This window comes from Rhyacophila brunnea, unplaced genomic scaffold, assembly GCF_057557595.1.
Source record: "Rhyacophila brunnea isolate RB1 unplaced genomic scaffold, BYU_Rbru_1.0 scaffold_18, whole genome shotgun sequence".
Lineage (NCBI taxonomy): Eukaryota > Metazoa > Arthropoda > Insecta > Trichoptera > Rhyacophilidae > Rhyacophila > Rhyacophila brunnea.
This window is the reverse complement of record NW_028232837.1, coordinates 11,343,595-11,465,490: the sequence shown is the minus strand read 5'-3', so window position 1 is coordinate 11,465,490 and position 121,896 is coordinate 11,343,595. Positions and strand designations below refer to the sequence as shown.

The window sequence follows — 121,896 nt, the reverse complement described above, 5'->3', positions numbered from 1 at the left end:
TTTTCCTGTGGTTACTTATTAAATTTACAAATTATTATTTGCAATTTCAGAAAAGACTTTTCATCTGCACATCTACTCTGAATAATTTTATTCGTTTTTTTATATAAAAATATAATATGAAACACAAATTAAGTATGAATCTTGTAACAAATTAATCTAAATGCAAAATAACTTTCATTGATCAATTAATTTACTCGTTCATCTTCACGAGCTACAGAAAGGCATTAAACATACTAACAAATTGAATTAATTGATTCATTAATTGACTACCTATTTAATTTTTAAAAAATAAATAAATAAATTCTTATAATTTCGTAAAAGAATTTACTTACACGCTAGTACAATATTATTAATCAAATTGTATCGTAATAATGAAACAGAGAGCTCAACGCATGGACAATTATAAACCTAAATAAATGCCTTGTTAACATTCTATCAAAATAATAATGCTATATACTTACTATACTAGAACGGCGGAAAATCCACGCCTCGCCTACCTACTGTCAGTAGACACATTTCCAGCCATCTCAACAGTACAAGACGAGAAGTTGAACGAAGAGGTACAAACGACACGCTTCGAGTGATCATAAGCGCAACGAATTCGTCATAACAATTAACCAGACAATAGACAAAAACATTATAATAATAACAATATTGTCGTTGGTCAACATTATTTCGCGCCGGTGACTTCGCGACAACATTCGCGTAAATAATTTTAAAATAAGAATGTTTTTGTTTCTTTGAAAACAAATGACATCCTGGTGAAAATTGAGTTTGTTTTTTTTTATATTATTTTATGGTTGTTTAAGTGAGTTTTTTTTATTACGAGGAGGTGAAAAATTAATTACATATCGCAAAAATGGGGAGAAACAGACTATTGACAGTTTTGCTGTTTTTATTTGGTGAGTTATTTTAATTTAAATAATAATGAATTATTAATAATATTATATTTTTTTTATTATTAAATACTAAATTTATCTACACACACGACATTTAAGAATATAATTATGATAATTATTACTAGCAATGAAAATATAATATTTTATAATATTGCCATCTATTATCATATTATTAATAGCATTACCTTTATTTAATTACAAACCTGGATACATACCTTTCATTGACGGAATTTGAAGCACCTCACATAGCATAGTTGTTATAATTAATTCGCATGAAATTATAAACGGATCGATATCTTATAAGATAAGAATAAAGAATATCTAACAAATTAGTAATTCAAGGCGTTCACAACATGACATTTAGAATGAAAGATATAGTGTGAAAGAATATTATGTCGTCTCTGTTCTGGCAGAACACACTAACTGGAGAATACTAGTTTTGAGTAATTTGACTTTGAAGTTGTTAAAATGTTTGAAATGGTCTCTCATGTGAGTTTATTAAGTAAAAGACTGTTTATTTATTAAGAAGGTTTCCAGACGGTAAAGTTTGAAATAAGGAACATTTTGGTATAACTAACTCAATATGTCATTTTTTCGAATTAGTGTCTTCTGTGTTTTAGAGTTTTTTTAACATTTATTTTTAATATAATAATAATCACTTTCTTATTATAGATTTAAATTTTCTAGCAATTATTCCAAATCAATCGTCGGTTTATAGTTGGCCTGATTTTTTTCATAATTGTTTACATACATGATAGCAATAATGATGGAAATAAAATATACCTACGTCTCGTATAAGTATGTCTAAATCAAAAAATATGATTCCACATTAATTTTACAAATACGTATAAATCAAATTGCTGATTGAAGCTATATTAAAAGTAAAAGTCACCCACATCGCTTGCATTTATTTAATCTGATACCAAATTGAACATAATATTAGTTTAAAATAACATAGTGTGTTTAAAATATGAATTGAATAATGAAAATAAAATTTGTCCAGAAAAATAAAATAAAACTAGTCATACATGATGTTGTGTAGTAATAAAACTTATATCGTCTCGACTAGGTAAGTATGTCAAAAAAAGACATATTATCATCAAAATTAATTCATTATGTACGCATCATTAATGCAGTAGTCTATATTCCTCTTCTGTAGAAAATAGTTTTGTCTATTCTACTTTTTCCTGGTTTTACTCTGTTATTATCTGTATGATTCATATTGCAGTGACTTTCGGTAAGGACAGGCAGGTCATACGTTGCAAAGGGGTGGCACACTATAAAGGATGACGAGAGCAGTAGTGGTTCTTTTATAGAGCAGACAATGCGGTCACTTTGTTAGAAATAATCGATACATAAAAATTCTGACAACATAACTTATTTTATTGTAATACACATTCCCATTGTAATATAGCAATTTATCGCACAGGCAAAATTTTCATAAGGAAGCCTCAAACCTGCCACGACCTCCACGTACCTAACACCAGTACTGTTTCAAAAAAGTTGATTTCGTGAAACTGTTCTTATTCTTAGTAGACGTGTGTGTCAATTAATTTCTTTTATTTTGTTAACTGTCAATTCATGGTGGAACTGCATCGTATTGTTGTTTTAATTTAATAAAACGCAATTTTTTGTAGTACTTTCAACAAGTTGAAAATGTCCCTCTGAGGCGGACGAAACCGGTCCTAATCTATTTATTAAAAGTGAAATAAGTACTACAAAAAAATGCGTTTTATTAAATTAAATAAACAAGTGTGTGTCAATTTAAAGATTTTTCGGATAGCCGAAAATAAATATTAATACGTAATTCGGTACACATAAGAAATTTGCAGATAATTTGTAACAAAATAAGAATGTGGAGGACATTCTCATTCAGCTTAGTGGCGGTATTTTTCATATTCTCAATAATAATTTAATGTCATCCTACTTTGTTACTGTCAAAACGAATTCAATGCATATTACTCGCATATGGCACCAATCCAGAAATTTTACAACCTGTTCTATCCAGACATTCATCTCCAAACAATTAGTAAGCTTTTTATAACGCAAAAATCATCATAACTTTTCTTGGAGCCATTTTTAACGAAATTATATCTCCTAATCATATACGAGTTGTACCATTTATATGAATCTCTTTCTGTGTACACGTATAGCAATGACATATTAAATGGACAACTCACTTCATACCGGCGCGCACGAGAAATTGTGCATGAAAGTCATTCACAGATGTATAGGTAGATGTCACGTGATCATATGACGTATCCATTTCCATTATGCGATACAAGCTTCGAGAATTTATAGTAATATAACCTTTATTGTAATGGCGTATTAGTGTCATGACTCATTGCGTTAGAAACAGATTCTCGGTTACTTACGACTTCTCGGAGATTAAACGCAACTGAACCCAGCGCATCACAGGCGACTGTCCAATGGTTTCTGTCATTCAATTGCATTGAATAAACATTCATCAATATCTTAAAATGGCATTTTATAAATAATAAATAATACTAACACGTGAAAAGTGATATCCCATCTTTCTTGGAGTGTTTAGTAGATTTTTTTTACAATTTTTAACTAGGCACATTGGCATTTTGTAACACAATAATAACGGTGGAGTCGAAACGTGACAGTCAGAAATCTTGTATGGGCAGACCCAGCGGTGTCGCCAGACCGCTTGCAAGCAGAATATTCATTTGAGCGTAGGATACCGATATTAAAATATGAATTTCGCCATCCGGCAGACCCGACACAAAGTGAGTGTCATTTTATTTTCTAGATGCTTCGTCCATACTTTCATGCAATACAATTGAAAGTAAATTATATTTATCACTACGAAGAAGAATATGGTTATGTCGTCTTGCAACTTCCTTATTGGTAACAAAATCATCACAAAAATTTTCAACACTTTTTTTTTTCTTTCGACCATGTCCGATCCTAATAGGATCATATGGGCCTCCAAGGAGAGAAAGTTTGTATTAACAGATTTTATTTTTACGAGAAATGAATGTCAGCCACATGCTCAACCTATTAGGTCCATACTCTGACTCATACACAAATTGAAAAACAATATGTGTACTTGCCAGACCCATGATTCGAACCTGGGACCCTCGACATTATAGAACGGCGCTTAAGGGGGGACATGCTCGTCGAAGGTCAAAATTGAGTTTTTATTGTATATTCAAACCATGATCCTGGACACTCCTTAAACGTTGTAGATGATCTATTTATATAATTTTGAAGCCTTATTATCCTTTATAGTTATTTTAAACATTTGATGACTGCATGAAGTATTTTTGTTACATAAAATAGTATTCTTTTAAACCTCTCGCTCTAATGTTTTAGAATATAGTCATATTTCGGTACATAACTGTGCAGTGGTGTTAAGATTTTTTACATTTATTAATTTTTAAACGCATTTATAAAACCATTAGCATAATTTATTACGAGATAATTTTTGTAAAATATTCACGATAAAAAATTATATTGATAATCTCTGTGATCCCAAATTTGACAATAATTAGGCATTTTATTATTCAAAAAATCGGCAAGATTAACACATTTCAAGATGATTCTAAAGATATTTATTATAAGCTATGTCTTTGACCATTCAAGTGTGATAAACATCTTATGAATAATGATTGCTTTATAATAATTATTGACCTAAGAATAAGGTAGTGTTTTTTTGAAATACGCCATTTCTTTTGTCATTCCCTAGTGGTTAAGCTACAACATACGGCCGTAGCCATAAATTGACAAACTATAATTGAAGTAGAGAGTAAAATGATATTGACGCGCGTATTTGAACATGTACCGTTTAAAAAAAAAAAAAAAAAAATTCGGTTAGGTACATGTTCAAACACGCGCGTTAACATAATTTTACTCCTTACTTTAATTATAGTTTGTCGTTTTATGGCTACGGCCGTATGTTGTAGCTTAACTACTAGGGAATGACAAAAGAAATGGCGTATTTCAAAAAAACACTACCTTATTCTTAAGTCAATAATTCTTATAAAGCAATCATTATTCATAAGATGTTTATCACATTTGAATGGTCAAAAACATAGTTTATAATAAATATCTTTAGAATCATCTTCAAATGTGTTAATCTTGCCGATTTTTTGAATAATAAAATGCCTAATTCTTGTCAAATTTGGGATCACAGAGATTATCAAAATAATTTTTTATCGTGAATATTTTACAAAAATTATCTCGTAATAAATTATACTAATGGTTTTATAAATGCGTTTAAAAATTAATAAATGTAAAAAATCTTAACACCACTGCACAGTTTTGTACCGAAATATGACTATATTCTAAAACATTAGAGCGAGAGGTTTAAAAGAATACTATTTTATGTAACAAAAATACTTCATGCAGTCATCAAATGTTTAAAATAACTATAAAGGATAATAAGGCTTCAAAATTATATAAATAGATTATCTACAACGTTTAAGGAGTGTCCAGGATCATGGTTTGAAAATACAATAAAAACTCAATTTTGACCTTCGACGAGCATGTCCCCCCTTAAGCCACGCGGGCATCGTGGGTGTAATTCGTGGCATCGTGGCAAATAATTTTCAACTATAGTCGCGACGAAATTTTGGACTCGCTGGCAATCGGAGAGCGAAACGTCGAAGCGTGAATACGTCAATTTGTGTCGTGATGACGACGGGGGTATTAATTCTTAAATCGTGTAAAGATGACTAAAAATGTTACCCATTTACTTGAAAGAGAAAAGTTGAAAATGAATATATTATTATTGTTACTAATAGAAAATTAACAGAACATTAAATGGACGCATGTTGGATTTATATGACAAATTATATTTCGTTCGGCATGCGTCATTTGCACCCGCGACCTGCAATCCGCGCATCGCCTAGCCACGATCTTTTTAGACCATGTCTCAACTGAGGTATAGCCTTAATATAAAAAAATCAGACATACTTATTATATTGCAAATGCTAAATTAATTGTAATGGTTAATAGTATAGTAAATAAGTCGTAAATAACTGATTATAATTAATAATTACCTTACAAATTCGAGATGATTTGTTAAATTCCTCATATCTTGAATTAGGTTGAAATATTAATAAGTATTCATTTATGCAACCTGAAATACGATTAAATTTATGTTAGAGACCAAATTTAATCTAAATTAAATAATTTTGCCTTCAAAATTTATCTATATGGATGTCCGTCACTGCGTGTGTAATATTTAAGCTATCTCTTTCTGACATAAATATGCATGATTTTGCGTCTTTGTTGCTCGGTCGCATAATTAATATAAAACCCACGTTAGCTCTCATTTGCACTGCATTTAATCGCTCTGTCACGTATATTCATTTTACTCAAACACTTACACGCGTAAAACACACCGGCTTTATCTAAATAGATATCTACCAGCATATATAGGTATTCAAATCTATGAATATTGTTTCCCTATATCGCTTTACTAATAATAAACAGTATTATTAAGCGCATCGGCAAAAATGTTGACAGGTGGCAGTATTGTATATTTTGTATCAGATGACGATATCCCATTGAAGCGAACGAAACCGGTTTAGATTACTATTAAACTAAGTAAAATAAGTAGTATATATTGTGTTTCATTTTAATTAGCAAAGCTTCCATTACAAGACTAAATTTTATTATCCACTTTTTATAGCAGACAAGATTTCGAATTTTATCTATTTCAGTACTTATCTTAATTGAGAGTTTTGACTTGTTAATTTCATTCCTTTATATTATTTTTACCCGTTTACTGAAATTGAATTTCTTTTAGAGACAATTAAAGTTAGTAGCTCAAGTTTTTACATGTAGTCTTACTGCATAACGACAAATCTCATGATAGAATTTAGTTCTTGTTTATGCGACATATTATTTAGTCCATAGATAATTGAGACTTTTACTATTTCACTTCCGGAATATGACTGTGCTGGCAGTATTAAATTGGCATTCATTACATCCGGAACTAGAAAAGTTTCAAAATTCGAGATCTTCATTTGGCTATGTTATCTACCCTGTGCTCCCGAATATGTGATGATATATCCTATATTGTTTATTGGAATAAAAAAAATGTCATCGAAAAATGTTGTCAATAAAAATTACATAAATCTATTATTGTTTACAACTAATTGTGAGAAAAATAGACAGATTACCAGGCGGCAGTGTCACCTGTCAACATTCTTGAATATTACCCGAACTCATTCATTTATCAAGCGGCGATGCTTAGCGAATGGTTCTTCAATATCACAATATTATTTCTATGTTTTTATTCATAATGCATTGTATTGGGTAACACACTAATTTCTCATCTAAACGCCACTTTGTTGATTTTTTAACAATTTCACTTTCGATTTATCCACTTCCGAAATTTCTTCAATCTGAATCGAGTATATTCTTATATGTTTTGACACTTTCATAGATACCTATTCTTTCTTTCGACCATGTCCGATCCTTATAGGATCATATGGGCCTCCACAGAGTAGAGGTTTATATTAACAGATTTTGTTTTTTTTTTTACGAGAAATGAATGTCAGCTACTTGCTCAACCTATTAGGTCCATACCCTGACAGACACAAATTGAAAAACAATTTGTGTACTTGCCAAACCCAGGATTCGAACCTGAGACCCACGGCATTATAGTCCAACGTTTAAGCCGCGCGGCCACCGTAGGTGTTATACCTATATCATCTTTAAAATAATGTTTCCATCTGACACCATACACCTTTCTATCAATGTGTCAAAAATTAATTGTAATGTCGTTCAATATTTTCTGTAAATCTTCGATTTGCTAGTAATACACTGTAAGCATCTATGAAAGTATCCTATTAGGCACTTGTTTCTGTTTCACGACCCGATTATAAACTAAACGATTCCTTTATTTACGTGTCAGTTTATTTGTCGATTTTTTTCTCATCTTACTCCTTTTAATACGTCTCTTCTCTGTCTCGCTCTCTCCCAGACAGTAATATATGCTTTCACTCATGCGCTACATACAGATAGGTATATATGTATATACTAAAATGTATTTGCTATAACACAGCAAAAAATTGATCCAACACTCTTGTATGGATAATGTAGTTCATTCAGATTAAGGCATGATACTATTTGAATCAAATGATAAGACAAGTTTATGTCGGCTTCCTCATGGTTAACTTGAAAATAATTTTCATGCAAATTGGGTAAGTAAATAAAATTTATGAATGCTTACTGCCTGTCCTTCAAAATCTCAATGAATATACACGCTATTTACATTTTCGCCATTTTCATTATTTTTTCACATTACAATAAAATTTACAATACGATAATAATGTTATGTAAGTTATATAATTCGTTTCAGTATTTATATCGCTTTTAAACTATCAGTAAAGAAAACTCGTTCAATTGGTTCAGTTTTACTGGAGAAAATAAATGCTCACGTTTCAATTTCCAACTGTTACGATATATTATAAAATCGTATGTAATTTAAAGAATTTTGATCTCATAGTGGGCATTGGTAAAACGAATCATTACGTTTTGATTATCGGTCGATTTAATGAACCAATTATTATTTTGTAGTGGCATAGTTTAATAATGAAAAATAAAAAAAGAAATTTAATAAGTACTATATAGTTTTTAATAATTATTATTAATAGATTTTTGTAAATTAAATATGTTTTTACTTATTATTCTGTAGTTTAATTAGTAAAACAAATTGGCAGGTGAAATAAGCATAATTTTATTCCTGCTATGTCGTTGGTGAATCAATGCCACGTGAAATAATTGGATCATCCTGGAAAATAAACCTCTGTCCCGGATCCCACTTGAACCTAAACCAGGACGCAAAACAAGCCTGCCGTAATTTAAAAAAATACTCACGATACCCAGCATTGGCAAGGAAAATAGACCGAATGAGTGCACACAGCCCCAAAGATGCTATATTTTAAATACATATAATATATTTTCAATAATATACAATTATATATAATTAGTACAGACGTGAGGCCCTGACTAATTTTTAGGCACCCCTAACTTTTTTTATAAAATATTACGTTACATACTTTGTCGTAAACAGGCTATTTTTATACAAAAATTGAAATATTAAAATACCAAAACGAACATACGCATATGAAAATTATAATAATGTGTCTAGGAAATAACATTCATGAATACGTATTAAAAATAATTATGATTATTGGTTAGATTCGAGATTCTCTTTGGTGTTATATTATTATTTTGTTATGCTTTAGGCAATAATGCACACACACTTTTACAACGGATTTGAACTGTTTCAATGCCCCTTTCTAATTTTTCTGGCGAATCGATTGCGTCATTTGCATCAGTAAAGGAATAGAGTTCTTCGCTATAGCATAGTTCACCGTAAGTTTTCTTACCGTATAGATGACCGTACAGCATTGAGATTAAAAAAATAACGCATGGAGCATTGCAGATGGTAATGTTACAATTGTATTTTTGATATTGATAACTACGACTTGATACTTCTTACAAGCATCTACTTGCTCACCTACTTTTAACTCATTTAGAATTTCATATAAAAACTGTATTTATAACTTACTTACCTACCTATTTTCTTCTGTCTTTCCCTTGTATTCCGGTGGCATTTATTACGTATTTTTAAATGTTTTATATCGACATGAATTTAATCTCAATACTATACGGCCATCTATTTTCGATTCTACATGTCCAACTGCAACTGCATAATATTATTATGTGCATAGTATTTCCGGACAATAATTATTATCATTCAAGCCTCAGACTAACCTTCACTTCTTCACCACCTTGAGTATTTCATGACAAACTGTTTAATGATGTCCATTGGTTCAATGAACAGAATACATTATTTAGGTATGTAAAGTTATATATTATTTGGTCAGTAAATAGTTCTTATAATATGTTTATTTTAATAGACGAAAGAAATCAAAATTATATTGAAAAACTATTGAAAACAAATTTTATGACTGTTCTATTTTCAAATTAATTTCCTGACTTACGATTAACCAATAGGTAGTAATGAAATTAAATCACGGACGCATGTGATTAGTGAATTTATTTAATTAGTAGGGCTATAAATTTAGACAGTTACATTTTCAAAAACACATTTCGTTAACTGCATTAAATTTTGAAATAATATTGCCATAGATAATTATCTCATAACTGGACCCTTTTAATTTGTGTGTTACGTAAAAATGATTGATGGCAGTTTTCTCTAAACCTAAAATGTATCGATCACAAATGTAAAGACTATTTTTTTCTACGTATATTAAATTCATATAATATATAATATTAGAGAGTTGTTTTACCACAATGTTCGTTGGCACCTACCAACAATTAGTATTTTATTGTTTATCAGTCAGCAAAAGAAAAGCGTCGATCAACACACGTATCGCGAGTTACCGTAAATACGATGCAGCTTGCGGTAATTTACCATATTCACCGCAAGTTAGTACAAATTTCCAGAAATTGCCGCGTTTTTGCAGCATCTTACGGTGTATGCGTGTGGATTCTAACTCTAAGGCTACAGTGATATTATATTAGCATATTACGATGGGTCGGAGGTATTAATTAGCGAAAATATGGCTTGATTTTTAACGTAAATGCAGTAGAATCACTCTACAGTATCGCGGGTGTATCGTTAGCTACAACACCTATCTTAATGTCGCAAATAATTCTTTCTCGTACCCATAGTACCATTGTAGAATTATTTACCTATATTGTACATCTTGCACGTCTTGCTAATCATTTTCAATTTACTTATCTATTTATTCGTTAAAATTTTAAAAAAAAATAGAGACATATTATAATTATGTAATTTTATAAGGCATTGGTCAGGGAACACAGAATTAATGGGAAATGAAATACCTAACGGATGTAGAGTACCTAACAGGCATTTGATCTCGACTGTGGAAGAATAAGGGATAAACTTAAACACATGTCAAGAATAAGTCATTCTAAGCTTATCCTTCGCTCTGACAACAACTGCTCTCAGCTTATGCACTGACTCTCATTCAATACCTGTTGGTTTATTTGAATGTTTCAACATACACTATTGCACGTCTATAATGTGTACTTCATTTTAGCACGTTCAAAACCCTGTTTCAAAATCTAGCGTATTGGGGTATTTTCTAGCTAATTTATATTAATTATTAATCTGTTCTGTGGCGCTGGTAGTATTTAGAAATCAGACAAGTCACATTGAATGACTAATTATCTTATTACTTATTAAATGTTGACTTTTATGAAGTCTCAAATTAGAGTTAATTCCAATAAAGTCGCCAATATTTTGAGACAGGTAAGTAGCCTGCCTACTTACCTGTCTCACTTTTAAAATCATCTTAAAAATCATTACTCAACGTCTAAAATTTCCTTTTAGAATACAGCTAATTAAAACTGAAAATAATAATAAAAAAAATATGATATAACCATTAATGATTACTTGCCAATTAAAATCACTGATCGTAAAATTTTTCTTTTCTTTTTTATAGAACGAATTTTGATGCACGTCTGGCGAACATATTTATGAATTATTCATATGTTCACTCAGTTAATAATGATTTTTATATAATTTTATTGTTCCTGCTGCATTTATTACGATTGTGCAACTTTACTAGAATAATTATTTATTGTTAACGGCCAAAAACAATTTTTGTTATTTCAAGATATTGATTTTTTGTTATTTCATAATATCAATCCTTGAGTAAGATTGTTATATTACGAATAACTAAATAAATAAGTACTCAAAGTAGTAGGTCAAAGTATTTGCTGCATTGATATCATCACATTAAAAATGTTTATTAACTAATAAGATACATTAAATTATAAATATTTTACATCGATTAGTATTAAAAAAAAAACCTTTGTTTATACTAGTTTATAGAGATGTAGCCTAAACATAGCCCCCACAAAGGGGCGGGGGCTGACAGGGCTCTAGCCTGAGGGCCCGGGCTCAGGAAGGGCCCGGCGTGGCGAATCGACCAGATAAATGATTTAAACACACATCCCAAATTCTCTCGAGTAGTAAAAAAAAGTCGCTATTTATCTTCAATATTATTATTATTTAAAATTTTGTGGTTGTACCGTACAATTTTTAATTGTGTATCGAGACTCGATAACTCCATAATTCAAATAGATGAATTCAAATATACAAAAAACACTAAATATGGGTACACATTAATTTTACCGCGTACACCATTTGGAAACCGCTGCTGTAGAGCGTCACACCGCCTTTATCTTTAGCGATAGGTAGGGGGCCCATCAAATATCCTAGCCTGGGAGCCCGCTTCAGGATGTGGAGGCCATGAGCCTAAATGTATAAAATTTACGCAAGAAATGGTCTTCTGCGCTTATATTATATACAAAAGGCGGCGATAGGTGGCTGTCGAGGATATTTTATCATATTCATGTATTGAGGTGGTTAATTAGTACAATAAGTTAACCGTCCGAACTGTCAAAAAGTGCTAGCACCTCTCTTGGCTGTGTCAACTTTAGAAGCGAGATATACAGCATACACCGCTAACTAATTGTAACAATTATAATAATTCAATACATAAATATGATAAACTATCGTCGATAGCCGCCTTGTGTATAGAATAGATGCAATGGGTTACTGATTACGTTAACTGACGTCTATTAGAGTATACGTTTTATAACTTTACTACACTGATACGCCTATTTTCCTGATTACCTCGCATAAAATTCGATCAAATGATATTCAGTTGAGGATTCGTAACAGTTGGATTTTTACAAGGTGGGGTTGTTAACCCCATGCTCAACCCCCTTTTTGGAGGGCCATTTCTTCCTTCTCCGATAATCCTGACCACACCTTCCACCAGGGTTGACTACCTGATCATAGGTGTAGTTGCTCAGGCTTCCAGGGTTCACCACGTGGAGGTGGAGATATGAATTGAGTAGGAGAGGCTATGCGACACTATCAGGATACAGTGGTACGCATGCAATATCCCGTAAGAAGAGGCCAGGGCTCGACTTGAGCTGTAGCACCATCGAAGAAGAAGAAGAAGATATTCAGTTGTATTAATATGTAGTAATAAATAAATAGATAATATATGTAAAAATATATGTTTAGAATATATTACATCATTTTCATCATAGAGGCGAGTGCATAGTTATGAAGCATATACTCTGTTTATTTGATGAGAACTTTACACTTCTACTATGATACACCACTATGATTTCAGATTCACCCAATAGATTTTTACATACATGATTCTGTCGCACCCCCAGAAGTACACTGTAATATGTCAAATTAACCATTTTCTTGGAGAGCCGAAACAAACTTTTTGAACTATATTTATGGTACTTTATTTAATGTGTAATGGCTTTACAATGTTCATTTTTTTTTTTGTAGAATAGGAAAAAAATACATCTTTCTATTGGCATTAATTTAATGATCAAAAAGACAGTATTTTTTGTAAAAATAATATGATAAAATGCATTGTCACTAGGGAATCCAATCCCGAGCCAAAATTCTGATCCCGGGATTACAATTTTAGGCATTTTTTTCGATTGTTAATATAAAATTTTTATATTCACAAATAACATTGATAAAATCGGTCAAAAATAAATCTAGTATAATTTATACTATTTTAGTAATATTGTATACGTTCAATCTTGGAAATACATAAGTTTAATGGAGTAAATAATATTCTAATATAAATAATAATGTGAATTTAATATGAGATTGCTGTTTCTGATAATAAAGACTAATCGAATGGATTAGCGAGATTTAAAATAGTAAAGCAAATAATCATAGCGTAATTATGGCCTTTCCGCTTCATAAATCTAATTAGTCAGCCAAATATGAAACTGCCGTAAAACGTATGAGATCATGGTGGAATTACTTTGTTAAAAGTGCGAAGCATTGTTTTTTCAACCTTTCTCATTTTTAATAATTTATGTGAAAAAATAAAATAAATCGGCAACTTACCTACACATGGGTATAAATCAAACTTCACTCAAACTCAATTTATTTCTAATGTAGTTATTTTTTATTATAAGTATTTTTTCTGTTATATTTTTGCTTTTATTTTATGTTCCATAAAAATTGATAAAAAAATCAATTCCGAAATCCCGGGATTATGTTTATCAATCCCGGGATTCATAGGTATCGAAAATAGCTCGGGATCCCGGGATTGGAATCCCTAATTGTCACAATATGTACTACTCACATATAAAAATTGTATCTCGTTAATTAATAAAAATACACAAAATTACAGCAACTCTTAGTAAATGACGTGGAATATTGTAATCCATGACTCAATCTAAAAGAAAATTTCCGATTTATTAACAATTAAGTTGGGCAACATTAATTCAATATACAAGTTCATTTAACTCAATCCGCTTAGTATAAATTTGAGGTCAAAGTGCTGACTGCATGGAAATCATACATATAAATAATATACAGTAACAAAATGATCGTAACTTACGGATACTTCACATACGACTTATAGCCCGGGGCTGTAAGTCAGTCGCAACCGACAAGATCAATGTCGAACTCGCGGATTTCATATCGTAATGTGAAATGCTTTTTATAGATTCCTCTGTTTGATATTGACTTTCTTTTTAAGATCTTTTATGAGAAAACACTAGTCATGTTCTGTGACAAGTTTTTAAATATGTTTTAGAAATATTTATTTATGGCAGATGTGTGAACAAGACGGGAGGGATTTCGGGTCTGGAACACTCCAGAAACATCGATGTTAATGGCCACACCAAACCACATCCGGTCATAATCGGGCGTATCACGGAACCCTATGTTTGGATACAGCATCAGTTACCCATGACTGAGGTCACCATATACTCGAATGTTCTTTGACTGAATTTACATGACGTTAAGTTAAAAGTACCCATGTGAGAGTGGACCACGTAGAGGCAAAATTAAAAATTGTATGATGTAACAAAGCAATAGTTCCACCAGTATAAAGTTGTCCGCTGAATGAGGGCACCACTTGCTTACATTTGACATATCATTTCATACTTTTTCTAATTCTAAATTCGAACACCTGACAATTTATGATATGATATCTATAATACAAAACTGCCGAACAATCTTAGTGCAGAAATCGTCAAATTGGCAAAATGCAACAAAATTAGCCTTTGTGGTGACCAAGTTGGATGGTCTGATGGACCCAACATCTGGTTGAATCGACTTGAGCAGCTTTTCCCTTTCCGTACACGTTTTAGGACATTCCCAGAGGATGTGGCTCCACCGTAGATTTGGAATGGTGCTGGGATATGCACCGTGAAAGTATATTATTTAATTTCTCTTGCTGTGAAATTGGATTAGTCACAACCTTTATTTATTTATTTCTATAGCACAGTTTTAATTGATCGATCAAACAACTCTAATTGTCGTTACAATAAACAACACAAAAAAATATTGCTATTATAAGTTGGCACAATTTTTAACGGTTATCAACAATATGCCTAAGACTCATTTTGATTTTTCTTATTATAAACTAGAGAAATTGGAGAAACTTAGTATAGACTTATTATAGTTTTCAAATAAGACGAAACAAAAAAAAAGTTGACCTGCTGAAGCCTAATTACTGTGGATAACCCTTCATTCTGCTCTGAGAAAATCAGAATATGTTTTTTAAGGGATAGTGAAAATAACGTTCCGTGATATTTTAACCAGATTATTTATGGCAAATAGTCTAAATGGAAAAATTACGTAAATTCCATTACCTACTTTAATTATTCATATATAATTTTACATTCGTTTTTTATATTATACAAAAGGTAATAATTGTTCTAGTGTGGTCGACATCGTTCGAGTTATCGACACGTTTGTCTATGCAGATTTAAAATAATGGCGACATTTTCGGTAGAAAAATAAATATTATAAAATATAGGAACAATTATATTTTTAGAGTTGCAATACTTTACCATAATTAGGCGCGTATATTTAAAAAAAAAATACTCGTGTGGTGGTCGCGATAAATTTTGACAAATTTATTTAAACGATTTTAAGGAAGCGAGTAATTCAAATATTGTGTTTTAACATAGTATTATAAATTTAATACAATATGTAATTTGACTTGTTTTTGTCGGTTTGTAACAATTTAACAATAAGATTTAACTGCTAATTTAGGGTAAAAAGATTACAGGGTTCAACTCGTAGATTTAGACATAAATTGTAAGATGACATCATTTTGCAATCAAGATTATTTTAAAATTAAATGATCATTTAGTTTAAATTGAATTTGCTTCTCGCATATGAATTAGTCATATATAAAATATACTTCTTTGCTGCTTGGGCATAACCTGTTAACTGTAAAATGTTACATTTACAGGAGAGCAATTTTAAACTTTGTAATGCCCACATAAATCTCGGTTCAATTTTTTGTCTAATATTGAGAAAACATTTTAAAATAAATAAAGAAAGAAGAATATGACAATAATTATATTTTCAATTATTCCACTAATTAGGAAAATAATCTTACTTATCAGTGATCAAAATATGATAAGGTGTTTCACCAACTAACCGCTGTGTTTGTAAGGTAAAGTTTTTAGAATTTTCAAATGAGGTTATTACCAAATGTAAGATAATGCTATAATGAACCAATTTTTACTCTTAACATAAAATCACCAAAAAAGCAGTTATCAGGTTATGCCCAAACAAACTTATAGACAGCCAAAAACTTACTTTTAATGTATAGATCTTTATTGAACTTGACTCTAGTAGTTTCTTATAGACTTCCATTTAAATTTTATTTAATCAGTAAATGGTTTCACTCAAACAAAACAATAATTCATTATTTCAACTAAGTATATAATATAAAGAAATCATATCATATACCTACATTCCAGTTCAATTGATTAACTGATGTTTTCACTTTTCTAGTATACATCTCGTTTCAATCTACGATTCCTCGCAAACTCTATAGCTAAACAGTAAGAAAATAATATATAAGGTAAATACCTTACTAAGTAAATGGCTTTCGATACTGTACCAGATTTACGTCCAGTTATGCTAGTTATCCATGATACCATTTTGAGAAAGCTAGTCACTAGGGCAAAGCTGGTACGAATGAGTATGTAGTTATAGAAACAAGTTGAGAACATATTATATACTGTGGAATATTGGCATCATGATATTTATATCCATTTATATACTTATCTTGCGTTTTCACTATTTAAAATTAATTTACACGAAGACTGGAGCCTAGACCATGAGATTAAGATCAGTATTAAGATCACAAGAAGCACTATAAATACGAGATTTAGCTATGCATACTCAATATAGGGCAATCAGATGCTACAGAGTCGAAACCTGAACGTTATAAGAATAGACAATAAGAAGACTGGAGGCTTTCGAGATGTGTCTGTATTCTACACGATCACATCACCAATGAAAAGGTAATGGCCTATGCACTATAAGCTTACGGAATCATCACCCACGCGAAGCTATTCATATTACTTAATTCCAAAAGTGATAAATATGACAGGTATCATGCAGACACTTAATTACCTATCCCAAGAAGTTAACTGTCAGACGTGATATTTTTAATACGGCCATCCATAACCGCGTTAACCGCGACCTGTCAAATGTTGTTGAGTAACACAGTTAATCTAATGTGATACATTTGAAATTAAGTCAGACGTACTTATAAATTTTGCTAACAATTATTGTAGATAACCGCTTTATTCATGGAATTGCTCCGAGTGATATCCGTGTTATTTTGAATCAATAAAAATAGCGGAAACGGGTTACCGTATTGACTATTTAGAATAGCTCTTGCTGGCGTAAATTGTTATAACCCACAATTTCTGAAATGTTTAACAAAATGTACAGAATCTATCAAATTTTGATTTAAGTATAAATTTGAACACAGTTTAAAAACTGATTTATCTCAAAAATCCAATGGAATAATATATCTCAATAGAAATAATATAACCAGTAACAGTATGATATTAATGAAATGACTCGGAAATATGCTCATATGAGCAGCGTCGAAATGTTTACGCCAAAAACTACAGCGACGTGCTGGTGGATACGTAGGTTTTGGCAATACACTTTAATATATGGGCGGTATTGAAATGTGCTTGCCATAAGCCACATCGATCCAGCCGCAACAATTTCACTGCCTGGTTGTAGGATAATTAGGGTTTGGCAATACGAGTTCAGGTGAGCACTCTTATCTATGTTACGTATGCGAACTAATTCTAACAAGTATTTTCTCCGAGGTGCATTATTAAATATTTTGTTTATGCACTATTGAAGAAAAAATAATACTTATCACAATGAAAATGGACTACATTATAATATATGTATATAATGTAGTGACATGTGCGGAATGCCTAAGATGATCTAGTAAAATATTTATTAGAAAATATGAAAAATGCGTTTAAAAATTTCATATGGCCTTCACTTTTTTAAGTGCACAATTAGTATGCTAGATTTGGCCACTAGTTTGTATAATAGGCCAATTTATAATTAAAATTGTGAACTTTTGAATAAATGAGTTCGGAATTTAAATAAATATTTGAATAAAAATGTGAATCACAAAGCAACCTAAAACAAGGCCGTAATAGAATCACTAATTTCATTATCATTACTTATTTTAATGAATGCACCTCTCTAGCGATTATCATTTTTTGACAATTATATTATGTTAGCACCTGTTGTTTTGTTACTATGTTAACATCTAAACACTGCTGTATTTCGTCGGTATATTAGGTTGAAACATCAATGAAATTTTAAAAGGTTTTGTGAGACTTTTTCGTGTATCAATAATGTCTAATGCAGTGGTTCCCAAAGTTGACTGGGCTCCGACCCATCTAACAAAAATTTCCAATCTTGGGACCCACTTCTTAGCTGTCTTAGAGAAAAGAGGGCATAAATATTGGCAATGCTCAGATTCCCTAGTGGTGAGTCGTGGAACTATTTAATGCTGTCTTATTTGTTCTAATTGAAATAAAAAAAATATTTTTTATATGTGTTACCAATATGAATGAAAAACTGTTGAAATAAGAAACACAACTTAAATAAAAAAAAATATTACTTAAATACCTACACCTGCAAGGTTTTTTTACAAAGTTATTTCAATGGAAAAGGATGTATTTGTTTCTTATTTTTCTTCATTACAGTTTTAGCATCAACTTCAACTTTAGTTACTTTTAATTGCAGTGAGTTTGATATATCCAATTTATTTCTGTATTTAGTTTTAATGTTAACCATAGCCGAAAATCTGACCTCACATAGATATGAGGTAGTAAAGAGGAGGAGAGGAGCTTCATCGAACAGACAAGGATAATTATCAGCAACTGAGAGCCAGAATTTCGTTAACTGTTTACGATTGAAACTATTTTTCAGTGACGTATCTTCTGATAAATCAATGAGTTCTTCACTTGCTTTTGTTGAAATACTAGTTGGTAAGACGTCTTGAAATGGGTTACAAATCCAACGCAACGAATCAAACTTTTTCATCTCTTCCCCAAAATAGTCGTCAAAGTTATTTGTTATCAGTGATAAATGACTGGAAATTTCAGACAGTACGTTAATATTAGGCTGCACTTGGTTTTCAATAATAAAAGTATTATTTTTTCATGTATACAGTGGCGAGGGCCCACTCAATATTTGCTCGCGACCCACTGGGAAACCATGGTCTAATGAATATAGCAAAATATGTTTATTTTGACAGTTTATACTGCCTTAATGACCAGCTGACCTCTATTGTCAACCCATTAATTTATTCAATCCGTAATTTTATACACATATATGTGGTAAGGATATGGTAAGGAACTTACCCACTAAGTAGGTATTTATGTTTAACCAATATCTGCATCTGAAAGGTATACTACATTAAATTAAAATGACCACCTGAGCTCGGTAGGCCAAATTATAAAAAATCTAACAAACTATTTTTTTATAAAAAATAGGCACCTACATAAGATTTAATTAGATATAATATTATAATTTTTTGGAAAATTATCAAGCGCTCCTGTTCGTAAAATATTCCATTTCGAGCGCTGCATTCAATTTACCTATTATGGATAATTTATTTTTTTACCATATTCGATTCTAAGATGTTGAAATTATTCAAATTAACTTATTTTATATAATATAATATAATGATCATGACAAATGACAAATTTAAAGCGTTCACAACATAACATAAATAAGTGTTAATAATACAGGCTAATACTATGAGTAAAACAAAATTTTAAAGTTGTAAAACAAAGAGACTCTCACGTAAGTGGAAAATATAAATATTCAAAGCGATTTGATTGTACACATTTATTGCCCTCCCAATTAGTTTTGCACCTCAGGACAACAAACAACGGATTCTCTGGATTTCTAAGATAATTATCAGAGTCACACAAGTCAATACTACAAAGAACGGTGGATATGTGCCTCACAGAGTGAACGTTTTATTTTTTAAAAAAATGCTTATACGGTAAATGGATATTAGCCACTTGCCCAACCAATTAAGTCCGTACTATGAGTCCAAACATACATTTAAAAACAACATGCTAATTTTATTACTATAGGCCGACATAGGCATTATTATAGGCCGACGCGTTACCCGCTCGGCTATCGTGGGCGTTATGAATTATGCCTTAATAATATTTATTTAATATTGTTTAGTGACATTTCTCATGAACTAATTTTATTTTAGATTCTACTCGTCACTCTATTTCCATTGTTTATAAGTAATGACATTTTAATTGGCTTGCTAAATGTATTAACAGTGAGTATCTATTAATTGTAACTAAGACAGTATTTGAAACATCCAACATTACTTAGACTTATTTCTTAACTTAGTAATAAGGTTTTTTACGTTATGCTATTGTAATAATTTGTTAAGTATATAAACGAGAACATAACTGTAGGTAGGTATTGTGTCATTGTACATTATTTGTCATTAGTAAGTGCGCATATTGGATTACTCAAAATTGAATATTTAAAGAGTTAATCAATTAGAATTAAAATTAAGATTCTGTCAATTATGTACCTTCAGTGGATAGTATTAATTTTATATTTGGATTTTTTCTTTAAAGTTCTTTTTTGTTCACAAACAGAATATAGCATTATTATGAAATATATTATCAATCTCGAGATTTAGAATTCCTGCTGAGTTATTCTAACATATCAATTAACTCCAAAATCGACTAAAAATTATAAATGTCGTATTCAGGAAGTTAATTATCCAAGGAAGTTAAATATCAGCGCATCTATTCCTATTCAATACACAAGGCTGCTATTGGCCGTTGTCAGTGGCTATCAATGGTAGTTTATCATATCGTCTCTGTTCTGGCAGAACACACTAACTGGAGAATACTAATTTTGAGTAATTTGACATTGAAGTTGTTAAAATGTTTGAAATAGTCTATCATGTGAGTTTATTAAGTAATCGTAAAAAGTATGACTTTAAAATAAAGACTGTTTATTTATTAACAAGGTTTCCAGACGGTAAAGTTTGAAATAGATTTTGGTATGTCTTTTATACTCAATATGTCATTTTTGAATTAGTGTCTTCTGCCAGAATAGTGACGATATATTATGTGCATTGAGATATTATAATTTATTGTTACAATGGTATGGTTCACCGCCATCTTTTTGAGTCGGCAATGTATGGTTACAATTATTTGGATGTGTTCACTTTTAGAGCGAGATAGACAGATTTGACGGATAACTTATTGTAACAATTATAATACCTCAATATACATACACATGATAAACTACCCTCGATAGCCGCAGATACAGGCCAATAGCAGCTTTGTGTATAGAATAGATGCGCAGGTGTGATATTTTATAACACGGTCGTCCATAGTCGCGTTAATCGCGAGCCATCAAATTTCGTTGAGTGAAGCAGTTAAAACGTCTTACTTGATTCTAATTGTATTCTATTAGAGTCGAGTTAAATGTATTAACTGTGCTAACAGTGATAGCGAGTGATATTCGTGTTATTTTGGAGCAATAAAAATAACGGATACGTATGACGATGTTAACTATTTAGAATAGGTATCCCTTCTGTTTTGTAAACCTTACTTCGGGTTTTTAACGTAGGTATCCTACATGCAAGCAAACTTTCTTTAGGAAATTGTCACTTTAATGCGAAAATATTATATATTGTAATAAACACATAATATTATATTAAATACGTAATTATAATAATTTGCATTCGTTTTGCCAAGAGAGCGAGTCGCGAAAGTCAGTTCATTCAATTTAAATTACACACACAGCGTACAATAAATAATAATAATGTTACCTACGGCGATAATGGCGGGTCTCAGTCGGTAACAAGACAGAAGTAGAAAACGAAATTACCGACCGACCACTTTCGTTATTACAACTCAAGCGCTCCAAGAACTGAGTGATGCTGGGATGTGCTGCACCGAACTGATGAAAGTATAATATTACTTTTTCTTGGTGAGAAATTGAATGAACCACAACAGTTTTTTATTTATTTCTGTCGCACACTTTTTAATTGATGGCTCAAATAATTTTAATTATTGTAACAATGAATTAAGAGAAAATAAGTTAATGCTGTCAGAATTTAGCAGCATTTTGAACGGTTGTCAACAATATGTCTACGACGCATTCTATATTTTTTTGGACATATTGTTTCTTGTCACGAATCAAATCAAATAAATTGGAGAAACTTGTAGTGAACAACCTTCAGAGAAAGATCATCAACGGAGTAGTGAACAAATGAATGAGCTTAGATACTAGGGACTGCCTTCAATCTAGTCTATTAGAAACACGGGAGAAATCTTGGTTGCGGAAACGATGGTTTCACCACGTCCATTATACATGATAATTAGCCTCTCATCACGCTAGGAGTGAAGAGGGGACGTTTTACCTGGCTCGGCTACGTGCTGCGGATGCCAGAAGAGAATTTCAACCTGGCTTGCCTGTTCTTCAAGCCAACCGGATTCCGGCGTCCTGGAAGGCCGCCAAATACTATCTATAGAGTGTATACAGCGGAACTACGGGATGCTTGTTTGAAATGGAACGATGCAATAAGACTGGCGAGCAACAGGGATTCTTGGAGGCGCCTCATGGTATCCATATGCTCCGACTGAAGGGCGGATATGGCCGAAGAAGAAGAATAATTAGCCATTAGAGAACGACATAAAAAGGCAATATCTACCCATATACGGATAATCAAAATAGAGTGCCGTTTTTTACCAGTTGCTGTTTCGCCAGAATATTTATAGCAAATGGTCTAAACTAGAAATCACGAAATTTATTACAAACCCTGTTCAAACATTTTTAGTTTTTGAGTAAGTATACATTTTTCTACAATCAGTGCAAACTTTCTAAAAGCACGGGACGTGCTCATTTCATTAAAAGCTCAAGAATTAGATGCGTATTCATTTTTTACAATGCGATTAGTATTATAAGTACAGTGGGGCGTTCCTTTGGCGCAAATGACGCAACCAATTCGTCAGAATTTTTTAAGAGGGGCTCCTAAGAGATAAAACTAGTCGTAAAATCATTCAATTATATTTAAAATTAAAAAAGATGCGCATTTCTCAAAAACTGAGTTTAAAATATCTTATTTATGTTAAAATCTTTGCATTTGGTCCTTAGTTACTAAAACCGTTTGTATTTTTTTTTGGTTTAATATAAAAAGCTCTAATCTACTCAAAATTAGGTTTTCTTGAATATCTTTCAGAAAAATAGTCTTTAATAAATAACCATAGATAACCTTTACCTCTTTAATAATAATAGTCGAATTCGAATCAATAAAGTAATTTAAATTTTCCCGCTACTTCCGGTGTGTACCCTCGACAGAAACTGGTTCATTTAATGGCAAACACGTATGCATAAAAGGAAAAGTTAATATCATTAATATGATTCATTGTGGAAGAAATTCTACACCTCACAAATTTGAATAGAGTACACGATGTAAAATGTAGGTACAACACGTCTGAAAGTAATAATATGCATACAATGGCTTTGTTGAATAATGTCAGCTGTTCAGTGCTTTAATTTAGTATTTTCCAACCACTCTTTGTTTCTTAGTGACTGGAATGTTTCATATCGTTTGGAGTCTCTCTCCCTCGACTATTAGGAACAAATTAGAAATGGAGTGCCAACATGCCTAGTATCCTATAAATGAATTATGTGAATCTAAGTTGGTATAATATTACAATAATTTAAGAATTTATCGTATTAATGCAAATTGTTTTACAGGGCTTTCACAAACGATATATTATGTCGATAGGACAGTGCACAGATGTTTACTGAATATATTTAACTCTACAATATATTATAATGTAATGGAGTACATATTAGAGTAAAAAAATGTTATATTATTATTTCTACTTTATGTGTGGCCGCGATGAGCGATAACTTGACCACTTATATAGTCATGAGTCTCGGATTCAACATCAAAATGACATACATTACAATATTATCGTAAGAGAATCATATTAATCCCCATAGGGTTGTATTAACAGATTTTTTTCTACTAAAAATAGTTGTTAGCTACTTGCTCAACCAATTCGGTCCATACTCGGCGTTTAAACACACATTGAAAAACAAAATGTGTATTTGCCAGATACGGAATCCCCTACATTATAAGCTGACGCGTTACTTCTCAGCCATTTTGAGCGTCAGGGCTAGAGAAAATAGACAGTACATCATAAATGACATACATTTTTGTCCTACAAAATTCAGTTCAGACATAGCTCCCAAAAAATATAACAAAAAGTTGAGGCGTGCGGTGACTTTCGCTTGTAGGAGAGCTGTTGAAAACATACATTATACAGGTAAGTACACTACTACTACTTCACCATGTTCGATCCTTAGACAATCATATGGCCCCCCAAAGAGTGGAAGGTGTATTAACAGATTTGGTTTTTACGAGGAATGGATATTAGCCACGTCATACTCAACCAATTAGGTCCATATTACTCAGACTCCAAACACAAATTGAAAAATAATATGTATAATTGCCAGACCCAGGACTCGAACCTGGTACCCACGACATTTTAAGTCGACGCTTAAAGCGCTTGACCATCGTAGGCATTATATATAGGTACCCACCTTATTTTACGAATATCGAACTATTAGAGGTATTATAGTTAAATTAAATTTACCAAAGCATTGGTGAATAAATACATAAATTTATTCAATAGTACTTAATCGATTATTTCTGGGCATGCTCAGTATCTACAGCATCTATGGACCACACGCCACAGATGTATAATATTAGTATAATATTGTGATAAACAAGTATTTAATTTCATTGAACAAAGAAATGCAACAATACTTAGTAATATTAGAAAACTATTCTACAGAATTACGGTACATAAATTGCTTTCCTAATTTATTTAAAAATTGAAATATCGATTAGACATTAGAAATTAACTAACCTTGATAAATAACCATAGATATTTCTACTCTTACTTAACTCGTTTGTGTATCTTCGTATGATACAGGTTTAGCTGTCTGCTCGATTTCTAGGCATAAATAATCATTATTGTTTATTAATTTTCGTTCACAGTAAACTGTTTTATCATCGCAAAGATCGTTTATCTATCGACCATTTAGCACTCTCACTTTTGAAAAAAGAATAGAATTGATCGCAGGCCGAGATTAAAATGATATTAGTTATTAACTGCATATAAATTTACATGTTATTGTAAAACACGCATGTCGGCTGAATATAGAAAAAATATAGCGATATTCTTTTTTAAAATATTATATTAAGTACCTATGTACTGACTACGGAAAAAATATTCAATCGATATGACATGACATTTAAAAAAAAACTTTATATCAACATTAATCAAATTAAATATAACGCAATATGCTGCCGATTTCGTCCACTTTAATGGAACATTTGCAATGTTTGGCAAGTAAACGAAACGTGCATTCAATGTTGGTAATATTTGAGGACACTCGGCGCGCACTCGCATCAATTATTGCATTTTATAGTAATCAATCGAATCTGGCTTCGAAGCCTTGTCCCATGGTAACTGGCATTATTTTCTCTTTTTTTAAACTTTTATCATATAATTTATAATCTGAAACAATCTCAGAAACACATTAAAAAATAACATAGATTTTTTTCCTAAATAGGCAAAAACCCACATCCAACACGATTTCGACGTTGAGCTTTACCGATTAAGTTGTTCTTATTATTTTTACCACTACAACATACTACGCCTAACATACTAGGCCCAATGACAGCACCTACTTAATGGAATAGTAGAGGTAAAACAATCAAACAGCCAGGTTTTGATAAAATCACATAAACATATTTTGACCTAGCACGGATCCAACCCAGAGCCCCCGGATGAATACTAATCACGTAAAATTGTATTATTATAAAAAAATTGTAATTATTATTATTTTTTACATACTTAATATAATGAACATGTCAAATTATAAAATTAAAGCATTTACGATAACACATAAGTGTTAACAATACCTATCTAAAAATACAGGATAATATGAGAATAATAAAATAAAAAAAACTACATGAAAACACACCGAGTGAACTAAATGGACCCTTTTTTAAAAACTTGTTAAACAACGTCAGTCTCACGTAAGCGGAATATATCAATAAACAAAGTGATTAGATTAAACGCAGTTATAGCTCTCTCAATTGGCATTACCAATGGTAGGTTAATTATGCACCTTGATAGGACAAACAACGGATGCTCCCGATTTCTAAAATAATTACTCCACACATTTACAACTGCATAGGTAGTGTATACGTTTTAAAACTTTGCACGCACTCTTTACTATACTGATACGCCTCTTTAACTGATTACTTCGCATAAAATTAGATCAAATGATATTTACTTGTATTAGTAATAAATAAATGAATAGATAGATAATAATTATGATATATGTAAAAAAAATATTTTTAAAATATTTTACATCATTTTCATCCTAGAGCCGGAATGCAAAGTTATGAAGCATAAATACTATAAATAGCCTCTGAACTGTCCCATTCGAACATTGATAACATCATTGCATTTGAAACAAGTTTTCTCTCTAAAGATTACATTTAATAGCTACCTACCTTGGTTTGACTCTACGGTTTCAAATGATTTTTTAATAAATTATTGTTTTAATTTAATTAAACAGAGTGGATGTTGTAATATTGTTAAATAAACGCCTAGTATATCGTGATATATTGTAATAATAGTATTATGCATACCAAATTACGTTTGACTGATAAATCAGTGGGAAAAAAATACACATATTATTTATAATATAAATTCCACACTTCAACATTTGCAATCAAAACAAATTAAAACAATAATTTATTCGCCGCTCAGATATTCAACAGAGCCGGTGCGAGATTTAATCGGGCCAGTGTTAATTTTGAATAAATTAAAAAAAAATGTTTATTTACACGGTGTTACGCACCGAAGATATTTAATACTATAAATCTTGTTTAATTTCCATGACTGGTGCTGTCCAATATCTTTTGTTGGTAAAAAATAGAAATTGAAAGATATTTTCGAAGATAAGAGTGAATTAATTTTTTGAAGTAAATAAGTAATTACTTACATAAATTGAGCTTTTTGTATTCAAAACTAAAACGAAATACTAAGACACTAGGTGACGTGGTTAACACTTTTAATCAGTGACGTCTTTAGGCAAAGTAACGCCCTTAGACAGACTTCGAATGCTGTAGAAATTTAAATGTATATATTAGAGGACGTGGGGAAGATGACGCAATCGATCCGTCATAAAATTTAAAAGTTGCCTCGAAACACTTCACGCCAGTCATAAACTTAATAAACTGTACGAAATTCTTTAAAAGATGAGCGTTTTTCACAAATTTAGTATACTAAGGACTTACGGCATTTTTTTGACCATGTCCGATCGTATTAAGATCATATAGGGCTCCACAGAGAGGAGGTTTGTATTAAGGTGAAGTCTTTACTGAGCCTTTTTTTAAAGAGGCACCTAGCGGAAAAATACGAAGCTTGCAATTTGAGATTTTTTTTTGATAATTTACAATTTCAACTGTATTAATTAATAAATATGTATCTGAAAACATTAAAAAGAAAAATATTTTTTATTTTAAGTCGAAGATAAGCTTACAATTGTAAAAAATGTGAATTTGTTGAATCGGACCGCACCCTATTATTACATATATTTTATGGTCATATTTATTATTAAAATTTAGTTTATAAGTTTTTTAAGCATCACTTAAGAGATTTTTGACTAATTCATAGTTTTAATATTTTTTAAATCTATTTTAAAAAACATCGATTTTTATAAAAAATATAAATGTGTATAACTTGAAATCCTTTTTATTCAATTCAATCGAACCCTGCCTAACCCAAGCCAAAGTAGATAATAGTCAAAAAATATTCGTTATGTGCACTATTTATGTCGGATCTTAACAGCCTACCTCCACCCTTCGCCACTGGGTACGTGTATATAAAAAAATAACCACATATATTATTATGTGCCATCATTGTCATCTTTAATAATAATTAGTCAAAGGTTGTGACTCTAGGATAAAGACGCCTACATTTATTAGGTATACTTACATACTGTAGTTTAAATGCTAGAATATATCAATATTTGGCCACGTATTTTATTCGACTTAAACGTGGTATAAATGAGAACTCTGCCATTCTTAGTAGTATTGACTTGTGTGTCCCTGATAACTATGGTATAACCCTGGTATCAGTTGTTTGTTCTTCCAAGGAGTAGAACTAACCTGCCATTACCAGTGGTGCCGATTGGGAGGGCAATAATTCTTTTCAACCAAATCGCTTCGGATGTTGACATATTCCACCTACGAGAGGATGAGTACAGGCGGACGTTGTTTTGTAAATTCTTAAAATGTATTCCTTGTATCTAATTTATATATGTTTGTATAAAATTTACACTTTTCTGCTGTTTAATAACTTAATACTGATCTATTTCTTTTTTATGTAATACTGTTTTAATAATATTTCTTTGTTTCTAAATGTCATGTTGTGAACGTCTTAAATTAATAATATGTAATGTTCACTAAAAATAAATAAAATTTGAATTGATAATTATTGTACTTGGTTTTTTTATGATTTTTATTTTATTTTTATCGTGAGGGACCTCACAATCATTCAGTGCGTTGAGACTGTATTCATAATGTTACCTATATATCTATATAATAATAATATGTAAAATGCTTTTATATAACAGTGTAGCCACTCTAGCGAAAGTGAGTGAAATAAACTAATTTATTGGAGAAAAATTAAACGATGCCCGCGATCGTAAGTAATTTATTGCCGTGTTCTCAAAAAACATGATTGCTTTGCGGTTTGGGTTGATAAATTCAATTTGTTTGTTTTGCCAAAATTTCTACTGTTTTTTTTTTCATTATTTCAGGGAGTGTCATAATTACATAAATATTTATAATAAATTAGTAAAACACTCATATGTTTATGACTTTCATTTTAATATATTTTTGTAACATAAATTCGGTGTGTTATATTCATATAACGATTGCATGGACCTTGTGCATATTAAATTTTTCCGTATGACAGTTTACCGTGTGCTGTCTTACCGTAAATAGATAACCGTATAACAGTGAGATAAAAAAAATGAAATGCTGTTCGTAGAGCTTAGCAGACAGGAATGTTCACATTTTATTAGATTCAATAATGTGATAATGATAGATACGACTTGATACTTACGAATATCTACTTGATAAGTTACTTTTGAATCGATTAGAATTTTATATAAATATATACTATATGATTGTATTTTAATTCAATTACTTAGGTACCAATTTTCTTCTGTATTTCCCTTGTATTCCCTTGGTTTTTATTTAAGTATTTTTTAAAGTTTATATTCTAAGTTTATGTTCTATTTATACATTAATTTTATCTCAATACTATACGGCCATCTATTTGCTACAAAACGGCTCACGATGAAGTGTGATATGACCCACAGCATGCGTACAACAGTCTTCGGACATGACATCTGCCATATCAATAAATTAACGTCAATAGATGGGAGTATATTTGATTTGAAAACTGTACTGGAGTGCCTTCTTAACTAACATCTTAAAAGTGACTTATATAAAATATTATACCTAAAACACAATGTTCAACCATAAATATAGGAAAAGAGAGGTCCAGTATTTTAGAGTATCACACCGTGTTAAGGAAAGGTGCATGCTGGGCATAAAGTAAGCGTTTGAATTCGGGAACAAACAATGTTAAGTGATATAATAGAATTCGCTAAAAACCCCAAACAAAAACAATGATTTGACTTACACCATCTCCACCCGTCGCCCGTCATATATAATATACAGCCGCGATTTGTACACGGCCGCCTTCTATGACGCTATGCACGTGTCTGAATGAAAAGATTTTAGTACCTCACTTCCTTGTCCCGAAACGAAACTTCGCGGGACTGATGTAGCAATCATGCACCTTGGTGCTTAAATAATGAGATGAAAACTGATATAACACATCGCTCGAAGAAGAAACAATCAAATAATTATGGAAATATGTATTTTTTATTTGTTAAAATACTTGCGATCGCAGAAGACTTTGTCTGTCTGAAACACAAAAATACAATGTAGACAAATACGCACGTTTACAAGAAATGGACTGACCTGTACTATTAATAATTCGGTTTGTTAAAAGTGCAGTTTTTTTTTTTTGAAAATGAAAACCAAGATGAATATCCACTAAAAGCATTCTATAGCGAAACAATTTAACCAGGAATATGCGCAGACCTGATTTTTTTCCTGTGCAGGAAAAGGCGTGGCAAATGCGATTATTGTTACGGTTGCTACTATATATTTCCACAGAATAGATTTATAGAATTCAGGAGGACTGCACGAACTATATAATTTTATATCTTAATAATATGTATTGTGATCAAGACAACGGTGCATCGGTAAAGGGCATGAACCACATAACCGATTAATAAATATAATTCAAATAGACTATACCTACCCCAATACACTACATTTTGAAGCATGGTTTTGAATGTGTGAGTGTCCTACAAAAATGAAACACACATTATTGACGTGCAATAGTGTGTGTTGCAACCTTCGAATACACCGATATTGAATGAGGGTCAGTGCATAAATCGAGAGCAGTTGTCAAAACGAAGGACAAGCTTAAAATGACGTATTCTTGACAGTTTATCCCATATTCTTCCACACTCGAGATCGGTTGCCTATTACTCCACACCCGTTAGATATTTCAGTTCCCATTAATTCTGTGTTCCCTGATTTCTCTAGGTCAGCTCCCCTCCGACGATGTCATGTTTCGTGTCAAAACCATCGAACTCATGGTAATGTTGTATGTTTATAATGATGTGTATAACATGTACAAGTTTCATCAATTTAATATTTGTGTTATAACCGAACAAACGGTCAGGCAAGTACTCTTATTAATTGTATTGTATTATAAAATAGTTTTTCGTCCTGTACATATTTTATGCTTTCCGGAATATGGGTCAAAAGTGTTGTATCTATAACTCATTTTTATTGATTCACTCATTGTCAGTAATAAATTCAATATTATAATCATTTAATCATTATTGATTATATTGCCAGCATAATATTATTATAAAATCAACTTAATATTATGTAAATGAATTAATTTTGACACCTTGTAAGTGCATACAAAACTACTTAGTATTTTTTTTTTTTACATCCGCTGTTCTAGATATTGACATATTTTTAGATGACTTTTTTATTATAATTCAATCTAAGCTGCATTTCAATTAGAACATTCACTTAAGCAAGTTCATTTTTATGTATTTATCATACTAATAAACCGGACGTATTACATGCTCGATTCATATAATTTACTGCGAGCTTATATTTAACGCCACGTATGCTATTTCTACACAAACTTGTTGTGGTCGTATTTCATGACAGTTTGCTACAATATGTATTGTATAATACAACCAGCCCTGTCTTATTCTGGCATAGTAGTCGCAATAAGCTTGTCTACATTCGGACATGTTTTCTTTCGCCAGATTAACGCATTGCAGTGCATGCGAAGCCTACGCATTATCTGCTTCAAACCGGTTTCAAAATGGCCGTTTTTTATGATTAAAGTGCTAACGCACGTAGATCCATCACCCATAGACATATTTTCAATATCACGTCATTTGATATTGTTTTGGTTGAGGTAATTATTCCATTCATACTTATGAATCGTTTTACAAAGCTCATCGATGTATCAGTGTGATAAGAGACTGCTTGGTGCGTTCTCTTATCTCCTCATTACTCCGAAAGATATACCATCGCACACCCAGTATCCATCGCAAACATCTGTTCTCGAGACTCAGTATACGGTTGGTCTGAACGTAAAGTGCCATGATTCGATACCGTAAAGCAGCACCGACAGAATGCAAGTGACAAATAGATGGTAACCCAAGGACTATAATTTTATCAAAAATCGAAGAATACATAAAAGTATACCTTACATTTAAATGTTAATGTGAAATTATTGAAATAGCTACGCAGGCAATTTTTTTGAATTAGTAGTATATGAAAATGTAAGTTTTCATTATAATTTAAGAGTAACTGATGAACCCTAGAAATCACACGACCAACGGGTTGTTTTTAAGTTATTCGTAATACTGAAAATAAACCTAAAAAGAATTCTGTAAGTTTTTTTGTCTGGAAAATATTTTCCAAATACCTAATATAAAGAATCTGATTTAAGAAAAAAACATTACAATTTTTAATCCGTGACTAAATTTAATTGGGAAACGCTATTCTACAGGATTTACGACAAAATAATTCAGTTTAAATAATGATACAAGAAGATTAAGCTGCCTAATAAAATAATAGTTGGATGGATAAAACAAAAATAAATATTTAAAAAAAATCGCTTTTGTTTTCTGTCCATAACACTTAACCAACTGATCTACCATTATCATGATGGTAACAAGTCACATTATATTATATTATCTCATTCGAATCTAAAAAAAATGGTAAAATCGTTGATAGTGAGTGTTCAGACTATAGGTAATGATGTAATTACAGGAGCAATAAATGTTTACGGGCACTAAATCACAATGCCGTTTATCTCTTCGCTCGCTGAATGAAAGTATCCATTCAAAAAATTCGCACGACTTTGATAATCTTTCTCTTACTACCTTTTGATCTCTTGATTCGATTGAAAGTCATTGCCGTTTGACACTGTCAAATATCCGTCTAAAATCTTCAATAGAATGGGCACTGATGTTTATTATTATAGTAGCCATAAAAAATACTAAAAAAGTCGTGAAACGCAAGAAATATATAGCGCTAAATGTGCTCAAATATTACCACTATTAAATGCGCGTCTAGTTTACATGATAAAATTTAATACATATTTATGATACATGAGTAAATATTGAAAATAACATAATATCTTTTAACACGTGTTTAAATGTATTCCATATTTTTTGACAGTCGTGAATTTTACCTTCTTACAGCCAAACCCAGAAGGTAACCCACTTCCTCTATTTTTATGTTTCCTGATCGCCATTTCATGCACCTCCCGCTATGTGAGACCTGGGAATGGGACGATTTGACACCGCGAACTGGCCTCCGCCGATTGGCCTCCGGTAATTGGCCGCCGGTACAATCGGACGCCGGCCCAATTGGACGCCGACTCAATTCGACGCCGACCCAATTGGCCTCCGGGAGGATTGGACGCCGCATAGTTGAATTAAATGCGCAAAGGAATAGACGTACGTTACGATTTGTTGGAGTAAGTAAGCAAGTCAGTTTAATATGCTTCTATCTTCTCAGTAGTTGTACCTTATACATTTCGCGCTTGACACATTTTTAATATAGATTGAGAATAATTATTATGCCTTATGATGTTTATTAAAAGAAAATAAGTCTTCCCTCGCTAAAACTTAAAGATGTGCATAATCAATTAATTTATTGTCTATACACGGGTACTTATTTATATTTACAACAAATATTAAAAATAATGTTAGATGTTAGAATGAAAATTACATTATATTTCAGCGTTTTATCGACTTAATATTATAATAAAGCTTAAACATGTATATTATTATGCATAAATGCGTATTTTAAGATAGTATGAAATTAAAAACAAAATATTAAGTAAGTTATCTGCTAAGTATAAATGTTTCAGTAGTTTGATTGATAAACTACTTAGGTACTGGGTGCTGGACGAAATCCCGAATGGCCGAAATCCCGAAAAATAAAAAATACAAACATCAATAATTGCGCAATTTTTGCAAGAGAGACAAAAACCCATTTTTTGTGGAAATATAAAAAAAATGTAAAATACACACATCAATAATTGCGCAATCGTGCGCGCAATTTTTGTAAGAGAGACAAATCTCATTTTTGCGGAAAATGTGTTTTCCGATTGCGCAATTTTTTTCAGGAGAGACCATTTTATAGAACGAATGGATTTTGTGTCTCTTGCAAAAATTGCGCAATTTGCGATTGCGCAATCATTGATGTTTGTATTTTACATTTTTTTTCATATTTCCACAAAAAATGGGTTTTTGTGTCTCTTGCAAAAATTGCGCAATTATTGATGTTTGTATTATTTTTATTTTTCGGGATTTCGGCCTTCGGGATTTCGTCCCAGTACCTTCCCAGTACCTTATCAATCAAACTACTGAAACATTGATAACTTACTTAATATTTTGTTTTTAATTTCATACTATCTTAAAATACGCATTTATGCATAATAATATACATGTTTAAGCTTTATTATAATATTAAGTCGATAAAACGCTGAAATATAATGTAGTTTTCATTCTAACATCTAACATTATTTTTAATATTTGTTGTAAATATAAATAAGTACCCGTGTATAGACAATAAATTAATTGATTATGCACATCTTTAAGTTTTAGCGAGGGAAGACTTATTTTCTTTTAATAAACATCATAAGGCATAATAATTATTCTCAATCTATATTAAAAATGTGTCAAGTGCGAAATGTATAAGTAACAACTACTGAGAAGATAGAAGCATATTAAACTGACTTGCTTACTTACTCCAACAAATCGTAACGTACGTCTATTCCTTTGCGCATTTAATTCAACTGTGCGGCGTCCAATCCTCCCGGAGGCCAATTGGGTCGGTGTCGAATTGGGTCGGCATCCAATTGGGCTGGCGTCCGATTGTACCGGCGGCCAATTACCGGAGGCCAATCGGCGGAGGCCAGTTCGCGGTGCCAAATCGTCCTAGATCCGTAAATACAGATTAATAAGATAGAAATGCGAAAACCAGTCGCCATATTGTACCAAGGCTTTAAAGCCCGTTTCGGTTTATAAATCTCGCCAAGTGTCCTCAAATATTACTTTATATATTTAAACATTAGATTCAGTTTACGTAATTGAATTGAACATATGATACTTTTAATGAGCCGTATCTTGTTGCCTCTTTATCCTGCCACGTCCTGGGTTCTGCGCACTCCCAATACCCCCGCTTTGCGCGTCCATGGCACTGAATAATTATCCCAGTAACAATTTTATAATTATGGGTTAACTACAGATTTTTAACTCAAATTATCATAACTTTCAGACCCAATTCCTTTCGTGGTCGATTCATAATACAACAGAAAACTGAAATTCCTAAAATAAAGAAACTTCATAGCGGTTGAAACATCTTATTATATTTGGACATTCTACTATCGGGTAAAAATATGTAAGTAAATTTAATCTAAAATCAGTATGTAGTATTTCCTGATACATTTACCGACTAATACTAATTGCAATTAGTATTATGTGCAATTTAATCAATTCTAATGCATTGTATCAATTTTAGAAGGCCAGTAACAAAATACCCAGATCTGAAAAAAAGTGAAAGACTACGATGATTCTTAAAATTCAACAAAGAATTGAATTCATTAAATTAATTAATGATACATTTTGAGTTTTTATAATATATTATATTGGTCATTAAATCGCTTTATGTTTTGCTTGGTTTATAATGCACTTCATAGCAATATTATTGTGGTTAATACATATTGATAGCAAATTAAATTTATAAATATAATGTTATTCTAATATTTGTAACTTTGAAACGGGACACTCGCAGGTAACAACTAAATAAAGAATTCTAGTATTTTTAACATAATAAAATAATTATTGCAGTTTGAAGAGAAAAATAAGGTCCACTAGTGGACGAGGGACCAAAGTCTCGAAACTAAAATACACCACCCTTAGCATCAAAGTGCGCGTGCCTACCAGCCTAATTGTAATAATAATTTATTATCCAAATCCTTTATTAATATAAAATAGAGCATAAATAAATAAAACTGTGTTTCTTCTCTAAAAATATCTCTGAAGTGCCCGCAAAATGTTGACAATTATTACATACACTTTCACATATGTTTTGATACGCACTTCCATCAATATAATATTTTATGTCTTAGGTATATCACGTATAAAAAGGAAAATATACCTTATATTATAGTATGTTTTTTTTTATTTATAAAATAGAAACACTTCCGGTTTTAGTATTTATTCAGGGATCACAGAGATTAATCAACAATAACAGAGAATACTTTAAACGGTACACGAAAACAGATTAATAAGATAAGATGACTTGCTCGACCAAATAACCGGATGAACTTGTCAAAGGATTAGTTCAGTTCAGGTAGGTATCACATTTGACAACTAGAAACCACACATATCACTAGAAACGAATCTTGATAGTGTAAGGTGCTTAGTTTTAAAATAAAGTACCTGTATAATCAAAAAGGTCGGAGCTAATCGGACTAAGCTGACTGGCTGTAAGACTTTGAGAGATCAAAATTACGGAGTTAACATAGTTTTAAATCATAATCCGTCTACATAGCGCTTGCGGCGTCTAGTCAATGGGCAGCGCCATCTATGGGTCACGCCGTTACAATATTCAATTGCGCTAAATTCGTGGCTTAATTTAAAGTAAAAATAAACCTTCCAATATATTTAACCATTTATTATCAATATTCAATTATACTATCTGATATATTCATGAAATCAGTGACAAACTAACGGTGCCTGTTGAATAAACGTGGGCATTAGGTAACTGAAAAAAAGTCTTTGGATAGCCATATTTACGGGACTTAAATTTGAATTCGGTTTCATCTTCAGTATTTAAGTGTTACAATTTACTGAACAAAAAAGTGATACCGAGATAAAGTTTACTGTGAAATATAGATATACATGAAGAAGTAAAAACAGGTTTTTTTGTTTATTCCAATTAGTTAATATTTATAACCACATATGGACATATATACATATTATGAAGTGGGTATTAATTTTTGTAATGAACGTTTTTATTTGATATTCATTGTTTTTTAATTTTATGTTTCCTGGCAACACGTCTTCGAGAGCTGCCTATTATTATGTGTGAATTATTATTATAATCTATACAAACAGAGCTTCCTGTTTTAAAATTTTAAATATTTGGCATCAATATAATGGAAAAATATCAATAAAAACTTCAATATAAACACTACAAAATTATTTTAGATTGCCAAAAGAAATATGATTTTCGAAATAGCTTTACACAAAATAAATATCTTTTATTAATAGTTATGGGTATTTTTTTTGATTGAATTGTTATTGGTGTTTATTTGACGCTGACACTCCTTTATGGGTTTCCGGTCTGTCTGGCGAGCTGGTGACCAGGTTTAAATACTTAGGTGCTACGGTTATCGACGATCATAGTATTTGTGGTGAACTTGGAATCCACAGAACAGATTTCTGAGTTCCCTGTTGGAATCAAAGCGGGCATGTCAAGTTTTGCATTCAGCCAACTTAGAGTCAAAGGTGGAGGTCAATGCTTTATTGTAAGAGAAATCCACGAAATACGAGTAACGCAACGTGGCACATTAGACATAACGCAGAACGACCACCAAATAAACCAGTGTATTTGAATGCGCACAAGACTACGAGATGTGATAGAGGTAGCTAAGTAGATCAAATGGCAAAGGGCTAAACGTGACGCTTGGAGAGTGGACAACTGCTAACGCCGCCCAGTAAACGACCAAAGGAAAGCCCTAAAACCCGCTGGATAAATGAATTCATAAAGTCCGTTGGGTGTTGTAACAGTGAAAAACTAGATACCGAGAAGAGTGGAACGAGCTAACGGTGGCCTTGATCCAGCAGTGGATTAAACCAAGCTGAAGAAATGCCCTATATTCAACGTGTGCGTACAATCTGTATGCGGTGTAAGTTTTCTAGCACTTCACGTGGCTTGCAGATCCCGCCAGAGAGTGTGACACTAGAGACCGACAAGTTTAACGTAAGGCTCCCCGGCAATGCGGCAGCTATGCAGCGGAGCCTCATGTTAAACTTGTCATTATCTACGCACCGTATTCCGTCACCATGGCCCACCTACTCTCACCCTGAAACAGTACCTTACAAACGATTTACGCACTGCAGGTCTCACGGGTCTAGGACGATTTGGCACCGCGAACTGGCCTCCGCCGATTGGCCTCCGGTAATTGGCCGCCGGTACAATCGGACGCCGGCCCAATTGGACGCCGACCCAATTCGACACCGACCCAACTGGCCTCCGGGAGGATTGGACGCCGCACAGTTGAATTAAATGCGCAAAGTAATAGACGTACGTTACGATTTGTTGGAGTAAGTAAGCAGGTCAGTTTAATATGCTTCTATCTTCTCAGTAGTTGTACCTTATACATTTCGCGGTTGACACATTTTTAATATAGATTGAGAATAATTATTATGCCTTATGATGTTTATTAAAAGAAAATAAGTCTTCCCTCGCTAAAACTTAAAGATGTGCATAATCAATTAATTTATTGTCTATACACGGGTACTTATTTATATTTACAACAAATATTAAAAATAATGTTAGATGTTAGAATGAAAATTAACTTATATTTCAGCGTTTTATCGACTTAATATTATAATAAAGCTTAAACATGTATATTATTATGCATAAATGCGTATTTTAAGATAGTATGAAATTAAAAACAAAATATTAAGTAAGTTATCTGCTAAGTATAAATGTTTCAGTAGTTTGATTGATAAGCTACTTAGGTACTGGGAAGGTACTGGGACGAAATCCCGAAGGCCGAAATCCCGAAAAATAAAAATAATACAAACATCAATAATTGCGCAAATTTTGCAAGAGACACAAAAACCCATTTTTTGTGGAAATATAAAAAAAAATGTAAAATACAAACATCAATAATTGCGCAATCGCAAATTGCGCAATTTTTACAAGAGACACAAAATCCATTCGTTCTATAAAATGGTCTCTCCTGAAAAAAATTGCGCAATCGGAAAACCCATTTTCCGCAAAAATGAGATTTGTCTCTCTTACAAAAATTGCGCGCACAATTGCGCAATTATTGATGTGTGTATTTTACATTTTTTTTATATTTCCACAAAAAATGGGTTTTTGTCTCTCTTGCAAAAATTGCGCAATTATTGATGTTTGTATTTTTTTATTTTTCGGGATTTCGGCCATTTGGGATTTCGGCCTTCGGGATTTCGTCCAGCACCCAGTACCTAAGTAGTTTATCAATCAAACTACTGAAACATTTATACTTAGCAGATAACTTACTTAATATTTTGTTTTTAATTTCATACTATCTTTAAATACGCATTTATGCATAATAATATACATGTTTAAGCTTTATTATAATATTAAGTCGATAAAACGCTGAAATATAAGTTAATTTTCATTCTAACATCTAACATTATTTTTAATATTTGTTGTAAATATAAATAAGTACCCGTGTATAGACAATAAATTAATTGATTATGCACATCTTTAAGTTTTAGTGAGGGAAGACTTATTTTCTTTTAATAAACATCATAAGGCATAATAATTATTCTCAATCTATATTAAAAATGTGTCAACCGCGAAATGTATAAGGTACAACTACTGAGAAGATAGAAGCATATTAAACTGACCTGCTTACTTACTCCAACAAATCGTAACGTACGTCTATTACTTTGCGCATTTAATTCAACTGTGCGGCGTCCAATCCTCCCGGAGGCCAGTTGGGTCGGTGTCGAATTGGGTCGGCGTCCAATTGGGCCGGCGTCCGATTGTACCGGCGGCCAATTACCGGAGGCCAATCGGCGGAGGCCAGTTCGCGGTGTCAAATCGTCCCATTCCCAAAACAACTCTAGGGTAGGAAGGCTAAAAAAACATTACTCGTGCGAATATTTTTAGTTTTTGAAAATGAACGCTTAATAAAAGCTCATGGCGTTCATTCTGAAGGTAAATCTTAAAAAAAAAACATAATTATAAATAATATAATATGTTCTTCGTTTTTAGCACCTAAGCATAAAAAGGTTTGTTTCCGCCTACTCAAGATTGTTGCCGGTTGCAGTAAATATAATTATGATTGTATATCGCATTGTAAATACAAGTTTCACTTGATTAGTCACGATTTTGTTTGTTTATAATGAAACCATTTTGTCAAATCAAACTGCAATACTGAGTAAAAAATACTGCTTTGTGAGAATAAAATCTTAAATGCATCTTAGTGAACAGTCAACTCACTTCTGAGAGAGAGTCGAGAGAAAATAATTGTATTATTTCGTTCAAAATGAAGAAATTGTGTGAATTTAACTCAATAATTGATTTTAAAATTTAATGAGAAACCTCAATTTGATTTGTAAATATGTTTAAAATAAAACAATACCGTATTAGTTCCAGGGACCCGATAAACTTTCCCTGGTACTAGCGATATACATCTATCTTACTTTAAAAAAACAATACTAATTACATTCTTCAATATTAAAATATCTGTGTAGGTATAGGTATACAACATGTCAAAATGAAAATAATTCTGACAGCTACGTCAAACAAGAGAACATCAAATTAAAATCGAATTCAAAATTGGAATTGGCAGGAAAGGTAATTATTTGATAACACAAACTTTGTATTTTATAACGTTTTTATTAGGTCGTATTCTTATTTGTCCGGTGGTTGTTTATCCAGTACAAATCTTGCAATCGATTTTCAACTAACTTTCCGACTAGCTAGATATTTGAAACTTTTAGAATATATCGGAACACGATGCCAATGCATTTTTTTAATACTTTAGCCATCTTTAAGTAAAATTGAATTCATTTTCAGTTAATTCTGTTTTGTATGAAAAGTTATTTCGGAAGAAATCCGTAATCCAATCCACTATTATTGGTTGCTAGGGGTCTGGGGTCCTAGCAACTAAATTATTAATATATACGTGCGTTACTATGGAAATCAATATGACATGTCAAACTGACATTTAAGTATTCTAGCTAGTCAAGTCAAGTTTATATGATTCAACAGAAAATTTAAAAACGTTGTACTTATATAAAAAGTTCTTTTTATCTTGTAATTATTTCATAATATTATGTACATATCATTAGGAAACGGAAATCAAACAAACATATTATTTTAACTTATATGTATATTATATATACTTACCAAGATCAAAAGCTACAGCTAGTATTATATTATAATCAAATTGTATACCATTTGATGGCGATTTTACGATATTTTCAATTTTAAATCAGTGGTATATACAAATTAATATTCTGTACGTTGGCGCATTGTAAGATGATGATTTATAACTCTTGTTTGTTAATTATAATTGCCTTTGGCGTATTGTTAGCGGTATTTTATTCTTTTCTAGTAGATCTATATTCTATATCGTGCGGTGACTTTTGGTTGTATTGATATTATAAAAAAATAACCTAATACATATTTGCCACAAAATATTATCGTAAGGTTTCGTATGTGTGTGGTATCGTAGAATGATAATAATATACAATACTTTTTCGGTTTCTCACTACAGCATACATAGACTACATGCCACTGATATATACCATAATATTAAATAAAAATAAATATTTATTTTAGACGTCTAATAATTTTTCTAAAACAGTTTATAGGTTTCGTGTGTACTCCACCGTTGACATAATATATGTATTATCAAAGCTTGACATACTTTATAATTTTACGATCTGGCTTGTCCTGTAAATTGTACATATAAATAATTATAACCGTGAGCATATTTTATTCAAATTAAACGTCAGCGCATTTCTTTTTCTAAATATAGCTTCCTTGGCAGTTAGCAAGGGTGGAGGTAGACTGTTAAGATCCGACATAAATGGTGCACACTAAACTTTGTCAGTTAAACATATTTGTTTTCATTGAACGAAGACTACAATGTGTAGACAGGGTTTATTAGTTTTTAAAATTAACTTAAACACTGCTGAATCCAAGTCATAGTAGATAATAGTCAAAAAATATTCGTTTATCTATACAATAAGCATCAAAAATTATGCCACTAAACCATACATACTTTTAGATATTTTATAGGTAGGGTAGAAGAATATTTTTTATCGATTATGGTTTTGCTTAGGCAGAGCTTAATGAATTTAAATAACTAACCAACACCATTTGTAATCTGTATTCTTAATTTAACAAAAACAAATAAGTATGACTGAAAAAGTGTGTATTATTTTTGTCGGAGCGCTCATAGCATACCTAAACTATTATGTTTGGTTTATACAGGGTTTAATTGAATTTTAAAAAGTAACAAGCACAATCTGCAAACTGTATTCATTGTTTAATGAAAACAAATAAATATGACTGATAAGTGCACTATTTATGTAGAATCTTGACAGTAGTTTACCTCCACCCTTCGGCACTGGTATAATAATAGCTTTCAGCAACCGATTGGCATACTTATCTCAAAATCGACTTTTTTCACTTTATCTCACTATTGCTTTTGGGTAGCGATATGTGCATTTTTTCAAACAGAGGTAATTTTGCTTATTACTAAGTATTCGTTTTGTTCTGGTTTTGCAATAAAAATTTTATCACTGCTCAAAAACCTTGCAAAATAATTAAAATTCTTTAGATTATCTGCATTAAAATAAACAATTGAGTGACGGCCTTGGACTTTTTTAATAAAATTTATAACTACACTTATTAATAATTAAGACATACATACACTAGATATTTTTTAATCATAAAAATCTTTTATTTAATCTTATTTAGCATTTTACAGTATATTTGATATTAATCTCACAAATACTAACGAAACCAATTAAAAATAAATAAAGACTAAATATTATATTATTATATACGATACGTATGTCATCATCATCAGATGCGCGATAACAATGGTTGATACTGGCTTCTTCATTTTCTCCACCTGTCTTTTTTTAATGTGTCTGCTTTACAGTTAGATGCATGCTCACACAGGATCCAGCTAGAAAAAGTATTAACATGCATAACATAATATCAACATTTATCAAAACGATGTAACACTTTGTAAGCATGGGTGGCATTTTAACTTTAACGGTTAATATATTCTTGAGGTGTGTTTTAGGGGAAAAAAGAAGTAATCAAAGAACCGTGTCGTGAATTCAAATTTATGTCGCTACATTTCAAAATCAGCCAAGTCCACATTTAGGTATTTTTGACTTTTTATGAATTGCTGAAGAACTACTGCTTTCTAATATTTCTGCATTATCAAAATGTGGAATTTATTAATTTTAAATATTCTATACTCGAAATAATATAAACTTTCACCCTTGTGACTGTGTACCTATTTGAGAAAACAAAAAGCTGTTTTTCTCCTATTCATCTATTATGGCTGATTATGAAATCTAGCGACACTTAACCTACGTGATTGTCTGGTTTATGTTTACATATATCAAAGATTCAGGTACGTAGATACCATTCTATATTTATTAACAGACAAGGATAGCACTGCGGATAACTATGGCAAATCTTTAGCCGATTTATTCGCTTTGCATTCATTGATGGGCATTATTCTCTTTGCTGTTGTATTATCGTTTAATAGACGTAACCTAGCTAGCAGTCTTCCAATTTTAACTCAATTAGTGCTAACACCGCGACTGGCGCGTTTGGAGTAATTGGCCATTAGATATAATTAACGTATTATTTAAATGTGGTAATTAAAAGGCTAGCAGTGATTGTGTTAATTGATCAAACTGCGTTTGAATCCATGTATATACTAGAGGTTGTGACCGAAAAATCTCGTCTGCAGAATTCTCGAGATATAATTATTAGAAAAGGTTAATCTGGAATCTGGAGATATTAATTTTCAGAATTTTTGAGAATTCTCATCCCTCGAGAAATGGAAACTTTCCTTTATGGTATATACCTACAGGAACTTTTTTTCATTTTTTTTTATTCATTATTTCTTGATCACAACCTTCAATTATATAATATATAATGTAATATGTAAACTAAACGCTAAACAGGAACCAAAATGATAAAACTAAAATAACGTTTTATTGATTTTATTATCAAATCAGCAAAAAGTGAATTTCATTTCAAGACAATGGAAATAAACAAATTGCTGCAATTAATTTTATTGTATCTATCGACTCAACTCAAGAACTCTTAACAAAACGATTTACAGTTACAAATTGGTACATAATTTATTTTACAGTCAACATTAATTTATTTAATTAAACCATATCAATAAATAATATGTTATAAAAACCATCAATACATTGAACCAATTGCTGTTTAGCATCTACAATAAGCATGATTAATTGGGACTCATATAATATGTTGTGATTAGCCAATAAGCAAGTATAAATAGGCTTCATGCTCCTGCAATAATTAAACTATACTTTACCATAACTCATGATGTAGTGGAGTAGGCAGAAGAAGACAATCTCTTTCTTGGCAACGCAATGTCGTTGGTGATCTGATACCACTGTTTTAGGATAGGGAGGCGCACTTCAACTTGATTACAGTCCTTAGATAGAAGACGTCACCGAAAGAAAATAGTCAGCAAATTTAATATATAAAAGACTAAAGATTTTTTAACCATGTTCGATCTTGAGGTGATCATATTATTATGTATCTCCACAGACTGGAGGATGTATTATGGTGAAACAACTTGCGCAGTTTATATAATATTATTTCGGACTGCTTTTACTTGAACCCTATTGCAACGTTTTCTCTCGCTCGGCATCGCTCTAGCTACGTCATATTTTCTGTCAAAACTATCAAACTTCACGCTCATGTGGTAGATATGTTTACAACATATTTTTGTTCTTAAAATAATAATGGAGGTGAGCCACTTGCTCAACCTATTAAGTCCCTATGGTGCTTTCAAATACATATTAAAAAAAACAACACGTAAATCCGGACCCACAACATTATGAATCGTCTTGTCTAATTTTATTGGAAGTCAGCGGCAAACAAATTTTGATAATAGCCGATATATTAGATTATTTGTTGGTTTAGGTTAGGTTAAGTTAGCTTAGATTAGGTAATGTTAGGTTAGGTTATCATTCTTGAATTCATGAATTTTGCCGAAATTGCCGCTGTTCCCGCCTAGCTTACAGTAAACAGACTTGTTTTACTTTTTTTTAATCACCAATGTGATAATATCTTAAAAATAAACCGGTACTAGGGCTGTATATGTGAAATAATTTCTTCTTTCTTCGGCCATATCCGCCCCTTAGATGGAGCATATGAACACCACGAGGCACCTTCAAGAATCCATGTCGCTCGCCAGTCTTCTTGCTTCGTTCCAGGTCAAACCAGCATCCTGTAGCTCCGCCGTATACACTCTATAGATAGTATTTAGCGGGCTTCCAGGACAGGGAAATCCGGTTGGCTTGAAGAACAGGCAAGTCAGGTTGAAGTTCACTTATGGCATCTGCAGCACGTGGCCGAGCCAGGTCCAACGTCGCTTCTTCACTCTCAGCATGATGAGAGGCTGCTTGGTGCGTTCTCTTATCTCCTCGTTGCTCCTAAAGTCATACCACCGCACACCCAGTATCCGTCTGTTTTCGAAACTCAGTATACGGTAGTTCTGAGCCTTAGTACGGTGCCATGAAGCAGCACCGTTAGAATGCAAGCGTCGAATAGGCGGCATTTGGTTTTGACCAAGTACAATCATGAGTCCCATACACTCCGCATCGAGTTAAATGTTGCTCCAGCCATTCCTATTCGGATAGCGAGCTCTCTCTGCAAAATGCCATCTCCCGTGATGTGTACCCCCAAGTAAGAAAGAAATTACTAATAAGAAAAATAGGTAGGTAGTATGATTAAAGGATGTATGTTATATTTTTCAACCGGTGTGTCTTTCTACAAATAAATAACAGTATATAAATTTAAATTAAATATATATTGAAGGTGAACCACGGCATTTTTCTTTTAAATTGTTGTAGAAATATTCAGTTTTATTATTGTAAATATTCCTAAAAACTGGCATATTCTTTTAACTGAATAAATAAGAAAGTGACACCTATATCGGTGCACGTTTTTTCTACCATGATCTTGGTTATTGGCAACACGCAATCAATAATATTGGTTTGTGGTCACAGCAAAAAATGAATGGCTGATTGCTTTCTACCATCTGCTTGTGTTTTGTTGACATTGAGAGATCTTGAATTTTATTGTATACGAAAGATTCAATTATTTTGGAACAGAAAGTTTTACACCGACATCACTACACTTGGATCTGTATTATGTATGTAGTGTGAGAATGTAATTTCCGGAACTAACCTGTCCAGGTCAAAATCAAGGCGACATATAGCTGACCCTTTGGTTATGTTTATAGCCGTGAATTCATTTTTCAACTGCCCAGAAGTATATCGGCTCACACATCTGAACTCGCCCGTCTTCCGCATAGCCATAAATCAAACGTTCTAGGAACGAAGCTCCGATGTTGCATATGAAGACCACGCACATAGGCTTTTAGCGATAGTCGCACGTAACCTCTCGAAACGTGAATATGTATGGGATGTACGGAAAAAAGTGTGTAAAGTCGTTTTTCTTGGTATTTAAAATGTTGTTAGACTGCATTTTTTTACAATTGTAAGCTTATCTTTAAATTAAAAAAAAAAATTAAATCTTTTTATTGTTTTCAGATACATATTTATTAATTAATACAGTTGAAATTGTAAATTATCAAAAAAAAATCTCAAATTGCAAGCTTCGTATTTTCCGCTAGGTTTTCTGTTGGCATGCCTCTCCCCCTTAATTAAAAATTATTAGCAAATTCAAGTAAGTTACAACAAAAAATCTTGGAGCGATCCATGACGTCGGTTAGTAATTAAAGTAATACCTACTTTGATTTAATAATACAAAAGCCGATCGCTAATAGTAGTTAAATTTTGAAAGCGCTTCAGTGAGTATTAAAAGCTATTAGTTAAAATTTGACTCCTTTGGCATAGTGGTTATATGTGCATGGGCGCGATACCCGAGAGATGCAGGTTCGATTCCTGCGGGGTGTCTTACTTTTTTTTCAAAAAGATTTTTGAAGTTATACTTCTTTTGGCGCGTTTGGGTAATCAAATCAAAGTGTATTTTTGGCGTGTGACATGTAACACATAATTTATTTTTTCACACGAAAAAAAAACGCACTGGATTGGATTCCAACCACCGATTGGTCGGTTATCGCTATAACGCTACATTATATATACGCTACATTATGATACTGCAATCGTGACGATTATACAGTATAGTATTATAGTTTAGAATTATTGTTCCGTTGCCTAGGCAGCGAATTTATTATTGTTGGCCATTTGCAATTCCTTACGTAAACAAACGATTAAACATCAGATTGACATTTGGTACTATAAAAATAAAAACAACGAGAAACCGTTATCTAATTTAATAATATAAGTTAAAGTGTACAAAAATAAACCAACGGCGTTCCAATAAGCGGTCCTTTTTCTTGAGTGTGTAATTTAACAAGATAAATTAGAGCTAGTCAAAGAATCAAGTTTATCACAAGTTTTGTTTTTGTTTTGTTAAGCCAACGCACCGTTTTTTTCAATTGGTTATACTATATATTTTCAGAAGAATTTTCCAAATTATGTATGTTGAATATGATTATATTATGAATCATAAGACACTTAATTATATGCACTGTGTAAAATATAATATAATTCACTTACGATAAGCAATCGACTTAATCTATTTTAAGCAAAGTTTGTATGAAGCGTGACTACAAATTTCCACAGTTAATTTGTATCGTATAATGCGCAATGCATGAGCGGATATACTTTTTCATTTAATATGCTCCCATTAAAAAAACTACAAGGTCGGGTTTGTAACCTTTCACTCTTTTTTCCGCTGAATCTATTTTAATCCAAGGGTATCTTTCAAAAAATTGTCTATATTTTTTATTTATTTTAAAATTTTGTGCATACTAAGTTTTATATCGTTTTGTAGTTATTTGAAATCTTTATTTCTACCCTTAATCTTACAATAATATTATCTACTTATATATAATATCGTGGCGATGGGTGGAGGTAGGCTGTGGAGATCCGATATAAATAGTACACACTAAGCTTACGTATTCATTTACGTTGAACTAAGAATACAAATTGCAGATGGAATTTATTAGTTTTTAAAATTCAATTCAATTAAACCCTGCCTAAACCAAACCGTAATAGATAAAAATATATAATAAAATTTAATGGCATAGCTTTACATATTTTATGGAGAGAAGAATATTTTTTATATATTATTATGGTTTGGTTTAGGCAGGGTTTAATTGAATTTAAAAACTAGTGAACACCATTTGCAATTTGTATTATTAGTTAAATGAAAACAGATAAGTATGTCTGACAAAGTTTAATGTGCACTATTTATATCGGATCTCCGCAGTGTACCTCCACTCTTCATTACCGACAATAACGAAAGCGTTATCACCAGATGTTCGATACCAAATTAATATCAATATAATACCTAATCTAATAAAATTAGAACAATACTGTCTGTAATCCTCTACAAACAATCGTTTTTTTTATCTCAGTGTTATCAGGCCTTATCTTTTCGGTAAGACAGCTCATGATAAACTGTGCTACTCCAAAATGTAATAAGTACGTACAATTTAAGTCATGTAATCGCACTGCAGCATATACTGGTTGCGGAGCACTGGTTTATACATATATTATATAGTACACGTTAGAGCAGAAATGGTGATTTACTTTTTAATATTAGAGATATTCTAATAAGGTATTTAAAAAAACATTAGTAATACAGATAACCTGATTCAAAACATTCAATATGTCGAATACGTGATCGAATCACTGAACTAATCACTATATTTGACCGAAATTTATTGTTATTTTACATAATATGATTTCTACACATCTGATCTAAATAAATCGTATAATATGCCTTAAATACACATTGGTATTATTCATAAACTAGGTCAAATAAAACTAAACAGATTTAAAAGTATAACGAGATATAAACAACAAAAAAAGAGAGCATAAATTGCAATATACGTGCAATTTACCTGCTAATTGCATCGTGATTTTAGTATTCAGTTGATTTAACAACATCCGCATTGTCGAATTAAAATAATATTATTAAAATATCCTTTTCACAATACGTTGGTTGTATCTCGTATGATTTAAAATAGCTGATAAGTACTCTACTCATCTCAGGTGCGCACATTTAAAAATGGTATGAGAGCACCATTTCGAAAAAAATATCCAACATATTAATCGCGTTTAGCAATGTATGCTAGCATACTTCACAGGAATCCTGATCACATTAACCTTCCCTTTACTATGCTTATAAATTCCGTCCGTTCCAGTGATGTCACCTTAGGTCACCGTACGATATTATCAATAGTATAGTAGGTAAAAGGGAAATGCTTATTTTGGCAACATTAATAAGGTTTCATATTCGCCTACATTTTCACAGATTGCACATATTCGTTTCCACCGCGAACCTTACACATTCCCGGGTAAATTTCTCATGCATAAACACTTTTGAGTTCGACGATATCTGACCTATTACGATAACCACTAGTGGGATGGTCACCAACAAGTCGCTTCGATTTGTCGCACGTTAACGAGATTATCATAATATTGCGCGGGGTCTAACGGTGCCAATAATTATTAGGACTGTTAGTGACAGCATTCAGCGGCGATTTTCTTTGACGCAGCTGACGCAATCGATTACTCAGAATAATTTAAAAAGAAGCCTCGAAACAGTTTAAAACAAGTTATACAATTATTAAATTATACCAAAATTCTAAATGATATTTTAATGTGATTGGTCAGTGTGTTTGGCCTTTGCACCACCAAACGCGCACTAACAGCATTAATATTTGTATGTTAAAAAGTAAAGCTAAATAAGACTCAATTGAGACTTCAGAGCTTAATAAAAAAAAAAAAAAAAAAAAACAGCATTAATATTTGTATTAATAGTTGTTTTTCCCTCCACCACCTGCCACGTCTCCACACTTGTTATGCAGGCATATACCGTCAGCCAGGATCAATCCACTGCTGGATGAAGACATCTCCTAGCTCCCTCCACTCATCTATGTACCTAGTAGTTCTTTACTATCAAGTACATTCACCCAACTTTGCGAGCACCTTCCATGCCACGTTGCGCTACTTATAATTTTTTGATTTCCCTTACATTTCCATGTGTCACATGCATACGTGAGCGTTGGTAGTACACATTAGTTGAACACTTTACGTTTAAGTCACACTGAGAGATCACTTTTGAAGATACTATTCAGGCGCCCAAATGTACTCCATGCCAGTTTGTTTCATTCCTAAAGGGGTCACCATCCGAGGACTCCCCTCCACCTTCCTCTTGTGTGCGCTCCTCTGTTTCAACTGATTGAAATCTGAAATTAATCCACAGGTAGTTAACAGTGAAAAGATATCGCTAATTGAATAATTATGAAATATTTAATATTATTGCAATTTCTAAGCCAAACGGGCGTTAGTAATTAATTATTCGCAACTTTATATGAGAGCAATTTAAAATCAAAATTGTATTGGTTTCAGCATATATTTTTCACTAACTAACATACTAATAAATAGTTTTTCGCTAAGAATTGACAGTGTTGACACCATTAAAGAAACCAATAAAGCTCCTGCCGTATTTGTGATTTCATCTTTTAATATTGTTTTTATTTTGAGATGGTTGAACGACTATCTTTTGGCGGATTTTTTGGTACTCCTGGCAGTCCAGAAAGATTCTGAGCATGCTCTTCCAATGATAACATCTAAGTTTTACAGCATCAATGTATTCAAACTAATCATGTGCCTATTAAAATACATCATTCGAGCAAGAATACTGTTACATTCTTCCTAGTCTCTAACCAATATTATATTTGATTTTTTTAATAGATCCTAGCCATTTCATTTATTTTAGTTTTTATTAATGTAACAAGATTAATTATGGAATTTACAAAAAATATATCACAAGAAATCGAAACACATACCTACCTAAATCGACATGTTATGTACATCTTGCATAAGTATATTATTATAAAATCAATTTAGGCATATCAATATTTAAAATGGGACAAGTTAGCTGTCATGTTGATTGCAAATTTAATTACGGTGGATCACGACAGGATTTTAAAAGTTACGAAAAATTGTGTGACGTATTTATAATCAAAATTAAAAAAAAAAAAAACAAAAAAAAGATGTTATAACAAGTGTCAGATTGCTTCCTGTTGATGATTGATAAATCACAAATACATCCAGGTTTGCTAAAATCACATAATTAAATTATCGTGACCTCACCGTGAATCCAACCCAGATTCTTCGGTGTGAGAAACCAGTGCCTTACGCATTACGTTACGAGGTATTTAATATGATGTCTAAAACATATAAGTATCTTTATCAGAATAATGATAGAGCAAGATCCATTAATTATGTCGCAATCATCCTCATTTCTGCCTCCATAACACAGAGTGAGTACCGGTCTATCAGGCGCCAATCAAATATATTGATGCACCCAGCATCAGCACTGATATCGTCAAATCAAAGACTCCTTTAATTCCACTTCTTTCTTCAGGTATATTTTGGCTTTGACTAGTCGCAGTAACGTGTTCATTGAATATTATGCGTTGAACACGTATTACCACGATTAGAGATTCCAATCCCGGGCTATTTTCGATACCTATGAATCCCGGGATTGATAAACATAATTCCGGGATTTCGGGATTGATTTTTATCAATTTTTATGGAACATAAAATAAAAGCGAAAATATAACAGAAAAAAAATAACTACATTAGAAATAAACTCAGTTTGACTTATACCCATGTGTATGTTGCCGATTCATTTTATTTTTTCACAAAAATTATTAAAAACGAGATAGATTGGAAAAAACAATGCTTCGCACTTTTAACAAAGTAATTCCACCATGATTTCATACGTTTTACGGCAATTTCATATTTGGCTGACTAATTAGATTTATGAAGCGGAAAGGCCATAAGTAGGTACACCATGATTATTTGCTTTACTATTTTAAATCTCGCTAATCCATTCGTTAAGTCTTTACTATCACAAACAGCAATCTCGTAATAAATTCACATTATTATTTATTTATATATATATATATATATACCTATATTTAATATTATTTACTCCATTAAACTTATGTATTTCCAAGATTGAACGTAGATATACAATATTAACTATAAATATCTTAAATATTATTAATTATACTAGATTTATTTTTGACCGATTTTATCAATGTTATGTGTAAATATATTTTTTTATATTAACAATGGAAAAAAAATGCCAATCCCGGGACCAGTCCCGGGATCCCGGGATTGTTAAATTGTAATCCCGAAATCCCGGGATCAGAATTTTGGCTCGGGATTGGATTCCCTAACCACGATCAACTCTATATTCCAGCGTTTATAAATGATATTATTTAGTCACAGAACTCTTTTATATTCTATACGAAAGGATAAACCGTTGTTCATGTTCAAATATTGTTTAATTGAATGTAAATTAAAACATTAAAATAATTTATTGATGTTTAACTTTGAGATTTTTACAAAATCGATGATTAAAATGCACTGTTTAAAATAAAGAACTTTATGCAGGTGTGCGTACACCGCGTGTAACCACATTATGACTACTATATTTACCTCCACTGAGGACTAATGCATAATACGGGTCGTAAGAAATCCGTTTTCTAGTATTAGGGTGGTATACAATCGACATTATAATGCAGATTCCGGATTACAATAGTTATAAAGGCAATTTAGTAGGCACACAAGCTATGCAGAAAATCGTCGCTATAGGATTGTTTTCCCGAATATCCGTTTTTGTCGAAATCGACCTTTTAATGCAGAATGTTTTTTTGTATCTAATTGGACTAGAACCATCCCTTTCTCTAAATTACTTTGTAATGGTAATGAATACATCATTTATATGCTGTAAAAATAACAATTTAAATATAGGATTATGAAATTTGTTTTTCGTCTCTTGAACATTTGGTCTATTCGGGAAACCAATCCTACAGCGACGAAATGTAACCTGAACCAAATATTGTCTTATCCGCCAGCAGGGAAATTCTAACAAGTTAACAAGGTAACACGTTTTCATTATTTTTCTTTCTTTATAAGGTAGTTATCTACAATAGTTGGTGGATACACAGTTATAAGCGGACTAAGATACTCGAGCGCGTCGACTCAGATCTTACTTGATTCCAAATGTATCTGATTAGAATATCCGATTGAATTGAAAAAATATGCTGGAGTATTAACTGCTCAACGACACTTTCTTGACAGATCGTGATTACTACAAGTTGAAGCGGCGGCCGTACAGTGACGCTAGTGTCGCAATGTTATTACTAATTTTCAAAATGTAATAATTGTCGTATACACTCTATCTCTAAAATAGTTAATACTGAAAAACATCACGCTTGACAGTTCCCATCCCGGGATAATTAACTGTTTGAATACGATACATACTGTTTATCAATTTTTGAAGTTATACTTCTTTTGGCGCGTTTGGAAAATCAGATCAGAGTGTATTTTTGGCGTGTGACATGTAACACATAATTTATTTTTTAAACGAAAAAAACGCACTCGATTGGATTCGAACCACCGATTGTTCGGTTATCGGCCCAACGCACTACCTTTACGCCAGAGTATAATACTGCAATCGTGACGATTATACAGTAAAATATTATAGTTTAGAATTGTTCCGTTGCCTAGGCAGCGAATTTATTGTTGTCGGCCATTTGCAATTCCTTACGTAAACAAACTATTAAACGTCAGAGTGACAGTTGGTACTTTAAAAATAAAAACAACGAGAAACTATTATATAATTTAGTAATATAAGTTAAAGTGTATAGAAATAAATCAACGGCGTTCCAATAAGCGGTCCATTTTCTTGAGTGTGTAATTTAACAAGATAATTAAGAGCTAGTCAAAGAATTTAGTTTATTACAAGTTTTGTTTTTGTTTTGTTATGTTACGCCAAAGAAGTATAACTTCTAACGCGCGTACATAAGTACGCACAACGATGTTTTTTATTATTGATTTTGGAGTTAAGTGATATTTATCTTTACCTTACAGATATCTACAATATTTTGTAAAGTTATTTATTTGAGTTTATTTTTTAACTATTTTTTTAATCAACAAATAATTTATACCAGATTTAATAATGTAACACTATTTTATTGAACAATCACCAAAAATTCGTCGCGATTAGATAAGATAACTATAGCATAGTGGTCAGAGACACAGGTTCGAATCCTGCTGTGTGTCGTATTTTGTGTCGTTGTATTGGTTATATATTTTTCTCAAAAGTGTTTTCAAGTTATGTATGTTTATTTTTGAATATTTTTGCCGAAAATTTAATATTTTACCTCGCGGCCCCGTGTGGGAAACGTTGGTCTATTCTGTGGTATCTATGACGAATATTGCGACTGTTAAAGTAGTGGTATTGCATGCCACACACATATCTAAGCTAACACAGAATATAGTGCAGCGTAGCACGACCAAGCATTCGCAAGTGACTTGTGAACAACATTGAAGACAATAATTAGAGGTGCATAGCATTCCCTTTCATCATAGAACAGTTACACAAGAAACGCCTAGTACCTACATTCACTAACTACTTTATTTATTATATGTATATTATTAATCTTATCTTTACCATATCCATTGATTTAGTAACAACGACTATTTATTGAGTTGTATAAAATAACCAGGATGTTAGAATTTTATTAGTTTTCTGAAAATTTTCAATAAACTAGAACGGTGGTGGGTAACAATTATTTGTATTACTCTCATAAAGTAAGTTTAGCATATAGATTATAGATCAGAATGCTGGGCACTAGGGCTCGAAATGAACCTGACCGCACCGGAACGCAGCTCCGGTTCGTGAAAACCCTAAGAATATCAATAATAAATACCTATAACGTTTCTATTTGCGAATTATTGAAAAGTAATTATAATTCCCTACTTGTAGGTACTTATCGCTTAAAAATACTTATGGCGTCTCGTAAACCCTGTTATTCAACGCCGTTCCCTTAGTTGGAGCATATGGACACCACGAGGCGCCTCCAAGAATCCCTGTCGCTTGACGGTCTTTTTGCATCATTCCAGGTCAAACCAGTATCCCGTAGCTCCGCCGTGTATAATCGATAGATAATATTTAGCGGCTTTCGAGGACGCTGGAATCCGGTTGGCTTGAAAAACAGGCAAGCCAGGTTGAAATTCTCTTTTGGAAACCGCAGCACGTAGCCGAACCAGGTCCAACGTCGCCGCTTCACTCTCAACGTCATGAGAGGCTGCTTGGTGCGTTCTCTTATCTCCTCGTTACTTTTAAAGTCATCGCACACCAAGTATCCGTCGCAAACATCTGTTCTCGAAGGTCAGTATACAGTTTCTCTGAGCCTTCGTAAGGTGCCATGATTCGCTACCATAAAGCAGCATCGTCAGAATGCAAGCGTTGAATAGGCAGTATTTGGTTTTGATCGAGTACAATCGTAATTCTCAGACATTCCGCATCGAGTTGAATGTTGCTCTAGCCATTTACATTTGGATAGCGAGCTCTCTCTGCAAAATACCATTTCCCGTGATGTGTACCCCCAAGTATTTGAAGCTGTCGACGCTCTCGATATTTTGTCCGTCGCTAATCAGAGAGTAATTTGGACAATCTGGATCAAGACAGGTGCTATTATACATTCTTCTTCTTCGATAGCGCTAGAGCTCAAGTCGACCCCTGGCCCCCTTCACCGCCGTCCTCTAGCCGAAATGGTCCTCCGCACGTCTTTTCCAGTTCCTGATTTTTAGCATTTGCATGTTGGCATCTTTTGTAATGTTATCACTCCATCGTGTGCGTGGCTTTCCCACTGGCCTTTTCCCTCCTGGGTTTCCTTCGAGGATCTTCTTCGGTATCCGTGACTCAGGCATGCGCTGGACATGGCCTACCCAGTTTAGCCTCTGGAGTTTTATGAAGGTGGAGAGGTTTGAATCTTGGTATAAGCGGTATAGTTCCGTATTGTACCTACCACTCCCCACCATCATTCATGGGTCCGTATATCCGCCTCAGGATCTCTCTCTCAAAGCAGTCCACCATTGCAGCTGCTTTCATATTAAGCTTCCATGACTCGCACCCGTATGCAACGACTGTGCGTATAACGGTTTTATAGAGCCGGGTCTTAGTTTTTCTGTGGACATTTCTTGATTTGAATATGGGCAGCAATGAGAAGTACGATTTATTTTGCAGCGGTTATTCGGACTTTTATTTCTTCGAGTTCCTTGTTCTCTTTGATGTTACTACTGTGCGATTTCTATATTAAGTCTTCTACATCACCGCTCGTTCTCTTTTGTAATATTGGAACCCAGGTATGTGAACCGGTTGAAAACGTCAAATTGGTGGTTTCCAAAACTGGAGCTTTGGTCTAGCCTACTCTGATTTTGTCGGCTTTGTACCATGACTTTAGTTTGGTTTCATTTACTCATGAGCCAATCTCTAGTGCGGCCCTTTGGAGGTAGTCAAATTCTTTCTTCGCTATTACACATAGAACCGAAAAATCAGTCAAGAAAAATAATTTAAAATCATTGTAAATTTTACCAAAACAGTATTTCAAAAACAACTTATGTTAATCCATTGTGAGGCCTTGGGTCGATTATGGTCAATCAATTAGTAAATAGTCAATTATAGTAAGTTATCGAATATTTCATAAATTATGTAAATAACTTATTGGCCACTAAGTATGTAATCGCACCTCTAAATGATTATTATCCGGAGTAAAAATTGATAAAGCATAATAAAATATTTAATGCCAAGTTTTTGTGTAATACAAATAAAATATTCATTGGGTCAGTGCCTACCTAAGTGGCTTGATTCCAATATGCAAATATTGCTTTACGATCTGGTTTGGTTATCTCTGTCGAAAGAAAATGGTGAAATTGTTTTAAAGCATACCGACTAGATACCAAATATTTAAATTAAACTAGAAATAAATTCATGTTTTATTTGTAGAAAATGCAAATAATGAAGCGCGCACCTGAAGAAATTTCACATCTTGCCGCCAATGACCTTTGGTTAGTTGTAAATTTAATTTAATGTAAACCAATTTCGTTATAATCTTGAAATTTATGTAGGTATTGTAGGCGAAGCGCTGCGATGTCCAAGAACGCTATAAGTTGTCTCACTGATATTTAAAACTATTTAGTTGTGATTATATTGAGATGCACGTCGCGTACTATCACGTCACGTCACAGTAAACTGCCGCAATGGGAAGAAAGTGTGTAATTTCATTTTTATTGGTGTTAAAAATGTTATCAGACTAATGCTCCCATCCCGTAGCACATTTTGAACCATTGTCAGATAACAAAAACTGCTGAAACCACCAGAACAACTATTAGGTCACCTCACGTTGTACTGCACCGCATCGACACCTGCATGACTCAATGAACTCAATAAACATTTCGACTCATGTCAAAATCGCGTGTTTTTTTTTTGTTTTTAGCGGTTAGCACTATGTATTTTCTATCAGAATGTTGTCTATTATCTATGGTCTTCTGGTTGGATTCTGTTCAAAATATTATCCATGGATATAATATCGCAAGTAATTTTAACGTACGCACACGTAGAAACTGTTAAAATTAATTGAAATTAGCATGAATAATGAATAATAATTCAAAATACTAATGCATTAGAGTTGGCACTCTCCATCATTGAATTTACAGAGGTGGTGATCGTTCAAAATATTCTGCAAAATGACGAATCCATAGACTAGATTTGTCGCCGTGACAACGTGACAGTGCGCGACGTGCATCACAACTGGACTAAAAAAATCGTTAATACACTGATATTTTCAATTTTTCTATACGGTATTGAAATCTAGACTTTGAAAGAATCTGAAAGGAAGAGAATTGATGCATTCATCATGCATTCTCTGCATTCCACGGACATACAAATCATAGTGTAATATTACTGGAAGAGTCTGGCATCAAATAACGTCTCTCGGTCAACTGGTAGAGACAATTTCTCCAGTTCTTCAGTTATATAGTAAGAAAAGATTCAAGTGACCTGGAGACAATAGTGATCTCTGAAAATTCATTGACCAAAACTTAGATCAACGCAAAAAAGTGTAGTCTAATTCACGAAATATTAAAACATTCAAAATTGCCCATACTGCATACATTATCATTTTTAGAAAAAGAAATATTATAATTCTTAACTATAAATAATATGCTCTCAAAAAAGTGCATTTGGCAACATATTTACCTGTTAACCGAAAGGTTGACTCAAGTAGACCATGGCCTACCGTGGGTGGATTTATTTTCGATTCTCGACTGAACTATGACAGTTTTTTTGTTACACATTTAACTTACCGACAAAGACAACGTACTTACAACAATTTTCACAAAAAATAATATTACACAAACGGCGTAATAGGTAATCTTAAAACATACAGATTTATTGTGTAGGTACGCTACCAATATGACATTTAATTTCTAACAAAATCATTCTCTCCGCATTTGACCTACGCCATCATATAATATAACCTTACACTTTCATTAAACGAATGCCATAAAGGATAAAACTAATGTGTATTATTATTTTATATCTTCGATTATATTCTCACCGGGTCTCGAACCTGACACGCCTTTGCCACTCACTTTTGAATGCAACACGGACCTTAGTAATGCAGCTACTTTTATTGATCTAACAGTGGCAGACGTGCACACAGGAAAATAATATGGGAATTGAACTTCCATTTCAAAAAAATATCTATAATAATTTAATATTACCTTTTTACGAGTTCCAACGAAATCTTGAGCTGATGCCATTGAGGTAGGTACATAATAATATACTAATTCAATTCAATTCATTTATTTTACATATTGTGGACATTACAAATTATAAGTTTAAGACGTTCACAACATGACATTTAGAAACAACGAAATATTATTAAAACAATATTAGGTAGGTACATAATAAAAGAGATAGATCAGTATTAAGTTATTCTACAGTATAAATGTGTAAATACAAAAAATTATATAGGTACAAGGAAGTACACCGGATGAGTTAAGCAGACCCTATTGAATTTATAAAATAACGTCCACCTATATTCTACTCCTAATAGCTACTCGCCACTTCAATCGCGGGTTTCCGAGTGCAGTCTCCATACCCAGTAATTTGAGTTTAAACTGGCCAATCCGTTGAGAAGGCCAAATCATCCGGTCACGATCCTAAGTCATAAAACGTTCTGACGAAGAAGAAATATTATATTCCATTCACCTAAATATGTTGTGATTTCTCGTTCCTGGAGGGGCGGTCCGGACCCTAAAACCCCCCGTTGTTACCAATACAACGACATGCACGATTAGAAAATCGATCTGCGCTCAAAAGTCCTAATACGGAATGCCTACCTATAGGACTCCTATCTAGAGTCCAAATTCGTTTATAAAAATATCATGTAGTCAAGTATAATACGGAATGAATTTATTATGGTAGGATGTAGGATATTCCATGTTCAATTTTTGACATTTACTGCGCATCTACGTCACGTGGAGATCCAATTCTAGCCCAAGTACTCGGGAAGTCGTACCTATGTGAAAATAACCGCGCCGCATATTTCCAGAAATGGATTGTTATTATAATTTGTCCACACACTTATATTTGTTATGATTTATGAATAATGTTCATGTATATATTATATATATTAGTACAAAAACTATAAGAAATCAGATCTGCGCATATTTATGGTTAATTATGTCGTAAGTGCCGAAACAAAGCAGCATACATAAGTATAGTGTATAGACAATTACTTTTTTTGTAAACGTAATGCCCTACCACTCAACCATAATGTAAATGAAAATGCACTATAAAAAGGTAGGTAGGTAATTATTTAATCTATTCCTAAAATGTGGCGTCTACTTGTAAGAAACATAAAGAAGTTTTTTGTAGCTAGAATAATAAATACAATGCCATATTGTAAAATCGTGGCCATGCCAATTATGGTTATTGTAAGCGCAAAACAAATTTTACATTGAAAGAAAATCGCTCCTCGTGAATGACATTTTGTCACAACTCAATTCAATTATTGTTCTGATCTATTGTTATCGGTTGCCATAGCGATAGAAAAATAACAAAAAGCACATGTCAAATTTTCCCAAAGAACTTGTTATAATTCCGAATAAATATTCAAAATTATGTAATGTAGCTACGTCATTATTATTCACTGTAATGTTATTAACTGTCAATTATGTATGTGTATACAATTACTTTGGACATTATAAATTATAGGCTATGTTGATCCTATACAATTTACCGATCTGCTTTTATAGTTTCCGCTAGATTGCACGTGTTATTCAGCGGCATTTTTTTTGGCGCAAATAATGCAATCGATTCGTCAATTTAAAAGGGGGCCTCAAAACGGTTCAATCCAGTCATTCAATGTAAATAATAAAATATTATCTAAACATAAAATCCCAGTAACTAAGATCAAAAGTCTAACACAACTACAAATATAAATACGTACTTGTACACAAAAAATACGTAACATATTTTAATTTATCACTACGATAATAATTGGATAATTGAAACATACATTGATATTTTTACTAGGTACGCTGATGGTTGGAATTTATAGTTTTTGGTTTTTTTATTTTTTATCGTGGAGGGCCTTATAGAAATCGATTAATTAAAATGACAAATAATAATATGTCCATTTTTATTTTTTTCTATTTTTATTTCAATAAGGCCTAATAAAAATAATTACAAGATAAAAAGAACTTTTATATACCACGTTTTTAAATTTTCTGTTGAATCATATAAACTTGACAATTCTATGAATTAATAAATACTTTTTTTGTATTTGATAGAAATACTGAATAAATATAGAATACCGAAATGTCATTTTGACCTTTCATATTGATTTCCACAGTAACCCACGTATATTATATTAATAATTTAGTTGCTAGGACCCCCTTAGCAACCAATAATAGTGTTTTACTTTTTACGATTTCTTTCCGAAATAACTTTCCATACAAAACAGAATTAACTGAAAAAGAATTCAATTATGCGTAAAGATGGCTATCTTAAGAGTATTAAAAGAATGCATTGTCATAGTGTTCTGATATATTCTAAAAGTTTCAAATGTCTAGCTAGTCAGGAAGTTAGTTAAACATCGATTATTACAAGATTTGTATTGGACAAACAAGAAAAGGTTTGTACTGGACAAACAAGAATTCAAGCTAATAAGAACGTGGTAATATAGCTACATAACGTTTCAATTTGAAAATACAATACAACGTAAAAAAGAAATTTACGTTAAACAAACCACGCTTGAAACCATACGTCATATTGAACTAGTTTACCATAGATATTGAATTGTGATCATATTATCATAGATTAGTACTTCTTATTTATTAAATTGAAGTTTGAATGTGCATAAGTGTTTTAAAGATTATCGTAGATAGTAATGCAAATTTAAATAAACCTAATCAGTGCTTTGTTTTGCGGAAGAAATTATTAATCTTACGTAAATACAAGCAATTTTATCTGTAATATTTTTTTTTGTTTATGGCAATATTATTATAATTTTAAGCTGTAATTCAAATCATAAATCGCCTCATTTATTGAAAGATACGTGATCTCTTGTAAATTGTAAACTGCAAGGTGCCTTTCCTTATTATAAAATTCACTTCCGTCATATTTATGATGTATACAACATTGTGATAATATAATATGTAAGTAGATACAGAATGTGAATGTATTTTGACTGCATAAAGATAACTCGTAACATTTTCCATGGTAGATTTATTGTTTTTTAACATACCTAGGTAATAAATCGTAAAAATAATAAATATATTAAACTAAACGGGCATTATATCAATATTACATATTATATTATATGACATTTTAACTATGCAATATACAATAATAATATTTTACTTACAAGAACGTCAGTTACAAATTCTGGTTAATATATACCAGAGATGCAGTTATGATTAAGTTAGCTACAAATGAGTTCGGATTGTATGTTCATTATGTGAAGAAAACTTCACACCTGTACTACGACATGCTTCTTTAAATTCAGATTCGCCCAATCAGTTAATTATATGCTTGATTCTATGTGCTGCCATTGCCAAAATGAGCCTTTTAACAAAGGTAACACACACTGGGCATGATTTTTAAGATGAATCATCATCAGCCTGAATCTATCCACTGGTGGATGAAGGCCTCTTAAAGCTGCTTCCACTTCTTTCGGTCATGTGCATTGCGTTGCCACGTACTTCCGCAGAACTTTATCATTTCATCGATCCAGTGGCCTCTAGGTCTACCTTGCGTACGTTTTGTACTTCTTGGATACCACTGGATGACTAAATTTGTCCAACGATTGTCTCTTCTTCGAGCTATGTTTCCACCCCATCTCCATTTAAGGCTTTTAATAAACCCTATTACATCGCAAACCCTTGTCTGCTTCCTTATCCACTCATTCCTCTTTGAGATGAATTAAGATGAATAATCACGTAAAACACCAAAAAATGTTTATACTTAAACATTTTAGTAGGTTATGTAAACAAATCGGGGAACACAAAATTAATGGGAACTGAAATATATAACGGGTGTGGAGTAAGAGGCAACCGATATAATAGATATACTTTCATAATTAGTTATATATTATTTTCAATAATAAATAACATACCTATTTAAACCATGTGTAAATTCAGTATTTAATAAGACGAAGGGATCTTTTCATTTTCTCTTCTACACTTGTCGATCCTTCTCTGCCACATAGATCCGCCGAACTGAACGATTTCGTTGATCTGGCGGTTTCAGGTGGACCTGTGGTGATATAGTGCCTGTCACTAAATTTTATTGTCATGTTGATAACTACCACTTTTGAGTCAGCAAAGCAGTTTACCATTACCTTTATCTTCCAGAGATGTATCTCTTAACCGTCTGAAAACTATGAAGAACTGTGAAATGAAAATCAATCAATAACCTGGATAACAGTGATACAGCTTGATTTGGCAATAAGCCATTCAGCAAAGGTGTCAGGCAAGGCGACACTTTCTCAGCCAAACTATACACCAGTATTCTGAAAGATCCAGTCAGGCAACTTGATTGAGACAACATACGAATCCAAAATTGACAGCGAATACTTCACTCGTATAATGCGGTTTTCAAACGACATCGTTGTATGTAATATACTCAAAATATTTCTAGCTAGAGTCTATATTAAAAATATTAGGTATGCAGAAATTTTCAAATGAACGCCACAAAGAATAGTAGTTTCTATATTATTCTATAAAATAATTAACACATATTTTTAATACGACTGTATAGTGTTTTAAATCCAAATTTGCAGTGTGTAGAAATAGATTACAAAAATATTGTGATATATCTTGTTCTTTTTGATTTAATATTTAAACATAATCCAAAATGACTTGCATTTATTAGCTCGATTTAAATTCAATATTTCATTATCAGATGTCTGATCTCAATTTAACTTTCTTATGACTTTTATGAATGCGTTCAAATCGAACCTTTCTAGTTACATATTATTATAAAATAATACACATTTATTTTCTGGCAATACAAAAAGCTTATCAGTGATAATTATTATTATTATTATTTGTGTCATATTTTCGGAACGTAATTTGAATTTCGAAATGTTATAGTGTTCGAACATGCAACGTACTATTTAGGTAGGTATTTTTTATACCTATGTGTGTTCAAATATAGAATGTAAATGCAATTAGGTAGAATTTATACCTACGAAGGTTTTGATGTAATCAAAGCATAAACAATGACTGCTATGTATATTGACCAATGTATAGGTACAATTTTACTGCACGACAAATACTTCAAGATAATTGACAATTGACAATATATACCTATGTAACATTTTTAAATTATGAATGTAAACAATACATCATTAGCAACGTGTATTTTTTTATTTCATATGCTTATTTTTACCACTTGACAAATTAATTATCAGCGAATAGTCATTTTTTAGTCATTTTAGTGTTTAATCCAGAGGGATGGAGCGAACTCTTTTTCTAGCTCCGCTCCAGAACCTAATACTTGCTCCAGCTCCGCTGTAGGGTCTGCTTTGCTCAGGGTAAAAAGTTTTAATAGTTATTATAATATTACCTATGTAACTATACAAATGTTAAAAAATAAAAAATAAAAAATAAGTAGTTTAAAATTATTATTCGTCATTTTCATTATATTTCTATAAAACAAACCGACAACAAATCGTCTTTCATTATATGCCTCTTCTGTTAAAAAAGTAAAGTTATTTATCACTCGGCGGTGTTACCGTATATCAAATAATTGCAGTGTGGCAAAGTGTCAAATATAATATTTTTATTGGATTTTAGGACGAAAATTTTACAATAAAAAAACATCAGTAACAGTGGAGCACTATAAATTTTCGGTGCTCCGGCTCCGCTCCTGCTCCGGGTAAAACCCCATTGCTCCACTGCTCCGCGCTCCTGCTCCGAGCTCCGCTCCAACGCTCTGGTTTAATTTCCCCACTCTTTTATGGGCTTTCACAACTTTCAAGGTTATAAATACCAGATATTAAACGGGAGTAGTTACTAGTCATTCGTGCTTGCTTTATATCAATTAAACATTGTAAAAACAGCATGTGATTTTTGTCAAAGACGGACAATTTTCAAATTATTTCACCATAATAAATAGCGGTTCCAGACCATTGCTTATTATTGTAAAGTTGTATTATGAAAATGGATGCATCATTTCGCATTTTGTACGTTCTGTTGAATCACTACGACGTATGGCCTAATAAGACGATTTGTAGAATAATAAGAGAAGTTTGGAAAGCAAGTTAGACACCATTTAGTTTGTGATCATTAGAACTCAGATAAATGCGGTCTCTTAATTTCTATTACAAAGCAGGGCTCGAAATGGACCGTAAAGCACCGGAGCGCCGTTCCGGTTCGTAAAATCCCCAAAATTATCGCTCCGTCTCGTGGACATATTACTTTGACAGTAAGCTAGATTTTCCATTTAATCTAAAAATCTAAAAGTTTGTCCACACTGGTAACCTCATTAAATTTCACGATAATTATCAAAATTTGTTTGAAAAATTATTTTTATCGAAATTTAATGAGGTTGCCAGCAACTTGTTGCCAATGTGATACAGCATAACACACTTATTTTTATAAAATACACAAGCAATTGGATAACTTTATTAACATTTTCATAAAATATTGAGCGCTCCGGTTCGTAAAATATTCCATTTCGAGCGCTGTTACAAAGTAACTACAAGTCGGCGATTTGGTATCTACGAGGGGAAATTACGATGAGCGAAAAGGTTATTTCTCATCGAGAATTGATACTAATTTAACATATATCAAAGCGGGAATCACGCACACTCTAGTGCACGCTAACCGAGATCTGGGAAGTTGCACCTGAGACACTCTCAGCACAACTTTGAAGGTCGCCTAACGTTCGTTACGCCACGGTATACGCCTGCATAACGTGTATGGAAACGTATACCAGGAGTATATAATACTATATCAGGAGTATTAATTATCCAAATTGGCGACACTGATTAAAGCAATATACTTACCTACGTGCAAATAAGTCGGTATTATTTTATAATGTTTGTCATTCGCGTATGTATGTTATATGCTTGACAGAAGTGAACGTAGGTACAAAATTTAATCTGGATCGAAAATATCACGATCTGCAATGGTGATCATTTTTAAACACTTTCCCGGTTCCACGTCGTGAATTGCCACACTGGAAATATACGAGACTGCCGTCATAGGGAGGTATTCCTTTATGGGCAGTGATATTTGGTCACTGGTCGTGCGAAATTAAGTTAGGTACCTATATTCGTGACCGATTTTGCACGATATCGCTATTAATCTCACTTACTATTTGGCTTGTCTCTGAATTATTGTTACTCAATCAATATAAAGTAACAGATCTGTCAAAAATATCATAGATAAACAGGTTGTGAGTGTTTGGTGTTATTTATTTAAATTTAAAAACAAAAGAAAAGGAATAGACCATTTATGAGTTTTGTTATGACATTTGCTTATGGACCCGGTGAGAAATAAATCTAAGATAAAAGATTAATTATTCACTATTTATATTATGAATATTATCATATGGATTTACTTAATTGATGTTATAATATGGTGTATTTAATTGTTAAGATTCCATCGATCCAATTAAGGATCGGACATACTTGAGAAACTCTTCCCATAGATGTATTTTTCAACCGACATATCGGACACAGGATGTGGTTGGCATCCTGCAATTCGCCACATAACCAAGTCGGAGATTCTATTAAATTACGTCAATCTGACAGAGCTTGGAGGAAAAACCAGTGTGTCCGTTTAAGAACTCAGAAGTCAAATGTGTTCTGGAGGCATCCTAGTTATCTCCATGCGCTCCCTTATATGTGAAAAAAATATTAACTAGTCTGCAATAAGTACCATCACATTTTTGTATTTTATATTCATGTTCTGTTATTGATAATGTTTAATTCTGTCAAGAAACCAAACTGGAAACTATAAAATTAGCGAAATATGTCATGGCAGATTGACATACTTACAGATCTACAAACTTATCTGAAGAATGGGATGAGGGAGCCACTGTCAAAAACTACCCAATCAAGACTCGTAACTGGACAAAGTCTGACATTCGAATGACATTTTCAAAATGGCGTCCTATGGTAGTTCGTAGTTCCATTTTTGGCCATTTTACAGATAATTTTGTAGGTCTGTACGCCTTGTTCTACCATAGATAATATCTTGCTAAAATAAAAACAAATGAATTACAAAATCAAAATCTAACACACATGGACGATGGCAATACCTAAATAACTTCCAACGTGGATGGAAATGGACGGATTTCAAGCCATTCGCTGTCAAATTCTTGCAAATTGCACGCCTGGCTGACCGCGAGGAATCCCCTATGACGGACTGCGAGATTTACTATTGCGTCCACATAATATATTGCAATGCATTACAACTGATACACTTGTATTATGATCGAGCAGCATACATTTGATAAAAACAAGGCTGATAATATGAAAAGTCGACGTGAAGATTGCGGAATATTTTGTGGATGAAGTTAAACTTCTTTACGCGCTGGTACACTAACTTCCCAGTAGAGTGAGCCCCGGTGATCCGTAACTAAGAAGAATTATATTTGTTTGGAAAAACAAAATAAATAAAAAACTATATAAATAACATAAAAAAATATCAAGGCATAATGACATGAGGAGAGGTATTCAAAAGTATATTGGTCTACGAGGTATTCGATTCAAATGTTAATGTCGAATGCATATTTTTGTTTCGAATGTCCCAAGTAATTTTAAACTATGGCTTTATTTCATAATATTTAATTACCTCCTTTATATTTCTGTGTGCTGGATATATTTACATTGTTTTTTTGATCATCTCCGATCTTTAAAATCATATGGGTCTCCACAGAGTGGAGGTTTGTATTAACAGATTTCGTTTTTACATGAAATCGATGTTATCCACTTGCTCAACATATTAGGTCCATACTATGACTCATACACAAATTGAAAAACAATATGTGTACTTGCCAGGCCCAGGATTTGAATCTGGGATGCTTAAGCCGCGTGGACATTTTTATAGACAATGCAAATTGAAACGAAACGAATTGATGGGAAATTTTACAATTAAAATTGATGCACACATTTTATACTATTGTTTTCTTAGAACCATTTAAATTAAATTTACAGCGTCCCAGAAATTAAAGCAAAGAAATTTAATTTTTGCAGTGCGTTTCCTGCACTATTTTTATTGTTTGAGATTTTTACAATAACAAATTTATTATTATTTTGTTTAATAAATTAATTTATTGTATAACAACACACATATGCCCAATATATAAAGGGTTATCTAACTTCTGGTACGAATTTGTTTTTTACACGCAATAAAGCCAGTTTTTCACGAGCTGTATGTTGGAACGACATGTTTTCCAATTCCGGCCACAAAAATTCAGTTATCATTTGCCTATAGCGGTGCCAGTGACCGTCATATTGTTTTTCAATAATTTGTGTATGAGTCAGAGTATGGACGTAATAGGTTGAGCAAGTGGCTAACATCCATTTCTCGTAAAAACAAAATCTGTTAATACAAACATTTACTCTGTGGAGACCCATATGATCTTTTAGTATCGGACATGGATGGTCAATAATTATTAAATTATATAAAAATCTTCAATGTTATTTTAATCTGATTAGTCAGTGCGTCGGGCATCTACATCACTAAATGCGCCATTGTTGTTGATTAATAATTTAGTTTTTAACATGGTTATGTAGGTTATGTATATTGTCATCTCCCTCCGTGTGCGAAAGTGAAAACACGATGTCACTTTTATTCTTTTTTCTGGTTTTTTGTCTGGGTTCGGGACTTGGAGATGGACAAATAACACACCGGAATTGTGGTGGAAACGACGAGATTTATTTACGTTAATATCTACTAATGGGTACATTTTTTATAATTTATTTTATGCGTAGCGCGAGTTAACAATGTTTACTGTCTGGCCGTCTGCCACGTTATCCCCGCCATTTTATGTTTTGCTCCCAGCGAGAAGCGTTGTCGAAAAGGCGACAATAGCGACGTTGTAGATATTTTTAAACGGTCGGGATTTACAGCATTGCCGGCTTTATTATTATTAATTTTCGTAATCAACCCTTACTATTTGTTGGTTTGATACCGATTTGGGCTTCTCCAGATTCACAGAGACATCCCCAAATGGGGACCATTTAGGAATGTAATAATATTATGAATGGAAAAATTATTTTTCCCATTCCGAAATTCCTTACTAATGAGATTAGATAGTTTTTTCTCAGATTTTTTTAAAATTACACTTCTATAATTGACACAGATACATAGATTTTGTCAAAAATCACATTAAAAACTATACAGAAATTCCAGTATACAAACATTTTCAATCTGAGATTTGGTTTACGCTAATTCAAACCATGTTCAAATTATTCCAAAACAAAATCACATCAAAGTACATTTAAATCAAGCCCACACAGTTATAAAACACGCTTGTCTTTAAAATTGTACGCTTTGAACGAAATCACGTAGTCATATTATTTATTATATATGAATCAATTAATCACAAATTAACACCAATGCTTCTGTAACCATCACCTGTCTTGTAGTATTTTATTTCCATTTTTTATGCATTGAATTCCGTTCTCACGGTGAATGGAATATTATTGGTTTTATAATGTTTTAGTCGATCAATCACTATCGACAGGCCGTGAGTCAGATAATAAAGTGAGATTAAGATTTCTATATCTGGAAATAGAATGGATATTAAAATTATTATATATTTGGAGCATAAACAGAACAGTGACAAAACAGAACAACGATAAATATAACTATGACCTTTCAGGAAAAATATAAATTTAATATAAAAATTGTCCTATCTCTATTATGTTGATAGATTTTTAATATCACAGATTTTCAATACGCCATAATAAATCAAATTATATACAGTGTTGCCGTACAGTATATTTATAGTGTTGCCGGCAAGCTTAGGATATCTCATCTTAATCAATATAATATGTTCAAAATTATTGGGTGACTAGGTACAACGAAATAATGACCTAACCTAACCTAACCTAAATAGATTCCACAATAAGGTTTTCGTTCTTCAAAATCGACTATGTATACTTACGCCGATTTGCCAGGAGATTCGTATGATGTCTTTATTATCCAGGGACACTAATCCATCGTATTGAAACTTTGAGAGAATACATTCACTATATTTTATAAAACTTTTATAAACTATTTATACATCAGAGATTTTAAATTTATAAATAAGAATGCATTGTCAAAAAATATAATTTACGTTCATTCTTCGATTGCCATCCGTTGGTAAGCATCACCTGCTGAGGTATTTAAATTCGACATCTATTTCAATATAGTTGTATTATATTTAATTGTTTTAATAATAGTACATTATACAAAGTTATTTTTTCGCCCCCTGAATCCTGCCATCCGCTTTCTGTGCATTTTTATACCTCGGCATGATGCAGGCCTGTATTATTATAAAATTAAAACTCCTTGAAAACTGGTTTTTTATTTGATAATTATTAATTCTTATGCATTGCACTATGGTGTTGGTACACTGACATAAATGCAGAGTAAAAAATGTAAGTATTGTATTGTTGTAAAAACAATCGAATAGTTTTGTTATATGATTAATGAAAACATTTAAAAATAAATAATACAAAAATGTAAATATATCTTTATCACAATGAATAGATAAAACCAATCATACATATTTAAAAAATAAAACAATGACCATACAATTTAAATTTTTGTTAATTTATAAGAAACATTTTCGCAAGAAAACAATTCAATGTGGCCGATAATTAGTGATAATGCAAAATTTGTTGGATATTTTAAAAAATGCATTGCATGTCGTCAGCCATAAATTAAAGATCTTAACTTCAAAAATATTATTATTATTAAGTACTTACCCATGTTTAAATATATTTTTTTGTTAATTCTTCAATTTGCTACCCTGTAATAAGTGTCACTCTTCGCCAGTATGCAATACGCGTAGTACGTCTTCATATATTTGAACATACGTAATTGAATTGAATATTTATTACATTTTATGGGTAAGTATTTAAAAAAATATTTCCTGTATATTTTGCCGCTCTTGAATCCTGACATCCGGGTCCTGCACACCCACAATACACTCGCTCGGCGCGTCCCTGTTCGTGGATGACCTAATTAATGGATGAATGAATCTATCACCATCAAACTCCATAGTCGAGACAGACTAACACCGAATTGCCTGCACCAGACTCTTTTAGGCCATATATCCCACAAGTAAGAAGGCAACTTGGGGAAAATCGTGGTATTTGGCTAGTTCGACGGTCGAAAGGACAAAGAAATGCTCAAGAAAGCTGGAAAAAGTGTCAGTAATCCAAATCATCCGAGTCAAAAATGTCACAATCCTCAGTCATGTTAACAAACTTTCTAAAAATATGTAATAATATAATTATTATGTGGTCAAATTCTTTTAAACATTTCTCTGTTTATAACACAACTGGAACGAATGTGGTTGACTTCTGTGTATAAACCACTCCTCTAGTAATGCAAGAAAAGGTGTTTTATTGTATTCATAATATTTTCTCACGTATACGTACTTACTCGGTTTTGTTCTCATAACAGCTGTAGTCGGCTACCAATCAAAAGAAAGTTGATATTCCTTCTTTAGCTGTATAATACTCCTGTGTCTCTCCTAATGTCTATTATATTATAGCCCTGTACATCGCTGCCTCAATACAAGGGTACAATATTTGACAAAAACCTGTTAGGATAAAATGGCTGTCAAAGTTTTTCAATACCAATAAGGGAGTACCCAATTAGATATTTTTATTAAGTATTTATATATTATTATCAGTGAAGTCCCGTGGGGGTAGGCAGATTGAGCGTCGCTTGGGGGCGGCAGTTACTCTAAGGCCGGCAAATCGAGGAGACTTATTTGGTACTTATATATAGAAATAGCTACATAAACTTAGTAATAACGAAAATATCTTTCCATTAAAAAAAATCAGCTCACTGGTTGGAAACAAAGTGTATTAATTAACATAAAAGATTTAAGAGGACTGTAAATTTTTTGTCGGGGTTGTGATGTCTAGTTTACTACTGTTGCCCTTCGACGTCCTTGGTGATCAGAAACCACGCGTGCAGATTTGCGAATACTAAATTACAGTCTGACTTATTAACCAGACGTGTTGGCCGTCAAAACTAAAGATGCAGGGGATGCATTTATATGTTTTGTTAGTAATGTTAGTAATGTAATGTTAGTAAAACACATTTCTTAGATATTGGAGTCATGAAAGGATGATAAAATATACTATATAAAAAAATGGGGCGGCATTTTGGCGCTGTCTATGGGCGGCATTTTGTCTAGGGACGTCACTGATTATTATTATGTAAATATCCTAAAAAAACATTTTATCTAAAATTATAAATAACCACATTTAATTCCCTCCTTTAAATTAAATCATTTTTTGTAATAAAGTGTATTATTGCACTAAAACAATAATTATACTCCTTTGATATTCATGTTGATGTCAGCATACATATTCATCTGAAATATTATAGTAAAATACGAGCTGGATTCCACGGAACCCTGGTCTGTAATCGATGCCCAATGTTATGAAAAAATGTACATATTATATGTATTATAATATGTATTGTCACCAGACGAAAAAACCCCTGGCCCGCAGTTTCAAATCACAAATCCACAACCTAATCAAACGCCTTCGAATTAGGGTTCACCACCCCTGATTTACGAAATAACATCATCACGGCACATTTCAACAGCGGCAAAAAGGGCGAGTACCTAAGCCCAGCTACTAGGAAATGGTAACTTGCCGAGAGACAAACAAAAATTTACCGTAATTTTGTTTCATCCCTTTGCCCCTCCCTCCTGTCTCATCACCCATGGATCCGTCGTAGATAATTGCTGGCAGTACAAATTCTCCCGGGAGAGTGGTAGGTGTCTAGGACCACGCGCTCAGCGTGGTCTGGCCGGCCCCCCTCAACGCGAAGTGCAAAGCCACGCTTGCCCCAATATGATAAATTAGTGAATCTCTTTCCCCGTTATTGTGTTAATAGTAATCCCTATAACCACCTCAAAACCACGCGTCGCGTCCTCGATAAAACGTTTTCGCGTCAGTTTGGCTAATGTGTTCAAACACGTGCTCCCACATAGTGACTGTGCGATAGCTGAATCTAAGACTCCTGTGCAAGTGTAATTAATGATGTAATCCAACCAATGTCTGAAAAGTTAATGTAATTAAACGTCCATGCGCAGGGAAATTGTCAAATCAAAGACGTGTTTTATCTCGAATTATATGTCCTGGTGTCCACACAACCCTCAATCAACGTGATACTCGTGAAGAATGCTGCCAGCGTACATGTGAGTTCTCCACCCATTCTTCTCGGTATCAGTATATGTATTGTAATATTATTTTCACACCCATGGTGGCCGCGCGGCTTAAGCGTTGGACTATAATGCCGTGGGTCCCAGGTTCTAATCCTGGGTCTGGCAAGTACACATATTGTTTTTGAATTTGTGTGTGAGTCAGGGTATAGACCTAATAGGTTGAGCAAGTGGCTGACATCCATTTCTTGTAAAAACAAAATCTGTGAATACAAACCTCTACTCTGTGGAGGCCCATATGATCCTATTAGTTTTTTATTTATTTACCAGTGGTGAGAGGTAGAGGTAAGCTGTTAAAATTCGACATAAATAGTACACACTAAACTTTATCAGTCATCCTTATTTGTTTCCATAGAATTAAGAATATAATTTTCAAATGGTCCTGGTTAGTTATTAAAATTCAATTAAACCCTGCCTTACCAAACCATAATAGTTTAGGTATGCTATGCAGTGACGTCCCGTGGGGGTAGGCAGATTGAGCGTCGCTTGGGGGCGGCAGTTACTCGAAGGGAGGTAAATCAAGGAGAATCATTTGAAATATACAGAAATAACTAAAATATCTTTCTATTAAAAAAATCAGCTCACTGGTTTTGTCGGGTTCGCGATATCTAGTTTACTTTTGCCGTTGCCCTTCGACGTCCTTGGTGACCAGAAACGACACGTGCAGATTTGCGAATAATTAAAGTCTGATATTTTTTTTAGTAATGTCTCCATACAACACATTTCTTAGATATTGGAAAGGATGATAAAAATACTGTAAGTATAAAAAAACGGAGCAGCGTTTTGGCGCTGCCTAGGGGCGGCATTTTATCTAGGGACGTCACTGATGCTATGGGCAATCCGACAAAAATAGTGCAAACTTTCAGGTGTACTTATTTATTTTCGTCGAATTAACAATGCATATTACAGATAGTGTTGGTTAGTATTTTAAAATTCATTAAACACTGTCTATGTAGTCCAAACGATAATCGATACACAATTTTATATCTATAAAATGTATGGTTTACTGACAAAATTTTAGATATTTTATAGGTACTCGTAAACGAATATTTTTTACTATTATCTACTATGACTTGGATTAGGCAGGGTTTAATTGAATTTAAAAAAAAATAACAAACACCATTAATTTAACTAATGTTGACTGTCAAAATGTAGTGTCTACTATTTATGTCGAATCTTAACAGCCTACCTTCACCCCTCGCCACTGGTATTAAATTATGTCACACAAGGATAATAAAGAGAGAAGACACAAACAAAATAATTTCAACATACTATAACATTTTTATTTCGTATTGTATAATAGCTAGTATTTAAGAAGGCATTTACTTACATATTATTATTATATAACCAGGGCCCGAAATTCGCGGGAGTGCATCGAAGCGGAACACCGTGTCGTGAAACCATTGACCCTATCGTTGTCTCGTCAAAATATATAATTACCCACTGTGGTCCTAATGAACTAGTTTGACATTGTGCCGATTATTAATAATTGAATTATACAGACTTTATACCTAATTATTTACAAAATGTTTATTTTTGCCGGTGATTTATAAAATACTAAGTTTAATTCCTTTCCCAGCTGAATTAAAATATTATTTCACGTTATGAGATATTTTTGTTTTTATGTAAAAATTTTGGCATTCTGCCATCAATGATATTATGATTTGTCGTTCTTCGGTTTCATCAGGAGTTCCACCAAAGCAAGAGTCTCTTGGTGTTTGTCGAAAATATGACTCGCGACATCTCACTTGAATTGTCAGGTTCAGAAGCTCTTTTAGTTGTGCCTTGTCGAGACATTTGAACGCGGCGTATCTATTCTATACACAAGGCTATCGAGGGCTACGTTCAATGACATTATTAATGGACAACGCACTCAATACAATAGCTAGCAAGTAAATTCGCACATGTATAGGTAGACGTCACGCAATTTCCATTATGCGATATCACGCATCGGGAATTTATAGCAATATCACCTTTATTGTAATGGCGTTAGAACAGTGTTTCTAGTGTCAATGTTCATTCGAGCGAACCCGTTCGAACCGAACCATTCGGCAGACCGACAAAAAACATCGGGAATTTATAGCAATATCACCTTTATTGTAATGGCGTTAGAACAGATTATGCCATTCGGCAGACCCGACAAAAAGTGAGTATCATTTTTTTTCTCCAGATACTTCGTCCATATTAATGTCATTGGCTACGTTCCCTCAAATTGTTTTATTATGTGTGCGGATCATCAACGCATCTTTTTGGCACGAACACTTTTATTATGTTCCTATGTTTTGTTGACGATGACTCAGGTCGGTCGTCGTATAACTGATAAAATAAGTAAGTGCCGTTTAACTGAGTATCTGAGACAGCAAAATGCATAATGATAGAAATCCGAAGAGGTAATGCTGTTTTGGGTGCACTTGATGTATCCAAGAGACTGGATGTGATATTTGATATACTAAGGGATGTTTATACTTAAGTATATTAATTTGATACCGTTATGCACTACCATTTTTTTTTCATGTCAATAATTCTCTACGATTTTAATAAATAAAAACAAACCGAGCAAATATTTTGATAAATATACAATAATAATTATTGGTAGAGGTGAATTTAATATTTAAGACGGTCAATAACACCAACATAATAATATTTGTTATCCGATAGAATTTGCTTTATATGGCTACCCATTGGCCGATATAAATAGTCAGTATTATCAGTTATTTTAATTAAATTTTATTGTATATAATCTTTTAGTTTAAACTATTATTTTTGAGTACACAAAACCGTATTATAAATTTGTACTGAGTCTACATTGCTTTTAATTCCGATTTTTAATAACGACAATTTTGGACAAGCACCCGGAAGACAGCAGAGGCAATTTTCGCGCCTACATCGATGTAGCTTTTGGCGACCGCATTTCAACATCGTCCTTACGGACTACAGCTCCAAACCCTACTTACATATCGGAAATCAGTACATCATAGTAGCTTTTGGCTCGAACGCTTCCACGTATTCAAACCGCTCAGCACTCGAAATGGAGAATTTTACGAACCGGAGCGCTCGGTAATTTTATGAAAATATTAACATAGTTATCTAATTTTATGTGGTTTATAATAAATAAGTGTATGATTTTTTGTTATATTATGGCCATTCTAGCTCAAATGGTAAAATTATTTTTTCCATGAGATGTAACGACAATGTTGCCGATTTTACGACCTGGAACGGCGCTCCGGTGCGTTCCGGTCCATTTCAAGCCCTGAAACTACTTCTATAGAAGAATCTAATGTCATATCCTACTCACGGGTAACGGGTTTTATTACCGACTTATTTTCGGCTACCTTAAACAGACAAAATGCAACAAAAATCTTGAAACTTGATCGCCCACGATGACTGAGCGGCTTACGCGTCTGCTTATAATATCGTGGGTCCTAAGTTCGAAACCTGGGTCTGGAAAATACACATATTGCTTTTCAATTTGAGATGGAAGTCAGCGTATTGACCTAATAGGTTGAGCAAGTGGCTAACATCCATTACTCTTTAAAAAAATCTGTTAATACAAACATCAAAACTATAAACTTACCATGGAGGCCCATATGATCATATTAGGATCGGACATCGTAAAAAAAATGGGGATTACAAAAATTCTACTAAACCTATTTAAAAACGGCGTTGGTATTAATGACAGATTTAGAGGACACTTGTGATTATTTTTTAAAACTATGATATTCGTATTTTCTAACGAAGCGACCGCATTGTCTGCTTTATGGAATCAGGAACACCGTCATTGATTTCAAAAGTCGTAATGATCGCATTCGTTCCGTCATTCGCCGCTCTTTATAATGTGTCCCCCCTGATCAATGCATGACCTGCCTACCACCATGGCACGTGACTGACTACACTCAAAGAATAGCAGTGTAATACTTATATCATTATGTAGGAGAAAATCATTTTCTGTTTCCAAATAAGTAAACAAAATTTAAATCATGCAAGCTATTCCTAGTAATCATGGTGTAATTTATTGTTTACTACATAGCAATACGTCTCGTTTCCAAAATTTCCGCATTTTCATTCCAATTATTATTATTTATCTCATGCACAAGACAGTGTAGCCAATCGCGAACTACATTTCCTGGTTTTCAATAAAACATTAAGTTCAAACACATCGGCGATGCGTGTTGTCCAGTCCAGCGGCGAGTATTACAACGTCCACACCAGATAGTGTAAAAATATCAATGTATTTTTTTCCTAAAATTACATCTTGTAACTAAAAAACGTATTATTGAAGATGTCAGTTACATTCTTAAATCTTGTGAATTATTCGTTGAATAAAAAATTGTTTATTAAATTATAAGTGCAAGACTTAGTAATGCAAGACTTGGACTGTTAGTAATTAATGTAATTAATCTTCGTCGCTCTTGTAGCACCACTTCAGGGTGAGGGAGGGCCGGCCACGGCGACGGAACCCTTGATGCTGTGCCACAAGGGTACGAAGTGGCGGCATCCGGAAGACGTGTCCCAGCCACGTAAAGCGTCTCTTCGTGATAACTTCAATCACCGAAGGCTGGTGTATCTGCTCACGAACTCGGGTGTTTGTAACGTGATCGTACCAATGTACCCCTAAGATTCGGCGGAGACATCGATTCTCAAAGCTCACAAGCCGAGACTCTTGAATCTTAGTAAGATGCCATGTCTCACATTCATACAGGAGCACAGGTAGCACGCACGCGTTAAACAAACGACATATTGGTCATCATAGAATACAGCCTTGTAATTAATACTTTGATTTTAAAATACGAAAGCCGATTGCCAAAATTGGTAAATGTGCCGTAGGGGTGGACACGAGCTTTTATAAAAAAAAAAAATACGAAAAAAGTTTATTCCATGTAGACAATTATAATAAATACCTTTTTCTGTCGGCGCATTGACTTTTCGATCCAATAATCGTTAATTGAAAATTTGAAGTTTTCATATATTTTGATACACCATTATCACAAACTAAGATTATATGAGGTAATATTAGGTTAGGTTAGGTTTGGTTTGGTCTAAAAAGAAAGTTGTAAAATCTCATGTCCACCTCTGCGGCACATTTACCCCAAAAGGTAACACAGTTTAGAAAGAGCTTTAGAGAGAATTCATTTTAGTTTCCCCGTTACCTGCCATGTATATTGTATAGCTGTGGATATACAGGGCTTCCTTCCATGACCCTGAAAACGTGTCTGAAAGAAAAGTTTTACGTACTCATTCTGCTATCTCGATACCCGCGAAAATTCAGAGAGAATTGTAAAAGTAATTATATATAAATTTCGTCGCAATTAGATAGAACGAACATAGCTTAGTTGGTAGAGCACATATGTGCCCTCCCGCTGCGCATCGTAGTTTTTATTTTTCAAAAAGATTATTTCTAGTGGTTTCATATTTCTCTATAAAATCGTGGGTCCCAGGTTCGAATCCTGGATCTGGCAAATACACAATATATTGTTTTTCAATTTGTGTTTGAGTCAGAGTATGGACCTTATTGGTTGAGCAAGTGGCTAACATCCATTTCTCATACAAACAGAAATCTGTTAATACTTTGGACGCAGAAGACGCACATGCGCGTAATAACCAGGCGGCCGATCGATGTAATTAACGTGCATTTTATAGGTGCTAATTAAAAAATCATTATATAGTCAGCAGCGAATGAGTTAATACAAACCTCCACTCTTTGGAGGCCCATATTATGATCTGACGGACATAGTATTTATTTCATATTATATTATTTCTCTGAGGTGTTTGGATAGATAGACCAATGAAGAAACTGGCTGGGGGAGCATTCACTCTACCCCGAAATAAGTAGAGTAATTCTATTATGTTCAACTTAATCAACTTAATTCAATTGACAATTATAGCATGTGTACAGGTCGTTTCAGTGTATGTATTGAATTCCATTATTATTTGTTGATCTGGTATTGGTTACCTATACATCTCTCTGTTTTTTAATTTATTGTCGGCATTTTCAACTAATGCTTATATAATAAATAATTCACACTGCATACCAATAATTTAACCTATTTTTCATGTTGCATAACTGCAGTTTCAACGCACGTAATACATAATTAGTCTAGTAAATAATGCATCAATAGTATTTACCATTTTACCTGTAAATATTGTTATCTACTTTAAGTTTGATCTATGTGGAAGATTTTGTAATATTCGAAGCACTTAGCTAAAATAGAAATGGATACTTACGAATATAATTTATCGAGGCCACAGTAGGGTGTGATATTAATAGTTCTACCATCACTAGACTGGCCAGAATATGAAGAAAACCAGGGAATAAAATATTAGGAAAATGGGTTACCTTTTGGGTGAGGCTGTCAGAAAGTATAATTTAATTGTTGAATGTAGAGAAATACGGGATAAACTTAAGCACGTCGTATTAAAGTTTCAAGTTTGTCACGTAAACGTCACGTAGGTATATCTAGCGTTTTATTGCCTGAGGCCTTGTCCACATAGCGCATTCCAGGTACATGTGGCCTCATTGAGCCGTTCATATGCACTCGCGCTATGATGACTGTCACGCGCGGCCTAGGTGCAGGTGACCTCATTGAGGTGTCCACATGCACTCGCGGTGAATCACGGCGAGACACGCGCCACGTGGACAAGGCCTGACAGTTGTTAAAATTCTAAACCAAACCTGGCTTCATAGTCGTGGTCTATGGAGACTGTTTTTCTTATTTCAATCTCATTACTCTGTTCTGGAACTAATATAATAATTACCTAATATTCTCTTTGTTGGCATGGAAAATGATGAAGGTAAGATTGCCTTCTGGGTGCAACTGTAACAAGGTTTAAATCTTGACTGTGAGGAAATATGGAATAAACTTAAACACGTATTAAAGAATATGTTTTTTCAATAGTTACTAAGGTTTTTTTTTCCGTAACATTTGTTTATATTTCTTGCGTTTAATGGCCAGAGCATCGTTAGGTAAAAAACCAAAACTAACTTCAAACCCGTGGCCTATGGCGACTGGTTATCGCAGTCCTATATTATCTATCACGATAATGTGAATACTTACATATAAAGAAACATGATAAACAATTTAATTTATTCGATATGTATACTCTAAATATTAATTAGCTTCCAATATCAGAGATTGTATCGTTAAATATATTCATGTTATGTTTTTGTCCGAAACCCTGCATTTTTGATTTTTAGTTTTCACTAATGTGAGTAATTTCGTCCGTTATATTTAAAAAATAACAACGATTTCTTACGGATACGTGCTTGAAGTCGACATAAATTATATTTAAATTCTGTCACTTGGCACGTGCACATGGAACGTAAAAATGCCATGCTTACTTATTACGTAATATTATAAGTTGATTAAAATATCTTCGGTCGAAAGCTTTATGCCAGATGCACGTAGGTATCTATTGCTTGTAGGTCATTCGCATCATTTGGTAGGCGTGCGATTAAGTCGCGAGATACTGACATAAATCGAGTTATTAGGATAATTTCAACACGTGATGCGCATGGCAGCGCTCGGATGGCAATGGTTCAATTATTACGAATAGTAACATCAAATCTATACTTTTTCTTTCAATATGACGACCCTAATTACGGCTAGTAAGTTGAACCTGATTACAATTTAAAAAAATATATGAGGCGTGTATTTTCAAAGTGAACTTATTCCACTTCGACAAATTTTTAACAAATAAGCCAAAAAACTGTTTACGCTGTTGATGTTAAATGTGTTTTTTGTATTGGAATAAGTTACTTTTGTAACCAACACCGATTATGAAGTCGATTTTTCTACTGGATTGAATGCTATTAAGTACTTCTATAGGTGCAAAAAATGTTATCCCTTAAATAAATTCTGGCATTCATAACCCATTTTCTTCAAGTAGTGGAATAAGTTCACTTTGAAATTACACCCCTCATATATTATATTATAAATGTATTTATTTATTTACATTTTTTTTTTTAAATTAATGTAAAATATGCACATAGTAGGTCACGTCATCTTTAAACTAGTTAAATCTTTTGTAGGTAGGTATATAATTATTATGACTTCCTTCTTTCTTCGGTATGTCACGTCTCGCGTACTCCCACCATGTGAGACATGCAGATGGTAGATCGCTTTCATAGCACCGCTGCAGGGTACGGAGTGTCGTACTCGCTGGAGGCATCGAACATATTGTGCAAACCACGTGAAGCGCCTTCTCGTGACTACTTCATTCACCGAGGGCTGACGTGTCCGCTCACGTATCCGTGTGTTTGTAACGCGGTCGTACCAATGTACTCCTCTGGTCGCACATTAAAAACGGTTTGACTGGGATATGGTATTAAATCAAAATCGGGCGCAATGTTGCTTCTGTCTTCCGTGCGCACAAGCAAGGGCATGCCGGGACAGTGACGTCACGAGCAATGAGCAATACATAGTAAATAAAGCAAAATATCAAACCAAAACGCAAGACACCATTTGGTTTCTGGGACTGCCAATTGAAGAATAAAATTTAATAATGAAATTGTTGCCAATACAAACATATTATGTACAATAATTGTTCAATTCGAAAATCGAACTGATTAAAAAGTGAACTGATTTCAAAGTTAATTGTACAGAATTCGTATAAGATTCCTTCTATTTAGATACCATTTTTTTTAGAAATGTCATATTGTTATGACCGTCAGTCTCTAGGTACCAGTAGCGAAGAGTGGAGTTAGGCTGTTAATATCTGCCATACATAGTATTTGTGTTAATTGAAATAAGACTATAATTTACATATGGTATTGGTTAGATTTAAAAAATCAATTAAACCATGTCTAAAGCAGACGTTTCGAGATTATTCCTTCAAAATGGATGCTGTATTGAACTTGAATCGTTAGAGATGTAGGAAAAAGGTAATATTATGAAATGGTGAAAACTCATTTACCAAAGAATTCATCCTAGATGCAATGTTGTAAAATTGTCACTTCATTTAAACGACATTTTTTAATATACACAACAGGCAGTAAGTATAATTAATTATTAACAAATAGTTAAAATGCCTTCAAGCTAGGAATGCGACTTACAAAACAATTTCAGAATAATCTTTCTCGCCGCACGATACAATTAATTTTATATTATCTAGAATAGATACTGCAACTTAATTATTATAATTGCCTCATTTGTGTCAGATTAAAATATTTCTCCATTGTTTTAAATAGAGATTAATGCCATTGATCGAGGCGATTGAAATAATAAATAACTAAATACAACAAAAAATTTGTCATCAGTATTTATTTGTTTTATATTACTCTTGACCCAGAGATTTTTTTTTTATTATTATTTATCGGTAATAATAATATATAATATTTTATTGTGATCTTGTAAATACATAATTTATGTTGTGATCTCGCTTTAGTTAATACTAAGGCCGCTATACTAAATGTATATCGATTTCTCTTTTGCGTGATTTAGTTAAATATGCTATGATGTCAATGTTAAATAAATATTTTAAATATTTACACAGCCATGAACATTCAAAACATAGTATTGTGATTATTTTATGGGAAAATAATACTATAAGATACATCCACTAAGATTGATGACAAAACTTTCAATACATTTCCCTATCATGGGTCAGTCGTATCAAATCACAAACGTCTAGCTCTAGGACATTGAGCAATAATTATGTTCGGTTACCCATAGTCTACCCCCGTCCAACAGGCACTCTTCTACACTACTGCTAGCGAGTATATTACTCTAACGACGTTCTTCTTCCTTTTGTTCTTATTTGACTATGTCCGCCTCTTGGTTGGAGCATATGCACACCACACGGCGCTTCTTCCCTAATCCATGTCGCTCGTCAATTTTCTATCGTCTTCCCATGACATGCCAGCATCCCGCAGTACATTCTCTGCGGCAGAGCTCGAAATGGACCGGAGCGCAGTGCCTGTTCATTAAATTCTCAATATTATCGCTCCCTCTCTTGGAAAAATTAATTTGACCGACTTATTTTTATAAAACATATCCGGTTTGTACAGTTTTTCATTTCGAGCGCTGCTCTGTGTATAGTATTTATTGTCGTTCCAGGACGCCGTAATCCGGTTGTTTTAACAAAAGGAAATCCAGATTGAAATTTTCTTGAGGCATAATATACAGCACATGGCTGAGCTAGGTCCAACATCGTATCTTCACTCTCAGTGTGATAAGAGGCTGCTTATCAGTTCTATTATCTCCTCGTTACTCCTAAAGTCATAATATCCGCCGCAAACATCTGTACTCAAAGCTCAGTATACTGTTGCTGTGAGCATTCGTAAGGTGTTATGACTCGCTACTGTAAAGCAGTACCGTCAGAATGCTACATTCAATACAGTCGTGAGACACTCCATCGAGTTGAATGCTGCTACAGCCATTTCCATTCGGATAACGAGCTCTCTTTGTCAAATTCCATCACCCGAGATGTGCACTCCAAGATATTTAAGGCTATTCACTCCATTATTAAATCTTATAAGATTTTATCAAACAATGCAAAAAATACCAGTCAATTACATCTTCGCCATTATTTAAAAATCTTACGACCGTGAAAGTGTGGGAGAAACAAGACATAGCATTACTTGGCCTATTATAAAATTAACATATAGATAACGCCTAATTAAGAGTTAATTTTGATTATAATGCGATTAACTTAAAATACATAGCATATGTTTTAAAAATAGTACAATACACATTAAAATAAAAAAGGAACATTGTTCAAGTATTCATTATAAAAAGCCACATGCATTTGTTTCGTGATATATACCGTCTCTTCATGATAATATTATTATTATCTATGCTCCAAATTCAAATTTTGACGTTTGAAATAAACAATGTCTGGAATATATTGTCCGATAAAAATTTTAATTTATTCAATAATGGATTCTAAATAATCGAATATGTAGATCATATTAATATTGCAGAAGCCATCAGAGAGGTTTTTGTCTTATTGAAAAGGCCAGATCGCCGTTCACCCTCGCCAACAAGTGCTATTTCGGTACTCAAAGGCTTCTAAAGAACAATCTCATGGAAAACCAAAACAACCTTATATAAAACTCGCCTGTGCCCGGTATTAACATATTATGGATCATATTTGAGACAAGAGTTTTGAGAAGAATCTTTGGGACTGTTCAAGAAAGGGTCATTTGGAGGTCAAGGTATAATGAGGAGCTGTACACACTTAACAGGGGCGAAAAAACAGATGGCATATGAAAATACAGAGAATGCCGGAGGATATACCAGCAAGGCGGGCTATATGCACAACCCTCGAGGACAAGAGAAGACCTGTGGGTCTATTCTGTATTTATTGACCGCTAAAGTGATAAATATTATCAAACTTAGGGTAGGTTTGTATCATAGAATTAGCACTTATTGTAACAATTACAAGGCGTTGGTTGTAATCGTTACAATAAGCGCTACATTTTAACAGCACCTCTCTTGCTGCTGTTAAAATACAGCACTTATTGCAACAATTACAATACGTTGGATATAATATTGTTGCAATAAGTACTAATACTTTTATACAAACCTACCCTAAGTTTGATAATTTCTATCACTTTATCACTTTAGCGGTCGATAAGTATAGAATAGACCCACTGGACGGCTAGACTGCGCCAAAGGAGATTTCAGAATGCTCGGTCAAAACAACTGGAGAGTGTTGACGCTGGACCGTACAGAATGGAGGAAGTTATTGAAGGCCAAGACCCGTCAAGGATTGTAGTGCCATAAATGATAATGAAAAGGCCATATCAGGTCTTATGGGATTAGGCCGATTGGTCTCAATTAAACCCCGTGCCCTAGCAAGAAAAAATATGAACTTATATGAGATAATTAGATTTAGATTAGAGATTAGAGAATTTGATCAAATACTTGATTGTTGAAAATTTAAAACGCACTTTTTCATAACTGGCCTTGTAAATGATCGCAGGATCGATTCCTGCGAGGTCTCTTACTTTTTCAAAAAAGATTTTTTTCTATTGGTTAAGTATAATAATAATATATTTTCCCAGAAGTGTTTTCAAAATTATGTAGGTAAGTATGTTCAATTTATATATAGCAGTCTTCTAAAGAAGGCAGTCACAGATCTTTATTTTTTCTCCAATTGATTAATTATGTTATTTGTAAAGTTTACTGTGCGATTTATTAAAATGAATTTAGTTGTTAGTGCATTGTTGTGTCAGCCCATCAAGACCAGTCAAACAGTGAATTACATATCCATTCCCAAGACAAATGGATGTGTTCATTGTTAGTGCGCGTAATAGAGTGTTTATTGTATTTTTTGTGAACAACTACACCTGTACAAAAAACCCAGGTGTGTAATAATTACACAACGAGTGAAGGTTGTCAGCTAATCAGTAAATACTTAGGTACCTGCCATAACATAAGCATTGTTGATGTAAGATGCATTACATCAAGGTGATTTACTTACTTAACACTTTTAATATTTTGTACCCGCTGTAGAGTAGTGGTAGAACTTCCGTCTTTAATTAATTATTGTAGGCATGCCAATTTAAAAAATGTGTACATTCATTTGCTTTGTAATAATAATATGATTTTTGTGAACTGTCAATTCGAAGATGGCATATTCTCCGATCAATGAAATTCACTCTATCGTTTTTTTAAACATTTTCGTATGAATTGAACCTGTACAGAACGTAGAAAAAACGTGTAATATCATAATAATATTAAACACAATAATTAATTTTTTACCAAATTAGGGACAGGTCGCATTCTTTCGTGTCCGGAAACTTGTACGTATGCAGTTCGCCGTGTCACACTTCACCATGATATCGGTACCTCAGAGGCAGACGGATGCAAATCCAAATACCCAATTGTTCAGGAGAGCCAAAAAATCATTTTTATTTTAAATGAATACTCATAACTTCTAAGAAAATATACATATAATGATCATTGTTTTTTTAATTCTAATTCAATTAAAGTACTTCTGGAATATGTAAGAAAGGAATAAATATAATACAGTTTTATATCTAAAAAAATAAAATAAAAAACGTAGTGTGGATTTGCATCCTTCTGCCTCTAAAGATATTTTGTTAATGTGGATTAGTATCTATAGGTATAAATATAACAAAGCAAAACACACTTTTTTTTTTTAATTTTATTATGTCATCATCATCATCACCAGCCTGAATCTATTCACCGCTGGATGAAGGCCTCGCTAATCTCCAAGCTGATTCCACTTCTCTCGTTCCTGTGCGTTGCGTTGCCAATTTTTTCCGCAGAACTTTATCATTTCATCGATTCAGCGGCCTCCAGGTCTACCTTGCGGATGTTTTTTTACCTCTTGGATACCACTGGATGACTAAATTTGTCCAACGATTGTCGTTTCTTCGAGCCATGTTCCAGCCCATTTCCATTTGAGGTTTTTAGCAAACTCTATCACATCATTAATCCTTGTCTGTTCCCTTATCTACTCATTCCTTTTTTTGTCTTTTTGCGTTATGCCCAGCATGCACCTTTCCAAACCACGTTGTGCTACTCTAAGTTTCTGGATCTCTCTTTTACTTAGGCTCAATGTTTAACACGCATGTGGTTACGGGAAGTACACACTGGTTGAACACTTTGCACTTTAGGCATTTTCGAAGAAATTATTCCGGCGGCCAAAAGCACTCCAGCCTAGCTTTACTCTGCGAACAATTTCATCAAATATACATCCATCTATATACACTTATTGTGCCATATAGATGTAGTTTTTCACCTGTTCGAGCTGAATGACATTGATGAGGATCTATTTTTGGCCCGCAAAGCAGTTGAACATGACTTTATTCTTTGATACATTTATTTTCAAGCCTACTTTGTTGCTTACTCCAGCGAGTTACTGCATTCTGCTTTGGAGGCCTTCTGAGTCTTGCAAACTACTATTTATTGTTATCGGCAAAACGTAGATGACTCACGTATTCTCCATTTATGGGGACCCGTGTCATTCCAGTTAAGTTGTCTAAATAAGTCTTCAAATGTAGCTGTAAATAGTTTAGGTGAGATTGTATCACCTTGTCGGACTCCTTTGCTAATAGGAAATGCGCGATGGTTTATGGAGATGTTGTTGCGCTACTGTATATATTATTGAAAATATTTATATAGCGCCCGATGATTCCTTGATTTCTGAGTGCATCGAGTATTGAAAATTTCTTTATGGAATCGAACGCTTTCTCATAGTCTATAAAACCCATGGATAGCGGCAGCTTGTATTACTGTTACCGCTCTGATTTCTCTGATGACTTGGATAATATGGTCCATAGTGCTGTATCCTCCTCTAAAGCTCGTTCTCCTGGCTGGTTCTCGTCTAGTACATATTGCAGACGGTTTGAGAGAATTTTATCTTAGTGGATTATTGGATTTGCATCCTTCTGCCTCTAAGGTAGGTATGGCATTTGCATCTTTATGCTATGCATATCTTGGACTAGGACTTTCATCTCTCTGCCACTAATAGATAAAGCCTTTAGCATGACGATTCTTAAAAAAACTCATTTTCCCCAAAAATGGAGTTGCATCCGTCTGCCTCTGAGGTACAGATATTATGTTGTATCGGAAATTTATGGCCTTATATTAAAGACCGTCAAACCTATTTGGATCGTATAGTACTGACATAAAATTCATGTATAAATAAAACACGTTTGCCAGCAGCAAACAAATTTTGAAAATAACCGATATACTGGATTATTTGTTAGGTTAGGTTTTCATTCTTGAATTCATGAATTTTGCCAAAATCTGATATGAAAATTGAATTAATGTTCATATTGAATCTAATAAAATTGGAGACCGTACAGTATACGGCCATCTCTTTCCGATAAGAAAGGTCACGGCGAACTGTGTCACGGTGAAATGTTGTACGTACAATTTACATGTAACCGCATTCTGTAAGTATAACTACACTCAATTTTTGTTTCGCTGTGTTTATTTTTCAAAAGTTATAACCAATTCGAAGATAACACTTTTGTATTAACATTACATTAAGATACCTACGCGATGTGGATATAACCATCATTACCAAGCATGCCAAATACAAAGACAAAATATAGTAGAGAATTGGAGCGGAGCTCGGAGCAGGAGCACGGAGCAGTTGAGCAATGGGGTTTAATCCGAAGCACCGAAAATTTGTAGTTCACCACTGCTCGGCATGTTTTTTTTATTATTTAATTTTCGTCCTAAAATCCAATGAAAATGTTATATTTTGACCCTTTTGCAACACTGGAATTATTTGAAATACGGCAACACTGCCGAGTGATAAATAACCTCACTTTTTTGACAGAAGAGGTAGATAATGAAAGACGATTTGGCGACTGTTTTGTTTAATTGAATTAATAATGAAAAGTAAAAATAATAAACCTTATATCAAAACTACTTTTTATATAAATATAAAACATTTTACCCGGAGCGGAACAGACCCTGGAGCGGAGCTGGAGTAAGTATTGGGTCCCGGAGCTGAGCAATTCAAAAAAGGGTCCGCTCCAACCCTCTGCAATATAGTTAAACGTCAAAATATGCTACCTATATTGAGACCATGCTTAGTGAGCTTGGCATTCAATGCAGATTCTTCTCGGATTTTCTGTTTTTTTTGGCCACCAAGACAATTAAGACTACCTATGAGAGGACGAGAAGATGAATATGTCACCTCTGATAGACAGATCAAATCAAGAGTAACACGGATTTATTATACCTATAAGAAATTGTCGGAGTCGTAACTCTCGTCATTAGGTCCTGACAAAGAAAAACTATCTAATTAGAGATGAGCTTAATGATTTGTACCAATATCTGGTATCGAACAATACCTTTAAATTCTTTTTAAAAAACGTATGATGAATGAATACGTAGGTATTTAATTTGACGGTGTTGATTTTCTAAGCTGTGGTGATTGATGATGAATACCCATTGAAATAAAATAAAAGTGTTGCCTGTCATTGGAAGCAAATTTAAAATCAAATCAGTTATACTTGACAGCACTGATGCCTCTCGTAAAATGCAAGCCATAAAGGAAGCAAGTGTGTCATGTATCGACTAATATCATTCTTACTTGTAACAGTTTGACAGCTGCTTGTTGCAAATGTTTAATCAATTACATATTCAGCAATATGCCTTCTTTTAAAATAGCCGCTATTAACCGGAGGATCACGAGCTAAGTCTGGCAGTGAACTTAATTCGATCGCTTCATTGTGTTAAATAATAAATCATAATAATTGGCGCAAGCAAAAAAAGTTGGGAAAATTCTACATTCACAGCAAATTAATAAGATAGAAATGCGAAAGCCAGTCGCCGTAGACCAAGACTTTGAAGACAGTTTTAGTTCATGATTTAATGACAGTTATGTCAATAAACGCAAGAAATATAAATCCTTCTGAATATCCTCCAATATTACCAATATTACGTTTACTTACAAACTTTAATGCATAATATTATAATACAGACGTACAAATTAAAAATAACATAATATTATTTAAGACGTGTTTCTGTTAATGCCATATTTCTCCATACTCGAGAATCGTATCTTCTTACAGCCACGCCCAGAGGGTGAACCAGTTTCCTTATTTTTGTATTCCCTGTCTCAGTGACGAAGAGTGGAGTTAACCTGTGGACATCAGACAAAAATAGTGAACACACTGTCAGTCATACTTATTTTTTCATTATACTAACAATACAATTTATTGCAGATGGTTTTAAAATTTGATTAAACTCTGCCTAAACCAAACCATATAAAATATATATGGTTAGCTTGAGGCAGGGTTTAATTGATTTTTAAAAACTAACCAATATCATTTGCATTTTGAAAATAAACAAGTATGACTGACAAACTTCAGTGTGCACTATGTATGTTGGATCTCCACAGCCTACATCCACCCTTGTCCACTCCATGTCTACAAAATCTTAAAATATCTTAAACAAACCTACTTAAAAATATTGGTATTTTTTCAGTTATCACGTTTTACCGATAGTATTTTCAGAAGAAAAACGTAATGGCTTAATATATCACACCGTGAGTGTAAAACCAAGACATGTGCAAAAGACATATTTTGGAGAAATTAGGGTATGAAGTCTTCGTTTTGTTAGGACAAATAGAGTTTCTAAAAAAAAATCATATTATTTGGTTTATATCTACATTATATTGCATGTTCTTTCAGTTACTTCACTTTTACATTATCAAGTTCACGACTTTTGCAGTTGTTTTGCATTTAATCACAAAATTGAAAAATTTGCAGATGCCTTGGTTTTACACTCATGATGCGATGTATCTCTTTTGCAGCGTTTAATTAAAAGGCGTACAAATGTTAATAATCGCTGCTAAAAGCAAATTTATGAAAGTGCGCCGACAATGATGGCGTTTTTACTGCAACTGGAATAATGGTGTGTCTTGACATATAAGACGAAAAGAATCAATTATTATTTTAGAAAACTTTTTCTCCGCAACAAGTCGTCGCCATGTGAACAAAGAGTGCTTTTGTTGAATTGTTTTGGTGTGGACTACGCAAATTTAATGATTTCATTTACGCTAATTGAATTTTTAAGAAGTGATTGAAGAGATTTTCACACTTTGGCTGCATCATTAAAAAATTCGTTACTTTCTTGTGGATCATCATCATCAACAATCCGCTTTTGGACGAATGTCTCATCAAGATCCCTACCCTCTTCTCAGTTCCTTGTTTTTCGTTGCCATGCAAATCTGCCCAAACTTAATATTTCAGCAATTCATTATAATTGTACAATATTGCCAACTGCCATTGGTTTTTTTACCAGATCTAGTATTTTACAACGTTTTTCTTAGCTAGTATTCTTATTTACCCGGTGGTTGTTTGTCCGGTACAAATCTTGCAATCGATTTTTAACTAACTTCCCGACTAGCTAGACATTTGAAACTTTTAGAATATATCATAACACGATGCCAATGCATTCTTTTAATACTTTTAGCCATCTTTAAGTAGAATTGAATTCATTTTCAATTAATTCTGTTTTGTATGAAAAGTTATTTCGGAAGAAATCCGTAATCCAATCCACTATTATTGGTTGCTAAGTGGGTGGTCCAACGAGATTGGGCGGTCTTTAATATACGACCATATATTTCCGATACAACATTTCACGGTGAAGTGTGATACGGCGAACTGCATACGTACAAATTTCCGGACACGTACGTCAAGAACAGACATAATATGCCCGAAATCATTTTCAAATGCCATATTGTTTTAATCTTCCGAATAAATGGGTTTGATGAAACGTAAATTTTTATTTTTTACAATTTCAAGTTCTATCTGGCTTAAAAAACACTCTTTATAATAAGAAGTAGGTATATAGGTACCTAATTGGCTTAATCTGGTAAGTACATAATTTTATTGTATTGCAGTGATCAAAATAAAGCGATACTTCGTCATAACATCAATAATATTATATAAAAGAATATTATATAGATAGTCACTCATTATGTAGATATAATTGCAAATCTTCAAGTAAAATTATTCACCAAATTTTACGCGTCTTTATTTTACTGCGTTTAGTATGTTTCAATTATTTCCATTATACGTAGGAACTAGGGATTCCAATCCCGGGATCCCGAGCTATTTTCAATACCTATGAATTCCGGGATTGATAAACATAATCCCGAAACTTTCGGGATTGATTTTTTTATCAATTTTTATGGAAAATAAAACAAAAAAGAAAGTATAACAGAAAAAATACTTTTAATAACAAATACCTAACTACATTAGAAATAAACTGAGTTCGATTCATTTTATTTTTCACATAAAATAATAAAAATGAGAAAGATTGGAAAAAACAATGCTTCGCACTCTTCGCACTATTAACAAAGCAATTCCACCATGATCTCATACGTTTTACGGCAGTTTCATATTTGGCTGACTAATTATATTAAATTTATGAAGCGGAAAGGCCATAAGTACGCCATGATTTGCTTTACTATTTGAAATCTCGCTAACCCATTCATTAAGTCTTTACTATCAGAAAAAGCAATCTTATATTAAATTCACATTATTATTTATATTACAATATTATTTACTCCATTAAACTTATGTATTTCCAAGATTGAACGTATACAATATTAACAATAAATGTCTTAAATAGTATAAATTATACTACATTTATTTTTGACCGATGTTATCAATGTTATTTGTAAATATAAAAATTTTATATTAACAATGAAAAAAAATGCCAATCCCGGGATTGTCAAATTGTAATCCCGAAATCCCGGGATCAGAATTTTGGCTCGGGATTGGATGCTCTAGTAGGAACTGATTATATGGATTGATTGTTTACAGAGAGAGGAAGACTTGGTTAATATAATAGTATGTGCATTTTAATTGACAATTATTTGTGATAATGGGATTCCCATGTTAATTTGTATAATTTTTTTTATTTTATCAATTGGGCTTAGCTATTAAAATATGAAAATAACTATTACTAAAATATTTTATTTAAATAAAAATAAAATACACTAATTTGAAGGACTTTTCCCACATAATTTAATAAGCATCAATCAGGACGGGACGGGGTTCGTTCGCTTCAATGGTACATTGTCAACTTTTGTCCCATTGAATGGGACGAAACCGGTTCTGATGATTATCAATGTAGAATAATTAGAAGGTATATACTATATATTATTATACCAATGTCTTTCTGTCAAGAATTGATAGTTAACACCGTTAACAAATGTTTTCTATTGTAACACTAATTGTTTACCTACAGTATATTGGACCAATAACGAAAGAATCATAATTTATGGCACTACAACCCTTGACGGGTCTTGGTCTCATTAAAAAACTTCCTCCAAGCTGGACGTTCCAGCGCCGATACTCTCCGGTCAGTTACGTCCCGTGGGGGTAGGCAGATTGAGCGTCGCTTGGGGGCGGCAGTTACTCGAAGAGCGGCAAATCGAGGAGAATCATTTGGTGTACTTATATAGAAATAGCTAAAATTATTTTGTTTACGTGTTCTACAATATAGTAAAAATAGTGTGAAAATAATAAATCTGTGTATTGTTAGGTCAATGGTACAAACTAAATGAATTATTAACCAAATAAGACCTCAGCTATGGTGATTTGGGTACACAAATAATTAATATCTATATACATATTAACATAATTGTTTATTCGCTTTTAAATTTAATTTTGTATGTTTTAGTGGTAAATATTTTGTTAGTAATATACAATACATTTCTTAGAATTTTTGATATTAGAGTCATGACATGATGAGATAAAACATACTGTAAAATAAATAGGGCGGCCGTTTGGCGCTACCTAGGGGCGGCATTTTGTCTAGGGACGTCACTGTCTCCGGTTGCTTTAACCGAGCATTCCTAAATCTCATGTGGCGCAGTCCAGCCATCTCCAATTCGGCCAATTAGGTATTGTCTTGCCCTCACGGGTTGCGTACATAACCCGCCTTGCTGGTATACCCTCCGGCATTCTATGCACGTGGCCGATTCGGCGCAGTCACTGCATTTAAATATGCCACGTGATCTTTTCGTCCCTATAAGGTGTGTAGAATATCCTTTTTTAATAAAGATACATAATATAGATATTATTTTTAACACTGCGACATGCCATGAGACACAGTAGTGTAGTGAAACAGTAGTGAGCTATTTACTAGAAGTGAAACATTCACATTAAAACTTTGAGAAAATCACATAAACATATTGTGACCTCATCAGGAATCAAACCCAAAGTCAAGTATGTTAAAGCATCCGTGCTATTTTGCTATACCTACAGATTTTTAGACGACAAATATGATAAACTACCCTCGATAGCCGCCGATAGTAGCCTTGTGTATAGAGTAGATGAGTGATATAGGAATGTGCCGTACCCATGGCCCCCAACAAAGGGGTGGGCTGATAGGGCTCTAGCCTGGGGGCCCGGGCTCAGGAGGGGCCCGGCGAGGCGAATCGACCAGATAAGTGAGATAAACACACATCACAAATTTGCTTTAATAGTAAAAAAAAGTCGCCTGCATTTAAAGTTATGTGGTTGTACGATACAATTTTTAATAAATTGTGTATCAACTATCAATACTCGACATCTCCATAATTCGTATGGATGTATTAAAATATAAAATAAAACACTAAATATACAGATTATTTTTACCGCGTACATACTGCCTTTATTCTTAGCGATGGGTAGGGGGGCCCGCCAAAGATCCTAGCCAGGGGCCCGCTTCACGATGTGGGGCCCATGGCCGTACACTATTATTGTAATTTTATTGACAAAATATACTTGTATTATTTATTCAGAACAATTTCCCTTTAAATAAATATTGTATTCCGGTTTTGATTTTGTGATATAATAGTGTTAAATTATTACAACTTTCGGAAAAATTTACCTGCGCCCCATTAATTTTTTCCGTTATCTCATTTTCCGTACGCTCTATTTGCGTTTGATTTCGTTGTATAATTTTATTGCAAAAATATGAAGCAATGTATATGTATTTATATTTATTTTAAAGCCATTCATAATATTATTTTTCTCCGGGGCATTAATTTAAGATTAATACTATAATCATTCTAACCGCTCAAATCATAAAACAATAATAAAAGTTAACTCTCAAAAATAAAAAAATAATTTACTGCGAGATTGACTTTCGCCTTACTGAACTAAATTATTATGGCAGTCAGTATAAAATTTATTTTTCAAATTGCTCTTCTATAAATTTACAAATTGTTACTTACGCCCACAGAACAGATTAATAAATAGAATTCTGAATATTTTGATGCAGAGTTTTGAATGTGTGAGTGTCCTACGAAAATGAACCACGCATTATATACGTGCAATAGTCAGTGACGTCCCGTGGGGGTAGGCAGATTGAGCGTCGCTTAGGGGCGGCAGTTAACTCGAACGGCGGCAAATCGAGAAGAATCATTAGGTATAAGCACAGAACAGATAATAAATAGAATACTGATCGGCTATATTCAATACGCCGCACGATGAAGCAGGGTTTTTGAATGTGTGAGTGTCTTACGAAAATGAATCACGCATTACGCACTTGCAATAGTGTGTGTAATACACCAACATTAAATGAGCGTAAATGCATAAACCAAGAGCAGTTTTCAGTATTAGACGTACAACGTATTATTGACACGTGTGTAAGTTTAACCCGGATTCTTCCTTACTCGAGTCGGTTACCTGCTATCGCCTTACCCGTTGGGTATTTCAGTTCCCATTATTTTTGAGTTCCTTGGGTATAAGGTACCCACACTTATATCTTTCAATTAAAAAGTTAAGCTCACTAGTTGGAAACAAAATGTATTAATTGACATAAAAGGTTTAACAGGACTGTATTTTTATCGGGATTGCGATGTCTAGTTTACTTCCGTTGTACTTAGACGCCACGTCCTTGATGACCAGCAATGACACGTGAAGATTTGCGAATTATATTTGAATTATAGGTAGGTATACAAATATTTTTACCAGTCACTTGCGAGTTTCGAAAGTTGTCAGGAGTATTTTTAAATGTATCCGAAACCGTGGATTTGCTTAATGTCATTTGTTAATAATGTACCAATCCATACAACACATTTATTAGATATTGAAGTCATGCAAGAATGATAAAAAATACTGTATAAAAAATGGGGCGGCATTTTGTCTAGGGACGTCACTGGCAATTAATAGTGTGTGTAATACACCAATATTTAATGAGCGTCAATGCATAAGCCGAGAGCATTTTTCAAACGTATGACGTATTCTTGACACGTGTTTAAGTTTATCCCGGATTCGTCCTCACTCGAGATCGGTTGCCTGCTACTCCTTGACCGTTAGGTATTTCAATTCCCATTATTTCTGAGTTCCCTGTTGACGCCTTTTTGACTTAACTCTCGATATAATAGTTTTTCGCAGAGAACATAGATATGTATCGTTGTGATTACTTTCTGATTCATCATCATCATCAGCCGGGGTCAATCCACTGCTGGATGAAGGCCTCCCCAAGCTTTCTCCAACTCTCTCGGTCCTGTGTCGTTCGCTGCCACGTATTTCCGCCGAACTTTACCAGTTCGTCAATCCAGCGGCTTTTAGGGCGACCCTGTGGCCGTTTCGTACCCCTTGGGTACCATTGGATGACGGCATTTGTCCAGCGGCCGTCCTTTCGGCGAGCAATGTGCCCCGCCCATCTCCATTTCAGCTGTTTGGCAACGTCTATTACATCGCGTACTCTTGTCTGCTTCCTAACCCATTCGTTTCTCTTACGGTCCCTTCGCGTGATGCCCAACATGCACCTCTCCATGCCTCGCTGTGTGACTCTTAGCCTTTGGACATCTCTCGTGTTGAGGGTCCACGTCTCGCAGCCATACGTGAGCACGGGTAGCACACATTGGTTGAACACCCTACGCTTAAGACATAATGGTAGGTCACTCTTGAAGATACTATTCAGACGTCCGAAAGCACTCCATCCCAGCTTTGTTCTTCGTGCAATTTCATCGTGCATGCTTCCGTCTATGGACACCTGCTGTCCGAGATAGATGTAGCTGCTGACTTGCTCGAGTTGGGTGCCAGAAATACAGATAATCGCAGGGTCCAAAAAACAGTTCCTCATCACTTTTGTCTTTGAGACATTTATCTTTAGACCGACGTTTGACTGACATCCGCGAGTTCTTGCATTCTACCTTGGAGGTCTTCCGGGTCTTGTGAGAGTATTTCTGATTAGACAGCAAAAAACAGAATAATAAGATAAACATTTAAAAAAGCCATTCGCCATAGAGAAAGACTTTGAAAATAGTTTTGGTTTATAATTTTAATGACGGTCTGGCCGTAAAACCAATAAAGTCCTCAAATATTACAGATATTGTACGCGCGTGTCATTTACATTTTACGAGACAAACTTTCATACAATATATTATTACGATACAAACGTAAATATTGAAAATAACATATTATTCTTTATTACGTATTAAGTTTAAGTGAATTATTGTACCTTCTTACAACCACACCTAGACGTTAACCCATTTCCCATTATTTTTGTGTTCCATGACCACCAAAATATATCCAGTCAAGTTGATAAGCCAAAAGGACGTAAGCAACATTAAGGTCAAAATTGGTTATTTGTGGGATTAGCTAGGTAAAAATATCATCTTCAGCGTACCAAAATTACGTCAGCAAGAGTTATTCTGTTAGTGACAAGATGTACAATTACTATTCCTTAATAAGGCAGTTAGTAAAAAATATATACTAAGCCCTGTAACGTTGGAAATTGATACTTACGTTTTTTTGGCTTTGCAAACTCAACATACCTAATAGTCTTTCATAAAATAGCAAAGGGCGTATGCAGGGAACTCAGAAATAATCTGTTCTGTGGGCGTATGTATCATTGTGATCAGACAAACAAACATAGACCCGTCCAAAACAATCCACTCAGCACCATACTGGGTCTTGACCGAGCGTATCACGCGGCCCTACGTTTATGTGAAGCATCAGCAGTTTTTTTCGGCTGTGAATGTCACAGGATCAGACGCCCAGGGGCCTTATGTTGTAACTTGCGAGTTGAAGTCGCCCGGTCGACATGAGGTCATATGACATCATTGTGACGTACTACCGGAGTGATAATAGCAATCGAGAAATTAACGCTACTCAAATACTGGCGTTATTCATTGTCCCCGTACACAAATAGGTGTTTCAGCATAATAATATCTATGGTGAGCCGTGTGCTTGGGCGGCTCGCATCGATGCGTGTATTGAGGTTACATCACAATTACGTCATGTCGTCGGGTGACTTCATGTCACAAGTTATAACATAAGGCCCCAGGACTAAGGTCGCCACGCATCCAAGTGTGCTTTGACTGATTGTACTGTGACGAGAGAGGAGCACGGTCTAATAATAAAAATTAATTAGTATTATTATATTAATTTAAAAAAAAATAAGCTAAAACAATACAACAAACAATAAAGATCTTCACGTTCGCATTTTTTTTAATGCAATAAAGTTGGCCTTTGTGGCGACCAAGTCGGACGGCGCGGTGGGTCCAACAGCTGATTGATCGACTGAAGTATCTCTTCCCTTTCCGTGCACATTTTCGGATATTCCCAACTGAGCCGAGTAAAATATTATATAATCCCGAAATCACACTTTAAGATGTTTGTCCGGGATTACAGTCTCTTTTACCGTGTCCAGAAACTTGTACGTATGCAGTTCGCCGTATCACACATCACCGTGAAATGTTGTATCGGAAATATAAATACCATCCAACCTCTTTGGGTCGTATAATACTGACCTAAAATTCATGTCTAAATAAAACACTGTTCTTGTCGGTTTACACTTTATAGGAAGCTAGCAGCAAACATTTTTTTTTAAATAACCGATATACTGGATTATTTGTTAGGTTTGGTTAGGTTTTCATTCTTGAATTCATGAATTTTGCAAAAATCAGCTATGAAAATTGAATTAGTGTTCATATTGAATCTAATAAAATTGTCGCACGTATAGTATACGGTGATCTTTTTCCAATAAGAAAAAGCTCACGGCGAACTGTGCCACGGTGAAACGTTTTACGTACAATTTACATGTAACCCCATTTTACACCCTTTTACTAGACAAGCACACATAATAAATAATTATTATTGTAGTTTTATGAATTGTTTTTTTTTTACAGTGTCCATAGATATAATCAGCAGTCATTATACAAATAAAGTCATGAAAAATGGCGGTAAAAATTGCTTTGTGTTGTTCCTTTAATAGCTTTCATCCCACGATATTAATAAGTAGGTACTTAAATTTTCTCCCACGTTTAATATGGTGGAATTTTCTTGTTTACTTTTCACATTACCTACATAAGGTCGCGACCTCATAAATAATAATAACTCGAAAACAAAAATAATTTGCAAAAAAGAGTTTACAGAAAAGATAATAATATTTTGTGTGTATTCTATTGAAAAACGTGCAATCAAAATGGTACCTAAAATATTTATTATGAGTAACTACCTACTATATAGCAGTGGCGAAGGGTGGATGTAGGCTGTTAAGATCCACCACAAATAGTGGACATTAAACTTTGTCAGTCATAGGTAGGTATTAGTTTTCATTGAAATAAGACTACAATTTACAGATGGTGTAGGTTAGTTTTTAAAATTAAATAAAACCCTGCGAAAACCAAGTCATAATAGAAAATATCGAAAATAATGCAATTAAATCATGCATAACTTTGTATATTTAAAAGATAGACTAATAGTTGTTATTTATTATAGTTTGGTTTATTAAACCTACTATATAGCAGTGGCGAAGGGTGGAAGTAGGCTGTTAAGATCCACCATAAATAGTGGAAAATTAAATTAAGCCAAGCCATACTAGATAATAGTCGCATATTTATAAAATATCGAAAATTATGCAATTAAATCATACATAACTTTGTATATTTTAAAGATAGACTAATATTTTGTACATATTTATTATAGTTTGGTTTAGGCATGGCTTCATGAATTAAAAAAATTAACCAACAATACTTATTGTAATATGTATTCTTAATCCAAAGAAAACAAATAAGTATGAATGAAAAAGGGTGCACAATCCAAAATATACCAAAATTATTATGGTTTGGTTTGGCAGGGTTTAATTGATTTTTAAAAACTGTCCAACCCCATCTGTAAATAATTGTAGTCTTAGTTCAATAAAAACAAATGCGTATGACTGACAAAGTTTAATGTGCACTATTTATGGCGGATCTTAACAGCCTACCTCCAACCTTCGCTACTGCTATATATGTATAAATATTTTTTCTAGCACAATTTCTTGAGTAGCTAGATAGAATGTATCAAAAAGATTAACACTTAATGGAATTAGGGTTAGTCCATACACGACGTCACACGATTTAAAGTATTTTAACCCTTCCTTTCCCCATCGTCACATTTTGCCACAAAAACTTTTACACCCTTTTTTAAATTACGTCATATTATGTTCTACAACTCCTACACCCTTAAGGCGTGATATCATATATGGGCGACCCCTTAATACTGTGCCCCAAAGGAAAAGTGCACAGAACAGATTAATAGGCCATCCATGGACTGAATCCGTATGCGGTTTAGAACCGTATGCCATACTAAGCTTATCTTTTCTGTTCATGGAAATATATTTTCAAACTATATTATAAGCATCTGATCGTATCCGTTTATACCATACACTTACACTTACAAATTTAGTGAAAATATATTTTCATGAACAAAAATCATAAGTTTAGTATGGCACACGGATCTAAGCCGCATACGGTTTCAGTCCATGGATGGCCTCTAATAAGAGAGATATTTGAAAGCCAGCCGCCATGGACCAAGGCTTTGAAGCCAGATATGACTTAGTTTTTTCAAATATTACCATAATATTTAATGCACATAATATTCTCTTATAAATACTTCTCCATAGGTACTTGAAAAGACGTAAGCCTTGTTATAGCCACACCCAGAAAGTGTCATACCTACCTAATTACAGAATCCAACAGTAAACGAAAACGAAATCTTCTCATTTGTAATTTGGTAGTTTTGTTGGGGTCACTCTAGTGTGGTGTTCGATGTGTAGGTAGAGGATGATGATAATGACGAAGTCTGCGATGTAGCGGGGTGAGATTTATTAGCAGCGTATCGGTACAATAGTATATTATACATGATAGTTACTAGCTAAGTACTCTGATTCGAGTGACATTGAGATAAATTGTTCTTCGTTATTTATACAATAAAAGTTAGTACATTAACATTAAAATTCTGTTACATAATCATATTTAACTAAATATAGAATCAGCGTTTTAAATTGAGTAGCGAAAAGAAATATTATTTGTTATTACAGTTGTACAAAAATATAATACATGAAAAGTGATTATTCAGCTCATACACCGTAATGGTATAGAGTATTGTGATATGTAATACTACACCGTCTCTGATTTCGCCAACCGATTTGCTCAGTTGTTTACTAGAAAATGGATTCGCTTGGGAATGTATAATCGCAGAGCAATTTGATATCTTAAACAACAGATATTTGATTCGCTATTATTCTGCCGCTACAGTTTTACATGGTTGTAGCATCGATTGGATTTAATGTATCAGAAGGGGCTGGAGATTACAAAACGTTCTCCTTTGACCTGGAAAAGACATAAAATATTTTAGTTAGGTACATTTTTAACTGTTACATTCTTCTAAATCTAAGCGGTTCTCTTGATGTTTCTCGGGTGGCTGTCTTATGTTTGTTTTCTATTCTGCCCGATCAAGTATGAAGCTACACAAATGGCGCACATTTGAATAGTTGTAAAAATCAAATGAGTCTGTTTACTCGTTTTTTTTTCAAAATCTACGGTAAGATGTGAGAGTGGTGTGAGCTGTTATTTATGATGCTGAGTCAACTTATATTTTCATAAAAATGCATCAGTCATAGTTAGTTGTCAAAATTGTCTTTTTCTCGAAACTCGCCTTCAAATATTGCATTATTTACTATACTTCCTTTATATGTCACTCTTAGAATGTGCCACCATTATGAAGTGCCTGCAAATACATGACATTACTGCACCCAATACTTTTATCCACCGTTTACACTACAATAGTAACATTTAATGTGCATATGTGATTAAATTAAGTATTAATATGTTTTAATTTGTTTTTTTCCAGTCCTAACGCTGAGCAACGCCATCTCTATATCACCAAATGGAAATAGCCCCGACAGAAAAATGCTCTCCGTCAGCAAAACGAGTATAGAAGTTGGAGGCTTTATTCCCGTCATACCCATACAATCAACACAAACCACCAACAATCATCTCAAAGACGTTTCAAAGAACTATTCCATAGGAAAGAAGACACTAAATGGAACTAATCTACCGATAAATGAGAGATATCGAAGGTTAATACCATATATGACATTCTATCTGGCAAATGACTTTAATGTTCCACAAAATGATAATACGTTTTCATCAAAAATTCCAATACAAAAAGCACCGAATCAATTTGCTTCTGTTCAGTCACAAGCACAAACTAGTGAATTAATCGGCTCGAAATATATTCCAAGATATCAAGGGAATCGGTTGTCGCAATTTAATATAGCGTCAGCTTTTCCTAATAAAGTAATACAGAACTATATACCAACGCAGCAGGAATCTGTCAAATATTCATTCAATCAGAATCCACTGCGAGGAGAGAACAATTACACACCTGTTCAGTCAGTAATGAGACCACCTTCAAAGCAAGCGTTGAAGAATTATTACACCTTTCCAAGACCGATAACTACACCTGTCAAAGTCAATCTGCAAAACGGATTTAATACCGGTGATGCACCGAATATTCAATATTATTCGAATCCAAGAGATGAACAGCCACAACAGCAATATAAATTAGTTCCTTATGAACAAACACCACCGGTAAAAGTTCCTTCGGTAAACATAAACGAAGATTATTTTGTACCGAAAGCGTATAATTACAATAAAACTCCGATACCAGTTCCTGTAGCATCGTCAAAGCCTGCAGTAAACGTAGATATAAGAGAACAGAATTATCAACATAGTCAATCGTCAAGAGATCAACTTTATTTTCAAAGCGAACCAAAACACCCGAATGAGGTTTATCAATATTTACCGATAGCTCAAACAGACGATTACTATGTTAGAAATAACGAAAATAATCAACAAACAGAATATGAGCCAAGTAAAACGTATGTGTTCAAAAATCCTGAATTTAATCAAAGTCCTACAACCGAGTCTGGATTTAAACCGATGTTAAGTATTCCTGGACGTCCAACGCAATCGTCCAAGAATGATTACGTTACTCAAGCACCATATAATCCGTATGAAAATCTTTACTATACTACTAAAGAACAGTACGTCGTAACGACGCAAAAACCACAACTGCGTTATAAGTCAAAGCCGACGAAACTTCCTGTCGTTTACACACAAAATACAGATTACGCTGACAATACGGCCAATTTAAATTACGGTCCATCATCTTCAGATCAATTCGAGCAGAATAATCTTGCTAAGATACTAAAAAGCTTGCAGAGTTCTCATTCATTACCTGAAAAAATAACCACAGACAATATTGACTCGTCAATAAAGACTCTAGTGCATATTTTGAGTAACTTGAAAGGAAGTGAAAATGTTATTGAGTTGAGTACACCGAAACCAGTTGTCACGAGTAGTCCGGTGTACTATAAGACTACTACTTTGAAGCCATTGACAAATGGCCACTCCATCGCACGTCCAAACAGATATCGGCCCCGTGTTAAGACTGTTAGTCTAACGAAACCAGCTGTTACATCGGTGCCAATCCATGAATATCCACCACAAGACATTTCAATCGGTAAGTCTTAAAACAGCAACCACAATATCTCCATAGATTTTTATGTTAATTCACTGTCTCAGTAATACTTATAGGTACCTACCTAAGTACTTAAAAATCATATAAGTACATTTTTACATGTTAATAATACCTATAATATAATGAGAGATTATTAAAAAAGAATATTAATAACTGAGAGAAATCAGGAGCTAACCTAACCTTAAAAACAAAAATAGTATAAGTGAGGTTAGGTTACAGACCTACAAACTTATCTGTAGAATGGCCAAAAATGGAACTACGAACTACCATAGTGATACACCCCTGTTACAGGCGGGCTTCTCCCGGTGTAAAATAATCATTTAGTAGTCATAAGTCGAAACGTAACCCTGACCTCTAGAAACGGCTTTTCATAAAACATCTAATCTGATTCCTTGCTCAACTACGTATTTTTTTTTTATTTATAAGTAAAGGCCTTCGTCCGGTGTGTGAAAATCATATACTGGGCGGAGGTGTAATTAAGATAAATTTAATTTGATTTAAAAAGTATAAATGATGATGGACGAAAGAGATAATTTTAAGACTAAATATAATGTATAAAATATAAGTATTTAAATCTAATAAATTTTGCCGGCAACGTTAAAATCTCCGAGCGCCTGCGCCGAGGTGGTCCTCGTAATTCGTCAAATCAAAAGGATCACGCGATAAAATTTGGCCAATCACGAGAGTCCTTTTTGCTGGTCGGCGTGGGTACGGGGAATTTAAAAAGAAAAGAGAGCAAGCGTCCTTTGTAAACCGTGTACGGACCTGCGAAACTGATTGTAAAAACAAAATATGTAAAAGACTACAAAATAACGTTGTCCAACTAAATATTAAAATATATAACGCTAAGACCCGCACAAGAAAGACTTAGTGTTTTATTTAACCTAACAAACATAAATATATCATTTTTTTTTTGAATCCGGGGTTTGATGGACACCTGAGCTAGCCGCTGGAACCCTGGATATCTCAATAGGATGCCATTTTGAAAATAGATTTTGTCCAGTTACGAGTCTTGAGGTAGTTTTCGACATTGGCTCCCCCAACCCATTCTTCAGATAAGTTTGTAGGTCTGTACACATAATCTTATAACAAAGTCAATACTATATACACAATAGGTAATGATTTAACCCAAGCATTGGATATATTTACCTATAAATATTGTCTGTATTGTATTGCTTTAAATCGGTCTCATTAATACGTACTTAACTTTTTTTTGTTTATAATTATTATGTCCTTGCTTTTTCGTACAAGGTGGTTGTTAGTAATTTTGAACAATCACAAATACCCAGGCTTTGAGAAAATCACATAAATATATTGTGTCCTCACTAAGGTTGAACCTAGAACTCCCGGATGGAAGGTCAGTGCCTTACGCACTCCACCACGAGAGCCGCCAATATGTAACTTTGGTAATATGTAACATGATTTGATTCTCCAAAAAGACCGACAAACGTTCAAATACATTGTATTCCATTGACCATATTTTATAACTAATCCATTCCAGAAGACGAATCAGATCAATCAAGTCACCAAGGCACCGGAAGCAGTCAATCGTACCCGTCAGACAACAACGAGCTTGGCGGAACTCCAGGCCGTCCAGGAATTGATTATCCCACTCTCGATAAGATTCCTGTCACCGAGTTTGACTGCAAGACTCAGCGCTACAAAGGATTCTTCGGAGATCCTGAGACTGATTGTCAGGTACTCACTTAAATATTATAGCTCCTTTTCTTTTAATCCATATCCACTTCTGCACAATTATTCTTACCAGTTAAAACTTTAGCACGTTTCCGTTATTTTTTTTTGGTCTAAATTAACACGGAAAAAATTCCATACACAAATCGGCTATCAGCGGTTTTCTACAATAATTGGTAAATTCATAATACAGCAGAAATTTTAGTTGGTACACATGTCGTGTAAAATATGTCTCTTATTTGTGGACCTCGGTCAAATTTGGGTATGTTCATGCTGGCGTATCTATGGTTTTTCTACACGAAATTTTGAATTAAAACGTTAAAACAAGAATTGAACATAATATCAACATACCCTACAATTTTATCAGTCATGACGTAATTACAGTATGTATTTAAAAAAAATGTATTACTACTCGCCACTCGATAATTGACAGCTCACGGGGAACTATAAATTGAAGCGGTAGTCATGACCCGTGACGTAAATTATTTTTCAAAATAGTCGCATCTTGCATCTCAATATCCAATATGAAATTGATGTACTCTATCTCGCTCTAAAAGTTTACACAGCCAAGAGAGGGGGTGTTAAGATAGCACTTTTGACAGTTAACTTCTTGAGATAAACTAACTGCCTGAATATACCATCTGGATTGAACATAAAAATAAATTTCTTAATAATTTAGCGCCATAAGTAATTAATTTTCACGATAATGTCCCTTTGATCCTTAATATTAATAGTTATTATGATGAATTGACAAAAAGCAGTCAAAATCATTACTTAAGTGTAGTACAGCTGTCCCTTAAAGCAGCAGCTGTCCCTTAAAATATTTATTGTAGATAGGTAAAAAACCTTATATTATAATGAAATTTTAATACATATCGACTAATGAATGAATCAATTTTTATCTATCCGCCTTAGGTGTGGCACTACTGCGATCTGAATGGAGGCCAAGCGTCTTTCCTCTGTCCCAACGGCACGATCTTCAGTCAAGTGGCGCTGACGTGCGACTGGTGGTTCAACGTGAAGTGTTCCACCACAACGCAGCTGTATGTACTGAATGAGAGACTCTACAAATATATATTGCCATATTCACCCAAGTTCCCCGAAGACTACAGCGGGCCATTAGTTGATAAGTAAGTATATTTTGGCTTTACCTTATGGCGTTGTGTGACTTCTAAGATGAGAAGTATTTTTCAAACATCTTGAAGAAAACTTTCTACTAGATGGAGTAATTTTATTGAAGCAAAAAAGGGACCTCTTGTCAACTTATTAAGTTAATTAAAAATGACTGTAATGCAGGTTCATTTCAAGAGGCATTCATAATTATTCTATCGTGACATTCCACTATAATTTTGGATTCCCCTAATTAGCTAATTATGTAGATGTATAGGGAGAGATTTATGTGTAAATACTGCCAAAATAAGCCTTGAATACTTAAATTCAAAGGATTGGATAGAGTAAAATTAAATGTGGCTACAGTTTGACATTTCACGCTTATTGCTGTATCAAAACAGGGATTTCAATATAATATTTAGCTATAAATTACCCCATATTGCTCTGATTTTAATCCACATTAGTTTTCATGTCAACTGCCCGGCTAACTTCACTTTGCAAATTGTTCAGGAAGAAGAAAAAACTTAAACAATTTAGACATATTTAACTGTCGAACGGAATTTAACAATTCCAAATATACTTGGAAATATTTTTTTTTTATAAAACAGCTGCACTATAAATTTAATACACTATTTTAGCTTCCCTTTTATATATAAAGAAAATTTGGTACTGTTCGGTTATACGGAATACAGCGGAAAACGCATTTTGAAAATAGCCGATAAACTGAATTATTTGTTAGGTTAACCTAACCAAACCTAACCTAACCTACCCTAACCCAACCTAAACTAACCCAAACTAACAAATAATCCAGTTTATCGACTATTTTCAAAATGCTTTTTTCGCTGTATTCCGTATAACCGAACTGTACCGAAAATTTATATTAAGAGCAGAGTTGTTCCATTTATGATATTGGAAATTAGAAACCTGTAGTTGGCTGTTTTATGTGAACAACGATGAAACATTTATTTATAGGTTTAGGAATTTTAAAATTTGTGTGAGCATAGAAAACACGATTTATAACAAAATGCCATCAAAATCTCATTTTTGATCAAAAGTGCAGTTAGCCGGTTTCAGATTAAGCAGTCGATGTGTGAGATTAACGTGAGATTATTTAACAAGTACCAACTTTTCAATGAGCTCAAAAGTTGTAAGTCTGCTATGCTTAAAAACACTTACGTTATTTTAACGGAGCCATCGATGTATGATGCATATTGTTACAGTATTTTATAAACATACTGTCACCCTTATCCATCCACTGAATAACATATTTTTTTTTGTTTTTCAGGTATCTAGCCATAAAATATAAGGAAATGGAAGAAAAGATGAAGAAAAAGAAGAAGGTCTTAAAGCCGGAAGCCGAGATGGAAACTGAAAAGGCAGACGTCATTGAAATAAAGACAAGCGGAATGAGTGGAGCACTCAGACCTTATGATATCTGATAAGCCTGACATGACTAATTCTAGTGCCAACTGACATTGTCAAATCGTCATCCAAGTTCTATCCTATCTTAAGGTATAATTTATTAGTTTAAAATGAATTGAGATTCAAGAATGAATCCAAATATAATATATCCATTTATGCTGTGAATATGTTGATAAGTTTAAAAACATAAATTCTCACGGCAGCTATTAATTGTACGCTTGGCTTTCCGTGGCAAATCAGATTACCTATATTATATTTTTGGATGTTTTAAAATTTTAGTAAAATGTTTGTATTTAAATTATTAACGAACTAAAATCTAAAAATATTCTTACCACAGAAAGCTAAACGTACAAATAGCTACCCTGAGAATTGATGTTTTTAGACTTATCAACATATTCACGCCATACGCGGATATAGTGTCCATTAATACGGCAGATTATAATTCCACGCAACAAAGACTTTCAGCTACTTTTTATAAAAGCCAATTAATTATAGGGCGACTAAATATATGCAATATATTTGTGATATGTAACTGATAATAATTTAAATACCTTACGACAAGATAGAAATGGGATGATGAAGTATATTTATAAAAATGAAGAATTAATATTTTAAAGTTTGTTAGGTATTAAATTTTAAGGAATACCTTAAACAAAGATGGCTGCCACTACTTTTGAATATTACAATACAGCCAAATTAAACTTACGAATGAATTCTTATTTGATGACTTTGCAGTCTCCAGCTGACCCAGTTCTCTGTCGGTACATCGTTTCCATATTATTATTATTGTTCTTCCAGATTTATAAAGTATCTCCCCTCCCAAGACATCTGAAGTTGTTATGGCTCCTTGTTCAATTGGGTTGTACATTCAAAGTAAGTCAGATAGAAGCTCATAATTCAATGAGTTTTTGTCAAAAGGGCATATCTACCAAATAAGATATTATGTAATAAATAAAAATATTATGTTTATTAAGGTAAACCAGGAAACTGCATATTATTATCAAATGGAAAACAAAATATGTTTATTCCAAAACTATGTAAATGTAGATACATCCTTTTGACATTAAAAAAAACTCTACTACTACTGTCTCTATCAATAATAATGTGAAAGCATGGAATAAGATCTAACCTAATTATTATGTCAATAAATATGGTGCTGAGGATTTAACGAGTACAAGTGCTTTAGTGAGACCAAATTGAATAAATCGACTTTAACGTTAAGACTAGACTTAAACCTACAATTGCCATTCTACATAACTGTTTTAAACATTTTATAAATGAGGTCTTGTTCTCAGAGGATCGATTATTACTTTTTTTTTTATATCAACAAATTATACATTGTATTCGTGTGCACGACCGCCGCGCAACTTAAGCGTCGGCCTATAGCGTTGTGGGTCCCAGGTTCGAATCCTGGGTCTGGCAAGTACACATATTATTTTCCAATTTGTGTATGAGTCAGAGTATGGACATAATAGGTTGAACAAGTAGCTTACACCCATTTCTCGTAAAAAAAAATCATTAATAGAAACCTCCACTCTGTGGAGGTCCATATATTATGATCTTATCAGAATCAGACATGGTACTAAAGCACTTTTATTTATGTCTCTTGTATTTGTTTAATCCTCAACTCATTCAAATATAATGTAATATTTACCTATGCTAGAACTGTCTTTCTATTATTGAATAAATATTAACGCCTTCTAACCTAAACGCAACTGTCATTAGGATATTTTGTGACATGCTGATAGATTTATACTTACATATTATTTAAATTAGATTCCAGTGCTTTATTTATTGTAAGATCTCAGATATTTTTGGATGAGAATTTTGAGAACATAATATTTATAATACATTTACATTATATAAAACACATATCTGACATTTATTATTATCGCTTGCCCTTTTGTAGTAGGTAAGATGTATGTATCTATGGTGTGAATGATTTGACTAATGAATGGAATGAGATAGTTTTAACATAGTCAGGCAGCTTAGTATGAAAATGTGGGATACACCGGACAAAAGCACAAAATTTTATCCAATAGCTACTTAAGGATACAGCTTTAAATTTACGATAGGAACTACCTTCTATGACAGCCATCTTGAGTTTTATAGTGGCCATCTTGAAATAATACTATGTATATAACCAATAACCTGGCTTCTAAACATTGATATACTACTGGATGAATCATATGCTTCTTAAAATGACGCCCGATTTTCAGCGAGTCGGCCTTTGTTAAAACTTACTGAGTAAGCCCGGTCTAGCTTGCATCTTACTCTAACTAATAGTCAGCGCATGACGACTTGCTCTGTCTGTTTTGCGTTGCAGCACCCTTAGGTTCACTATTCCAAGAACGCAAATTTAGTTTTACAGCCAGGGCAATACGGGTGAAATTTGGGAATCCATGTTAACGGTCTTAACGCATTATACCTACAAGGAAATATTATAAGACGATATTCGTTTTGTGGTACATTTTTAAAATGACACTTGTATGGGAACTGCTCATCTAGTAGTATATCAATGCTTCTAAAGCACTTAAGCTTCAATTATATTGAGCTTCTTTACGAGCTGTTTATTGGCGAATTTATAATCTGCCTGTAAAGTCGCCCAGTGTAATCATCGAAATGTTAGCTTGTTCGATGATTACACTAGGGGACTTTACAGGCAGATTATAAATTCGCCAACAAACAGCTCGTAAAGAAGCTCAATGTAATTGACGCATTAGGATCACAATTATTTAGGTGTGTAAAGGAATTTGATGAGATGATCTATTTTTTTCATATAGTAGGTATATATATTTTACTAGTATACCTGTGTACCATTTAGAAAGTATTCATTAGCGTTTTGTTTTAAAAATTATATATGTACTACATACATATACATGAATCTAATGGGTCCTTTAGAAGCCGGGATATTCAATGGTAAAATAGCATTACTTCAAGATGGCCCTTATAAAACCCAAGATGGCTGCCGGAGGATATGTGTTGTATCAAAAATTTAAAGCTACGGCCCTAAGCAACACGTGTAGACATTTTGGTGCTTTTCAGTGTGTCATATCTACCACAAATTCGTCGTTAAGCTGTTTAACTAAGTGTTTCTACGAAATTTGCTACTTATGTGCAATATTTTAACGGTAATTAGGTATACAATATATTTTATCAAAATATAGACACTCGTAATACATAATAATTATTTTAGTACGACTTCTAAATTGTAGCTGATACATCATCACGGGCGCTTGGCCCTCCTCGATCCTTAATTACATCCATGTTTCGGGTTTCCATAATTTCACAAATGCATATTATAACGGTCTGACGTGTCGGCCAGAATATATAAGTTGCACTGTATATTATACTATTATATCGAAATTGCTAAGCCAAAATGGTGTGATAATTTGCAACTTCACAGGAGATATATTTGAAATAAGATTTTTGTTGGTTTTATAAATTACTTATCACTAACTACGACCCTAAAAATAGTTGCAACTTTGTCATGGAATAACTATTGCTGTTCCATTTTTAGGACACTCATTTCCTCCCTGAGACATTCACCGTCCCTAACTTCCCTTTGGCTTAGCGCCCTCAGTATAATCTGTTATGCTATATCTTTGTCTATTTATAAATTGTTCATTGTCTGTCACCATAACCCACTGAATACCTTTTTATTATTACTATGTTTTAGTATGATAGCTATAAATACTGGAATCATCTAAATTACAATTTACAATTTACATCAATCAGTGGGAAGGATAAATAAATTATGAATGCCTATTAAATATTATACTTATGGCCTGATGCATAGAATGTTGAAATTATGTAAAACTAACTAATTAAGAATGTTATGCATAGATTAGAAGTGATTTTTTTTTTAATTACAATGTAAAAATATTAAAAGTGCACAATATAAATTAATAGTGAACATAACCTATAAGAAATTTAATGGTTTCTTTATCAGGGTTTTAATTATTGTAAATGCATCCAGTATTACCAGCATTATATTTTATAATGGCAACAAGCTCTCTGTGTTCATAAAATTCTCCATCAAATGATTACTTGCAAATTATTCTTTCCTTTTTGGTTGGTGTTTGCATAGATAATTTGGTATTCAATACAACGTTTCTTTCATCAAAAACAGCTGACTGATGCATAAACCGAATTATTTTAGCACAGGACCCTTAATATAATATATTATTTTTACATATTATAAAGTGCCAATCAATGTGTGTAATATAATATTATTGTTATAATAAAAAATATCATTTCGTTAATGAGACAAATGAATTTTAAAATCTAGTCAACTCAAAATTAAGCACTATTCAATTTCACAAACATGTCTCATGTTTTTTTTTTTTGATCTTTAATACTAGATTTTGGATTTTCAAAAATAAATGAGTCGCTTAGTCACTAAACCCGCTCTGGAGGTTTTTTTGAGTTTTGAATAAATCACGAAAAACTGTTTTGTGCATTTACAATGATGTTGATTGCTCGCAGTGGTGACGTTTGTAAAGCGATTTAAACGTATGCTAAAATCATGGTTTGAATCGCAACATCTGATTGGTCGGCTATGTAGAGCGGATTTATTAACCTGTTATTTATCCTAGAGCGGAATTTTAAACTCACACCTCAATAAGCTGGCAGACCTATCAATATAGCACATACGTACATTCTAAACTAATTTTATTGAAAAATTTCCCAGAGCGGGTTTGGCAAATAAGCAACTCAAAATATATCATATTAGGTATATAAATTTAATTAAAAAAGTTTTTTAAATATTTTGACAGACTTATCGACAATAAAATTAAGTGTAATTTAATTATTATTTTGAAATATTTATGTTTAATTTTTAATCTTGTAAATACTTATTAAGAAAATATATGTTTATGAAATTTTTTCTTACGATCTTTCATTTCTTATGACTATGATATACCTACCTCTTCTCACAGCCATACAGGAGCACAGGTAACATGAAGTGTTGAATGACAGGTATTCGGTCGTGTTGAATTCAGTCCTGCTGTGTCAATAAAGGTTACATATAAACTGTACGTAAAACATCGGAAAGAGATGACCGTATACTATACGGTCTCCAATTTTATTAGATTCAATATGAACATTAATTCAATTTTCATAGCTGATTTTGGCAAAATTCATGAATTCAAGAATGAAAACCTAGCCTAACAAATAATCCAGTATATCGGCTACTTTCAAAATTTGTTTGCTGCTACCTTCCTGTAAAGTGTAAACCGACAAGAACTGTGTTTTATTTACGCATGAATTTTATGTGAGTACTATACGACCCAAAGAGGTTGGATGGTCTTTAATATACAACCATATATTTCTGATACGACATTTCACGGTGAAGTGTGATACGGCGAACTGCATAAGCATACGCAAAAAGCATGGAATACAATTTAATAAAACACAATGTATTTTGATCACAGATTTATTTTGTACAAAAATATACACTATATACATGTGGTTTAATTAAGTATAATAAATAATACATTAGGATAGTGTGAAAATGTGTGAAATAAGATTATTAACAATAATATATTATAAATATGAAGGGGTGAAATAACTTTAATAATTGTATAATACTATTTTTAAAGACTAAAAAGATTCTAATAAGGGGGGATAAAATATTGACTTTGTGGTAGATACTATTTGTAAGATAAATATTAATATTAAAATGAGATGAAAAAATACCTTCAAAATCGTAGAAATAACATACTTAATGTTTGTTTAATAATTATAATTATTGAGAATAAAATTGATCAGATAACTTTTCTTTTTTTTTTCAGATCACACTGATAGACATACACCATTTAAACACTTATAATACATAGACAGATTACGAATACATACTAATATTATTTACAAATAGAAATATTATATTGTTGAAGAATTTTAAGCAATTAATTAGTTTTAATATATAATTATGGTATCATTGTGTATTATACATACAACATTCTGATTTATTCATTTGACTATAGTTCACAACAAAGTGATGTATTATTAAACAAATAGCGCCTGTACACGTGCATAGATTTACTTGCAGCAATAGTGTGTATTTTAAACTATTGCGATAATAACTGTTTACATGTAAAAGCGCTGACTGTCTCTCAAATCTCATTCTTCAAGAGTAAGCGAGTCGTGAAAATCGGTTTACATCAAAATAAGTCTCTGCGCAATGTAGTTAATTTTTTTTCCGGCAGGTTCGCCATTTCTACAGATATCGCACAGTCCAATAATTGTCGCGTGTAAATTCAGAAGCTTCTGATCTTTTTTGATTCATGCATGCAATCTTGCAACATGCACGATAATACGCATTTTTTTGTTATGGCCACGATAATACGTACAGCAGTAAATCCATGCACGTGTAAACGGGGTAAAATTGAAATTCTTCTTAGAGTGTAGTTACGTTGTCAAGAATGTCTAGAGAGATCATATTATGACTTAATTGAAAACACAAAGAGAGTTGAGATTCATTAATTTTATTATATTATACAGACAAAAAGCAGTTGTATTTTTGTAATACCTACACAAGAGTAGGTTGAATTGAAAAAAAACCTTATACGTAATATATTTAATAGAAAAAATACAATTAGATAGTTATATTATATATTCGTTAACAAACAGTCTACATGAAGAAGGATTATGAGTATTAGAATATTAATTTGATTACGCCTGGATTTTAAGTTAAAATATTTGTGGATATTATGCAAAAGTCATATAGCATGCTGACATTGTAATTAAGTTTAGAAGTATTTTAATTTAAATGTGAAATAAATTGATATGAGAATATATTATTTATTATTATAGATTTTAAATATTTACATAATAATTTTATATATATTCACTTACTTCATTCACTATATTCAATCCTAAGATTAATTATATAAATCTCCAGTGTGGAGGTTGTATTAACAGATTTTGTTTTTACAAGAAATTCACGTAAGCAAGATGCTCAACCTATTAGGTCCATACTCTGACTCCAAACGCAAATTGAAAAATAATATGTGAATTTGCCAGATCCGGGATGTAAAACCGGGACTGACGATATTATAAGCCGACGCGTAACACACTCATATTTGTATATGTACCGTAGTCTATTAATATTCAACATAAATAGTGCACACTAAACTTTGACAGTCTTCTTTATTTGTTTTAGTTGAATTAAGAATACATATTATTATAAATGGTGTTGGTTAGTTTTTTAAAATACATTCAGCCCTACCTATACCAAATCATAATATTTTTTTACTATTATCTATGGCTTGAATTAGGCAAGGTTTAATTGAATTTTAAAAACTAACAAATACTATCTACACATTGTAGTCTTAGTTAAATTAAAACAAATACGTTTAACTGACAAAGTTTAATGTGCAGTATTTAGGTCGGATGTTAACAAGCTACCTTCACCCTTCGCCATCGATATGTATAATAAAAATTGATGCTATTTTATTATTAAAAAAGAAAGTTAAAAGCTTGAGTACAAGCAGGTACGAGCAGTTACTATTAATTGAATATTGACAAATTTCGTATTGTGTAAACCTTGTAACAAGATGTGTTAAACATTGAATGTCATCAACTAGGCTACAATTTAATTTACAGCATAAAAGATAGTCAAATTATGATTACATTTATTCCACCTGAAATCACTATCAATATCAGTCAGTTCATTTATTCACTTTAATTACAGTTTACAATACGTTAATAAGCAATATTTATCAACTTTGACTGTCTCGCAATCTGCACCACTTAAGCCAGACTGACTATCTTATCATATAAATTAGGCATACAACCCACGGTTTTAGAAGAGATTTTTTTAAGACATCAATCTTTTGTTTACGCTAATAAAAAGTCACTTCTTTCGAATGTATAAATTAAATTATCATTAAAAAATCTTCAATATATTGTATAGAAATAGACTTTAAATATTAGAAGAAACTACATAATTACAATATCGACTCATTCCTAGTTATCATTCGTAAATGTCACTAAAAATATCATTCAATTATTTCACCAAAGTAAATTATTTTTTAACATAGACACCTACATGCCAATTATTATGAAAATAATCAGCGCATCTATTCTATACACAAGACTGTTATCGGCCGCTATCGGCAATTATCGAGAGTAGTTTAACATGTTTGTATTGAGGTATTATAATTGTTACAATAAGTTAGCCGTCTAAACAGTCAAAACTGTCTATCTCGCTCTGAAAGTTAGCACAACCAAGAGAGATGCTGTTAAAACATAGCACTTATTGTAACAATTACAACTAACTTAAATTATAATACTTCAATACAAAATATGAAAAACTACCCTCGATAGCCGCCAATAGCGGGCGATAGCAGTCTTCTGTATAGAATAGATGCACAGGTCACATTAGAATCAATTTTATAAAAAAAAAGTATGGTTTATTATTTACATTATTTTTTTGTTTTAAATAGTTTCGTTAAATTTTTTAAGAATTAATTTTTGTTACCAAGTATAAATAGATACTTACTTAAGAAAAATACAATTTACTTGATAGACAAATGCGAGATTTAAAAATATGAATTTATTCACTTGCGCCATTTTTATAGACCACTAATTTTAACATTGCACACGAAATTTTTATATATTCCCTACACAAAAATTAATCAAAACAATACAATTCAGTACTTATTTTAAGTTTTAATGACATATCGATAGGCCATTAAAAACAATTAACGCACTTATGTACTCGTCTCGTAATATACCTTACCTAGAAATGCCTTCACCGGTACAACAGTCTTTCAATGATATTTCTTGCTCGCAGTCTTTCAATAATGTTTTGACATTTTTACAGATATTTTTTATTATAGATCATTATATTACATCAATTTATAGACAGTTAACATTACATTGACAGTAATAACGATCAAACATTGAAATATTTTAATTATAATAAACAGAATAAGTCGATAAACATACATAATATCTTTTTTATGCCATTTCAATTCTGTCAAAACAAAACTTTAATCGCACATAATAATATTTTAATTTACTGTTTTATAATGACAACACAGTAATAATTAAAATCTTAAATTAACATTCTTAATTTAAAATTGTGTATTAGATAATAATGTTTCACTACATTTTGAAGTATTTACAATGCATACATGACAAATTTAATACATAATGTTATAATTCTATGACTTGGATCAGGTATGTACCTATGTGTTACATTATAAAGAAATGTGTTTGATGTTACAGAAGCAATATGGCATTAAATTAATTTTTTACTTACGTAATAATTCTCAATAATTTAATTCAAATTCGAGACAACCTTTCATTCAACATTTATGTATGAATTTACTTTTATTTTACAGATATCATTAGTGTATGAAACAAAATAATTTTTACTTACAATAAAACGGTTTAAATTTGAAATTTAGATTACTAATTAGATTCTGTTGATAAATTTACAATTACATATTATTTATTATGTTTGACACTACCACAAACACCAAATATTTTTAAAATAATATTATTCATAGGTATAGATTGTACTATCTACATTATTTTATATCTATACATTCAAGTTGTACACATGCATCGATTTACTTGCAGCAATAGTGTGTATTTTAAGCTATTGCGATAATAACCGTTAACACGTAAAAGTGCTGACTGTCTCGCCAATCTCATTCTTGAAACGTAAGCGAGACGCGATGTTGTCATTTTATAGTAGGTACTATTTGACAGTTATAAAAATCGGTTAACCTCAAAATGAGTCTGTGCGGTGTAGTTCTTTTTTTTCCGGCAGGTTCGCCACTATCGTTCTACAGCGCAGGCGCAGATATCTAATGAATCACAACTGCCGTATGAAAATTCAGAATCATCCGAACTTTTTTTGATTCATGTATGCAATCTTGCAATTTGCTTGTTATGGCTGCGATAATACGTACTGTCAGCAGTAAATCCATGCACATATAAACAAGGTATTACGCTAAGTTATAATATTATATTAATAGTAAATGAGAACATAGTTTATTACAATATCTTCATGATAGTTCTAAAAAGATTTGGCAACAGAAACGTAACTGCACAATTGATTTTGTGATCAATTATTCTTTCTATTCAATTGAAGATGGCACTAGTCAAAATAACAAATTCAACCATTACTACGTTTCTTTAACGTTTAACAGATGGTATTGATTGAACATTTCTCATAAACCATGTATGTACAAAACAAATATCTCTTCTACAAATAGAAGATACGTACCATTCTGCAGTTAATTTTAGTACTGTCTCCACTCTTAGCACACCTTTATTAATTAAGTTTCTGTCAATGTATGTACAAAATACACAAATACCTTCACATTATTTATGTCAACCGACAAAAGTGATTTGGTCAAATTTGATTAAAATTCATTCACAATAGCATTTAATGCACCCCCTAATTCGTTTAACGTTAATTGACTATTAAAAAGATCTAACAATTTCAAATACTTTTAAAATCCAACCAAATCTGTTTAGGTTGTGTTTACAGTGAAAAAATAAGGTTGTTTGGTTGTCATAGATACAACTATTCAAGTACAACACAAAACTGTTTATTTCCGTTACTGTGGTAACTGATATGTTGCGAAACTGTAAGTAAGTAAATGTTAAATTGTTATTTTCAAAAATTTCTTCTTATCAATGCGTGACGTATCCATATTGCTTTATTTCACTGTACACACAATCTAAGACCCTGCGCCACACAGACCACAAAATGCAGTTCCATTGTGACAAATTACAGTTGTCATACAATTCGCTCGAATCAACAGGTTTTTTTCATTCTTTCTTGCATTACAACAGACCATGAGGCCCAATCGGGGGCTTAGGATCACAGGGGTATATCTACATATTAACACAGTTTTGAGATAAACGCAAATAAAGATTTTGCTATTATGAAATTCATTAAATAAAGGACACTTTACTTAACTATATCTTGTAAACGGTTATATGAACGACATAGATCTTTGTGTCATCAATAATGATGTGATTAAGGCATTATCGAAACCGGGAGTAACTCAAAACATGCATTCTTGTAATAGCCCCCTGTGATCCTACAGCATCGTAATGATAGTCATAATGTGATGTCACCAGAAATTGAGTCTGGAGCCCTATTGGACCTATAATAAATTTCCTTTAAATAGAGACGATCATGTGACATATTATGACTGCAAAATGCAGTCTGTGTGAGGCGCACCTTAGAGTTTAGACGTACAATAGGCACGTAACAAGACAATAAATAAATCAATCAACAAATAATATTGATATTTCAATAATGACTTTCAAAAAGCGACCCCCAAAAGTAAATAATTTAAGCTCACTTTTTTTTTTAATATACCTACCATATTCAAAATAAATCACATTATTTTTTCACAGCCAATATAGCATATGCAGTACAAAGCATCGATAAACGTTGCAACTTTCCTAAATTGTGGTTTTCTTTTACCGTAAAAGTTATACTATAAAACTCCAAAAACAAATTAACAACATAATAAATTATAACAATATCATACAAAAGCAATTTTTATAAGCTTAAAAATAAATTAAATAATTATAATCAAAAACACCTCATTATCCTTCAGTTTCCTATAAAGCCTCAGGTTTTTTAATATTAATCTGAAAAACAATATCATATTATATCAATAAACAGGCGGCCCTCGACTTTCGAACGTTTTACTTTCGTACAAGTCGCTATTTCGTACATTTCTTAAAATTTAGATTTTTGTTGATAATGCAAAAACTGTGCGCTTCCATGCAGTCGCTTCTCTCTCCTCCGCTCCCCGTCACCTTCTTAAATATGTAAAAGGGTGTTATTCAACTATCTCTTGACAAGTTTATAAAGAAAACACCTGATGGTATACCCATTGACAAATAATTATTTTAAAGTACACTTTTTGATGTGTTTTTTTATATCCCTCTACTTTCGAACATTCAACATTCGAACACATTTTTAGGAACCAATTACGTGCAAAAGTCGAGGGCCACCAATAAGTCTAATTTATAAATGCTGTTAAATTAATATTATAATATCAACATAATAGAATAACTTGACTTATACCAAGTTTTGTTTATCAATTACAATATTCTTTCATGCATTATAAAAATTATTTAAAAAGTTAATAAGTAAACTATAATTTTCTAAATGGAACATATTACGCTATATTATGGACCTTGAGAGGTTATAAATAGATTAAGAGTTGTATACTAGGAATAGTTGGGTCCTTACTCTGGATCAAACAAACATTTTTGCTAGATGCATGATCGAACTGACAACCAAGACTTCATAGACGGGTGTCTTACAAACCACACCAACATAGGACTTATTTATATAAATAACTTATGACTTCTTAAGCAGAGAATGGTGTAGGGTAGGGATGGCGAACTTGTGTGTCACTAAGTGAGACGCTGTGCATTTTTGTGTGAATGCAAATGTTTATATTATGTAGTTTTTAATCCTTAGGTTCTCATCTGGCAACGTTGGTTTGTTTTATCAGCTTTCAAACAAATTTTGTGACGATTTGATTAATATTTGTCATCAATATATCGTTAGCGAATAAAAAAAATAATACTATTACCGAATGTTATTTTTAAAGAATGGAATTCACAGGCCGGTATGTTTAATTCATTGAAAACAATAGCAAACCGCTATTCTGACCAACTTTGGGTAAATATAATATAACTGCCAAAAACTATTTTCGTCAATGAATTATTTAAAATCAAAAATAAAACTCTTTTTTTTTATTATAAACTGTGTTTTCAATCGTCTTTGAAAAATCTTCAATTATAAACTGCAAATAGATTGACATTAGAAAAATAAAAAATATCGTCAGCTTTCATTGTCGTGGGTCGCAGATTCGAATCCTCAGTCTGGCAAATACACATTGATTTTCAATTTGTATTTAGAGTCAGAGTATGGACCTTATAAGTCGAGCAAGTGGCCAACATCCATTTCTCGTAAAAACAGAAATCTGTGAATACAAACCTCTGTGGAGGCCCATATGATCTTCTTAGGATCGGAGATAAATTTACAATAACCCAATGTGTAAAACTAATATTTTAAGTAAGTATTTTCGTTTTTTATTTTATTTAACTGACACATGACTATTTTTAATTTTAAAAGACCTTCACATATAATTTGACACACGTCTTGTAGAAAAAGGTTCACCATCTCTGGTGTAGGGCATAGAGTGGTTGTTTAAGAGGATTTATTGGTTGTGTAACCTTAATTAGCTGTAAAAAAATATTAGCTAAAGTGATAATTTTATTTACACGATAATCGCAACCGAATTGAACGTGTACATTCAAATAGCAATAATTTTGGTTTTTATCTAAATCATTTTTGGTGTCTTATGTTATTTTTTTTAAATATTTAATTTTGCACATACATCTGTATTGCATAAATGCAGAGTTAACAAAAAGAAACAACAGATAATGGCAACACTATCTGCCAAGGAGCTTCGTAAAGAATCAGAAGAATCTGTGCACTGCATAGAAAAAATATTATTTAATATAATATAACCCACATTGACAGCAATTTATAAATAAGACATATATCTCATTTCTCAAACATTTCCTATGCTTAAATTTTAAAAATTTGGTCTTTTGGATGATTACTAAATGCAATCCTAACTATATAAACTCGCTATCGAATACAAAATAAATAAAATTTGGCTTGTTTTTTTAAAACATCTTGGACACATTTGAATACAGTGATTAATTACATTTAGTTCATGAATTATATTCAATTTAGTAGGAGGGTTGTGTTTGACATGTCGATGTGAATGCAGTATGTCCACATCATGACTGAATAGAAATGTCAATTTTATAACAGAAAAATTTAATTATATTTGTGTTTTAATGAGCTTGATGGTAACAATATATGGATTCGAGAATGCTAAGCCAAAAGGGTGTAAGCAGGAAACTGGTTTACCATACCGGGTGTGGTATAATAGGATACAGATCACAAGTGTGGAAAAATATGCAAAATATATATATATATATTAAAGACTATGTTATTTTCAATGGATATGCTGTCACATAGTATGCATTAAAGTAAATATTTAATATTTTATGACTGTCCTTTGGTTTTATGGCCTAAAGTAATAAATCCAACCCTGCTTTAAAACTGCTAACGCACCCGGTAGGGTAAGCCAGTTCCAATTAATTTTGTGTTCCAAAATGAAATATGTAATGATTTTATTAATATACCGGGCATTTTGGGCAATAGGTCCTATCTGGCATTTTGTTGACATTGATTTTTCCATAGATATTGACGTCATACAACTATAGCAATTAATGATTGTTGGTGCTCTAAGAATTTTTAAAAGAAAATTTTTTATCTGCTTAT

General features: G+C 32.9%; 1 protein-coding gene across 1 annotated transcript; it reads left to right on the top strand.

Moving 5' to 3' along the window:
- The first annotated feature begins 530 nt into the window (after positions 1-530).
- LOC147073203 (uncharacterized) lies at positions 531-107,573 on the top strand. Its single transcript, XM_085945532.1, has 5 exons — positions 531-902; positions 101,613-103,289; positions 104,809-105,005; positions 105,915-106,129; positions 107,395-107,573. The coding sequence occupies exons 1-5, from the start codon at positions 860-862 to the stop codon at positions 107,546-107,548; spliced, it is 2,286 nt and encodes a 761-aa protein (XP_085801658.1). The 5' UTR covers positions 531-859; the 3' UTR covers positions 107,549-107,573.
- The last annotated feature ends 14,323 nt before the right edge of the window (positions 107,574-121,896 follow it).

What these genes read in the sequence shown, in the direction of transcription:
- LOC147073203 (XM_085945532.1), top strand. Translation starts at nt 860, where the DNA reads ATGGGGAGAAACAGACTATTGACAGTTTTGCTGTTTTTATTTG. An exon ending in ATCCTGAGACTGATTGTCAG is followed by an intron (nt 105,006 to 105,914) that starts GTACTCACTTAA and finishes TATCCGCCTTAG; the next exon opens with GTGTGGCACTACTGCGATCT. An exon ending in AGCGGGCCATTAGTTGATAA is followed by an intron (nt 106,130 to 107,394) that starts GTAAGTATATTT and finishes TTTGTTTTTCAG; the next exon opens with GTATCTAGCCATAAAATATA.